Genomic DNA, 144,179 nt, shown 5'->3' on the forward strand with positions numbered 1-144,179 from the left:
CGACACAGCCTTCGGCCAATCTCTCGTTGGGGGGGTATATAAAGAGATTTGTTTCCAACACTTTGTATAAGGTGCTATTTATAATCGTGCCACGTGTTTTTGTATGTTTGAAGTGTGGCCTGTCGTTTAATTGCTGCGAAGGGAGGGAGGTGCGGGGTAGGGGAAGGGGGAGTGAGAGAGAGAGTGAGAGAGAGAGAGAGTGAGAGAGTGAGAGAGTGAGAGAGAGAGAGAGAGAGAGAGAGAGAGAGAGAGAGAGAGAGAGAGAGAGAGAGAGAGAGAGAGAGAGAGAGAGAGAGAGAGAGAGAGAGAGAGAGAGAGAGAGAGAGAGAGAGAGAGAGAGAGAAGAGAGATAGGTAGGCACCTGTCCTGGGGCAAAACTGTGCCCTGTGCAGAATATGGAAATTCATATTTGTTGTTATCCCAAATCAACTAATTCCAAATTGAACCAACACTAGCAGGAGATCTAAGAGGATTGAGTAGGTATAAACAACAATAGAGTTTGGCCTCCCCCTTGTGGCTAAATGTTTGTTTTGGTAAACCTTGGAAAGTTATTATGTCTACACACCCAACATAATTGTATGCTTGGGAATGGAATTTTAAGCAATGCATGTCTCTTCACAGAAAATCTAGAATATAACTGCCATAATTCGCTGCAGTGCAGAATTAGTCGACATTGGGTCCAAAAAGTTTGAGTGGACAATTTTAGATGACAATCCAATTACCTTGTTTTAGTGTGGAAATATGTGGGTTTCTTTTGTTTGACAGTGAATGGAAAGTCCTGTGGATATCAATATGTTCTTTAGCACCACGTCCTTGTTTAAGCACATGTACCCGACATGGTCCAGTGGATAAGAACCAAATATATCCAAGATCGTTTCACTTTATGATATAAAGGAACATTTTAAAGATTGGAGGTAGACTTGTAAGTACCCTACATTACCAAAGTATGTGGACATCTGCTTGTCGAACATTTCATTCCAAAGTCATGGGCATGCGGGGAATTGCTTCCATTCAGCCACAAGAGCATTAGTGAGGTCGGGCACTGATGTTGGGCGATTAGGCCTGGCTCGCAGTCGGCATTCCAATTCATCCCAAAGGTGTTCGTTGGGGTTGAGGTCAGGGCTCTATGCAGGCTGGTCAAGTTCATCCACACCGATCTCGCTTTGTGACGGGGGCATTGTCATGCTGAAACAGGATGGGGCCATATGATTCACATGGCCATTTCTCCCTAAATAATTGGTACAAACAGCTCAATGATGGCTTACAATGTTTGAATGGGTTTGGAAAACACAATAAAAATGTAAAAAAATGAAACATATACGTATCCTTTAAGACTTTAGTAGAAAAGTGGTGAAATTGCATATCAAATTTGTTTTTTGGTAAATGTTTCCATGGCTAGCTCCAATAGTTTACATGTGAACATTATTAATAAAAGTCAGATGGAACAGAGTAAATAGGCATTTTAATGTCATAGATTTAGCCGGTGGTAACTTGTGGAATAGGCACAGGCTGGAATGAGTTTTTAACCAATCAGCATTCAGGATTTGACCCAGCCATTGTGTAATTCTCATTATAAACTGGGTGGTTCGAGCCCTGAATGCTGATTGGCTGACAGCCGTGGTATATCAGACCATATATCACGGATATGACAAAAACATTTGTTTTACTGCTCTAATTATGTTGGTAACCAGTTTATAATAGCAATAAGGCACCTCTGGGGTATGTGGTACAGTATATGCCCAGTATACCACGGCTAAGGGCTGTATGCAGGCACTCCGTGTTGCCTCGTGCAATAAGGACAGCCCTTAGCCGTGGTGTATTGGCCATATACCACACCTCCTGGGGAAAACAGCATAAACAAATGAAAATGCAGTACTGTTTGACGTGACCGTAAGTTAGCCGTAGCTGGCTAGCTAGCAAGGGATAAGAACGTTGTCAGCCAGTATGGCAATGGAACATTTCGAACGAACGACCAGCTGGCTTGGGTAGCAACCCTAGATTTCTGTCGAGACTATATCATGTGGAAGGATGAAATAGTATGAATAAATTCATCAAAATAACATTTCATATGAAAATATGCCAATCATTGTTTGAATATGTTGGTAACCCATTCTTTAAAAGTGATAATGCCCTCGAAGCCGGTCTTTGGAGCATATATTGGCACGGTTAACAACACCCGTGCAAATATATCCTCCAAACACCTGCTTCTCGGGGATTATCACTTAAGTCAACCATAGCCTATCAGCAATTCAACGTGTACCTATGCCTACACGCATAGATTTGAATAAATGTTTGTATTTTGAACACCCTCAAACACAAAATTAGGCCTACCTAATTTCAAAATAGGCCATCATCACTGTCAATCATGAATGATAATTATCCTCGTTTTACAGGTGAAACGTCCAAGCTGCATCTGAATGCCAACCATAAATAACCGGGCACGGCTCGACAAAGGGTCTAAAGGGTGATAAGCCCTCTCAGTTCAAACCCTCCGTTTTAGTTTTACGTCCCTATATAAAAATGATTGAATAACAGGTTGGTGCCAAAAGAAATCTGTATCTCGGCTGTGTTGTGTCAGCACAATGCACAGGGTGTGCTGCGGTGTGTGTAGGGTGGCAATGGAAAGCCACTGGGCGGTTAGGTTTGACTCCTTTGGGACTCCATAAAAAGTGAATAATGTGATATGCCTCCGACTGAAATATTTGATTTTGATTTATAGGGTCAAGTATACCGTTGAATCTGCTTCACTCTTAGCTAACGTTAGTGTTATTAGCCTTAGCCTATTTAGCTAGCGCGAACCAGCTAATCTGTCACGATGGATATTTCGCAAGTTGGCTTCGCCAAAGTATCCAAACAAAGGAGAAGGAGAGCGATGAGCAGCAGCATCAAACCACCGAGGCCACCGCCAATCGAAACAGCGATGATGCTGCCGAGCTCCAGCTAGCTCCGTGTGCAGAGGCTATCCACCCTTCCACAGGCGTCTCCAGGATGATAGCCCCACAGCCGCCTCCACCTCTGACTGTTCCTGATTATCTTGGAGCAGAGGAGCCAGCCCAAGTTAGCCTAGAATCCTACCCTAGCTGCAGGTGTTTAGGTCCAAAAAAAACGTTCATTTAATAGCAACTGGTTCATAGAAAAAGAGTGGCTGGAATACTCGGTTACTGCAGATGCTGCATTTTGTTTCCTATATCGAAAGTTCTGTGTTGGGTCCAATGCTAACGCAGAAAAGGCCTTCACCCAAGCTGGGTATTGTAGCTCGAGGAATACTATTGAGTGTTGTCGTGGAATATTCCAATCAAGTGAGAGAGACTTTGTCATTTCTTCAAACAATCATCTTTATTCAATATCGATTAATTATTGCAATAATGAGGCTGGTCAACCCAACACCCTTGAGTGTTGGGCAGAGAGTCTAACCTTTACCGAAATGCAGAGTTCTTTATAAAGCTGACACTAGCAATGCTTAGTCATGGCTGTTCCAGCCCTCCCATGCAGACAAAGGGGCATCATAAGGCACTCTGGGTTCATCCGGTCATTATCTGCACGGGGTGGTTGTCTTAACCCCACCCTAGCTTAGTTTCCCAGATGCCAGGATGATTTGGAGACAATGATGGATTGTTCTTCTCCTAAGTTATCTCAAGTAAAACACATTATTGTCTATGTAATGCAGTCTGTAACTCATTTGTCAGCTCAAGCCACCTCCAGTGACCATACGCCCATATTAGCTGCATGGAACGAGAGTGGAGACCATAACAACACAGCATTAGCAGGACAGAAATGTCTTACTATTAGTTTTAATAAATCAGGTAATACGCAATAATTATCTCACAGTGAAAAAGACTGTTCTTCAGCACGTTGGATGCTGTCATGAAATGTTTAAAAGATTCAGCAACCGCAACAGCCAATTGGTGGAGGCCCTGTGTGCCCTTGACCCAGGGAGCCATGACTTTCTAAATGTGAAAAAATGTAAACCACTGCTGGAGCTAATAAAAACAGATTTGGTTGAAGCTGAGTTTAGTGTTGTTCGCCAGTTTTTGCAGACTGAAATCGCCCACTCTGGCTCCAATGAGGACAAATGGACCCCACTTGATATCCCTCAACGACTCTCTGGGCCTCTCTCCGCTATGCCGATCATGCTTACTGCATTGAAACATGGATTGACTTTTGGGTGTCCACAGCTACATGCAAAAACTCATTTTCCACTTTGACAAACGTGTTCAGTCAGCACAGAAGAAGCATGCTACTCCTGAGGAAAGCTTAACTCATTCAAATGGCATTTGAGGGGGATCTTACAAGACGATTTAGCGGAGAATGGAATTATCGATTACTCAGGACGTTCCACAGAGCATCAAGGAAGCTGCAACTCTTTTGAAAAGGTAAGACTGAAACAATATTTTATTTAACTAGGCAAGTCAGTTGAGAAAAAATGATTCTTCACAATGACAGCCTACACCGGCCAAACCCTGTGCGCCGCCCTGTGGGACTCCCAATTCCAGCCAGTTGTGATACAGCCTGGAATCAAACCAGGGTGTCTGTCGTGACACCTCAAGTGCTGATATGCAGTCCCTTAGAATGCTGTGCCACTAGCTGGTTGTTTTTTAAAATCAAAATCGCGCTTTAGTGTGTACGTACCGAGCTGTCCATGGCGCTGATAGAGGGCAGCGAGATTTCGTGCCAATGAACCTGTCACTTCTTGGTCAAAACAATTTTTCAAACCTTTATGTTTTTTATGGTATAGCATGATATAAGCACAATTCAATATAAATTACGCCCCAGGGTATAACTACGTATCGGTGTGTTTCATCATAGAAATAGATAGGATTTTAGCATGTAAATCTAGCTGGGGCAAACCCCCCAATTTTTTTTTAGATGCATATCAGCAATGCCACTACACAACACTAAACAATACATTAATTGCACTATAACGGTGACAAATGGTGCCCACAAACTGTTAGAGCCTATATGAAGCTGTCCCAACAGCATAGCTTTCTTTTCAGCACCATGGAGTGAATCCTTACCACTGCTACACCTCCACATCAGTGGAGCCTGGTCTGGCAGGGAAACAGTTCATTCAGCCTTATTTACTGCCTTTTAAAAAACATAGCTGATATGGGTGACTTGCTTAAACAAATGTGGTTTCTACTGACATTTGAGATGTACAAACTATGGCATAAGGGGACGACAAGCAGATAAGAAGCAATCCGTAATTTCCATTAAGACATTAATGAGTGAGCTAGGATGGATGTAGTCAATATAACCATTTTTCAGCACTTTTGAAATGTAAATTTTGTCATCAAACATTGTCACCAAGTCTGGTCATTCTCTGGATTTATGGGGGCCTTCAAGACAACTGTGGAAAAAAACAAGGTTGAATCATGATGTCAGTAATATTCCGTTCGGAGCTCTAGAAAGAGGCCAGAGTTCCTGACTTGGAATTCCGAGTTGGATGACCGTTTAAAATGTATTTCCCAGTCAGAGCTCGTTTTTTTCTGAGTTCCCAGTTGTCTTGAACTCACTGAAGTCTGAGATTTCCCAATTCCGAGTTTCCAGTTGTTTTGAACATATCAGAAGTCACGCTGCATTGTCAGCTTGGCCAATGTATTCAATCTTTTCTGGCCCATGGCGTGTGAATGTTTATCCTTTAAAGCTTGGAAAAGAGACCCTTAAGCCCAGACTTGGACCACACACCCACTCCACTGAATACCAGGCTAGTGATTACCTTGCAATGCTTGCAGTTAGCCACTGATTCCTTCCAAACCACTCATTGTTGAATTTGCAATTTCCAACTTGTTGTGTAATGTTAATCTTCAATGGTTGATTGAAAAAGATTTGCCAGTAGATTGTCGATGTGATTCATGACGATGACTGCTTGTTTAGCTTGCTAGCTAAGATTTTGAAAGTATGATGTTGACATGATCAGTCCAAAGCTACTGTAGATATAACGTGATTTGACATTTTATCTGTGGCAAATGACCTTGAGCCTTATTGGATGGGCAATTCTAATGTCAAATCAAATCAAATGTTATTTGTCACATGTGCCGAATACAACAGTTTTAGACCTTACCGTGAAATGCTTACTTACAAGTCCAGCCATGCAGTTCAAGAAATAGTGTTAAGAAATGATTTACTAAATAAACTAAAGTAAAAAATGTAATAAAAAGTAACATAATAAAATAACAATAATGAGGCTATATACAGTGGGTACTGGTGCTGAATCAATATGCGGGGGTTCAGGTTAGTCGAGGTAATTTGTACATGTTGGTAGGTGGTAAAGTGACTGTGCAAAGATAACAAACAGCGAGTAGCAGCAGTGTAAAAACAAAGCGGGGGGGTCAATGTAAATAGCCCGGGTGGCCATTTGATTAATAATGTAACTCTATGGCAGCACCCAAGGGGCTTTAATTTTGGTACATACAGCCCAAGAATAGCTTAAAATGTTTGAGGGGGTCTGGAGAACACAATAAAATGACCCAAGTATGGTAAGTACCCATTAAATATATGTTTGTAGAAAAGTGGTGGAAAAGTTTTAAATAAATTACAAAATGTACTGATTATTGAACATACTTCCATCCTCTTTTTAAACACTTAAAACTGTCAAATGGGTGTTCCCTAAAGTTGACTAATTACAATGATATAAAATATGATATTCATTATTATATCAATTTCAAGAAATCTTTTCCTGTACTGACTTCCCTGTACTGAAAATGGAAACATGGACATGAAGCCATTCCAGTAGAACTCTGCCTTTTTGAATGGGATGTATGGGACATGATACTAAGACTACCATGACTTATTATGCAAGCACTGTTTTGGGACATTTTAATCCACAGATATCACACAATATTCTGATATCATTAGGAGCATGCCGAAACGTGATCCTCTCAAATCGAGAGATCAAAATATCGACAAAAATCTGTGATTTGGACAGCATTTCGGGCACATTTTTGATCATATTTTCTACAACTTCTTTAAAAAAAAACATACGTGATCCATTTGATTATATTGTCCACGCGACCTTGAACATTTTAATTTTAAGTCATCATTAGGCTTAATATACCACTTACTAATGAAGTTAGTGCCGATTCAAATTACAGAACAAATTTTAGGGGCCATTTCCACCACATTTCTGCATAAAGGCATACTTGGACTTATTGTGTTCTCCACACCACCTTAAACATTATTGGGCTGTATGTACCAATTATTTATGGAGGTACAGTATGTCCATGTGAATCCCGCCCAATTAAAACCAATGTAGCTGGTTGGTGGTCATTTTAGAGTATAATAGGTTATTAAATCTGAAATGGCAGTTTACACACTTTGTGTAAAGCCTTAAAGTTCTCATCAATAATGGGTTACCTGTCTCTCTGCTGGACTGGAATGCATTCCTATAGGATTTTACCTAAAGTGACATGTACTGGACAGGTTTCCTGTCACATTTAAAATTGACACAAAACAGAATATCATATAATATATCATTGCAAACAGTAGACTTCAGGGAACACCCATAACATTTTGCACATAAACTATTGGAACTATCCATAAATACACTAACAAAAACAACAGTATGTTGGCACATGTTTTCAACACTTTTCTACATTAAAAAAGTACAGATACATTTTTATGGCATCTTTGGGCCATTTTATTGTGTTTTCCAGACCCACTTAACATTTCATTCCATCATTGGGCTGTATATGCCAACTATTTATGGAGCTGTGGCAATGTGAGTCGTGTCCGATACGGCCCCATACATCTGGTTGGCGGTTGTACAAAAGCCCTCAGTGGAGCAACATACTACTGAGATTAACTTGATCAACTAAGTTGATGTCACCTGTTGACCCTCTCTCAATGCCACAAAGCCTTCACTAATTATCAGGACTGCCCTGATAGGCTCATTCAAACTTTACATTTGAATGAGGTAGCCTAGTGGTTAGTTTGAATGAGGTAGACTAGTGGTTGGACTAGTAACCCGAAAGGTTGCAAGATCAAATCCCTGAGCTGACAAGGTAAAAATCTGTCGTTCTGAACAAGGCAGTAAACCCACTGTTCCTAGGCTGTTATTGAAAATAACAATTTGTTAAATTTGTTAAATAAAGGTTAAAAAATAATAATAATTTAAATCCTGTCAAGGCATTCCTCAGTTTCTTTCCAGTTGTGTGCGAACAAGTTAAGAGTACATTTGGGTCCCATTTCCATGTATATTTTAGTTCAGTCATAACATTAAGATGTCATTTCCTTGTTTGAGATATATTGGTTTAATTCGATTCATCCTTATCAACATTACCTTTTTATTATTATGCAACCAGTTTATGTCTCTCCTTTGCTGCAGAGCCACACACAAATCCAACTTCACCAAGTCCAACCATAAGTCCTTAATAAATATTTTAACTTTGGCACTGTCTCTGTCTGTGTGCTCTCAGAATGGAGCAGAGTACCCCTGGAGTTACTTCTCTTGGGTTTCTTAGCCAATTTGTCAGCGGCCATATTGGAAATGACCACCCAGGGGGGTAAAGGACCAAATCTGTGATTGTACTATTGCCAAAACTACTTTATTTAGAGATGCCCTGAGCTGTATGATATTTGGTGGCTCTATTACAAAGTCCAATAAATCTTCACGTAGCTGCTGGACTATGGTCAAAATGATCTATGTCCCCTATTGGGTTTTAAGAATAGTTTATGATCAGAATTATATTTTTCCCATAGGGAAGTGCGGGACTATCATGTGATCGTTCCTTAACCCATAGAAAGTCCTGGCTCCCGCCCAATTGACTACTTTCAAATGGTGGAAGCGCTCAATGGCAATGTCCATGCCAAAATAGGTTTTATCCATCTAGAGCAGGGCTCTCCTACCTTGTTCCTAGAGCGCTACCATCCTGTAGGTTTTCACTCCAACCCTAATCTAGCGTACCCGATTCTAATAATTAGCTGGTTGATAAACTGAATCAGGTTAGTTACAACTTGAGGTTGGATTGAAAACCTACAGGGGTAGAGTGCCCTGGTCGAGAGTCCTCTATCAAACTATGATTTGTTCCGTCTTCTGTGTCTTCCAAATAACTATTCTGAGTATTCTCGTAGTGTCATAATGTAGAGAAAAAGGTGGCGTGGAGAAATTTCTGCCCTGCTAGAGCTACCCCAGTCAACTGTAAGTGCTGTTATTGTGAAGTGGAAACTTCCACTTGAAGCGGTAGGCCACACAAGCTCACAGAACAGGGCCGCAGTGCTGAAGCACGTAGCGTGTAAAGATTGTTGCAACCGAGGACAGACACTCACTACCAAGTTCCAAACAGCCTCTAGAAGCAACGTCAGCACAACTGTGAGAACTGGAATGAGATGATCGATGATCAGGGGTCCACATACTTTTGGCCACATAGTGTATGACTCAATGCGAACTCAACTGAGTGAATGGTTTCTGAAATTGACACATGACAGAACTGAGTTTACCTGGGATTAGAATTACATTTACGGTCTTATTAGGCCTGCCATTGGCAGACCTAGAGGCCTTCATCCCTTGAAATTGCCAGGGCTATATCTGGTCCCAGTCCGCCCCTGGTTTCCCATCATGACAAAATGTAGGCTACATGAAATGTCATAAACATTACCAGTTTGTTTAAGCAGAAGTTAAGACAGATGCATCCCATGTATGTTCATTCCTGATGCCCACAATGTTCTCTTATCACAGCTGCTGAGTGTGAGGTTCCACCACTTCCACAATCCAGGAGGACCCACCCCCTGCTCAGGAGTGACCCAAACACCCTCTCATGGTCAGGATGTTCCAGTCCCTCACCAAACTCTTCCGAGGAGCTTCAGAAATGCAGTATGCCTGGACTACCCGGTACAGACAGAAGAGAACTAGGCACCCCTCGGAGCCTGGTTCCCCTCCAGGTTTCCTCATTCTAGGGAATTCTTCCTGGCCACTGTCCTTTGCTTAGCTTGCTCCTTTGTGTGTAGGCCAGTTGATTAAATGCCTAAACTATTTTTAACCACGAAGTGGTTTGAAAATGTGACGCTGCTTGCTCAAATCCTATTTGGGGGGGGACACTACACGCCACACAATAGGTTAACAAATGTGACATCAATTTTCTCACTGCCCGTATGGAAATAGAGGTTGGCATGGATGATGCCAAACATGGGGCGATATTCTAAAAATTCATGACACCTGCTGAACTGAAAACATTGTACAAACCAAACTGTGCGTTTTAATTATATAATTTTGAATGAAACAGTAACAATGTAGGAAAAGTAAAAAAAAAAAAGTTATATATAATAAAAAAACAGGCTCTCAGTGTCATATCATGGTTGTTAACTGCTTGGTCACACATCAGTACAAAGCAGCCGTTGTGCTTATTCATGAGTCTCCCATTACATAACTGTTACTAACTGTAAGACTGACATAATCAAGGTCAGAAAATGTGTGGAAGTGCACAATTGCAGCTTTGAACAGTTACATGTGAACGAAAGGAACAGCAAGTAAAACAGCCCTGCAAGTCATTTGATGCCGATTTGCTTACAGAGACACGGATTGCTGAGTTCACCTTGTACAAAAACACAGGTCCCATGTAATGTTATTGGTTTGTATTGCATCATAGGTGTTTGTCTGAGCAAACAGGCACAGCTGTGGCTACCAAAAAAACATTGAAACAAATATATATAAATGCTTTGTTCAATTCATAATGTAGTTAGTGCACAGAATTCTCTCATACAAAAATACCGGTCCCATGATGCCAGTTTGCATGAGGATTTGAAAAACAACAATCAGGTAACATGGGAGTGAAACACCGGTAAATGAATGAGTACCACAGTTAGGAGTTGGTTTCTAAGAGCTTACTGTATCAGACATTAAAGGTGATCTATGGTTTACAATAACATGAATGAACAGACATTGGACTGACAACACTTGGACAAGGATACATTTCCCATGTCACCCTGCGTGTGCACGAGAGTAAAGTAACTGGTGCGTTCAAGACAAGTCGGAAACTCCAACATTTTCAACTTGGAAATTCGTCGTAGAAAGAGGAGGCCCAAGTTTGCCAGTTTTCTACCTGGTGGTTAATTTCACTCACCTGATGTTCCAGGTCTGAATCAGTCCCTGATTAGAAGGACAGGATTAACACCAGAAGTGTTTTGGCCTTTGATGACCAACATTGAACAGCCCCCGAGTTTCCAACTTGTCATAAATGCACCATAAAGACATGGCCAGGAAGGTAAAGAATGAACAGTTTAAACCCTACATCACATTTGGTCCTCTACAGTGGAAATGTTAAGTGGTACTTCTGTGGTTTCCTCCATTCTTTCCTTCCATCCCTTGCTTTTTCTATCAGTCCATATCTTGATCACCCACACTCTGGCGAAGGTATTCCTCATAGAGCTTCTTCTACAGGAAGGGGGAGATACACTGTTAGTGGACAAGCACGCACACACACACACGCACGCACGTGCACGCACACACACACTACCTTCTTGGTCTTTACCACCTCCTGCACATAATCCAGCTTTTCCTGTAGCTGCCTCTTCTGTCGGCCAGAGAGAGTGGGCCGAGATCTGCAGAGAGAGAGAGAGAGAGAGAGAGAGAGATGCTTCAGGCATAATTCATTGATAACTGGTGACACTTGAAGTTGAAGAAGATCCCGCAGTTTGAGAGTGTGCTCAGCTCTTACCTGAAGGAGAAGCGGGCAAGGATGAGGAGTAGGAAGGAGAGGAAGATGAGTCCGCCACAACTGTAGAGCTGGTACTCCACAGACATAGAGTCAAGCACTCTCACTACAGGAACCTGTTGGGGACAAAGGGCAAAGAGTCAAACAAACACAAAAACTTCCCCCACTCCGTCTCACACACACGACCATGGTCAGATTAACATCCCTCCCCACACCCCTTCACTCTGTCTCTCTCTTACAAATACACTGACCAGGTAGAGAGAGAGGGCCTCGATGCCATCATGCCCCAGGTACATCTCTAGCAGCTCTCTGGAGAGGCTGCCCAGCACCAGGGCTGCCATCAGCATGAAGGGCACACTGAAGCCCAGAAGAGCCAACACACAGCCCTTACAGCGCGCCCGCCGGTTATCTACACTGGTCTGCCTGAGAGACAGAAAGAGAGAGAGAGAGAGTTGTGTTGGAAAGGAGAGAAGATCAGTGATGTGTCATCGACAATATCCTCAGTCACTGTTTTTTCAGCAAGTTGAGAATGAGTGTAGGTGTAAAACACACTAAGTACGCAGGTGTGTGTTACCTGTCGTGGCTGAGTGTATCTGCAATGGCCTTAGTGATGAGCTCACAGTCCTTCTCTAGTGAGTTGAGTGTGTTCTGGACCGTCTGGTTGATGGTCTTCTCGATGGTGCGACATGCCTCCTCAATCTGGTTCACACATCGACTGGGCTGGGGTTGGGACAAGCAGGTGGAAGTGAAGTTCAAAACATACGTACATAGTATACATACATTTGATTTGTTTAGCTAGGATAGTCCTAAGATTGCCCAGGTTGGCACATCCAGTGACTTTCAGGTGCCGTGTACAAAAAGGTGGGTGCGGTAGCTACCTTGTTGGGGTTGGGGACATAGATGGTAGGCATGTCAAAGCCACACTTGTTGAGTCCCGGCCTCTTGCACAGCTCCTGGACTATCTGCATCATCACCCTCTGAAATAGCCATTCACATGACAGGGAGATTAGTTGATGTCATAAACTAAATCAGAAATTTCAAGCAGCACCCCCCCCCCCCCTCTTATACACTACGATGTTGTTATCTATGCAGTCACTTGAATAACTCTACCTACATGTACAAATGACCTCAACTAACCGGTGCCCCAACACATTGACTCTGTACCATTACCCCCCTGTATATAATTTCGCTATTGTTATTTTACTGCTGCACTTTAACTACTTGTTACTTGTATTTCTTATTCTTATCTGTATTTTTTTTAAACTGCATTGTTGGTTAGGGGCTCGTAAGAAAGTACATGTGACTAATAACATTTGATTGCACAACTGCCAGGACCTAGGATCAGGGTAGACACTCAAGTGTTTTAGTACTATATCTCTTGACACATTGATGAAAATAATCATGGCCTCAACCTTCAAGCTGCATACTGGACCCTATTCCAACTAAACTACTGAAAGAGCTGCTTCCTGTGCTTGGCCCTCCTATGTTGAACACTATAAACGGCTCTCTGTCCACCGGATGTGTACCAAACTCACTAAAAGTGGCAGTAATAGAGCCTCTCTTGAAAAAGTCAAATGACCCAGAAAATATTTTTTTAAACTATAGGCCTATATCGAATCGAATCTCCCATTCGTCTCAAACAAAATTGAAAAAGCTGTTGCGCAGCAACTCACTGCCTTCCTGAAGACAAACAATGTATACGAAACAATTCAGTCTGGGTTTAGACCCCATCATAGCACTGAGACTGCACTTGTGAAGGTGGTAAATGGTGTCAGACCTTTAAGCCTTTACTGAAGACTCATCTCTTCAGTGGGTCATATGACTGAGTGTAGTCTGGCCCAGGAGTGTGAAGGTGAACGGAAAGGCTCTGGAGCAACGAACCGCCCTTGCTGTCTCTGCCTGGCCGATTCCCCTCTCTCCACTGGGATTCTCTGCCTCTAACCCTATTACAGGGGCTGAGTCACTGGCTTACTGGTGCTCTTCCATGCCGTCCCTAGGAGGGGTGCGTCACTTGAGTGGGTTGAGTCACTGACGTGATCTTCCTAAGCGGGTTGGCGCCCCCCCTTGGGTTGTGCTGTGGCGGAGATCTTCGTGGGCTATACCCAGCCTCGTCTCAGGATGGTAAGTTGGTGGTTGAAGATATCCCTCTAGTGGTGTGGGGGCTGTGCTTTGGCAAAGTGGGTGGGGTTATATCCTGCCTGTTTGGCCCTGTCCGGGGGTATAGTCGGACGGGACCACAGTGTCTCCTGACCCCTCCTGTATTTATGCTGCAGTAGTTTGTGTGTCGGGGGGCTAGGGTCAGTCTGTTATATCTGGAGTATTTCTCCTGTCTTATCCAGTGTCCTGTGTGAATTTAAGTATGCTCTCTCTAATTCTCTCTCGGAGGACCTGAGCCCTAGGACCATGCCTCAGGACTACCTGGCCTGATGACTCCTTGCTGTCACCAGTCCACCTGGCCGTACTGCTGCTCCAGTTTCAACTGTTCTATCTGTGGCTATGGAACCCTGACCTGCTCACCGGACGTACTACCTGTTCAACGCTCTAGAAACAGTAGGCGCGGTAGAGATACTCTGAATGATCGGCTATGAAAAGCCAACTGACATTTACTTGATTGGATTATAAAATAAAAAAACTGTCCAACTCCGTCCCAGCCAACTGTCAACCTTGTTGATATTGTGGATATGTATAAAGTGTGTGTAATGGGGAATTTCCAGGTGTAATAGACACAAAAGCAGTCATTGATAAAGTTTTTTTTTTTTTTTAAATCTCTGGTTTTGTACGAAACCTCCAGCAAGGAAGCAGAGAAAACCAGTGTGTCCTCGGAACTGGCACCTTTAAACTGGCGCCAATACTATCAGCAGATGGGTAACTGTCCATAACCTTTCACGTCTGGCCTCCAAGTCTAGTGACCAAAAAACCTTGCACGAACAGAATCATGTGCATTACAGAAAAGGAAAAGCATAATGCATTGCGTTAAGCACTTAACTGAACATGAATTGTATTAATCTTAAAATTTCCCACTAGAGTGTGTGTGTGTGTGTGTGTGTGTGTACCTGTCTGTCCGACTCTCCCCCGGCCTCGTCGGCCTTGCTGAGGTAGAAGCGCAGACGGTCACCGTGCTTCTCGTTGAGCTTCTCTACGATGTTGAGGGTGCGTTTGCACAGCGCCTGGCCCATGGGGTCAAAGAACACCAGGATGAGGTCACACAGCTCACCTGGGACGGGACAGAGACGACCCTGTTATGTTCTGTTCAATTAGCCAGATAGAGAAATGCAGAAACATGAAATACTGTAGCCATCTTTACACACAGATGGTGTGTGTGTGTGTGTGTCATGATGAAACACAGAGATGAATAAGAAAACATGCTGTAAAGTCAACAGTACCTTCACAGAATTACACACCCTACACCACACACACAGCGCCATATTGTGGTGACCTACCCAGCCACATGATGGCCTGGTCCACATCGAAGGGGTACTTCATGTCCCCGTCCACCAGGCCAGGAGAGTCCACAAACGTCACCAGGCTGAAGCGCTTTTGCCTCGAAGTGCAGATCTCAGTACCCAGGTACTCAGACACACCTACAGGCAGAGAAAGAAAGAGAAAGAAAAATTAAAAGTGATGAAAGAGTGAGTGTGTGGGAGGGGGAGAGACCTTTACTTGAATGGTATTTTCAAACATTTCACTCAGTGCTGACTAATGTTTTAGAATGGGTTGTCAGAAATACAATGGTGATGACAGCATGACTATCACATCATATACAGTTGCCAGAAAAAGTATGTGAACCCTATGGAATTACCTGGACTTATGCATAAATTTTGATCAGATCTTCTAAGTCACAACAATAGACAAAGACAGTTTGCTTAAACTAATAACACGTTTTCTGGTCTTTATTGAATACACCGTGTAAACATTCACAGTGCAGGGTGGGAAAAGTATGTGAACCTTTGGATTTAATAACTGTTTGACCCTCCTTTGGCAGCAATAACCTCAACCAAACGTTTTCTGTAATTGCGTTTCAGACCTGCACAACGGTCAGGAGGAATTCTGGACCATTCCTCTTTACAAAACTGTTTCAGTTCAGCAATATTCTTGGGATGTCTGGTGTGAACCGCTCACGCGGTCATGCCACAGCGTCTCAATCGGGTTGAGGTCAGGACTCTGATTGGGCCACTACCGCTGTTTAGCGTTTTACATATTGTAGACTTGTCAACAGAGATGATAGCATCTTCCAGAGATTTCTGTAGGTCTTTAGCTAACACTCTTGGATTCTTCTTCTTAACCTCATTGAGTATTCTGTGCTGTGCTCTTGCAGTTATCTTTGCAGGACAGCCACTCCTAGGGAGAGTAGCAACAGTGCTGAACTTTCTCCATTTATAGACAATTTGTCTTACTGTGGACTGATGAACATCAAGGCTTTTAGAGATACTTTTGTAACCCTTTCCAGCTTTATGCAAGTCAACAATTCTTAATCTTCCGTCTTCTGAGATCTCTTTTGTTCGAGGCACGGTTCACATCAGGCAATGCTGTATTCAATATAGACAAGAAAAATACAATTTGTGTGTTATTAGTTTCAGCAGACTGTTTGTCTGTTGTTGTGACTTAGATGAAGATCAAATCAAATTTTATTACCAATTAATGCAGAAATCCAGATAATTCCAAAGGGCTCACATACTTTTTCTTGCCACTGTATTACAGGGGGGGGGGGGTGTTTCCGGAGTCCTACTTTGACGCTGACGAATGAGGTTGAATCAACTCTGAAATCTCACCTTTGAGCTCGTGTAGAGGTTTGAAGTGTGGGTAAAGGTGCAGCGTGGCATTTCCCTAAAATACACCAAGAAACCAAACCAAAGTTTACATTCTGCGAGAAATACACATCCACCATACACTGTGTGAGCACTTACTCAGTGAAAAGGTAAAACCTCTCAAAGTACCTCAACGAAAGTGCATGAATTGAAGAGCAAACTGAAGTTGAGGAAATTCACTCAGAACTCTACCAGCTGTACTCACTGTGAGAGACTCTCTCTTGCGGCCACTTGTGACAAAGCTGAAGCCTTGCGTCTCAATGGCCACTCCTGTACGCTGGATGTGCTCCTCCACGTACCTGAGACAGAAAGTTTACAGCAGACATTTTAACAAGCACTCTCTCTGGTATTCACTTTACACGAGGTGTATGTCCACACACACAAACAAATGGACCACGGGACAGAATTACAATGATTTTGAAGCAAAGGGAAGCATAGGGAACAGTAGCATCAGTGTAGGGAAAAGTCCCAGTTTCTTATGGAACACTTTTCAAAGTGCATCCTTCTCTCCACTCTTCCTGTGGCAGTCAATGGTAACCTCGATCTGATTGAACATTACCAGTTGATGAAGGAGCTCTTGCCGGCAGAGTGGTTGCCCATCAACATGACCGTGATCTTTTTCCTGGGTGCCAGCAGAGTCACGCCAACGGACTGGGCCACTGCTACCAGCCCTAGAATGGAGACATGGAGGGATGTGATCAGGACACTTATCTACAATGGGCTAGCTAGCTGTGATATAAATACTAGCTTTAAAAACTTGCTCGTTGATGTGACGAGTTTCGAATAATGCCGATTGATCAACTGTTAGTTTACTAGTATTAGCCACTAAGCTATAGCCAGCCAGCTAATCTAGCTACCACTAACAACTCCTACTGGTAGTTACGTTAGAGCGGCAATCCTTAACTGAAATATTAACAGTGTCCTCCCGCGACAGTTTCAGTAAAATACAACCACTTCAAATCCATAGACTACGCTATGGATGCAAGGGTTCTGATGGGGTTTGACTGTTGAACTAAGCTCAGGCATTTATACGTTATATTCTTCATGAATCAATGGGTAGATAAATACCATTCATCTATAATCAACTAAAGGTGCCCCCCCCCCACAAAAAAAATGACCAATGGGTAAAATCATTTGTTAATTCTGTGTTTAATCATCTAAAATCAAATGTTCCAAACCTAATTTCTCGATCATAGTCCGTTCAAAAGTGTAGGGCAGCCCCCAAAGTGACTCCTCTTATCAACTGTGAACAAGAATGTCCTCTGTGTTGTCTTAGGAATTCAGTATTGTCTGTGTTGGTCTTGCCAACCCCCATTTTCATACCTCTGAGAAGCAAAGGTAACACCATATACACAAAAGTATGTGGACACCTCTTGGCAGTAGAATGACCTTACTGAAGAGCTCAGTGACTTTCAACATGGCATCCTATCCAACAAGTCAGTTAATCAAATTTCTGCCCTGCTAGAACTGCCCCGGTCAACTGTAAGTGCTGTTATTGTGAAGTGGAAACATCTAGGAGCAACAACGGCTCAGCCGCAAAGTGGTAGGTTACAGAAGCGACAGGACGGGCCGCAGAGTGCTGAAGTGCATAGCGAGTAAAAATCTTCTGTCCTCGGTTGCAACACTCACTACAGAATTCTAAACTGCCTCTGGAAGCAACTTCAGCCCAATAATTGTTAGTCGGGAGCGTCATGAAATGGGTTTCCATGGCCGAGCAGTCGTACACAAGCCTAAGATCCCCATACGCAGTGCCAAGAGTCGGCTGGAGTGGTGTAAAGCTCACAGTCATTGGAGCAGTGGAAAAGCGTTCTCTGGAGTGATGAATAACGGTTCACCATCTGGCAGTCCGACAAACAAATCTGGGTTTGGCGGATGCCAGGACAATAATACCTGCCTGAATGCATAGTACCAACTGTAAAGTTTGGTGGAGGAATGGTCTGGGGCTGATTTATGGTTCAGGCTTGGCCCCTTAGTTCCAGTGAAGGGAAATATTCATCTTGAATAGGAAGGTCAACAGCAAGCCAGGCCTAATCGCCCAACATCACTGCCCGACCTCACTAATGCTCGTGGCTGAATGGAAGCAAGCCCCTGCAACATTGTTCAATCATCTAGTGGAAAGCCTTCCCAGAAGAGTGTAGGCTGTTATAGCGGCAAAAGGTGGGGACAAACTCCATATTAATGCCCATGATTAAAATAATGCCTTGTAATTCTTGTTAATTCCTTGTAATTTAAGCTTTAGGCTGTGTATGTGAATCCATTCATTTTACAAAGTAATTAAATACACTTGTATTTAGAATTCTATTCTTCATTGCCCATTACTGTTACTCAAGTCTCCATGCATATTGCTATGTATACTATGGAGCCAGATAAAGATAATTTAATGGGATAATTGCTTAGTCTTATTACTTGTCGCACGTGAGGTATATAAACTCAGCAAAAAAAAAAAAAAAAACGTCCTCACTGTCAACTGCGTTTATTTCAAGAAAACTTAACATGTGTAAATATTTGTATGAACATAACATGATTAAACAACAGACATAAACTGAACAAGTTCCACAGACATATAACTAAACAGAAATGGAATAATGTGCCCCTGAACAAAAAGGGAGAGGGGGGGGGGCAAAATAAAAAGTAACAGTCAGTATCTGGTCTGGCCACCAGCTGCATTAAGTACTGCAGTGCGTACCTAAGTGCTTAAGTACTGCACTCCTCCTCATGGACTGCACCAGATTTGCCCATTCTTGCTGTGAGAATGTTACCCTGCAAGTTCCCGGACATTTCTGGGGGGAGTGGCCCAAGCCCTCACCCTCCGATCCAACAGGTCCCAGACCTGCTCAATGGGATTGAGATCCGGGGATCTTCGCTGGCCATGGCAGAACACTGACATTCCTGTCTTGCAGGAAATCAGCCATAGTGTTCATTCTGTGCGTGGTGACATTGTCATGCTGGAGGGTCATATCAGGATGAGCCTGCAGGAAGGGTACCACATGAGGGAGGAGGATGTCTACCCTGTAATGCTCAGCGTTGAGATTGCCTGCAATGACAACAAGCTCAGTCCGATGCTGCTGTGACACACCACCCAAGACCATGACGGACCTTCCACCTCGATCCAGCTCCAGAGTACAGGCCTCAGTGTAACGCTCATTCCTTCGACGGATCTGATCATCAAATCCGACCATCACCCCTGGTGAGACAAAACCGTGACTCGTCAGTGAAGAGCACTTTTTGCCAGTCCTGTCTTGTCCAGCGACAGCGTGTTTGTGCCCATAGGCGACGTTGTTGCCAGTGATGTCTGGTGAGGACCTGCCTTACAACAGGCCTATAAGCCCTCAGTCCAACCTCTCTCAGCCTATTGCGGACAGCACTGATGGAGGGATTGTGAGTTCCTGGTGTAACTCAAGCAGTTTTTGTTGCCATCCTGTACCTGTCCCAAAGGTGTGATGTTCAGATGTACCGATTCTGTGCAGGTGTTGTTACACGTGGTCTGCCACTGTGAGGATGACCAGCTGTCCATCCTGTCTCCCTGTAGTGCTGCCTTAGGCGTCTCACAGTACAGAGATTGCAATTTATTGCCCTGGCCACATCTGCTGTCCTCATGCCTCCTTGCAGCATGCCTAAGGCACATTCACACAGATGAGCAGGGACTCTGTGCATCTTTCTTTTGGTGTTTTTCAGTAGTCAGTAGAAAGGCCTCTTTAGTGTCCTAAGTTTTCATAACTGTGACCTTAATTGCCTACCATCTGTAAGCTGTTAGTGTCTTAACAACCGTTCCACAGGTGCATGTTCATTAATTGTTTATGGTTCATTGAACAAGCATGGGAAACAGTATTTAAACCTTTTACAATGAAGATCTGTGAAGTGATTTGTTTTTTTTACGAATTACCTTTGAAAGACAGGGTCCTGAAAAAGGGACGTTTCTTTTTTTGCTGAGTTTATAATATACTGCATATTCAAATATTACTGCCCACTACAAACGTTACTGGAGTTCTCTCTGTAGGATGGCCAGAATTAGGGTGACAAACAATGGAGGTCAGAGGGGGAAAAAAATATTATTTTATTTTGCCACTTTAAAAAACAAATTCTGGAACATTGCATCATGTCAGCTATTCTGTATTCTGTGCCAGAATTAAGGCTGACTACACTCAGTTCTGTCATCATGAGGTGCTTTGAGAGACGAGTCAAGGATCATATCACCTCAACCTTACCAGTCACCCTAGACCCACTCCAATTTGCTTACTGCCCCAATAGATCCACAGACGATGCAATCGCCATCACACTTCTCTTTTCCCACCTGGACAAGAGGAATACCTATGTAAGAATGCTGTTCATTGACAACACCATAGTACCCTCCAAGCTCATCATTAAGATTGAAGCCCTGGGTCTGAACCCCAGTTGCACAGGGGCAGCCCCAGGTGGTTAAGGTAGGAAACAACACCTCCACTTGGCTGATTCTCAACACTGGGGCCCCACCATGTTGCGTACTCAGCCCCCTCTTGTACTCCCTGTTCACCCATGACTGCGTCGCCACGCACGCCTCCAACTCAATCATCAAGTTTGCAGACAACACAACAGTAGTAGGTTTGATTACCAACAATGACGAGACGGCCTACAGGGAGGAGATGAGGGATCTGGGAGTGTTGTGCCAGGAAAATAACCACTCACTCAATGTCAACAAAACAAAGGAGATGATTGTGGACTTCAGGAAACAGCAGAGGGAGCACCCCCCTGTCCACAGACAGGACCACAGTGGAGAAGGTGGAAAGCTTTAAGTTCCTTGGCATACACATCACTGACAAACTAAAATGGTCCACTCACACAGACTGTGTGGTGAAGGCGCAACAGTGCCTCTTCAACCTCTGGAGACTGAAGAAATTTGGCTTAGCACCTAAAACGTTCACAATCTTTTACAGATGCACAATTGAGAGCATCCTGTCGGACTGTATCGTCGCCTGGTATGGCAACTGCACCGCCCGTAAAGGCAGGGCTCTCCAGAGGGTGGACGCATAACCGGGGGCAAACTACCTGCCCTCCAGGACACCTACACCACCCGATGTCACAGGAAGGCCAAAAAGATCATCAAGGACAACAACCACCTGAGCCACTGCCTGTTCAACAGGCAGTGGCTCAGGTGGTTGTTGTCCTTGATGATCTTTTTGGCCTTCCTGTGACATCGGGTGTGTATATATACACACACACATACATACACACACATATATATATATACATACATACATACATACATACATACATACATACACACACACATACATATATATATATACACACATATATATACACACACACATACACACACACACACATACATATATATATATACACACATACATACACACACACACACATACATATATACACACACACACACACATACATATATATACACATATATATATACACATACATATATATACACATATATATATACACATACATATATATACACATACATATATATACACATACATATATATACACATACATATATATACACATATATATATACACATACATATATATACACACATATATATACACATATATATACACATACATATACACATACATATACACATACATATACACATACATATACATACACATACACATATATATACATACACATATACATACACATACATACACATATATACATACGTATATATATACATATACACACACACACACACACACACATATATATATATATATACACACACACACACATACACACACACATATATATATATAAATACACACACACACACATATATATATATACACACACACACACACACACACACATATATATATAAAACACACTAATATCTTTATATTTAAGAAAAGTGCACTTGTATGACTCTCATACAGGGGACGAGTTTGCAAAATGTAGCTCTTCATTTCCCAATCCAGAACCTTCACAGTGAGGTAGCTTTGAGTTGTTCTGGAGGTCCAACTATCAGTGGAGAGAGCTAGATAGGGTGTCTGTATCAATTTATTTTCAGTTTCTCTCTGTGATGTTTCATAGAGTTTGGGAATTACTTAGCTGCTGAAATGTGTGCGGGAGGGGACATTGTAACGTGGTTCAACTTTTTTCATCAGGTGACAAAATCCCAAGTCACTAACCACCGTATAGGGCTGCAAATCTTTGGCTATGAATACTCCCACTGCTTTCGTTACTTCTTTATGTTTTTCTGAATTTGTCACAAATTGTTATTGGAAGGCACCAGCGAGACTGTTGTGTTTTCGCTAACGAGTGGACTCTCCTTGCTCCAGCTCCACCTGCAAGGGATACAGCCGGGTGAGGGCGACGTAAATGACACATCATGTTAGAAGTGTTTCCACTCGAGTAGCTGACAGTGTCAAAGCAATGCTTGCAGACTGTATTTTGTTTGTTTACGGTCTTCTTACCCTCGTCATCATATTGAAAGCTGAATCCAAAATGTTCCCACAGAGCGGATTTGAAAGACGGCAGTGCTTCTTCAAATTTGCTTCTCTTTGTTTCAAGAGCGCTCAACATTGTCATGTTGTAGCTGAGAGAATATTTGTTTTTAGTTTCCCATGTCATTGCAAATCGTCCATTGGTTGTTTAAGGGGGGGAAGGGGTTGCGCTCACTGCGGTTGCCACATTGAGACATTGCTGTGGAGTTAAGTTTTTCAGCCCTCACGAGACCCCTAACGGCCTGGTGCCCCAAGCAGTTGCCTGCTGGGCCTGTTCACAAGCTGCACGTCTGGTTCTGTGGATCTGAATGTACAGCGTGCGTGGAGTCTGCAGCACAATAAGCATGTTTTGGAAATTATAGGAAAATGACAGGCATATCGTAATTCCACGGTTCACGTGCGTATTGAACCGTAGGGGGCGTCTCAAACCATTTGACAACATACTGTACCGTTGCATCCCTTGTATGCATGGATAATAAACAGAGTAGCAGCAGAGTAAAACTTTGGGTGGGAAATAGTCCGGGTAGCCATTTGATTAGCTGTTCAGGAATCTGAGGACCCATGCCAAATCTTTTCAGTCTCTCGAGGGAAAATAGGCATTGTTGTGCCCTCTTCACAACTGTCTTGGTGTGTTTGGACCATGATAGTTTGTTGGTGATGTGGACGCCAAGGAACTTGTAGCTCAACCTGCTCCACTAAAGCCCCATCGATGAGAATGGGGGCGTGCTCGATCCTCCTTTTCCTGTAGTCCACAATCATCTCCTTTGTCTTGATCAAGTTGAAGGAGAGGTTATCCTGGCACCACACGGCCAGGTCTCTGACCTCCTCCCTATAGGCTGTCTCATCGTTGTCGGTGACCACTGTTGTGTCATCAGCAAACTTAATTATTGTGTTGGAGTCATGCTTGGCAACGCGGTCATGGGTGAACAGGGAGTACAGGAGGGGGGCCGGTATAGTACGATTCAATCTTAGTCCTGTATTGATGCTTTGCTTGTTTGATGGTTCGACGGGGGGTAAGCGTGATTTCTTACAAACTCCCGGGTTAGAGTCCCGCTCCTTGAAACAGCAGCTCTACCCTTTAGCTCAATGCGGATGTTGCCTGTAATCCATGGCTTCTTGTTGGGGTATGTACGTACGGCCACTGTGGGGACGACATCGTTGATGCACTTATTGATGAAATCAGTGAATGATGTGGTGTACTCCTCAATGCGAACTGAAGAATCCCAGAACATATTCCAGTCTGTGCTTGAAATGCAGTCTTGTAGCTCAGCATCTTCGTCATCTGACCACTTCCTTATTGAGAGAGTCACTGTTACTTCCTGTTTTTGTTTGTAAGCAGGAGGATAGAGTTATGGTCAGATTTGCCAAATGGAGGGAGAACTTTGTACGTTTCTCTGTGTGTGGAGTAAAGGTGGTCTAGAGTTTTTTTTCTCCCTCTGGTTGCACATTTAACATGCTGGTAGAAATGAGGTAAAACAGATTTAAGTTTCCCTGCATTAAAGTCCCCGGCCACTATGAGCGCACGTTTTGGTTCATGTCAATGCAGAGCACTCCACATAGTAAACCAATTTGAGAGCTGCACAGTGATGTGGTACGGAGCTCAATTTGGCCTCTGGAGACTATGCAATTACGTCACACCATCCACACCGCTTTCTTATCAAGCATAAATTGTCTCTTATCCATAGGATATAGTGTATTTGTCATTTTAGAGAACTATCACTTTAACAAAATGTGTGATGAACATAAATTAATATATTTGATGTGATTTAATTAATCCATTAAACACATATACTTTTAACATTCTGTGCCAGATAGAACTTTATGGTTGAACCCAGATTAAAAACAATATACACAATAACATATTTGGGGGCCAGGGCTAAACCAGTGTTTGGATTTGGGGAAACCCTGCCCTAAACCACCGGTTATGTTGCTTATGCCTGGAGCCAGCCCTGCTCAGAACTATGCTTTGTGAAGATGGACCCTTATAGTCCCAACGTCTGATTTGTCTTCGTAAAATGCATTTTATAACAAACATTTCAACACTATAGAGCTGACAAGGTACAAATCTGTCGTTCCGCCCCTGAGCAAGGCAGTTAGCCCACTGTTCCCCGGGCGCCGAAGACGTGGATGTCGATTAAGCCAGCCCCCGCACCTTTCTGATTCAGATGGGTTGGGTTAAATGGGTGACACGTTTCAGTTGAAGGCATTCAGTTGTACAACTATGAATCCCTCTTCCCTTTCAACGTAATGCTAGCTAGCTACTAGCTAACGCGTTAGTCAGAATCAATGAGTCATACCAAATATAGCTAGCTAAACATACAGGCTGAATGACATTCCGACAGCAAATGTCTGATGAAATAGGTTGATATCTCCATTAAATCTTCATTTGATGAGACATTAGCTAGCTAACTCACCACTGTCGGCATCGATGTACAATTGATGACAGTCTCGTAAAATGCGTTCATCGCAAGACACACTTCCAGACAACGAGTCGGCATTTGCCGCGATTCGGCTCTTGATTTTCCCAGACATTGCAAAACGTTAATCCAAACGTATCAATGAAAATAACAAATGTTGCTTTAAACTATAAAAGTATTAACTAGCTACTCATTAAATTTCAGATTGATCTAAAAATGCCCCTCTTCTTACTCATTCTAAGTTTAAATCACCCCGGTCGGTTGTAAAGGAACGTAGGAGCCACGTCGTCAACTAGAATACGCAAAGCCTTTCGGGTAGTGTAGTTCCTGGTTCTCCTTTTTCTTTGGTATCATGTCGTTTGCACATGTATCTACTGTGCAGTTGTATGTGGTCAGTCATGTTACGTTTTGTAATACAAAATCAAATAAAAAAATTGCACCACCAACTAACCCTACACACATATACCAAAGTATATTTGTTTACATAACACTTGGCTTCATCACAAACAAAATAGACTGATATTGTTTAAAATGCCTTTATTTTTGATCACGGCATTTTTAATTGAAGCAAAAGCTAAACTCAGACGTTTCGGCATCATGGCCTTAGTCAAGGAGTAACAAAGAAACATGTCTTCTTTTGAGCAAACCAGGTTCCCATCAGCCCTGATTACTGAGTGGTTACACATTAGTCATCGGTGGACACCACATAGTGTAAACAGCAATAGGTAATATACATTCTAAATAGATATATCAAAACACATATTAAGATTAGAAGGATTAGAGGTCTAAGTGGTTCTTGCCTTGAATATGGAAGGACACAAATGTATTTCTCACCATTTCTGTAGGGTCAATAATTTGCTATAACTACTTTGTGGTGTGTTTTTAGCCCTATTACCATTTTCTATGTTTTGTGGTTCATAGTTGTTGCCATCTCGTGAGCTTTGTAGTATGGCTCTTCTCACTATATATGTTTTTGTCCTTCCATATTCAATTGTTACATTTTTTTGTGTGTTGTTGCTGTTTTGCACCCCAGTATCTCTACTTGCACATCATCATCTGCACATCTATCACTCCAGTGTTAATGCTAAATTGTAATTATTTCGCCTCTATGTCCTATTTATTGCCTTACCTCCCTAACCTTACTACATTTGCACACACTGTACATAGACTTTTCTATTGTGTTATTGACTGTACGTTTGTTTATCCCATGTGTAACTCTGTTGTTGTTTTTGTCGCACTGCTTTGCTTTATCTTGGCCAGGTCACAGTTTTAAATGAGAACTTGTTCTCAACTCGCCTACCTGGTTAAACAATGGTGAAATAAAAAGGCCATAGCTACTTAGACCTTTCTACTGCTTCTAACCTCAATATGCATTTTGATAGTGTATATATATTTAGAATGTATATTACCTATTGCTTTTCACTGTTTACTATGTGGTTACTCTGTAACCACCCCTTCTAATCAGGGCTGATGGGAACATGATTTGTTCAAAAGAAGACATGCTCTCATTGTTTCGTTACTCCCTGACCAAGGCCATGATGCCAAAACATAGTGATAATGCTGCAGGGCCTTTCTCCGACCAATCCTCTTGAACGTGAGGACAGTTTCCTTGGTTACCAGTGAGCATGCCTCTCCTTGGCGACCACCTCCAAGAACTGGGAGTGGCTTGCATAGAGGGATAGGACGGAGTCAAGGTCGATCCAGTGGACTTGCCCGGCATCATCTCCCGCTTGCAATGGGAGCTCGCTCACACTGTTACCTAGGTATCCAGAGCAAAAATCTACATTTCAGAGAACTGCAATGTGTGTACAAATAAAGAGCAGAATGGGGAAAAATGTACAGGATAAGGAAACATGTTGCATGCTATCCTGCTGTGAGAATAGCCAAATCCTCATTGTTTTCATTGAATTTAGTCAACATTTTTCCTGCATAGGTAAGACTGCCTTAACTTGTTGTTGATCAGAGTCTATAATATCGTAAGTCTAATCATTGATTTACCTGTATCATCATGGAAGTTGACAGCAACCGTTTCCATCCAAGAGTTGTCATTATTTCTTGGGTCATCTACATAGCCCTTATAAACCTGAGAAGTAGATGAAGGACAGAGAGAGAGAGAAAGAAAAGAAGTGTTTTATGTCAACTACACAAACAAATACAAAATGAAAATAAATATGAGGATAAATTCTTTCTAGCCTGCTGACCTCCAGACCCGGCGAGTTGAACAGCTGAGTGATGCGCTCGTGGATCCGCTCTCTGTCCTGGGGGGAAGCTGCCAGGGAGTTCAGAGCCTCCTCAGAGAACTCACGCTGCAGGGTGAGGGACACCAGCTCCCCCGGGTCTACCATACCCTACACACTCAAACACACGTCATCGTCCATAAGAATACAGTGAGGTGTAGAGCCATGGTTGACGCCCTATGCTCCCAAGAAGGCCAAGATGATACAGATGTTCAGAGCAGGTGAGGAAGAGGAGAGAGGACTAGGTGAGCAAGAGGAGGGAGTAGCAGGTGAGAGAGGAGGAAATAGCTTTTTTTGGGGTATTATTATGAATAATCGTTTTACCTTTATTTCACTAGGCAAGTCGGTTAATAACAAATTCTTATTTACAATGACGGCCTACCAAAAGGCCTCCTGCGGGGAAGGGCTGGGATTAAAATTAAATACTACAGGACAAAACACACATCAGGACAAGAGAGACACCACAACATAAAGATAGACCTAAGACAACAACATACCATGGCTGCAAACATGACAACACAGCATGGTAGCAACACAACATGGCTGCAGCACAAAACATAGTACAAACATTATGGCACAGACAACAGCACAAAAGGCAAGAAGGTGGAGACAACAATACATCACGCGAAGCAGCCACAACTGTCAGTAAGAGTGTCCATGATTGAATCTTTGAATGAAGAGATGGAGATAAAACTGTCCAGTTTCAGTGTTTGTTGCAGCTCGTTCCAGTCGCTAGCTGCAGCGAACTGAAAAGACAAGTGACCCAGGGATGTGTGTGCTTTGGGGACCTATAACAGAATGTGACTGGCAGAACGGGTGTTGTATGTGGAGGATGAGGGTTAGACAGATGAGGGAGGAAGGAAGGAGTTTAAAGAATCCCACTGACCCCTGGGATGGCCCATTCCCCACAGTCTCTCCTCTTGATGGACACAAACTGCAAAACTGGCAGTTTGGACACTGGGTGCGACACTTGCTGTCCAGCTGAGTCTCTTTTCCACCTGTAGGGCGGTGACACATACAGTAGCGACAGGTTAAACTACGGAACCTACAGTACGCAAATCTACCCCTAACTCCATAGGCCAGGGGTATTCAACTCTTACCTTACGAGGTCCGGAGTCTTGTTTTTTTTTAGTTCTACCTGATAATTAATTACACATCCGGTGTCCCTGGTCTAAATCATTAATTGCACACACATGATTAGAGGGGAACAATTTAAAAAAATGCAGTGGCACGGGCTTCGAGGTCCAGAGTTGAGTTTGAGGGTCATAGGCACTTCTGAGAGAGATGTACAGTTGAAGTCGGAAGTTTACATACACTTAGGTTGGAGTCATTAAAACTAATTTTTCAACCACTCCACAAATGTCTTGTTAACAAACTATAGTTTTGGCAAGTCGGTTAGGACATCTTATTTGTGCATGACACAAGTAATTTTTCCAACAATTGTTTACAGACAGATTATTTAAATTACAATTCACTGTATCACAATTCAAGTGGGACAGAAGTTTACATAAACTATGTTGACTGTGCCTTTAAACAACTTCGAAAATTCCAGAAGATGATGTCATGGCTTTAGAAGCCTCTGATAGGCTAATTGACATCATTTGAGTCAATTGGAGGTGTACAGGTGGATGAATTTCAAGGCCGACCTTCAAACACAGTGCCCCTTTGCTTGACATCATGGGAAAATCAAAAAGGAATCGGCCAAGACCTCAGAAAAAAAATGTAGACCTCCACAAGTCTGGTTCATCCTTGGGAGCAATTTCCAAATGCCTGAAGGTACCACATTCATCTGTACAAACAATAGTACGCAAGTACACTGCTCAAAAAAATAAAGGGAACACTTAAACAACACAATGTAACTCCAAGTCAATCACACTTCTGTGAAATCAAACTGTCCACTTAGGAAGCAACACTGATTGACAATACATTTCACATGCTGTTGTGCAAATGGAATAGACAACAGGTGGAAATTATAGGCAATTAGCAAGACGCCCCCAATAAAGGAGTGGTTCTGCAGGTGGTGACCACAGACCACTTCTCAGTTCCTATACTTCCTGGCTGATGTTTTGGTCACTTTTGAATGCTGGCAGTGCTTTCACTCTAGTGGTAGCATGAGACGGAGTCTACAACCCACACAAGTGGCTCAGGTAGTGCAGCTCATCCAGGATGGCACATCAATGCGAGCTGTGGCAAGAAGGTTTGCTGTGTCTGTCAGCGTAGTGTCCAGAGCATGGAGGCGCTACCAGGAGACAGGCCAGCACATCAGGAGACGTGGAGGAGGCCGTTGGAGGGCATCAACCCAGCAGCAGGACCGCTACCTCCGCCTTTGTGCAAGGAGGAGCACTGCCAGAGCCCGAGCCCTGCAAAATGGCCTCCAGCAGGCCACAAATGTGCATGTGTCTGCTCAAACGGTCAGAAACAGACTCCATGAGGGTGGTATGAGGGCCCGACGTCCACAGGTGGGGGTTGTGCTTACAGCTCTGGCATTTGCCAAAGAACACCAAGATTAGCAAATTCACCACTGGCGCCCTGTGCTCTTCATAGATGAAAGCAGGTTCACACTGAGCACATGTGACAGACGTGACAGTCTGGAGACGCCGTGGAGAACATTCTGCTGCCTGCAACATCCTCCAGAATGACCGGTTTGGCGGTGGGTCAGTCATGGTGTGGGGTGGCATTTCTTTGGGGGGCCGCACAGCCCTCCATGTGCTCGCCAGAGGTAGCCTGACTGCCATTAGGTACCGAGATGAGATCCTCAGACCCCTTGTGAGACCATATGCTGGTGCGGTTGGCCCTGGGTTCCTCCTAATGCAAGACAATGCTAGACCTCATGTGGCTGGAGTGTGTCAGCAGTTCCTGCAAGAGGAAGGCATTGAAGGAAGGCTATGGACTGGCCCGCCCGTTCCCCAGACCTGAATCCAATTGAGCACATCTGGGACATCATGTCTCGCTCCATCCACCAACGCCCCGCTGCACCACAGACTGTCCAAGAGTCGGCGGATGCTTTAGTCCAGGTCTGGGAGGAGATCCCTCAGGAGACCATCTGCAACCTCATCAGGAGCATGCCCAGGCGTTGTAGGGAGGTCATACAGGCACGTGGAGGCCACACACACTACTGAGCCTCATTTTGACTTGTTTTAAGGACATTACATCAAAGTTGGATCAGCCTGTAGTGTGGTTTTCCACTTTAATTTTGAGTGTGACTCCAAATCCAGACCTCCATGGGTTGATAAATTTGATTTCCATTGATAATTTTTGTGTGATTTTGTTGTCAGCACATTCAACTATGTAAAGAAAAAAGTATTTAAGAAGAATATTTCATTCATTCAGATCTAGGATATGTTATTTTAGTGTTCCCTTTATTTTTTTGAACAGTGTATAAACACCATGGGACCATGCAGCCATCACACCGCTCAGGAAGGAGATGCGTTCTGTCTCCTAGAGATGAACGTACTTTGGTGTGAAAAGTGCAAATCAATCCCAGAACAACAGCAAAGGACCTTGTGAAGATGCTGGAGGAAACAGGTACCAAAGTATCTATATCCACAGTAAAACTAGTCCTATATCGACATAACCTGAAAGGCCGCTCAGCAAGGAAGAGGCCGCTCTGCAAGGAAGAGGCCACTGCTCCAAAACCGCCATAAAAAAGGCAGACTACATTTTGCAAAGATCGTACACTTTGGAGAAATGTCATCTGGTCTGATGAAACAAAAATAAAACTGTTTGGTCAGCAATCCAAGCGGCCCACGCTTGGATTGCGTCCTACCTGACAGGTCGCTCCTACCAGGTGGCGTGGCGAGAATCTGTCTCCTCGCCACGCGCTCTCACCACTGGTGTCCCCCAGGGCTCTGTTCTAGGCCCTCTCCTATTCTCGCTATACACCAAGTCACTTGGCTCTGTCATAACCTCACATGGTCTCTCCTATCATTGCTATGCAGACGACACACAATTAATCTTCTCCTTTCCCCCTTCTGATGACCAGGTGGCGAATCGCATCTCTGCATGTCTGGCAGACATATCAGTGTGGATGACGGATCACCACCTCAAGCTGAACCTCGGCAAGACGGAGCTGCTCTTCCTCCCGGGAAGGACTGCCCGTTCCATGATCTCGCCATCACGGTTGACAACTCCATTGTGTCCTCCTCCCAGAGCGCTAAGAACCTTGGCGTGATCCTGGACAACACCCTGTCGTTCTCAACTAACATCATGGCGGTGGCCCGTTCCTGTAGGTTCATGCTCTACAACATCCGCAGAGTACGACCCTGCCTCACACAGGAAGCGGCGCAGGTCCTAATCCAGGCACTTGTCATCTCCCGTCTGGATTACTGCAACTCGCTGTTGGCTGGGCTCCCTGCCTGTGCCATTAAACCCCTACAACTCATCCAGAACGCCGCAGCCCATCTGGTGTTCAACCTTCCCAAGTTCTCTCACGTCACCCCGCTCCTCCGCTCTCTCCACTGGCTTCCAGTTGAAGCTCGCATCCGCTACAAGACCATGGTGCTTGCCTACGGAGCTGTGAGGGGAACGGCACCGCAGTACCTCCAGGCTCTGATCAGGCCCTACACCCACTGCGTTCATCCACCTCTGGCCTGCTCGCCTCCCTACCACTGAGGAAGTACAGTTCCCGCTCAGCCCAGTCAAAACTGTTCGCTGCTCTGGCCCCCCAATGGTGGAACAAACTCCCTCACGACGCCAGGACAGCGGAGTCAATCACCACCTTCCGGAGACACCTGAAACCCCACCTCTTCAAGGAATACCTAGGATAGGATAAGTAATCCTTCTCACCCCCCTTAAATGATTTAGATGCACTATTGTAAAGTGGCTGTTCCACTGGATGTCAGAAGGTGAATTCACCAATTTGTAAGTCGCTCTGGATAAGAGAGTCTGCTAAATGACTTAAATGTAATGTAAATGATAATGACCATTGTTATGTTTGGAGGAAAAAGAGAGAGGCTTGCAAGCCGAAGAATACCATCCCAACCGTGAAGCACGTGGTGGCAGCATCATGTTGTGGGGGTGCTTTGATGCAGGAGGGACTGGTGCACTTCACAAAATAGATGACATCATGAGGGAGGAAAATTATGTGGATATATTGAAGCAACATCTCAAAACATAAGTTAGGAAGTTAAAGCTTGGTCGCAAATGGGTCTTACAAATGGACAATGACCCCAAGCATACTTCCAAAGTTGTGGCAAAATGGCTTGAGGACAACAAAGTCAAGGTATTGGAGTGGCCATCACAAAGCCCTGATGTCAATCCCATAGAAAATTTGAGGGCAGCAGTGACAAAGTGTGTGTGAGCAAGGAGGCCTACAAACCTGACTCAGTTACACCAGCTCTGTCAGGAGGAATAGGCCAAAATTCACACTACTTTGTGGAAGGCTACCCAAAACGTTTGACCCAAGTTAAACAATTTAAAGGCAATGCTACCAAATACTAATAGTGTATGTAAACTTCTGACCCACTGGGAATGTGATGACAGAAATAAAAGCTGAAATTAATTCTCTCACCTATTATTCTGACATTTCACATTCTTAAAATAAAGTGGTTATCCTAACTGACCTAAAACAGTGAATTTTTACTAGGGTTAAATGTCAGGAATTGTGAAAAACTGAGTTTAAATGTATTTGGCTAAGGTGTATGTAAACTTCCGATTTCAACTGTATATCTTTCCCTAGGGGGTAGGGGTGGCCAACATTGGGCACGGGAGTTGGTTTGACTTTAAAGAGAGTTTGTGGGAAGGTCAGGTTAAGTTATCTGAAAAGTAGATGTATAGCTTAAGAGATGATGGAATAACGTGGGAAAGTTACCTGGTAACAATGGGATCTGCTGCGTGATTGGGTCCCCACCGTCCCAGCAAACCTCTCCCAGTCAAACCAGTGCGGCCGCGAGGATTTCTATAGGAGGACAAGAGTTAGCTTACGTATGATGAATTGCTACACATTAAATTATTTAAAATTGATATGAGGTCATATACATGTAGAACTCTGTAGCAAAACACTGCTTAGTAACATGCTGCAGAATGCTAGCTTATCATTGGCTAGTCAATGCTTGAATAGGGTCACACATTTGCCATAGTTGCTTCTGACAGCTCATGTCAAGCAGGCATTATGTTGGAGATTGTAAAGATACACTCAGCAAGATGACATCAGCTTCAACAGAATTCATATCTGCTAAGAATGATTTTCTTGGAGATTTCCACAATTTGAGACAACAAATGGCATCCTTGGCATATTTGAATGCGGTTGATGTTGTCTGTAAGTAGGAAGTTGTGTATTAAGGTGTAATCTTGCTGAGGATCACCATTGTATAACTGTGTTGGATGAAGGCTCACAGTGGCATGCCTTGCTCCACTCTGTAGTCTCCCTCGTGACTCCGCCTGTCCACATTGCCATCCAGAGCATTAAACCGTGGGGAGAAAGACCTGTGAAATAATACAACATTGTAAAAATACTTAATAATCGTCAATAATGAACTAATCAGTTATAACCACATGTCAGTAAAACAGATGAGAAAATTAATTTGAAACCCTCTCTCTCTCACTCACCTGATGTCCTGATCGGCCCATACAGGCTTGATGAGCACAGATGGGGCAGTGTAGCCCACTGGTCTGTACTGGGGCCAATCAGTATTCCAGTCAACTTTGTCATCAGGCACTGGGAACCGCTGTGTCTCTGAGCCGGGGTACTTTGGGCATCTGGCCTTGTTGTGAGGGGCCGAGCAGGGCATGGTGAAGACACTGGGCGGTAGCACACACAGACTACAGGCACTGGTACTGAGGCTTTTACTAACTCTGGCAATAAACTGGTCAGGAGTGAATGAGGTGAGAGGCCTGGGGAGGGAGAGAGATTTAACATCTACAAGTAACATTTTAAGTCATCTTAGCATTCTATGACAATAGTAACATAAAACAGGGAGTAGCTACAATGCAGAGAAAAAGGCAGAAGTTGAAAAGAACAGATAACTACCTAATGATACGAATAGAATAATCATAGGTCTCCAAAATTACTCCAGTAAGATTCCATACCTGATTCCCGAGGTGCAGAGGCAAAATGGAAATCCTAAAAGGCTAAGTGCTATTCGAATCGGCCCAACCCAGTTCCGTCCCACTCGTATCATAACCAGTCAGTCAACACAGTACAGGCCTGTATACACATTGATAATGCTGCAGTAACCAGGAAATAAAGAAAGTCCGCTGCTATGCTTTTTTTTAAAGGAGCGCACTGAATCGTATAGGAATATTTCAGTGTTGTTGCGGACGGCGCAATCATAAATAATTTTGAAGCTGCCTTTGCTCATATGATTCGATGTTTAATTCAGTTTCAACACACTGTACCACAGATACACCACAGCCTTTCGTTTCCAATGTGACAAATGTGGGCAGAAAAAACGAGGGGGCGGGGGGCAGAGCCAAGCACAAGCTAGCGAGTTCCTATTGTCGCGTTCTAGCAGGCATTTGCATATTTCTGCTTAGGGAACTCCTACTCTGTGAAGTGCGCGTGTGAAGTGAAACGTTTTATCGATGAGAAAATTAGCACAATGTCTGCCAAAATCCATCTTCTCCCACTGCCGGACACTTGGCTTCCTATCATCACCATATGTGGTAGTGAGTGGATACCCGGATGCTTCACACCTAAAGGTGTGGTGAAATATCTTGCTCATTGTTCTATGTGTGACTGTACTGTCTTTAGTTTCAATCCGTGTTTCTGCTTCCGCATGTCGTCATAACGTGATCGGCCAGTCTGCACTTTGATCACAAAAATAAAACAATAAGCCAGATGTTTCACCGGATGTATGAATCTGAAGCATCCGGTTAGCATTTCCACTTGGTGGCGTAGACACGAGAGGGATCAGAGAGGAAGAGAGGCCCAACTCGGCGGAAAATCTGTCTCCCTCCAGCAGGTGGCGTTTTTCATTGTTTCTCACACCAAGCAAAGAGGTTTCGTATGGAGGTCAATGAGTGTCGAATTTGGTCCCCAAATAGTGTGTCTTATTTGCTACATGAGGTTTATCTGATCAAATAGACGTTTCGTAATGCTTAAGTTGTTACAAGTGTACTAATATAAGTAGGACATGTGACAACCCGGGAAATTTGAGGGAAAAAACCAAACACTTTTAGAGTTGTCTCAAGATGGCTATGCATATTCATGGCATGAGGCTAGTAGCATATAATCTCTCTCCATTGAATACAGGCGGTTCACGTCAACAACCCTCATCGAATATTTAAAAAAGGATTGCAATAATGAGACGTATCCACCAATCCAATGAAAGGACAGCTAGACAGCCCGCCGCCTTGTTGTTAGGGCGGAGATACATGTATCTTGTCAGTTTATCCATAATCTTCGGTGGGATACAGATTTGAGGAAAGAGAAGGAACACCAGACGGATTTGAGGGAAAAAAAGGAACACAAGACGGACGGAGGGGTTTCGATGACGTGAAAGCATAAGAATGGCGCTGTTAAGATCAGAGATTTGTCTCCTGAGTTTACACCTTCGTTCAAGGTGTACATACCTACATCTCCTGTTTTCAAACAAAGTAATATGACTTATAGTGTTTGTGACGCTCACCGTTTGGTGAGACCCGGTGGCAATGGCAAGACTGAGAATACCCTGTTTGTCTTGTAGAGCTTTGATACAGAGTTTCTTTCTGATAAGCTCAGGTAATGTTATATTTGCTATTCTGTGAGGGCCTATGTTTCGAACCCGCTTCGGGGCTTTAGGTGCTAAGGATTCGGACATGTTGCAGCAGTGTGTAGAAGGGAGATCCCACAATGTGAGAAATGTGCAGGAGGGCATAGTCAGAGGGAGTGTACAGTTGGGATAGAGAAAGCTCAGTGTGTCAACTGTGGGGGTGCCCATGCAGCTGGGAATCTGAAGTGAGAGAGAGACAGGTTGAGATTGCCAGAGTCCGATTGGGGAAGAACGTTTCCTAAGCTGAGGCAGTGAAGAGAGTAGAGGATAGCCCAAGGGTGAGTGAGTCGACTGGGAGGCCCACAGTGAGTAGGCCTGAAGAGAGAGAGAGCCAGAGAGGATGACTTATAGTAACGTTGAATTTCTTGCTTTTATAGCCATTGTGATCAACTGCACTGCACTGATGGAGCGGAAATCACAGAAGATAGATGTGTTAGTTGCAGCAGCAGAGAAATATAATGGTGTGAGAGATTTTAGTGCAGAAGATCTACAGGAGGTTTTGAGAAAAGGGGTTCCATCCTCCCAGGCCGACTGGCTGGTGTAGGATTGTTTAGGGCCAAAGTAGTGGGATGGGGTGGTGGGTTTTCGGGGAAAGCGTATAGGTGCAGGGTAAGATGGTGTGGCAATTAAGTTTTTCCCATTCCCCTTTGCCCTGTATTTATTTAGTATTTTTTGTCACAATGTGGAATGCACATTCCGAACTGAAAAAAGCAGCAATATGCCAAACAGCATCTAGTCTTTCCCAGACATTCACAAGAAGAAGAAGGCATTTCCCCTCACCACCGAATATGGTGATGAGAGGATGCCCAGTGGCCAGCAGTGGGAGAAGATGGAGTGAGAGGGATTTTGTCCGTCATTCTGCTAATTTTCTCATCAATAAAACATTTGATCTCAAAACAGTTTTTTGATCCCAATTTATCCCCTGCTTAGTCCCCTACCCTCCCTCCCGATCATGACTAGAAGGGATCCAGTCAAATGTTTTTTGTTGTTGTTGCATTTTAGCTAACCCTAACCCTTTTCCTAACCTTAACATAATTCTCCTAACCTGCTATGTTAATTCTCCTAACCTGCTGCATAAGTTCTCCTAACCTGCTACAAAATGTCAAATCTGATGTGAATTTGACAAAAGCTTCTAGCCATGACCCATCCTCCCAAGCACTTGTGACAGACATTCCTACCTAAGCAATAGGTTGCTTACAAAATTCCCTCTTGTTTTTTTCAGCACTGAGCAAATTTCTGGTCTGCTGCTGAAATTTTGTAAATTATATTACAAAATTTGAGGTAGGCTATATGATCACACCAATAGTAGATCTGTTGTTGTATTACTCATTATTTTTCATTGTATCTTTTTTTATTTAACCTTTATTTAACTAGGCAAGTCAGTTAAGAACAAATTATTATTTACAAATACGGCCTACCAAAGGGCAAAAGGCGTCCTGCGAGTACGGGGCCCTGGGATGAAAAATTAATATAATATAAATATAGGATAAAACACACATCACAAGAAGAAAGACAACACAACTCTACATAAAGAGAAACCTAAGACAACAGCACAGCATGGTAGCAACACATCGTAACAACAACATGGTAGCAACACAACATTGTAGCAGCACAAAAATGGCGCTGACAGAGATGGTCGCCTCGCTTCAGGTCCTTAGAAAACAATGCAGTTAGCCCAGAAAATCTCAAGTGTTATTTCATGCAGCCGGAAAGAACCTTTGGATATAAAAGTGATGTCAACTTACCATCATTACAACCAGGAATACGTCTTTCCCGAAGCGGATCCTTTGTTCGGACCTCCACCCTGGACATGCGATCTTATCCCAGAGGCCGACCCATAACAATGCAGTCGTCGCAGGAGAGGCAGACGGAGCGGTCGTCGCTGGAGTGGCCTACTGGTCAGACTCAGAAGGCGAGCACACCATCCACTGCTTCCGAGCATATTACTAGCCAATGTCCAATCTCTAGATAACAAGGTGGATGAAATTAGGGCAAAAGTTGCATTCCAGAGAGACATCAGAGATTGTAACATTCTCTGTTTCACGGAAACATGGCTCACTTGTTATGTTGTCAGAGTCGGTACAGCCACCCAGTTTCTTCATGCATCGTGCCGACAGAAACAAACATCTCTCTGGTAAGAAGAAGGGCAGGGGAGTATACCTTATGCTTAACGACTCATGGTATAATCACAACAACATACATGAACTCCAGTCCTTTTGATCACCTGACCTAGAATTCCTTACAGTCAAATGCCGACCGCATTATCTTCCAAGAGAATTCTCTTCAATTATAGTCACAGCCATATATATCCCCCCCCCAAGCAGATCCCTCGTCGGCTTCACTAGACTCTATGTAAACTGGAAATCATACATCCTGAGGCTGCATTTATTGTAGCTGGGGATTTTTACAAAGCTAACCTAAGAACAATAATTCCTAAATTCTATCAGCATATTGAATGCGCGACACGAGCTGTTAGTATTCTGGATCATTGCTACTCTAACTTCCGCGATGCATACAAATGTAATACTCCGGGTGTCGTGGGTGTGGAGTCAAACGCAGGAGACAGAGAGTACAATGCTGTGCTCTTTAATTGCACCAATGCACCACAGGGTGCTAACAATAATAACGGCCCCAAAACACAGGGAATGAAAAAGACTACTGAAAAATGCACGACCAGGAACTAACACGTTCATCTGCTACAGAGCCAAAGGTTACAAAGAATAATCCCGCACAACAACCAGGCGGGCCGGCTGTCTAATAAAGACAAACTAATCATCACAAACAGGTGCTACCAATAAACATACAAGGAGGGGGAGGAAAGACAATCAGTGGCAGCTAATAGGCCGGTGACGACAACCGCCGAGCGCCACACGACCGGGAAGGGAAACCACCCTCAGTCGGACTCGTGACAGTACCCCCCCCCCCCTGACGCGCGGCTCCCGTCGGGGCCTCACTGCGGTGGCGGTCAGCACTCCTCTTCTGCCGTCCACTCGCTTGTAGTAGAGATTCCTGGACGGCCCTCCAGGTCTCTTTGGAGCGCTGTACCCATTCCTCCACCGCAGGAGCCTCGGTCTGGCTCGGATGCCATAGTGCCAGGACCGGCTGGTACCCCAACACACACTGAAAAGGGGACACATTAGTAGAGGAGTGGCGTAGTGAGTTCTGGGCCATTTCAGCCCAGGGAATGTATCGTGCCCACTCCCCTGGCCGATCCTGGCAATACGACCGCAGAAACCTACCCACCTCCTGGTTCACTCTCTCCACCTGCCCATTACTCTCGGGGTGATAACCAGAGGTCAGGCTGACAGAGACCCCCAAACGCTCCATGAAAGCCCTCCATACCCGAGACGTGAATTGGGGGCCCCGATCAGAAACGATGTCCTCCGGCACCCCGTAGTGCCGAAAGACATGGGTGAATAATGCCTCCGCAGTCTGTAGGGCTGTAGGGATACCGGGCAACGGGAGGAGACGGCAGGACTTAGAGAACCGATCCACAATCACTAGAACCGTGGTGTTCCCCTGAGACGGCGGAAGATCGGTCAGGAAATCTACGGATAGATGTGACCATGGCCGCTGTGGAACGGGGAGGGGTTGTAATTTCCCTCTAGGAAGGTGCCGAGGAGCCTTACTCTGGGCACACACCGAACAGGAGGAGACATAACCCTTAACGTCCTTAGCCAAAGTAGGCCACCAATACCTCCCCTGAAGGCTCCCCACTGTCCTCGTCACCCCAGGGTGACCCGAGGAGGGTAGGACGTGAGCCCACCGAATCAGTTTGTCCCGAACACCAAGCGGCACGTACCTTCGCCCCGCCGGACACTGAGGCGGCGCAGGTTCCGCCCGTAACACCCGCTCGATGTCCGAGTCCACCTCCCATACCACTTTTGCTACCAGCTTTGAGGCGGGAAGGATGGGAGTAGGTTCGGTGGACACATCCTCCGTGTCGTAAAGGCGGGACAGTGCGTCAGCCTTTACGTTCTGGGAGCCCGGTCTATAAGATAAAGTAAACCGGAACCGGGTGAAGAATATGGCCCACCTTGCCTGACGTGGGTTAAGTCTCCTAGCTGTCCGAATATACTCCAGATTCTGGTGGTCAGTCCAGATGAGCAAGGGGTGCTTAGCCCCCTCAAGCCAGTGTCTCCACACCTTCAGAGCTCTAACCACCGCTAGCAACTCCCGGTCCCCCACATCATAGTTACGCTTCGCTGGGCTGAGCTTCCTTGAGAAGAAAGCGCAGGGGCGGAGTTTTGGTGGCGTACCCGAGCGCTGTGATAGCACGGCACCCACCCCAGCCTCGGACGCGTCCACCTCCACTATGAATGCTAGAGAGGGGTCCGGATGTGCCAACACGGGTGCATCAGTGAACAACGCCTTCAACTTGTTGAATGCTCCGTCCGCCTCTGCTGACCACTGCAACCACACCGGGCCCCCCTTCAGCAGTGAGGTAATGGGAGCCGCTATCTGGCCAAAACCCCGGATAAACCTCCGGTAGTAGTTGGCAAAACCCAAAAACCGCTGCACCTCCTTTACCGTGGTCGGAGTCTGCCAATTACGCATGGCCCTAATGCGGTCGCCCTCCATCACCACCCCCGAGGTGGAAATCGATAACCCAGAAAAGAGACGGCTCGTTTAGAGAACACGCATTTCTCAGCCTTGACATATAGGTCATGCTCCAGCAGTCTCCCAATCACCTTGCGTACCAGAGACACATGCGTGGGGTAAGTGGCCGAGTAGATCAGAATGTCATCGATATAAACAACCACTCCCTGCCCGCACAGGTCCCTGAGAATCTCGTCTACAAAGGATTGAAAAACGGCTGGAGCATTCTTTAACCCATACGGCATGACGAGGTACTCATAGTGGCCTGATGTGGTATTAAATGCGGTTTTCCACTTGTCTCCCTTCCGAATACGCACCAGACTATACGCGCTCCTGAGATCCAGTTTTGTGAAGAACTGCGCTTCGTGGAATGATTCAGCTGCCGTAGCGATGAGAGGTAGAGGGTAACTATACCCCACTGTGATGTCGTTTAGACCTCTATAATCAATACACGGACGCAATCCTCCCTCCTTTTTCCTCACAAAAAAGAAACCCGAGGAGACGGGTGAGATGGAGGGCCGAATGTACCCCTGTCCCAGCGACTCCGTGACATATGTCTCAATCGCCAACATCTCCTCCTGGGACAACGGATACACGTGACTCTTGGGAAGCGCAGCGTTTACCTGGAGATCTATCGTACAATCCCTTCCCGGTCGATAAGGTGCTAATTTAGTCGCTTTCACTTTACTGAAAGCGATTGCCAAATCGGCATACTCGGGGGGAATGCACACGGTGGAACCCTGGTCTGGACTCTCCACCGACGTGGCACCGATGGAAACTCCCAAACACCTCCCAGAACACTCCTCTGACCACCCCTGGAGAACCCCCTGTCTCCATGAAATTTTAGGATTGTGCCGGGCCAGCCAGGGAATCCCCAGCACCACTAGAAACGCAGGCGAATCAATAATAAAAAGACTGATGCGCTCCCTATGATTCCCCTACGTCACCATGTCCAGTGGGACCGTGGTCTCCCTGACCACCCCTGACCCTAATGGCCGGCTATCTAGGGAGTGCACGGGAAAGGGAGAATCTATCGGCACAAGCGGAACCCCTAACTTAAGGGCGAGTCCGCAATCCATAAAGTTCCCAGCTGAGCCTGAATCGACTAGCGCCCTATGCTGGGAAGAGGGAAAAAAGTGAAGGGAAAAAGTTAAGACAAACGTGGCCAACAAGGGGTTCTGGGTGAGTTTGATGCTGACTCACCTGGGGTGATCGAGAAGCGTTCCGCCTGCCATCTCTACTCCCAGACGGACCCCCCTAGCACCGATCAGACGTGTGTCCTCTCCGACCACAGTTGGTGCAGGGAAGGCCTCCTCATCCGGTACCCCTCGGCACAGCCCCTCCCAACTGCATCGGAATGGGAGCGGAGGGGCTGGGTGGTGGAACGCACAGGACCCTCTCTGAACGCCCGCGGGCAGCCAGCAGATTGTCCAGTCGAATAGACATGTCAATCAGCTCATCCAGTGACAGAGCGGTGTCCCGACACGCTAACTCCCTGCGGACGTCCTCTCGGAGACTACACCTGTAGTGGTCAATAAGGGCCCTGTCGTTCCACCCAGATCCTGCTGCCAAGGTCCGGAACTCCAGCGCGTAATCCTGGGCGCGCCTCCTCTCCTGCCTGAGATGAAATAGTCGTTCTCCCACCACTCGGCCGTCAGGAGGGTGATCAAACACGGCACGGAAGCGGCGGGACAACTCTGGGTAGTGCTCCCGCGCTGAGTCTGGGCCATTCCAGACTGCATTCGCCCACTCCAGAGCACGACCCGTGAGGCAGGAGATGAGGACACTCACCCTCTCCGCTCCCGAGGGAGTGGGTCTGACGGTGGCCAGGTATAGCTCCAGCTGAAGCAAAAACCCCTGGCAACCCGCCGCCGCTCCATCATAAGCACTTAGTAGCGTCAGACGGAGGGTGCTGGAGTCGGGAGATGGGGAGTCCGGAGCCGGGGGTGCCGAAGGTGGAGAGAGGAGACCACTCTTCTCCCATCGGTCCATTCTCTCCATTACTTGATCCATCGCGGATCCGATCCGATGTAGCACGGTGGTGTGGTGGAGTACCCGTTCCTCCATCGATGGGAGAGGGTTGGCTGCTGCTCCTGCTGACTCCATTCAATTTTTAGGTGCGGGATTCTGTAATACTCCGGGTGTCGTGGGTGTGGAGTCAAACGCAGGAGACAGAGAGTACAATGCTGTGCTCTTTAATTGCACCAACGCACCACAGGGTGCTAACAATAATAACGGCCCCAAAACACAAGGAATGAAAAATGACTACTGAAAAATGCACGACCAGGAACTAACACGTTCCTCTGCTACAGAGGACAATCAGTGGCAGCTAATAGGCCGGTGACGACGACCGCCGAGCGCCACCCGACCGGGAAGGGAAACCACCCTCAGTCGGACTCGTGACAACAAAGCCCTCCCCGCTCTGCCTTCGGCAAGTCTGACCATGACTCCCTTTTGTTGCTCCCAGCCTATAGACAGAAACTAAAACAGGAAACACCCGTGCTCAGGTCAATACAACGCTGGTCTGACCAATCGGATTCCACGCTTCAAGATTGCTTCGATCACGTGGACTGGGACATGTTCCGGATAGCCTCAGACAACAACAATGATGTAAACGCTGATTCGGTGAGCTAGTTTATTAGCAAGTGCATCAGAGATGTCTTACCCTCTGTGACTAGTAAAACCTTCCCTATCCAGAAACCATGGATTGATGGCAGCATTCGCGCAAAACCCGAAAGAGCGAAACACCGCTTTTAATCATGGCAAGGCGACATAGCAAGGAAACATGACCGAATACAAACAGTGCAGCTATTTCCTCCGCAAGGCAATCAAACAAGCAAAGAGTCAGTATAGAAACAAAGTAGAGTTGCAATTCAACGGCTCAAACACAAGACGTATGTGGCAGGGTCTACAGTTAATCACTGATTACAAAAGAAAACCAGCCCCGTCGCGGACATTGACTTCTTGCTCCCAGACAAATTAAACAACTTCTTTGCTTGCTTTGAGGACAATACAGTACCACTGACACGGCCCACTACCAAAGCCTGTGGGCTCTCCTTCTCCATGGCCAATTCAGTAAAACATTTAAACGTGTTAACCCTCGCAAAGCTGCCGGCCCAGATGGCATCCCTAGCCGCGTCCTCAGAGCATGCGCAGACCAGCTGGCTGGTGTGTTTACGGACATATTCAACTAATCCCTATCCCAGTCTGTTGTCCCCACATGCTTCAAGATGGCCACCATTGTGCCTGTTCCCGCGAAAGCTAAGGTAACTGAACTAAATGACTATCACCCCATTTCACTCACTTCTGTCATCATGAAGTTCTTTTAGAGACTAGTCAAGGATCATATCCCCTCCACCCTACCTGATACCCTAGACCCACTCCAATTTGCTTACCGCCCCAATAGGTCCACTGACGATGCAATCGCCATCACACTGCACACTGCCCTATCCCATCAGGACAAGTGGAATACCTATGTGAGAATGTTATTCATTGACTACAGCTCAGCATTTAACACCATAGTACCTTCCAAACTTGTCATTAAGCTCGAGACCCTGGATCTTGACCCCGCACTGTGCAACTGGGTCCTGGACTTTCTGACGGACCGCCCCCAGGTGGTGAAGGTAGGAAACAACATCTCCACCCCGCTGATCCTCAACACAGGGGCCCCAAAAGGGTGCGTTCTCAGGGGTCCTCTCCTGAACTCCCTCTTCACCCATGACTGCGTGGCCATGCATGCTTCCAACTCAATCATCAAGTTTGCAGACGACACTACAGCGGTAGGCCTGTTTACCAACAATGACGAGGCTTCAGGAAACAGCAGAGGGAGAACCCCCTCATCCACATCGAGGGAACAGTGGTGGAGAAGGTGGAAAGTTTTAAGTTCCTCTGCATACACATCACACAGACATACTGAAATGGTTCACCCACACATTAGCGCCTCTTCAACCTCAGGAGGCTGAAGAAATTTGGCTTGTCATCTAAAACACTCATAAACTTTTACAGATGCACAATCGAGAGCATCCTGTCGAACTGTATCACTGCCTGGTACAGCAATTTCACTGCCCTCAAACGCAGGGCTCTCCAGAGGTTAGTGCGGTCTGCACAACGCATCACCGGGGGCAAACTAACTGCCCTCCGGGACAACAACAGCACACAATGTAACAGGAAGTTCAAAAAGAGCATCAAGGACAACAACCACCCCAGCTGGTGCCTGTTCACCTCGCTATCATCCAGAAGGTCGAGGTCAGTACAGGTGTATCAAAGCTGGGACCGAGAGACTGAAAAACAGCTTCTATCTCAAGGCCATCAGACTGTTAAACAGCCATCACTAACATAGAGAGGGTACTGCCAACATACAGACTCAAATCTCTGGCCACTTAAATAAATGGACTTGGAGCATGGAGCATTGGTGGCAATCTGATGGCCGAATGGTAAAGAACGTCTAGCCGCTTGAGAGCACCCTTACCTGCCAATCTATAAATGATGTCTCCGTAATCTAGCATGGTAGGATGGTCATCTGAATCAGAGTTATTTTGGCAGCTGGGGTGAAAGAGGAGTGATTACGAGAGAGGAAACCGAGTCCAGATTTAACTTTAGCCTGCAGCTTGGATATATGCTGAGAGAATGACAGTGTACTGTCTAGCCATACTCCCAAGTACTTGTATGAGGTGACTACCTCAAGGTCTAAACCCTCAGAAGTAGTATTAACACCTGCGGTAAGAGGGGCATTCTTCTTACCAAATCACATGACCTTTGTTTTGGAGGTGTTCAGAACACGGTTAAGGGTATAGAAAGCTTGTTGGACACTAAGAAAGCTTTGTTGTAGAGCATTTAACAGAAAATCTGGGGAGGGTCCAGCTGAGTAAAAGACTGTATCATCTGCATATAAATGGGTGAGAGAGCTTCCTACTGCCTGAGCTATGTTGTCGATGTAAATTGAGAAGAGCTTGCGGCCTAGGATCGAGCCTTGGGGTACTCCTTTGGTGACAGGCAGTGGCTGAGACAGCAGATTTTCTGACTTTATATACTGCACTCTTTGAGAGAGGTAGTTAGCAAACCAGGCCAAAGACCCCTCAGAGACACCAATAATCCTAGCCGACCCACAAGAATGGAATGGTCTACTGTATCAAAAGCTTTGACCAAGTCTAAAAATAGCAGCACAAAATTCCTTAGAATCAAGGGCAATGGTGACATCATTGAGGACCTTTAAGGTTGCAGTGACACATCCATAACCTGAGCGGAAACCAGATTGCATAGCCGAGATAATACTATAGACATCAAGAAAGCCAGTCAGTTGATTATTGACAAGTTTTTCCAACACTTTTGATAAACAGGGCAAAATAGAAATAGGCCTATAACAGTTAGGATCAGCTTGATCTCCCCCAAATAAAGGACGAACTGTCGCTGCCTTCCAAGCAATGGGAACCTCCCAAGAAAAGAGAGACAGGTTAAAAAGGTTTGAGATAGGCTTGGCGATGATAGGGGCAGCAACCTTAAAGAAGAAAGGGTCTCAACTATCTGACCCAGATGTTTTTTTTTCAAGTTTAAAGAGTTCCTTTAAGCACCTTGGACTCAGTGACTGCCTGCGGGGAGAAACTTTGTAGCGGGGCAGGGGAATAAGAGGGAGGAGCATGGGGATAGTCACATTAGAAGGGGTGGGAGATTAGGACATGTTGGATGGGCAAGGAGGCATGGCTGAGTCAAATAGGAATCGTGATTTAATGAAGTGGTGATTAAATAGTTCAGCCATGTGTTTCTTGTCAGTAACAACCACATCCTCAACATTAAGGGACATGGGCAGCTGTTAGGAGGGTTTATTCTACAGGTCTTTAGCCATTTTCCGGAACTTCTTGGGGTTAGACCCACAAAGAGAGAACTGCTCCTTAAAGTTACTAACTTTGGCCTTCCAGATAGCCTGAGTGCACTTATTTCTCATTTGCCTGAACGATAGCCAGTTTAGGTCACCTAGTAGGACAAATTCTGACTTAGTGTAAGGGGCCAGGGGAGAGCTTAGGCCAGGTAGGATACAAGCCGGTGCTGATGGAGGACAATAGCACCCAGCAACAGTCAGCAAAGAGCTATTTGAAATTTTAATGCTTAAAACCAGGAAATGAAATGGTTTGGGGACAGACTTGGTGGAGACAACCAAGCACTGAAAGTGATCCTTGGTAAAGATTGACACTCCACCACCTTTGGAAGATCTGTCTTGCCGAAAAAGGTGAAGCACAGCTGAGTGAGCATACATTTAAATAATTTGCTTTTTATTTTATTGGGCTGATGATGATGCCTGCATCTTATGTTCAGTCTCAGCGGAGGGAGAGAGAGCAGCAGACTGTGGGTCCGCCTCTCAACATCCCTCTGCTCTCACTACCAAAAAGGGACACCATCTTCCAGATGGCAAAACTCGAGTTGCACCCCATTATTTCTGTCTCACGTTGTTACTCCTATGAACAGAGAAAGTGAAATATTCCTCGATATTAAAAAAGGATCCAAGCCGCTCATAATAACAACAACAACGCACGCCTATAGATACACTTCCCTACTAATGTATTACTTCTGCAGGACTTGTTATAGCGCTCAGTGAAAATGGGAAGAACTCGCATTATATGGCTGATACATGTGTTGAATACAAAGTGATGCGTAAACATGAACTCACATGAACTCAAACATGAACTCACTCATAAAACCAGCATCTATTCGCTGTATTCGTTGACAGCCTCTCCCTAATCATGGTTTTGAACGTTTTAAAATGTCAATTATATATATATATCAATTTTTCTGTAGCTTTCTTTTATGCCTGCTTCATCACTTGCAAAACACGGTCATCTGAGCCCGCTGATTAGCCCGAGGACCCACCGTGCGCTTAATTTGCTTTCTGGGCCCGCCGGGAATGCAGAGTTTGTACCTCAGTCTAGACTCTAGACATATGAAATGGTTTCAAAATGCTAATAGTTGGCATAGCCGGCGCGCAGGGCAGCTGAATCGGGTGCATCTACCACCAACAACCCAAGACAACAACAACAGAAGGAACACAAGGCTTTTTTCCCCTCCTTAATATCGAAATGGTCTCATCGCTGCAACTCCCCGACGAGCTGAGGAGAGGTGAAGGTGGAGTCATTATAGTTAATTTTTTTACAGAAATGTTTGGCGATCGACTAGGAATGCCTTGGAGATTGACCAGTCGGTCACCGGTTAAGGACCACTGCTCTAGACAGTTGAGTGAAATTAAATCTCTTGCTTCTCTCGGTGGGCTAATATTTCTGCGTGGCAGTCCCGTGCGAGCTGCGCCGCATTCTCTGAACAACTGCGTGCACGGGCACGCAGCAGTTTTGATTTAGAGGGAACGTCGGTTGGTTATCCTATTTAGGTATGGGCGACACGATCAACCGCCCAGGGCAGCATCTTGCTGGGGGCGGCGGCACAAAAAAAGCATTTTATTTAACTAGGAAAGTCAGTTAAGAACAAATTCTTATTTACAATGACAGCCAAGGAACAGTTGGTTAACTGCCTTGTTCAGGGGCAGAATGACAGAGTTTTACCTTGACAGCTCAGGAATTTGATCTAGCAACCTTTTGGTTACTGGCCCAATGCTCTAACCACTAGGCTACATGCTGCCCCAAAATGGTGGTTTGTGAGCTAGGCAAGCTACTGCCTGGGAAGGTCTCCCACTCAGGTACGAGATGGGGAGAGGGGTGGGGGTTGGTTGATCTCAGGTCTCCCCACTGGAAGCCCGAGGTAGGGGGAGCGCAGGAATCTATCAAATAGCGCACCTCTAACTTTCTACAGTACTAAGGCAATTGGTAAAAATCAATCACACTACGAAATGCTACCAAATAAACCACAATTCATTCAGAATACTGTGAATATATAGTTTCACAGACATATTGTTGCATTTCTGTTCTGGTTTGTGCAAGATCGTTAAGAATAATATAAAACCAGTCTGCACTGGTAAGAAGAAGAGGAGAAACACGCAAAAGATAAAAGATATGCAGCTATGTCATCTCTTTATGAGTATAATATTATGCATGTAATGAAATAGGCTATTATAACACTTATGTCTGTTAGCCTATGTTGCTTGCTATGCTATTACACATAGGGCGGCAATATAGTTTTCTGTCCAACTAGTTTACATAACATTGGAGATAATTACACACAGTTGCATCATGATAATGTGTGTAGCCTGCAGCAAAAACAATTACAACCTAACTAGCACAATATTGATTTGGTTAACTTTCATTGAGGTGACATCATAAAGGTTTTCGGTGATTGTATTGACTAGGTCCTGAGCTCATTAAGAGGAATTTCCAATGCTGTAGGCTAACTTAAAATACGTCTACATTATGCTGATATTTTGTATCTTTTGTGATATATTGAGTCTTTTGGGGTGTCTTATGTCTAGAATTAGCCAAGGAGGTTAAATGGTTCATTTGGTTCCTATTCTGTAAGTTTGATAAATTGTGCATAATGACATGTATATTTAATTGTGCAACAAATGTATTTAGGTAGTCAGACTCATATACTGTATTTCAATGGAAATTCAGGGGCACTTCTGAAATATTTTGGAGCACCCTCTGGCACTGGCCAGGATGAGGAGCCATTACCTCCTGAGCCACACAGGCCTCTTCAGAAATGATCTCAGAGCCTCAGGATGAGGAGCCATCCACTTCCTCAGTCACACAGGTGTCTTCACAAATGTTGCCTGAGCATGAGGATGAAGACCCATTTGCTTCCACTTCTCCCCAGCAGGATTCTTCAGGTGTGTTTGGGTACACGCACATGTGTTTGTGTGCATCCCTGCATAGCATAAACAAAATAAACAATTTCAACAATATATAATGTACTTTTTACTCCAGACATTTAACCTGACACCCAAAAGTACTCCTTACATTTTGAATGCTTAGCAGGACAAGAAAATGGTCCAATTCACGCTCTTATCAAGACAACACATGTTCATCCCTTCTGCCTCTGATCTGACGGACTCACTAAACACAAATGCATCTGTTGTGTTGGAGTGTGCCCATGGCTATGCATACATTTTAAAAACAAGAAAAAGGTGCCATCTGCTTTGCTTAAAAGAAGGAATTAAAAATGATTAATACTTCTACTTTTGATACTTAAGTATATTTTAGAAATCACATTTAATTTTGATGCTTAAGTATATTTAGAACTGTATACTTTTAGACAAGTAGTATTTTATTGGGCGATTTTTACTTTTACACATTTCTATTAAGGTATCTATACTTTTCTTCAAGTATGACAATTGGGTACTTTTTCCACCACTGCTGGGTTGAACCAGGTTCTGTAGTGACATCTCTAGCACTGAAATGTAGTGCCTTAGACTGCTGTGCCACACTAGATGAATGCAATAATTGGAAGTCGCTCTGGATAAGTTTGTCTGCCAAATTACTCAAATGTAAATGTAAATTGTGTGGTAAAAAAAAATTAAATATGTCCTGGATGTGGGGAAAATAAAGTTTGTTATCACAATCAACATCACATTGGATCACTTTTATTTGGGTTCAGCTTACATTTTTCTATTCAGCCTGCCATCCAGATGGTGGCAGTATCGCGTCACAGTTGGGATGTCAAACGCTGCTGAAAGTCCAAAGCAAAGAAGACTACGAAGAAGAACTTAGAAACGAATCCATTTACACACTCTGGAGGGGGGCCCTGAACGACTCGTCTTCATCCGTCAACGAAACGAACCAAGGAAATATTTTTTAACCTTTCTATCAACCTGAAGTCAATTTTTGAGTTGCGCTCGGCCCCCTCCCAAATATTGACTGAAAATAGTAGATTTATAGATTGAATCATGGCGGATTCGAGCAACAGTGCTGCGGCGGCTGGAGCCACAGGCTCGAATACTGGTGCCGCCGGGGCTGTTGCGCCCGAGGGAGCGACTGGAGCTGCGGGGATAAAGCCCGTTTTGGAGGTGGTAAAGGGGCAGAACTTTGACGTTGGCCCCCGCTATGTCAATCTCTCGTACATCGGGGAAGGGGCCTATGGAATGGTTTGGTAAGAGAAAATACACGATGTTCGCCGTAAAAACGTTGACTTCAGTATTAAAAAAACAAGCCAACTAAGCTTCGTCTGAAGGCGTTGGCGAGCTCACTGCCTCCTCATATCGCCTATTAATTGACATAATAACAACCATCTGGCTGTAAACTCACAATTCTGCGCATACCCTTGTGTATTCAATTGCACTTAACGTTACCACTGGTAGTGATAAACTATTTCTACGTAGTTAACTGGCTAGTTAGCAACAGATTGCCAGCGTTTGGCTCACTTAGCTAGCCAACTACATTAGTTAGGTTAGTAGGGAATTCGCTACTGGCTAGCTACGCATTGTGGTTTTAGTATGTCCTGATGCCCACCTAGTGTATCCCAGTAATGTTCACAATAGCATAAAATGAAAAATCTAGTTTATACGTCATTTTGTAGCAAACAACGCTAGCTATCTAGCTAGTTTGCAAACTAACTAGCTATATTATAACCGCAGCTCAGGCTAACTTGCTAGCTAACAGCGTTATCTTACAATTAGCCACCTAACTAGCTAAGTCGCTAATAGGCGTGGTTATTATGAGGCTGCCAAATTCTTTTTCAATACAGGAAGTGGGAGGAAGTGATTGCGCAGGTCTTTGTAATCTTGATACAGTATAAACAGTTCACCGTTCACACCGCGTGAGTCGTTTTTTGATGGGCCAACTGTTACTAGCTAGTTAGTTACCGGTAGCTAACTAAATAGTTCGTTGGTTAGTTAATCACTGACGATACCACTTGTTTTCTTGTAGAAAATGTCTCGCGAGGTTTTCTGGGCAATGTTGCACCGTGCACAAGGTCTGCGTGAGAATTGTTTACGCAAGATCAAATATTGCGTTTAGCTCGATTGCAGATGTTTTCATTGATCCTTTTATGGTAAAGGAAACCACACTTCACAGCTCCAGCTATATGCAGTATCAACAGTTTATCTACTACCTACCAGAGGTAGATAAACTGATACTGCATGTCATGTCAGCGAAGCAAGTTTTGCCTTGGGTGTCATGGCAAGCACTTCTTGCCTTATCCAAGTTATCTAAACAATGGCAATGTAAAGTGTTACACCATTATTTCATACTTGACCTTTGTGACCAAATGTGCAACTACCTAGGGCACACCATAGCATACACACCACACTCTGAATGTAATCAAAATGGTCTATAGACGGAATATTTATTTTAACTTGTACATTTCCTTGACAGTTATATTTGCTAAGTTTTTAAATATAGCCAAACTTCAATAATTCAATATGAGCCCCTCTTCTGCAATTGTTCCTCTTAGTTAGTTGTCTCATTGTGCTCATGCTCAGGTGTCACTATTATCAAGAACTGCCATGCAATGTGCTGGGCTTATTGTGCTGGTTGTAACTGGAGCCCTCTCTTGCCCATCACCCCCCCCCCCCCAATCCTATCTCTCCTCCACCCCACCCAGCTCGGCCCATGACGGCATGACTGATTCTCGCGTGGCCATTAAGAAGATCAGTCCGTTTGAGCACCAGACGTACTGTCAGCGCACCCTGAGGGAGATCAAGATCCTGCTGCGGTTCCGCCATGAGAACATCATCGGCATCAACGACATCCTGAGGGCCCGCCGCATCGAGTGCATGAGGGACGTGTATTCTTTCACCCAGAAAGGGAAGGGAAAGGGGGGATACCTAGTCAGTTGTACATCTGAATGCATTCAACTGAAATGTGTCTTCTGCATTTAACCCAACCCATCTGAATCAGAGACCGAGGCAAATGGTGAAACTGGCTGGCTCACCGTGCGTGATCTCTGCGCATTATTAGTGGTGTGGTCGGCTAAATAAATACAACAGAATAGACCTAATTAAAATAATAGTGATCTAGGAACCGAAATATGCTGGGTAGAGCATGCCCAGATCTCAACAGTACCCTGATCGAAATTGGATTGGGAGAGAAGGCCAACGCTCATATATTTTTGATTTTTTTTTTTTTACATCCTTTCCACTCACTGCAAAATTATGCAAGCATGGCTCCACTCAGCTCATGCTCTGGTGTGGTATTAAAAATATATTCTGCTTGTTTCCAGTCATGTAAAATGACTTGCATGAAATGGGTTTATCAAAGGCTATTTTTTTCTCAGACCCACAAATACCATGATAGATTTATGCAATGCATTTATTATAAAGTGGGTATTTTCACCCCTGCCCTTGTCCTGCGGTGGTCTGTGAACCCACAACCTTCTGGTCAGCAGCCCTGCGCCCTATCAAAATTGCTATGTTTCTATGTAATGCTTACAAAACAAAACTCTTTCCAAAACTGCATATCTAAGGCTCTGGTCTGTCTTAGGAGTGAGGGTAAGCGTTATACATGTCCTCTGCTATCCACTTTGTTTAATTATTTTGTGTATAGGGGAGGGCCACTTTTTGTAAGTGTTCAGGGAGGTTCGGGTGCAAATATATTTTACTGAAGGGAGGACCATCCATTTTAATTTCAGAGGTCTGATTTTCTCCAAGTATCCCTCATTTATAAATAATGAACAGTCCCTAAATGTTTTGCATGAGTGCAGTATTTCCTTGTTCCTAAGTTGATGAAAACAAAGGTTGATACAATGTTATAATTCCATGCTTTGGAAAATAAACAAATTCATTGGACCTGCGCCGAAGTAAATGTTAGCAATACCGGGGTGGGATACGCGATATTACAATGGGTGTGTGAAGGCCTTTATGCTTTCTAAAACTAAAAAGAAATTCACACTTAATACATTGAATTAGTTACGGTCATGTTCAAATGGATATGTGGTTGTTGGCCTGTAATGCCCGTAACTGTCATATGCCTCCTCGTCCTTTTTTGTCCCTTTGAATGGCACCCCCTGCTGGTTCCCAGCTGTATAGTGCTGAACCTTATGGAGACAGGCCTTTACCAGCTTAGATCTAACAGAATTACATGGGTTAGGATTATGATTTGGTCCCTCTGTTTGTTAGGCTCCTTAGCCTCTTGTTTTCCAGCTACATAGTGCAGGACCTGATGGAGACAGACTTGTACAAGCTCCTGAAGACCCAGATGTTGAGCAACGACCATACCTGCTACTTCCTGTACCAGATCCTGAGAGGCCTGAAGTACATCCACTCTGCCAATGTGCTGCATCGTGACCTCAAGCCCTCTAACCTGCTCATCAACACCACCTGTGACCTCAAGGTAATAAAAACCAGAATACTACTACTAACGCTATATCTATAATACTGCTAACCCCAACACAATAACTCCAGTACTACTTACTCCAACTGTGACCTCAAGGCACAGTCAGCTACCCCTTATCCATCAATCTAAGATCAGGTTCAATATTTATAAAGGGTTTCAGAGTACAAGTGCTGTTCTATGGTCAGTTTTGCCTTGTCAATTAATGGACAGGAGGCACCTGATCCTAGATCAGCACTTTTTCTCTGAGACACTTATGAATACGCCCATGGTTACACTAGCTATCACCCAATCATAATCATTAGGGAGTGGGGAAATCTAACCGTGGACCAATGGGTAGGGTCCATTGTGTGAAGATAATGATCTACTCAATAACCAGAAGAGGGCTTAGTGGGGATTTGCTGGCGTGAACAGGCCCGTATTTATTCAGCTGATTCTATTGCAGAATGTTTCTTAAGTGGAAGCATTTTGTATGTTTCTGCATGCTTCTCTGTGTTTTAACGACCCTCCTCTTGTCAGATCTGTGACTTTGGGCTGGCACGGATAGCTGACCCAGAGCATGACCACACAGGCTTCCTGACAGAGTACGTGGCTACGCGCTGGTACAGGGCCCCTGAGATCATGCTCAACTCCAAGGTGGGTGTGGACTGTGCATTGATTCCATGTCTGTGGACCATGTTTTCTCTGTCAGGCCTACTCCTAGTTCTTTGATAGTACAAACACATGAATTCACTTTCACACTATCTGTGTGTGTGTTGTTCAGGGCTACTCCAAGTCCATTGATATCTGGTCAGTGGGCTGCATCCTGGCTGAGATGCTGTCCAACAGGCCCATCTTCCCTGGGAAGCATTACCTGGACCAGCTCAACCACATACTGGGTGAGAGAGACATGTTGTAACCCAAATGGCAGCCTAATCCCTAGCTAGTGCACTTCTTTTGACCAGAGCCTTATGGGCCCTAGTCAAAAGTAGTGCACTATAACGCGAGTAGGGTGTGACCCTTGCTCAAACGTTTTGCATGAGTTGCTGTATGCTCTTTTCCGAAATACATTTTGGAAATATCCTTGACTTTGGCTTCTGTCTGTGAGAAGGGTGGACTTACCTGAACTGGCTATATACACTGAACAAAAATAAAAACTCCACATGCAACAATTTCAAAGATTCTGAGTTAACTTTCATATATTGAAATCAGTCATTTGAAATACATTCATTAGGCCCTAATCTATGGATTTCACATGACTGGGAATACAGATATGCATCTGATACCTTACAAAAAAGTTAGGGGCATGGATCAGAAAACCAGTCCGTATCTGGTGTGATCACTGTTTGACTCATGCAGTGTGACATCTCCTTTGCATAAAGTTGATGAGGCTGTTGATTGTGGCCTGTGGAATGTTGTCCCACTGCTCTTCAATGGCTGTGCGAAGTTGCTGGATATTGGCAGGAACTGGAACATGCTGTGAGTATCCCTAACATGCTCAGTGGGTGACATGTCTGGTGAGTGTGCAGGCCATGGAAGAGCTGGGATATTTTCAGCTTGTGTTCGTTGTGTGTAGCTTATGCCTGCCCATAACAACCCCACCGCCACCATGGAGCACTCTGTTGACATCCGCAAACCGCTGGCCCACACGACGCCATAGACTCTGTCTGCCGTCAGCCCGGTACAGTTGAAACCGGGATTCATCAGTGAAGCGCACACTTCTCCAGCGTGCCAGTGGCCATCAAAAGTGAGTATTTGCCCACTGAACTCGGTTACGATGCTGAATTGCAGTCAGGTCAAGACGCTAGTGAAGACGCTTGATGACCTTCCCTGAGAAGGTTTCTGACAGTTTGTGCAGAAATTCTTTGGTTGTGCAAACCCATAGTTTCATCGGGTGGTTGGTTTCAGACAATCTTGCAGGTGAGGAAGTCGAATTTGAATATCCTGGGCTGGCATGGTTCTACATGGTCTGCGGTTGTGAGGCAGGTTGTCAAATTCTCTAAAACGACACGGTAGAGAAATGAACATTAAATTCTCCAGCAACAGCTCTGGTGGACATTCCTGCAGTCAGTATGCCAATTGCACGTTCCCTCAACATGAGACATCTGTGGCGTTGTGTGACCAAACGTCACATTTTTAGTTTCCATTTTCAAAGCATTTCAACTGTTTGCTACATTGTGTCCTACTGAACAGGACCCAGGTGTAAAGTGTGTGATTGGTTGTGCAGGCATCCTTGGCTCTCCCACTCCGGATGACCTGAACTGCATCATCAACATGAAGGCCAGGAACTACCTGCAGTCTCTGCCTGAGAAACCCAAGATCCCTTGGAACAAGCTGTTCCCCAAGGCGGACAGCAAGGGTAGAACACACACGCATTATTTCATTACATTATAGTAATTTATCTTACCCGGAGTGACTTAGTGCATTCATCTTAGGGTCACTAGGTAAGACTGTCATAGTAAGTAAAACTGTTCCTCAATAATGTAACAATCAGCAAAGTCAGTGCAATGTTTCGTGCAAGAAAGGCAAGTAAAACAGCATTGTTAAAGAAAAATCACATGCATGTACACACACATTCACATGTTAACACACACAAATTGCAGACATTCAGATTTCAAATACATTTGCAAGCATTACCATTTATACACACCCTCACACTTTCCCTTTTCCCAGCTTCACTAGCGGTCCCTGTTCTCCAACTCGGGTGTGAGCTTTGGTTCACCAAGTAGACTTCAACCTAGTTAAAATGGTCACATTAGGTGTCTCCTTCCCTTTCATGTGGGATTGTGGTATTTATGGTTATTCCAGTGAGTTTGGAAAGAACTATCCGTTTGAAGGTCATGAACAGTAAAAATCATGCTTTTCATGAGTTGCTTTGTGTATCACAAAATTAGCTTGAGATTATTTTACTGCGACACTGCTCACTGCATCCAAGTTGATTGACGTAAGTGTTTCAAAGAGCTGTCAGTCGAGGTGAATTCATGAATGTAAGCTCCCCACTCACTCAGCCTGTCTTTTCAAACTTCCTGGTAGTTAGCCATGAGAGGGGGAAGTTTAATTTTTCTCATGTTGAGTATTTCTATCCAAAACAAATAGTGTTATTTTAGTAACTCAAAAGGCTTTTACATGGGAATCAGAATGACTGTTCGAGACATTTTAACAACACCCCGTCTCTCCTTCCAGCTCTGGACCTGCTGGGCCGCATGTTGACCTTTAACCCTATCAAGCGCATCACGGTAGAGGAGGCCCTGGCTCATCCCTATCTGGAGCAGTACTACGACCCCACTGACGAGGTATGACTGCAGCAGCCCGCCCTCATATACTCACGTGCCCTGTCCAGAAACCATCTTAAGTCCCTTTTCACATGAAATTCTTTACCCTGGTTCAGTTTCCTGAAGCATTTGAGAATACAACAAAATATGTTTTTTGCTTTCACAACACCTAAAAAATAGACCACATTTTACATGACTGGGCACAGTGCGCAGTTTGACTAGGCTACTGATAGGCGTGTGACCGTTCACAAAACCCACACTAGCACGGTACTTATCATATCCCATTCTGGGCGAATGTGATGGACTGTCACTGCTAGGGAGCTCTCTAGCCCTGGCAGTCTGTCCATGTAGTATGTAGGAAGTGCAACACAAGTTGCATTGGATAATTAATTGACAACTTCGACTTCAGCTTGCTTATATAGAGTGGGTATTACTTGTTTGCTGAAATGGGTGCGAGGGGGTGAAGATCATAATGTGGTGCAAACATGTTCAAAAGTGCTGAAAACACCCTGTTCTTCTCAACCACTGAGAATGGACTCATATCCGTGGCTGTGAACATACCTGTCGCTCTTGTCATGTCAGAATCAGCTGTGAAGGGCTGTTTGAATGCAGAGGGGAGACCAAGGTGTTTATTTAATTAATTTTCTTATTTTTTCGTTTCTGTCTTGCTCCAGTGGTAGGAATACTGGGGCGATATCGGCCTGTCAAAATCAAATCCAATTTTACTGGTGTCATACACATTTAGCAGATGTTATTGCAGGTGTAGTGAAATGCTTGTGTTTCTAGCTCCAACAGTGCAGTAATTTTTAACAGTTCACAACGATACACACGTCTAAAAGTAAAATTATGGAATTTAGAAATATTAAGACGATGAATGTCGGAGTCCAGAGTGTATATGTATTGACGTTATGGGCAGTGTGGGTAGAATATTTAGTATATTTGTAGAATACATAGGATAAACGTGTGTGTTTGTGTGTGTGTTTTACAGCAATAATTAAGTAGGATGGCATTACCTAGAATATAGTATATACATATGAAATGAGTAAAACAGTATCCAAACATTATTAAAGTGACCAGTGATTCCATGTCTGTACAAGGGGCAGCAGCCTCCAAGGTGCAGGGTTGAGTAACCGTGGTAGCCGGCTAGTTACAGTGGCTTAGTACCAGGCGTGGATCCAGTCCGACAGGATGCTCTCAATGCTGCACCTGTAAAAGTTTTGTTAAGGTCTTAGGGGCCAAGCCAAATTTCTTCAGCCTCCTGATGTTGAAGAGGCGCTATTGCGCCTTCTTCACCACACTGTTTGAGGTGTTGGCAGCTGCATAGGCTATTGTATTTGAGCAGTGGCAACATACTCAGTCCATTGCCGTTATAATCTACTGGGAAGCCAACATTTTCCCCAACTGGAGATTTTAAACGATGGAGAATCCTCCTGGTTTATCGACTCCACCACTCGCCATTGTACAAAATTCGGTCCCAGCTGCGCATCACAAAAAAGACAGTTTTGAAATGCACCAGTTGAGATTTTATTTTTGATTACAATGTTCACATAGGATCTAGTTGTTTCAACGGAATAGCTTGAAATGTTTTTTTTTTTCAGCTCAGATTTACTTGAGGCATACAACGTAACGTAGGCATAGCCTATAGGCCTAGTGTTTGTATTTTCTTTAATTTATTTATTCGTGTTCACAGTGCTGACCGAACCGAGGTCCCTGTACTGAACGGTACGAATATGTGTACCGTTACACCGGTAGCTACTGATATTCCCTAGGGTTGTTAGTTTCACACAGAAGAAGAAGACTCATCAGTTGTCACACATTTAGATTTTCAGAAGGTAGAAAGTAATATGAGCAACAAACAAATGTGAATCGCCAAGTCTTAACGTTTGAAAAGATTTTCAGACCGCTGCATGCTGCATTTTTGGATCCGTTTGGGGTCCGTGGACCGATGCAGTTGTATCTTAAACATTTGAATCGGGGACTGATGCGTATCAGTGACTCGTTGCATCCCTACGGATCAGGGTGCCAAATGCTCCAGGATCATATGTGAAAGCGCCCTAAGGTGTTAGGAGTTGTTGTATACTGTTATTACACTTAACAAAATATACTGAACAAAAAATATAAATACAACATGCAACAATTTCAATGACTTCAAGGAGTTAGAGTTCGTATAAGGAAATCAGCCAAATGATTAATGTATTATGCCCTAATCTATGAATTTCACATGACTGGGCAGGACATTGGCTGGGACTGGTTCCCCAGTGGGCAGGCCTATCAATTATTCCCCTCCCCCCCCAATAGTGCGTTATTACAGACAGAAATACTCCTCAGTTTCATCAGCTGTCCGGGTGGCTGCTCTGACAATCCTGCAGGTGACGAAGCCGGATGTAGAGGCCCTGGGCTGGTGTGGTCTGCAGTTGAGGCTGGACGTACTGCCAAATTCTCTAAAACGACAGAGGTGTCTTATGGTAGAGAAATGAACATTAAATTCTCTGTCAACAGCTCTGGCGGACATTCCTGCAGTCAGCATGCCAATTGCATGCTCCCTCAACTTGAGACCTCTGTGGCATTGTGTGACACAACTGCATATTTTAGTGGCCTTTTATTGTCCCCAGCACAAGGTGCACCTGTGCAATGATCATGCTTTCTGATATGCCACACCGGGTGGATGGATTATTTTGGCAAACGAGAAATGTTAACTAAAGGGAATGCAAACAAATTTGTGAACAAAATATTAAAGAAATACGTTTTTTGTACGTATGGAACATTTCTGTGATCTTTTATTTCAGCTCATGAAACATGGGACCTACACTTTACATGTTTTGTTCAGTGTATGAACGCAACATGCAACAATTTCAAAGATGTTACTGAGTTACAGTTCATTTAAGGAAAGTAGTCGATTGAAATAAGCTAATTAGGCCCTAATCTATGGATTTCACATGACTGGGAATACAGATATGCATCTGACACACTAAAGATAAAGAAAAGTAGGGGCATGGATCAGAAAACCAGTCAGTACCTGGTGTGCTCACTGTTTGCCTCATGCAGTGCGACATCTTCTTTGCATAAAGTTGGTGAGGCTGTTGATTGTGGCCTGTGGAATATTGTCCCACTGCTCTTCAATGGCTGTGCGAAGTTGCTGGACTTTGGCAGGACCTGGAAGACGCTGTGAGCATCCCAAACATGCTCAATGGGTGACATGTCTGGTGAGTGTGCAGGCTGTGGAAGAACTAGAACATTTTCGGCTTCCGGGAATTGTGTACCGATATTTGCAACTTGGGGCTGTGCATTATCATGCTGAAACATGAGGTAATGGCGGCGGACGAATGGCACGACAATGGGCCTCCAGGATCTTGACACAGTATCTCTTTGCATTCAAATTGCCATTGATAAAATGCATTTGTGTTCGTAGCTTTTGCTTGCCCATACCAAAACCCCACTGCCATCATGGGGCTCTCAGTTCACAACGTTAAAATCAGCAAACCGCTTGCCCATACAACACCATACTGTCTGCCATCAGCCCGGTACAGTTGAAACCAGAATTCATCAGTGAAGAGCACACTTCTCCACTGTGCCAGGGGTCATCGAAGGTGAGCAGTTGCCCACTGAACTCTGTTACTATGCCGAACTGCAGTCAGGTCAAGACACGGTTGAGGACAATGAGCACACAGAGGAGATTCCTTGAGAGTGTTTCTGACAATTTGTGCAGAAATTCTTCCCTTGTGCAAACCCACAGTTTCATCAGCTGCCCGGTTGGCTGGTTTCGGATGATTCCGCTGTTGAAGAAACCGGCTGGGGTGGTACTGGGCTGGCATGGTTACACATGGTCTGCAGTTGAGGACGGTTGGACATTCTGCCAAATTCTCTAAAATGACAGAGGTGGCTTGTGGTAGAGAAATTAACATTAAATTCTCTGGCAACAGCTCTGATGGACATTCCTGCAGTCAGCACGCCAATTGCAACCTCCCTCAACTTGAAACATCTGTGGCATTGTGTTGTGACAACAGCACATTTATAGTGGCCTTTTATTGTCCCCATCACAAGGTGCTCCTGTGTAATGATCATGTTGTGTAATCAGCTTCTTAATATGCCACACCTGTCAGGTTTTTCTCGGCAAAGGAGAAATGCTCAATAATAGGGATGTCAACATTTGAAAGAAATAAGCTTTTTGTGAGTATGAAAGCTCTTTAATTTCAGGTCATGAAACACGGGACCAACATTGCATGTTGTTTTTTTATATTTTTGTTCAGTGTAGTATTTTCTTTGTGTGTGTGTAGCCTGTAGCAGAGGAGCCATTCACCTTCACCATGGAGCTGGATGACCTGCCTAAGGAGAAGCTGAAGGAGCTCATCTTTGAGGAGACGTTCCGCTTCCAGGCCACCTACCAGGGCTCCTGAGACATAGAGGTACACGCATACATACTCACATCACTCCATAACGATTACTAGAGCTTTGAAAAAGATAGTTGGGCATTCTGCAACGCTTTTAGATGTGATTTTTGTCTTGTCATTTTCATCTCCTGTTCATATCTGTTTCAGCTTTGAAGACGAGTGACAAAGCCACACGGAGACTCCAAATGACAAGATACAAAAAAAAAACATATATACAGCATACAAAAAAAGGACCAGAAACATGTACATTTTAAAGTTTTTTTTAAATTTCTTTCGCAGGGAAGCTGTTTTGTTTGGTGGGGGGGACTGTTGTCTACTTAAAGGAAAGATTCACCCATTCTGAATGTTATTGTTTTTGTGCATCTCAGCAATGTTCTATTGATTCCTGTTTTTTTTTTCATGTGTATCTAAGCTATTGCCATTCAAACAGGCAGAAATTTGGATGGTGTGTGGTAGCATTGCGATGAAGTCCCTCTCACTACACTGGAAGTTAATAGGAATTTGACATTTTGATCGCAAAAACGTCTTATCATACATGTCATATTTCTCTCGAATGAGCCATTGATCATATTTTTTGCGATATTCCTACCTTGAGAAATGTGTAATTAAACAGAGTCCACCACATTTCTCCTATTTGTCTGCCTCTTTAGTCCATGGTGCATTTCATGGTGCTATTGCTTATGTCATACTAGGTTAAACATGGTGAGAGTGCAATTTTACAACTAACTATTTCACATGCTGATATTGACTCTGGCATTATTGTGCAGCTAGCTTGCCAGCCGGTCCATAGAGAGAACATTGCATTGTGGGTTTTGCTGTCGATTTGAGCTGCAACAGATTTCCCACAAGATTTTCACATGTTGCTACCAACCTTATTATAACAACAAAATGCAAAATGTGTTCACAAAAAAATATTGTTCTCACATTTAGTGTTATTTAACACTGTAAATTGTAGGAATTAATGGTTTTGGGTGGATATTTCCTTTAAGTATTTCTGCGCTCATTTTAACCACCAAGGAGACTCTTCCCTCTTTCTCTTTTACTGCTTTCTGCGCCGAGTGTGTACTTTTTAAAAAGCAAGAACTTAATCTGACCAACTCAATTGACCACTCTCGTCCCTGTGAGCCCTTTCTCTTTTTTCCCTCTCAGTAAATCGGTGTTCTTTCTCACTAGTCACAGTATTGTGTTACTGTATTAACCTACACCTTAACTGTCTGTCTTGCTCCATGGAATTATTGTTTGAGAAAAAAAGAGAGAAAGAAAAGAGACAGGTGCAAGTTAGATGTGTACATATAAATGGTTTTGTTTGAGTGGTCTCGTGGAGGTTTGGTTTGTCTGCCGTTATTTGAATGTTTTATGAACAGTCAGGAGTCGTATTTGTATGTTTTGAAGTTTATATTTGAGAGAATTGTTTTGTTTTTTGGAACATTGATTTCTAGACATTCTTTACTTGATAAACAAACATTCTATGTTTTAACGGCATGTTGGTGGTTTTATATTTTTTTTCTTCTTTTGTTTAGAAATATGTATGTTGTTAATCTAAATGAACACGAATTCATTCTTGAAGTGTACCAAAGTGGCAAAGGTAGAGTGGGATGGAGGCATGGAGAGATGAGGAATGGCTTGAATCATATTTGTACTGTAACCCACAGCTGGTTTATCTCCACCCTCACTTATTCAAAGTGGAATGTCAAGAGTTTTCAGATAGAAATACATGGCCTCGAACAGGCATGATTACCCCACATCTTAGAAATTCTGACGTGATTCCCTATTCTCTGTGCTAGTCTCTGACTCAATAACACTGATCAGCGACATGCCACAGACCCTAACCTCCCATTTAAGGCCCGGGTCAAGGGAAAACGGCAATCTTTTTTTGAAGAGGGGTGCCTATAGTATGTTTCTCTTCTCCCAAATCAAATCTGCCACCATATTAGAAAATTCAAATTTCTCCTGTCTGCCAATTTGCCATTCCCCTCTCTCTCCTCCCTTCATGTGTCTGGTATTGTTTCAGGGAGGACAGTGATTTGTAAATACTCTATTTAGTTGTGGAGGGTGGCAGGCAGAATCAGCAGATATACGACTGATATTTACTTTATGCTTGTTAAACTGATAATGGTTGCCACGGTTACGGTGTCTAGGTATTTAGTGGCTGATTTTTGCTCTTTGTTTCCTTCTAATGTGCCGTGTTTCATGGTGGGCTTCGCTCAGAGCTTAACGCATTGCTGTCACATTTTCCACTCACATCTAACAGTGGACCACTTCATTTTACCGTAGCACATCCTTAGCCCCTCAGAAGCTATAAGCCTCTCTTGGTAGAAGTGGCCCTACTTAAAGATCTGGGATCGGTTTAGCCTCTCCTAATCCTTATGTTTGGCCATTAGAGGAGGCGGAGAGTAAGTATGAGTCCAGGGCTGTGTTCAGGAAGTTTTTACGTCCTGGAACGTTCAATTGAACTGACACAATGCTGTTGGGGAACGCTATCAGCATGGCTACTGCCCTTTAAAAATGCTGTCAGTTATGAGCAAACGTGCCTGTCTGTTCAAGAATATTTTTGGGAAACGTGTCAGTCGGTACAAACCGTTGCGCAACGTAGCAAATGTTAAAGCGAACTGAACGCATCTCTGATCGATCAGTGGATATGGGCAGTATCATCCATTCCACACACCCCAATTACCAGCCATGCTTTACTCAAAGGGCTTTCTCCCTCAGGTCCCACCCACCACCCTTTTATCTCGCTTCTGATTGGCTGAGACCTACCAAACCACATCCCAGGTTGTCTGCCATTTGCTTACTAATTTCTTTTACTCTTATTTCCTGCTGTAAATGTTTTTTGTTTCCTCCTCCTCCCCCCTCCCTCAATGATTACTGTTCCATTCCCAATCATGGCTAGAAATGAAAGCAGATCTGATTTTAAAGTGGAGGAGCATTGCTTGAGTGACATCTGTCGTTATGTTGGGGGAAGAGGGGTTACTTGAGTCAATCTTGTTTCTCAATCAGCGCACCTGCACTTTGCCACGCAAACCAATCTTTTCCCCCTTGTTTTTTACATTATTTTTTTCAGCTGTTTTAGTCTTAAGTCAAGACATCAGCCTACTCTTGCGCTTACTTCAATTTGTTCTCTTTCCTCCCTCTTTAATCTGCTTGCTTTTCTGGGCAGATTTTTCATGGAAGCTCACTGGAGCCCGTCACACTTTTTGAGTGTGTGCGTGTCAAGTGTCTTAACACACATTTGCAGTGGACCACCCTGGTCCGCGCTGTTTCATTGTGTGTGTGTGTCTGTATAGTCTGTGGTTGACAGCAGACACTACTCCAATCGGCAGTATGTATGTGTTCCTCTGCGTCTGTGTGTTTTATCTTTTTGAAACACAGTCCAGAGGCTTTCCCGTTATTTCTATCTGCATGTTTGGATACTTGTTTGTCTGTGGTTCTCTGACCAAAAGCTGCTTTACTATCCCCCACACACACACACACACACACACACACACACCAGCGACAGACCCAACTGACCGCCAGTCTCAACGAAGAACAATGCGAATGAACCAACGGGACCATGTTTTGCAATACTCAATCACTCACTTTTTCACAGACACACACACATCCTTGCACACAAAACACACCACATATGCACACAATACATTAAGAAAAAAATGTCAGGCCAGTTTCTAAATAATGTCCTTTTTTAAATGGCTGTTCTTATTATTGCTATCGTTGTTAGTGGTGGTCTTTTTTTCACATAAGGGAGTTGTATCTTTTTTTGTTGTTGGTATAAATGTTTTTATTTCTCTTTTGTTTCTCTTATGGGTGTGCTATAACTGGCAGTGTTTTCACTCTTTATGGAACCTATTTTTCCCCATTATTCTTTTGAATGAAGATGATATGCCATATGAGTAGGTTGTCAGAGAGATGAGCTATTGAGGGTTATCGTCTATGTATATTCTATGGGTATTATGAATTAAACAATTAACAAAGAAACAAAATTATATACATATAATAAATAAATAAAATTCCTGATACTGGTAAACTGTATTTGTTGATTTACTTGATGTCTTGTGGTCTGTCCTTCTTCGTGGTACTGAATGGCAGTGTGGACAGCGTTGTAGAAACATCTTAGGATGATAGTGAATTTTCCGGTAATATTAGCTGTTTAATGTGTCACAATAATGTGTCCAGTTCTGTTCCAAGCCAAGTTGTCTGTCCTGTTGGACAACAATTCCTACTCGTTTTCCTCCTTGGCATGGGTTCAATGTTCTCCCACAGGGCTCAGCCTCTTTACTTCAAGGGTTTGGGAATAGGTAAAGCAAGGCTAGACTTGGGTTTAATAGATAATGCAGGATTGAGTGACCGACCTGCATTTTGATATACTGGTTGGTTGCAAAGGGCACCAGACTGACTTACATCTTTTTTTTTATAGCACCTGCTTCAACTGGACCTTGGATTGTGTGTGTGGCCATGTCAGTTGAGGAAGGAATTCTATACTGGGGAGTGAAAAGATTATTTCTCTGGCATACAGGCTATGCTGTTGCTTCTCTCTGATTTATCTAGTTCAGTCACTTGTTTGCTACCTTTCAGCATTTTCTATTGATGTAAACAACGCTGTGGTATACAGTATTCTGCTGAAGTTGCATGCCTGCTTGTGAAAGTGCATTTACATAGCTTTTGACACCTATTCTTTGTTAAGTATACCGTCTGTGTGTGTGCGCCTGTGTCTGATAATGAGTTTACATACACATCCTTTGTTAAATAAAAGGTGCCTGACGGCATCGAAACCTGCCATGTAGCAACGCTTGCTCTCACACCCTTTACCAGCCTATACTGTTAGCTCTCTCATATCTGTTGCTTGAGGTAGCACCCATTTCTGTTATCATTGCATTTATGGGTGGGAATATGAATGTATGTTATTTGAGGTTTGCTTTTAGTGCATTTTATAGCCCCACATCATGCAGGATAGTTCCATCATTTACATGATCACACACATGGTGAAAGAGGGAGTTTGTGTAACAAAAGGCAGTAAAGCCTGAGCGAAGAACAATATAGGCCACAGGGAAAGCGAGAGAGAGAGGTGAGAGGCCAGCTCCTACTGACACTAGTATTTCATTAACTGATTTTACAGTTTTGTGTGGGTCCCATTACACGGTGAGAGGGAGAAGGGGCGAGCGGTAAAAGAGGGAGAGTGCGAAGGAGGTTAGGTTGACTACAAACAGAACCCATGGAGGGAAGGAGAGTAGCGTCAGGTGAGGTTATGAGTAATAGTTTTTCTAGGCATTCGAGTGAATCTAATGGGAGTGGGACCTTGTGAGACTTCCTTCAACTGCCTCCGTTGGCTGTACCAGTTTTTCAAGTCCTGTTTTTTCCATGTCGCAACATTCTGTTCTAGGCTGACAGGTGACCAATGGACTGACAGAGAGAGAAACCGAATGATCAGAATAAGAGGCACAGTCAAAGTGGAGGACAGAAAGAGCGAAGAGATTTGTGTGAAAGAGACAGTCGAGTGAAGTTTAGAATATGAGCAGGTCATTTGAGTGTCTTTGGATGCACTCGAAGAGGTTTTGGAGTGGTTCCTTCATCGGTTGTTAGTTACCAGTGCTATGTGGCAGCTCGGTGGGGGATAGCTGAAAACTATTCAAAGTATTTTATTACAACTTGCAAAACAAGGACTCAACTCTGGCAGGTTTTTCCCATCAGCACTCCTGACACTTGTAGGTGTCCTATTAATTTGTTAGAGTATCTAGGAGGATCCAAGGACCTCTGCCTTTTGATACTGTGCCTAATTGCCTTCGGACACTATTGAGGACTGTTTTTGGAGGAGAATTGATTATGGCCAGTTCCCTGTACTTTATCCTTCCGGCCCTAGGGGGCTACACCCTGACGTCGCTCTACCTGTTGAAGAACCCTCAGATCCTCCACAAGAAGAAACGGGCTGCCTTCCACTGCACCCACATCTCACACAGAGGAGGTAAGGAACAGTGGAAGGATGTAGTAGTCACCTTCTTCACCTTTCCTCTGTAACCATTGATGTGAATGGGCTGGACTAGTGGAAGTTGAATGTTTGGAGCATGTGGTGTAGCTGCAAGCAGGAGGGCTGAGTGACTTTATTGATATGACCCAGTCACACTGTATCTTGATAAATAAGTTTTTCTGATTTGAGCTATCCACATTTCAAGTCCGTGGGGATCATGGAAAAGCAGGCTTATAGAGCGAGAGTCTTGGAGCTGGATAGGACACTGATATTCTCTGCTTTTCTTCTGATCTGTGTTGTCAGGAAGTGGCGAGAGAATAGAGAGCACCATGGAGGCCTTCACACAGTAAGTGACCAACCCTAACCAAACCTGACTTCAGATCAGTTACAGTGCTTATCATTCACCCCCATTTGATTTCTTCACATTGATTGTTTTACAAAGTGGTGTTAAAATGGATTTAATGTTGTTTTTCAACGATATACACAAAATACATTTATTTGTATTTTTATTAAACGAGTCAATGCATGTTAAACACCTGTAACAGCAATTACAGATGTGATTCTTTTGGGGTAAGTCTCTTAAGAGCTCTGCACACCTGGATTGTGAAATATTTGCCCATTATTCTCTTAAAAAATACTTCAAGCTCTGTCAATTTGGTTGTTGATCATTGCTAGACAGACAGCCATTTTCATGTCTCGCCATAGAATTTCAAGCAGATTTAAGTCAAAACCGTAAGTAGACCACTCAGGAACATTCACTCATTGGAAGCTGCTGAGGGGAGGATGGCTCATAATAATGGCTGGAATGGAGTGGTATCAACCACATGGAAACCACGTCTTTAAAGTGTTTGATACCATTCCGTTCGACATTATTATGAGCCGCCCCCCTCCCTCGGCAGCCTACACTGCGATTCACTATCTTCTAGGTTATTGTCCGGCTGAAAGGTGAATTTGTGTTTGGTGAAAAGCAGACTGAACCAGGTTTCCATTCAGTCAGTACTCTCGGTACAACACAACTGTATGTGAGTCATACTCACGACTTCGATTGAAGAACTAAAATCACGCCTGACAAGGCCTCTCTGAAACCCTTCAATTCTTCCGCTCTTCACATCGATGTCAGCAGGAATGATTCATGCCAAAAACAAACATCTTTGGTACATGAGGCTGACTTTTTGCCAACTAAACTGTCACTTTGTGGTATCGGGTGCTCATCCGTTGTGTGCAAACCAGTTAGTTATTCTATGGATTGCTTTGCCTGGCTGTAGCAATGAACAAGATGGCTAACACGACCAACACGAAGGCTAACTAACTTGGGTCGGAACCATGCCCAAATTAATACAAATAAATTCACGTTTGTTGTCTTCTATGTCTCAGCTCTGTACATTCTCTGGCTGCCATCGCTCAAATCAGTTTGTGTGTGGGCCTAGGGGACGGTTTCACTAACTGTGTCTTGCCCCAGGGGAGCTGGCACTGTTGTGCTAGTCCAAGCCGCGGGTTCTCTTGACAATCGTGTAGCGTTCTTGAGGGGCCTTGGTGTTTCCGATAGTGACTTCCTCTCGCGGTTGCCTGTACCTCGGCTGAGTCTGAGTTGCGGGACGCGGAGATGGTCTTTGGTTGTGTTGGAATTGCGTCAATTCGAATCTGGTATCAGGATAAATATGACAATGAGTCACCGATTGTATTGTATGTATTTTTTTATTAGCTAAGCAATAAGTGGTAAATGCAATTTTCGTATATACGGGCTCTCTGTCCCACCTCGCATGGCAAAAACAGAGAACTGACAAGATGTATGTAAACAGTATTCTTTATACTGTGATAGACAGTTCCAACCCGTCTGTTGGCCTATCACAGAGACTGGGCGTGGTTTAAACTTGCTCAGCCTATTACAGGCGCTCAGGTGGGTCCCCGCCTCTTGGCGCTTCTGTTGATAGTAACTGTCGCTGCGAAGAACATCCATGCGCTCATACCGTTATCTCGCACCTGGCTCCTGTTATCTAACAAAAGACCGCTTGTTCTCGCAACATCCCTCTCTGAATGTGCCCCCCTCCCAACTCATTGAACAGTTCCTGTCTTCATGCTTCTCTGTATTTTTCCATCATGAGAAAGTCCCATGGCCTTGAAACTGTTAACAATGTTTCAAGTCAGCTATGTTGCATAACACATACATACATCCACACAAGCCAACAGCAGATAATATTCAATCATATATATGGTAATGGGCTATAGTGCATAACACAGAAACCTCATAGTTGGAGCAAATATCTTGTCTGCCTGGGTGTGGTGTATGTGGTAGCTGCCTGCACCCAACCCGGCTCCTATGAGCTCTTGTCGCCGGTTACTGGAGGCTACTCAAAGAGAGGGCGGCCAGGTTCGGTGGGTACCCCCCCGCCGCCTGTGTCTGCCTTGGTCAAACACTGCTTGCCTCTCTTCACAGAATCTTTTTTGATGAAGGGTCTGCTCCCACCCTGGTGATCCGGTCCTAAGTAGACTTTCGAGACCGGGCTAGCTAAACATGCGCTGCATAGCGTGCTAGCCACATTGGCTAACTCGCCTCCACGAGCTAGATATTAATAGTTATTCCTGACGTCCCATGGTGGAGTTGCTTGGGTTGTTCTCTTGTTTGGTATATGTAGAGTTAAGTCACTTGGCTATTCTAAACGGACCATGCTGCAGTCAAAGGCTAGCTAGCTTAGACTAAAAAGCTTCTTGCCTTATGTCAGCTAGGATGCATAACTTCTGGCGTGTGAAATGTAGTAGATTTCCCCAAGCACCTCCGGTGAGGAAACAGCCCCTGAGCACTTGGCTCAGGTAACACCCAGAACGATGGTCCTTGGCACAGGTGTGAGCGACCAGTGCGCCCCTCCACAAAAACATTACTTTAACAACAGTGCCTCAACGTTTGGTTACAGTCCAGATGAGGTACTACCTCAGCCCTTGCAGGAGCCCACTTCGCCCTTTAAGTGGTTGTTGGTAGCAGAGTCAGGGGAATTAGCAGGGTTGGACACAACCATGCTATTATCCCACACAAAGTCTCGTGGGCTGTCAAAAGTGGTGGAAGTGGAAAAATAGATGGCATTCAGATTGTATTTCACGGGAGGCTCGCTGTCTGCACCGACCAATGGCGTGCATACGTAGTGTCACCCTGGATCATGACAATAGGGATGTCGGGGTACAAGCTACAATTTGTTGTGGCTTCCCCACACTTCTGCAGCATCTTCACTTCGACTGTTCCCGAGTCCCCAGCGCCGGTTTTGAGCGAGGAAATATCCTCCTGTCTCCAGATGCAGGTCATCTGAGTGGTTCCTATCTTGAAGATATAGTATTACCTTGTTCCGAAAAGGGACGGGACTGTACATCCCATTCGAGACCTACGTGCCCTCAGCAAGCACCTCAGTCTATACAGTATATTCTGAATGTTCACGAGCCACCGGCTATTACAGCAGATTGGCTGGTATTACACACATTCATACTACTGTCCCATATTCAGTCTCTAGGATTCATAAGAAACCAAAAAAGAGCCACCTGACTCCATCTCAGCGCATTCCGTTTCTGGGTCACGAGCTAGACTCACTTGCGGATCACACTTTTATATCCCCATTGTGGGTGTCTGGGTTCCAGCTCTGCTTAGCCAAATTTTGGCTTCTGTAATGGAAGTCGTTCCCCTTCGGCTACTGTTGATGCGGCCCTTCCAGTGCTAAGTGCTAGCCACTCACCTTGATGCATCTCACAGCCTAAGCTGTTGCTTCGGGTGTCCCTGTTAGGCCAATGGGTTCAGGCCTGGTGGTGGGACCCTCTGCTATTGTCAGGGGGCTCCCATAGGCTGAGTTGTATCCCGAAAGGTGTTCAAGACAGACGCATCCCCCGAAGGCAACTCTATTCGAAGGGTATGGACAGTGGTGCAGAGTGCACATATTTCCCCACTATCCTCATTTTGGGTGCAGATCTTTTATTCAGGTGGGACCCTATTTCTCAGCAGTGGAGGCTACACATCTGGGTAGTCTCCTAGATAAGGGCAAATGTTTGGCAGGGCTGACGTAGATCTTTATGCATCTCAAGAAAATGTGCATTGTTGACTGTTTTTATCAAGAAGGGACCCGAGCTCTCCATTGGAAACAGACACACTGGCGCACCAGTGGCCTTGGACCCTCCTTTACACATTTCCCCCAGTGGAGCTGATTCAGCCCACATTGGCGATTTTGCGCCTGGGGGGGCTTGTCGTTGATTCTTGTGGCTCCCCGTTGACCCAAGCAACCTTGGTTTGTGGAGATTAATCGCCTGTTGGGTGTGGTCCTGTGGCAACTCCCGCTGCGCAGGGAAGTGATTTAAAGAACGTTTAGGATATTTGTGCTGCGGTGAGTTGGGCATCACCACACACTTTTATGAAGTTTTATCTCTTGGATGTCACTGCTCCCAGTTTTGCCCACAGCGTGCTTACAGCTCGGAGAGTAGAGGGTCATTAGGCAGCACGCAGTGTGTGCAATACCCAGATCACTCGGTGGTCTGCCATGGGACATTTCATTTGGTATCCATTGGGCCTGGCTTGGGTTTGGATTCTAGTTCCCCATACTTGTGTAGTACGGAGAGTACTGACTGAAAGGGAACTTAACGTTATAACTAATATCTACTGCCCTCTGAAGGAGGGAAGCGATATACAACACCTGTTTGGCCCTGTGCTGCTGGTTCTGGAGTCAGTGAAGAGCAAAACTGAATTGAAACCAACAATGTGAAAAAATGTCCATTAGAATTTGTTTGTACTTTTAGATTATTGAAAGGGGCAAGTAAAACGCAAACGTCTTTCAACTCCAAGGTTGCGTGCTCAAATCTCATTACGGACAACTTGATCATTTTAGCTAATTAGCAACTTTGTAACTACTTCATTTTTGTGTCAGCTACTTTGCAACAACTTAGCATGTTAGCTAACCCTTCCCATAACCTTAACCCTTTTAGCTAGCTCTTCTCCTAACCATAATCCTTTAATTTAACTCATAACCTTAATCTTAACCCCTAGGTAAAGTTCGCATTAGCCACCAAGCTAATGCTAGCCACAACAAATTGAAATTCAAAACATATCATACGTTTACAGGAAAATTTGTAATATATTATACCAATTGCAATTCTTAACATATTGTACGCGTTGCAATTTGTAACCTATAACAATTGTAATTCATAACATATCATACGAAATGGATGATGGACAACCACAAATGAATACATACCATATGAAATGTAATGTGTCATACGTACAGAATAATATGAAATGCTCTGAGACCAGGGTGCAAATACACAATTTGAAGCAACCACATGTTTAGCCATGGAGCGCAATATGATTGGCCATTGAAGGACCAAGCCTCGACACACAAACAACTTGTATATTCATCAAAACCCAGCCCTTTCGTGCCAACGGCAGCAACTGCACCGATAATTATGGTTGTGAAAATATCAAAAATATTTCTGACACAGCCCCGAACCTACAGCGCTACGGCCAACGCTTAGATGGACCATTGCGTTAGATTTGTTAAAATAGAGCCCCGTGTATCAATACACCCAGTCACTACAAAGATCCAGTTGCCAGAGAGGAAGGAAACCGCTCAGGGATTTCACCATGAGTGACTTTAAAATAGTTACAGAGTTTAATGGCTGTAATAGGAGAAAACTGAGGATGGATCAACAACATTGTAGTTACTCCACAATACTAACCTAATTGACAGAGTGAAAAGAAGGAAGCCTTTACATAATAAAAAAATATTCCAAAACATGCATCCTGTTTTGCAACAAGGCAATAAAGTAATTCTGCAAAAAATGTGGCAAAGCTATTCACTTTTTGTCCTGAATACTAACTGTTATGTTTGTGGCAAATCCAATACAACACATTGAGAACCACTCTCCATATTTTCAAGCATAGCGGTGGCTGCATTATGTCATGGGTATGCTTGTAATCGTTAAGGACAGGGGAGATTTTCAGGGTAAAAAATATACAGAACGGAACTAAGCAAAGGCAAAACCTGTTTCAGTTTACTTTCCACCAGACACTGGGAGATAATTCACCTTTCAGCAGGACAATAACCTAAAACATAATGCCAAATCTACACTGGAGTTGCTTACCAAGAGACAGTGAATGTTCCTGAGTGGCTGAGTTACAGTTTTGGCTTAACTCTTAATCTAAAGCAAATTTGACTGTTTGAAGAATTTTGAAAAGAATAATGGGCAAATGTTGCACAATCCAGGTGTGGAAAGCTCTTAGAGACTTACCCAGAAAGACTCACAGCTGTAATCGATGCCAAAGGTTCTTCTACAGTGTATTATACAACAGGTGGGTCTAATATATAGTCATGGCTGAACGACGACACCGATAATATAGAGATGACTGGGTTTTCCGTGGATCGGCAGGACAGAACTTTGAGAGGTGTGTCTATTTGTCAATAATAGCTGGTGCGCAATGTCTAATAGTGAAGACGTCTCAAGGTATTGCTTGCCTGAGGTAAAGTACCTCATGATAAGTCGTAGACCACACTTTCTACAAAGAGTTTGCATCTCTATTATTTGTAGCTGTCTATTTACCAACACAAACTTATGCTGGCACTAAGACCGCTCTCAATGAGCTGTATAAGGCCATAAGCAAACAAGAAAATGCTCATCTATAAACTGCGCTAATTTCTACCATCATGTCACATGTGCAACCAGAGGGAAAAGAAATCTAGAGCACCTTTACTCCACACACAGAGATGCATACAAAGCTCTCCCTCACCCTCCATTTGGCAAATCTGACCATAATGCTATCCTTCTGATTCCTGCTTACAAGCAAAAACTAAAGCAGGAAGTACCATTGACTCACTTAATACGGAAGTGGTCAGATGACACGGATGATACGCCACAGGACTGTTTTGTTAGCACAGACTGGAATATGATCTGGGATTCATCCAATGGCATTAAGGAGCATACCACCTCAGTCACCGGCTTCATCAATAAGTGCATCTACGACATCGTCCCCCACAGTGATCGTTCGTACATATCCCCACCAGAAGCCATGTATTACAGGCAACATCCGCACTGAGCTAAAGGCTAGAGCTTCCGCTTTCAAGGAGCAGAACACTAATCTGGACTCTTATAAGAAATCCCACTATGCACTCAGACGAACCATCAAATAGCCAAAGCATCAATACAGGACTAAGATTGAGTCCTACTACACCGGCTCTGAAGCTCCTCGGATTTGGCAGGGCTTAAAAACTAGTACAGACTACAAATGTAAACCCAGCCGCTAGCTGCTCATTGACGCGAGCCTACCAGACAAGCTAAATGCCTTTTATGCTCGCTTCGAGGCAAGCAACCCCGGAGCATGCATGAGAGCACTAGCTGTTCCGGACGACTATGTGATCACGCTCTCCGTAGTCGATGTGAGCAAGACCTTTTAAACAGGTCAACATTCACAAAGCTGCAGGGCCTGACGGATTACCTGGACTAAGAGCATGCCTGGAACAACTGGAAAGTGTCTTCACTGACATTTTCAACCTCTCCCTGATCGAGTCTGTAATACCTACATGTTTCAAGCAGACCACCATAGTCCCTGTGCCCAAGAAAGCGAAGGTAACCTGCCTAAAATACTACTGCCCCTTAGCACTCACGTTGATGGCCATTAAGTGCTTTAAAAGGCTGATCATGGCTCACAACACCATCATCCCGGAAAACTTAGACCCACTTCAATTCGCATACCACCCCCAACAGATCCACTGATGACGCAATCTCAATCGCACTCCACACTGCTCTTTACCACCTGGACAAAAGGAACACCTATGTGAGAATGCTGTTCATCGACTACAGCTCAGCGTTCAACACCATAGTGCCCACAAAGCTGGGACTAAACACCTGCCTCTGCAACTGGATCCTGGACTAAGGGTAAGCAACAACACATCTGTCATGATGAGTCCCCTCCTGTACTCCATGTTCACCCACGACTGTGTGGCCAAGCACAACTCCAACACCACTGTTAAGTTGCTGACGACACAACAGTGGTAGGCCAGATCACCAACAACGATGAGACAGCCTATAGGGAGGAGGTCAGATACCTGGCAGTGTGGAGCCAGGACAACAACCTCTCCCTCAATGTGTGCTGATCGTGGACTACAGGGAAAGGAGGGCCAAACAGGCCCCCATTAACATCAACGGGCTGTAGTGGAGCGGGTCGAGACTTTAAAGTTCCTTGGTGTCCACATCACCAACACACTATCATCGTCCAAACACACCAAGACAATCGTGAAAAGGGCACGACAACACCTTTTCCCCCTCAGGAGACTGAAAAGATTTGGCATGGGTTACCAGATTCTCAAAAAGTTCTACAGCTGCACCACAGAGAGCATCTTGACCGGTTGCATCACTGCCTGGTATGGCAACTGCTTGGCATCCGGCCGTAAGGCGCTACAGAGGGTAGTGCGTATGGCCCAGTACATCCCTGGGGCCAAGCTTCCTGCCATCCAGGACCTATTTACTAGGTGGTGTCAGAGGAAGGCCCAAAACATTGTCAAAGACTCCAGTCACCCAACTTTTGTTTCTACACTGATGCTACTCGCTGTTTTATTATCTATGCATAGTCACTTTACCCCTACCTACAGTGGGGCAAAAAAGTATTTAGTCAGCCACCAATTGTGCAAGTTCTCCCACTTAAAAAGATGAGAGGCTTGTAATTTTCATCATAGGTAGGCCCACAAAAATCCCAGAACCACATGGGGGACCTAGTGAATGACCTGCAGAGAGCTGGGACCAAAGTAACAAAGCCTACCATCAGTAACATCCTACGCCGCCAGGGACTCAAATCCTGCAGTGCCAGACGTGTCCCCCTGCTTAAGCCAGTACATTTCCAGGCCCGTCTGAAATTTGCTAGAGAGCATTTGGATGATGCAGAAGAAGATTGGGAGAATGTCATATGGTCAGATGAAACCAAAATATAACTTTTTTGGTAAAAACTCAAGTCGTCATGTTTGGAGGACAAAGAATGCTGAGTTAAATCCAAAGATCACCATACCTACTGTGAAGCATGGGGGTGGAAATATCATGCTTTGGGGCTGTTTTTCTGCAAAGGGACCAGGACGACTGATCAGTGTAAAGGAAAGAATGAATGGGGCCATGTATCGTGAGATTTTGAGTGAACACCACCTATCAGCAAGGGCATTGAAGAGGAAACGTGGCTGGGTCTTTCAGCATGACAATGATCCCAAACACACCGCCCGGGCAACGAAGGAGTGGCTTCGTAAGAAGCATTTCAAGGTCCTGGAGTGGCCTAGCCAGTCTCCAGATCTCAACCCCAGAGAAAATCTTTGGAGGGAGTTGAAAGTCCGTGTTGCCCAGCAACAGCCCCAAAAAATCACTGCTCTAGAGGAGATCTGCATGGTGGAATGGGCAAAAACCAGCAACAGTGTGTAAAAACCTTGTGAAGACTTACATAAAACGTTTGAACTCTGTCATTGCCAACAAAGGGTATATAACAAAGTATTGAGATAAACTTTTGTTATTGAAAAAAACTTATTTTCCACCATAATTTGCAAATAAATTCATTAAAAATCCTACAATGTGATTTTCTGGATTTTTTTTCCCTCATTTTGTCTGTCATAGTTGAAGTGTACCTATGATGAAAATTACAGGCCTCTCTCATCTTTTTAATTGAGAGAACTTGCACAATTGGTGGCTGACTAAATGCTTTTTTGCCCCACTGTACATGTACAAATTACCTTGACTAACCTGTACCCCCATGCATTGACTCGGTACCAGTACACCCCCTACATATAGCCTCATTATTGTTATTTATTGTGTTTTTAATTTTTTACTTTAGCTTATTTAGTCTATTTTCTTAACTCTATTTCTTGAACTGCATTGTTGGTGAAGGGCTTTGTAAGTAAGCATTTCACGGCAAGGTCTACACATGTTGTATTTGGCGCATGTGACAAATAACATTTGATTTGATTTGAATCCTGAATGCTGATTGGTTAAAACCTCATTCAATCCAGTGTCTATTCCATATGTTACCACCAGTTAAATCTATGATGTTAAAATGCCTATTTACTCTGTTCCATCTGGCTGCGCAATCCACTGTCTCAACTGGGCCATGCAATTTATAAACTTGATCTCTACTATAAAAAGCATCTAGACATTATCTCACGTTTTTTTTTTGATTAACATTTTGTTTTCAACAAATACAAATAAATGACACTAGAAAGCAACTTAAACAAATGCAAATTAAGCTAATTTGCTATTATTCTGGCTGCACTGTTTGAGATGACTGTAAATTAGCCGTAGTAGGCTAGCTAGAATGCAAGGGATAAGAATGTTGCCAGCCACTATGGTAATGGAACATTTAGAACGAACGACTAGAACAATTTGGAACAAATAGACTGAACAACTGGGTTGAGTCTCTGGCAACCAAACCGATAGCAACCCTAGATTTGTGTCGGGACTATATCTTGTGGACGGATCAAATAGTATGAATAAATTAATCAAAATAATTTTTGTAATGAAAATATGTCAATCATTATTTGAATATGTTGGTAACCCGTTGTATAAAAGGGATAATGCCCTCGAAGCCAGTGTTTGGAGGATACATTGGCACAGTTTGCCGGTCCTCGACAAACACCCATGCCAATATACCCTCCAAACACCGGCATTATCATCTAATTGACTTCGGGGTGTGAATACAGTACTTATGTAAATGTTTTGGCGGTGTTTCAAATCGGTGAGCAGCTGCTCGTGTGGACATTGTCACAAAGCCACACCCGTCCCACTCATGTTAGAAGTTCAGAACTAAAAAGTGTAGGCTGTATAGAAATAATGAAACTCATATTGAAAATCATTAAACAAAATATTTCAACCTAATCGATATGTAGATTGTATCACACATTCTAGTATTGGAACTGTACTAATGTGCCAGTGTCCACAATATAATGATGCCGGGAGCCAGCTCTAACGCAGTTCCACCTAAGACACCATCAAATCAACAGCTATGCGGGTGTCAGCATTTAATCCCCCCCTCCCCACCTTCAGTGCAGTGGAGCAGGGTACAGGAATGCTGGAACTGGATTGTCACCTGACCCGGGATGGTCATGTGGTCGTGTCACATGATGAAAACCTCCTGAGGCAGACCGGCCATGATGTCACCATCTCCTCCCTAAACCTAGAGGTCAGAGGTCAAATGTATATTAAAACCATATAAATACAATGTTAAACTCCCCTTGATTGTTGCTTGAACGCTCTTTGTGTTACCTTAGCTACTCTGACCTGAATGTGTATATACTATAATATGTGTACATGTAGGCCCCCCTTTTTAATCTGTTCCATACAACTTAAGTGTTTATGAGCTTTTATAAGCGGTTCCATACAACTTAAGTCAGTAATGAGACAGTTCATTTATTTTGTATTATACAATACTAATTGTGTTTTCTTTTCAGGAGTTACCCCTGCAAAAGGACAGACTGGAGGTCACGTTTTATGCAGGTATCCAGGTATCCACTGTAACACATACACACGCGCACTACATGGCCTTCTCTGACAGAAGTGGGTCGATGGCATAGACAAAAGCTCCTTGTGAGGTTTCGCACCAATGTGTGCGTATATGTGTCCATGTGTGTGTGTGAATTATGATGACACTCACTACCTCACCCTTCTCCCTCCCATCCTCTCCCTTTCTTCCTTCCGTTCCCACACCAGGCCACTACAGCACTGGTACAGACAGGAAGTTCACCCTGTTGGAGGAAGTGTTCAGGAAGTTTCCTAAGATGCCAGTCAACATCGAGATCAAAGAGGACAACAGCTTGCTGATGGAGAAAGTACAGGACTAAGCTGAATTTAATCAAATCCAACTTTTTAAATCAAATTTCAACTTTACACTTTACATTGTTTTAAAGTGACCCCGCTTTATTTACAGAATATACTTTATGAATATGTCTGCGAGCAACAATGAACGGGTTCACAGGATGACAGAAAGGAGACAAAATAGTTGGATAACAAAGCAAGCACTGTATCATGTAGGAACTATATTTATGTGCAAGCTCCTGAGTGGTGCAACGGACTAAGGCACTGCATCTCAGTACAAGAGGTGTCACTGCAGTCCCTGGTTCGAATCCAGGCACAATTGGCCCAGCTTCCGGGTTTGGCCGGGGTAGGCCGTCATTGTAAATAAGAATTTTGTTCTTAACTGACTTGCCTAGTTAAATAAAGGCTCAAAGTAAAATGTGCAATCAGTGAAAGCATTACCATGGTTCGTAAGAATAATATTTTTAAAGTATTTTTATCATTAGCATATATGCTAACATGCATTTATAGGTACAGTGCAGCCATATTTGAATACAACAACTAAAACCATTAAAGACAGATGTAATGAGTCTAAGTACAAAATCTGGACTGAATCTGACTTAAGGTTCATTCTTTTAACGCTTATTTTACCAGGTAAGTTGACTGAGAACATTCTCATCAACAACCTGGGGAATAGTTACAGGGGCGAGGAGATGAATTAGCCAATTGTGAGCTGGACATGATTAGGTGGCAAGATTTTGAATTTAGCCAGGACACTGGGGTTAACACCCCTAAGTGCCATGGATCTTTTGTGACCACCGAGTCAGGACACCCGTTTAACGTCCCATCCGAAAGACAGCACCCTACACGGGAATGTCCCCAATCACTGCCCTTGATCAGAGGAAAGGGTGCCTCCTACTGGCCCTTCAACACCACTTCCAGCAGCATCTGGTCTCCCATCCAGGGACAAACCAGGAACAAGCATCAGAATAGTTCTCTGTTATACGAATAGCAAGCCAGCAGGGGGATGCAGGGTGGGATGCTACTGGTTTTCATGAGGAGAAGATGATTGCAGATGATTTTGAGCATAAGTGTTACATGTGCAAAGAATGAGTTGTTAATAGTTACCTTGTTTTTTGAGTAATCAATGCCAATTTCATTGTGGTTCATCTTAGAGACGTCCATGATAGCAGTTTCAAGTTGATAGGCCATTGTGAAGTGGGTTTACAAAGGATTTAAATGGACACGTAAAATCTGATTTTTGATTGGTCATTAACCAATCCTCGAGCTCGGCGTTATTTGGACTTGTTGTTCATGACAATGCATTTTTCGAAGGTTTTCCAAAATTCCCAAGATGGATGAACAAAAATATCCTGACAGGCCTTGTGGGTCCTTGTGGCAAATTTGTTCAGCATGAGGAAAGACACTTAGGTCAAACAGGGCAGTGGATATGAGGGTTTAAGAGGGTTTAAGTGAGACCGTTTATAACAGTGCCACCTATAGGCCAATCAGTTTCCGTGTGCCAAATTAGAAGAAAAGTTACCAATCTATGCTTGAGTTATTTGACCATGTCAGGGAAACAATTTTGTACGAATAACAATAGGTTTCACAGATTAGCTGAATGGCTAAGTCGCAGGCAAAGAAAAACTCGAATAACTCTCCTCACCGGTCTCCAAACATCTCTCTCTCTCTCTCTCTCTCTCTCCATACCTTCTTCTGTCTCTCTCTCCATACCTTCTTCTGTCTCTCTCAGGTGTCCAACATAGTGAAACAGTATGATAGAGAGAACCTCACAGTGTGGGCGACTGTAGACTCTACCATTATGAAAAAGTGCCGCAGAACTGTAAGTGTCATCTAGGGGGAGATGCAAAACACTGAAACAGCGGTCTCTAACTCCTGTCCTAGGGAGAGAGATTTTTTCTTGCACTCTCTCAACCCACCCTCTCTCTCTTCCCTGTCCATCCTGCTCTCTTCTAAGCCCATTCCTCCATCTCTCACTCACCTCTCTCCTCCCTCTCGCTCTGCTCTCCCTCTCTCCTTGTAGAACTCCACCATGCCCTATAGTTTCAGCATGAGAAGAGGGCTACAGCTGCTCCTCCTTTACTACAGCGGCCTGCTGCCCTTTGTACCTCTGGGAGAGAGCTTCTTGCAGTTCTACCTCCCCCGCATTATCAACAGGTTTGTGTGTGTGTGTGTGCGGGCACGGGCCGTGTGTGTTTTTTTGCTTATTGGTTCCAAAGTTCATGTGCTGATACAGTACCTATCTGCCTTCACCATCATCTGACTTCAGCATCATCTGTTATGTCTGTGCATGGATGTGTGTTTTCATGTGTTTATCTTTGAGTATAGGTGCACACGGATGTGTGGTGACAGAGAGCTTTCTACTGTTCTTTCTGTCTGGCAGCCCTGTGTGTGTGCGCCCGTGTCGTAAATTGTAACTGTATCTAATCTCATTCTGTTTGGTGCAGGACATATATTCCTGAGGAGCGTCTTCTGAAGAACAGAATGGTCATCTATCTGATAGAGAAGTGGGTACATTTACTACAGTAACAAAGCAGTTCCGTTTCCCTACTAAAAGCAACAGACCATATACAAGCTTTGATAAAAGATTAAACCACCTGAAAATGTTTCATGTTGTTCCAGATTAACGATGAAGAAGAGTCTATTCAAACATCTGGCCAACAGAGGAATTCAGGTAGAGAGCAACCGTCATAATCATCATTACTGTTAGCATCTTTATCATCATATTTGTTACTTCCATCACTTCCGAGCCCCTTCTGCTAACTTCTACCACTTCAGTATGTCATGGCCTTCAGTAGGCTCAGCAGAGCTCCTGTTACAGCCCACTTTCCCTTATCCAGCCCTTTAAGAACTGTAGACACTGTGAGTGTGTAACGCAAGGGGCAAACCTAGAAGGGGGTTCAATCCAGCCCGATTTTAGTGGAATTTCCCTGTTATACTGATCTATGATGGGCTTTTGGATGATCAGTGGGCAATGGCCGCCCCCCCCCCCCCCCCCTACCAAGATGGGCCGGCCCAGTTTTCTGATAGACTGAGGCAAACTCACATTCAAAGTCAAACGCGACATCAGCAAAGAGACCTGCTCCGACTCTGTTATCAGTTAGACAGCCAAGATCATGGGATGTAAAAAATGGAAATTTGTTACCTCACTCAACACTTCATATTTTTTGGGTGGCTGACACGGAACCGAAATCGGCGCTATCGTGCATAAATGTATTTTTTCCCCCTACACCAGAAGCAATCAAGACACGCAGGTTAAGATATAAAAACAATCTCTGAACCAATGACATTAATTTGGGGAAAGGTCGAAAAGAATTAAACATGTATGGCATTTTTTAGCTAGTTAGCTTGCACTTGCTAGCTAATTTGTCCTATTTAGATAGCTTGCTCATTTGTCCTGGGATATAAACATTGAGTTGTTATGTTACCTGAAATGCTCAAGGTCCTCTACTTCGACAATTAATCCACACATAAAACGGCCAACCGAATCGTTTCTAGTCATCTCTCCTCCTTCCAGGCCTTTTCATCTTTGAAATTATATGGTGATTGGCATCTAAACTTTCATAGTATTACCACGACGACCGGCAAAACAGTTCGTCTTTCAATCACCCACGTGGGTATAACAAATGAGGAGATGGCACGTAGGTACCTGCTTCTATAAACTAATGAGGAGATGGCAGAGGCAGGATTCTCAGTGCAATCTGCATCAGAAATAGAAAGGAGTTCTATTTTAGCCCTTGGCATCACAGACGTTCGTTGGCGCGCGCGAGCAGTGTGGGTGCAATAGTTGAATAGCATGGATTTCTAAATTTTCGAATAAATGTATTTATTTAGCTCGCGCACGCGACGTGTCCAGTCTGGTCAGCATGTGAAACCAGGATTTGGTCAAACAGTAAAGTGCATTATCCTCATAATTCCTGTAATGAAAGTGTCTGTCCTCCCAATGTGCCTGTTACCTCCCTGGGGCCTGCTGCTGCAATAAGCGAGCCACTCACCTCACTCCCCATGCGCTCGAGAGAAATTATTTCTAAACGTACAACTAGCTTCATCCCCTTTGTCCCTGTCGAAGAGAGGAGGGTCTCAGCTTTCTGTAGGTATAATTATTTATTTCTCAACTCTCAATATTCAGCTCAAACGCAACTATTTTACATCCAAGGTATTTGATATGGCTTTGAGATATGGAGACATACATTTTTTAGCACATAACATTTAATGTTGGATGAATACTTAGCTACTAGCATTACGTAATATATTTAGAGTTAGAAATGTAGTTAATGTGCTTTTTCATTTGTTTCCACTTCTACAAGTGTTGTACCCCACATTAATTAGCATGGGATATTAGTTACTGCACATAAATATGTATGTAACTCCTCTCTATTGAACAAAAATAAATCCGTAAATTCTGGAGTCTCAAAACTATAGCAACTATAGTGTCATTTTTAACCCAAAATTCATGATATTCACTGGATTAGCACATAAAAATATATTGAAACATGCATTAAATTAAATGTATTTTTATTAAATGTATTTTTATTTCACCTTTATTTAACCAGGTAGGCAAGTTGAGAACAAGTTCTCATTTACAACTGCGACCTGGCCAAGATAAAGCAAAGCAGTTCGACACATATAACAACACAGAGTTACACATGGAGTAAAACAAACATACAGCCAATAATACAGTAGAAAAATAAGTCTATATACAATGTGAGCAAATGAGGTGAGATGGGAGGTAAAGGCAATAAATAGGCCATGGTGGCAAAGTAAATACCATATAGCAATTAAAACACTGGAATGGTAGATTTGACAGTAGATGAGTGTGCAAAGTAGAAATACTGGGGTGCAAAGGAGCAAAATGAATAAATAAATACAGTAGGGGGAAGAGGTAGTTGTTTGGGCTATTTATAGAAGGGCTATGTACAGGTGCAGTGATCTGTGAGCTGCTCTGACAGCTGGTGCTTAAAGCTAGTGAGGGAGATAAGTGTTCCCAGTTTCAGGCAGCGATTGGTTGAAGAGCATGCATTTAGTTTTATTTGTATTTAGGAGCAGTTGGAGGCCACGGAAGGAGAGTTGTATGGCAATGAAGCTCGTCTGGAGGGTTGTTAACACAGTGTCCAAAGAAGGACCAGAAGTATACAGAATGGTGTCGTCTGCGTAGAGTTGGATCAGAGACTAACCAGCAGCAAGAGCGACATCATTGATATATAACAGAGAAGAGAGTCGGCCCAAGAATTTAACCTTGTGGCACCCCCATAGAGACTGCCAGAGGCCCGGACAACAGGCCCTCAGATTTGACACACTGAACTCTGTCGGAGAAGTAGTTGGTGAACCAGGCGAGGCAATCATTTGCGAAACCAAGGCTGTTGAGTCTGCCGATGAGGATGTGGTGATTGGCAGAGTCGAAAGCCTTGGCCAGGTCAATGAATACGGTTGCACAGTATTGTTTCTTATTGATGATGGTTAAGATCTCGTTTAGAACCTTGAGGGTGGCTGAGGTGCATCCATGACCAGCTCTGAAACCAGATTGCATAGCGGAGAAGGCACGTGGGATTCGAAATGGTCAGTGATCTGTTTGTTAACTTGGCTTTCGAAGACCTTAGAAAGGCAGGGTAGGATAGATATAGGTCTGTAGCAGTTTGGGTCAAGAGTGTCCCCCCCTTTGAAGAGGGGGATGACCGCAGCTGCTTTCCAATCTTTGGGAATCTCAGATGACACGAAAGAGAGTTTGAACAGGCTAGTAATAGGGGTTGCAACAATTTCGGCAGATCATTTTAGAAAGGAAGGGTCCAGATTGTCTAGCCCGGCTGATTTGTGGGGTTCCAGATTTTGCTTTGATGTGAATACATCAGTAGTCTCTTTATTCTTCTTCTTAAGAAAGCACTACGAATGACTTATAAGATGAATACTCGGGATTTGAGTCCGACCAAATCATGGGCTGGTGCCACCAACTGTAAAAGTAAGTGGCACCAGTGAAAAATGATAGTCTGGAGGCCTGTAATAGAAATTAATAGGGTTGGTGTCGATTCAGGGGAACATGTATGATAGGTACTCATTTGAAATATAGCTTAAGGCCTAGATTCAATCAGATCAAGCGTTAACTGGCGATAGCTGCATTGCTGATGTTTTGGTGGTGTCAGAGGTGTATCTATGTTGGAGCTGTCAAATAGGTGAGCAGCTGCTCTTGATTATTGTCACAAAGCCACACCCCTCCCACTCGCTTTAGAAGTTCAGAACAAGGAAGTGTAGGCTATATAGATATAATGACGCTCATAGGTCCACTTTAGGTATAATGCCAGGAGCTGCTTGTGGATTTGACAGTTCTAACACAGTTCCGACACCGCCAAAACAACTGCTAGGCGGGTGTTGGCTAAAGCAGAAGAAGCACAGTGACAGCAGAGAATATGATGAGACAGATCGACAGAAGGGGCCTGAATACTTTCTAAATGCACTGTATGGGTGGCACAAAATGGGATATGGGTGAGGGGAATGGGGGCGGGTATATGCAAATTTCAATACTGTAGTTCCTCATCACCTCTTTGAAGTCACGTAAATCACATCATTACGCTCTTTTTGTTTACAAAGCCCTGCTCCAGAAACTTCCGACTTACCTAACATCACTGTTAAGATTTAAAATGATAAGTTATCAAACCCGTTCGTTCACAGGGTTGGTTAACTCAGGAGACTCCTTTGGTATCCAGAGAGTTAGGTAAATCAGCCTTTAATTACCTTGCACCTTACTTGTGGAATGATCTACAATACATTTAAAATTTTGAGGAATTGGTGCCGCTATGGCATTTCAAGCGGTTGTTTGTTAGGGAACATTTTTACTGAAGACTGCGTCTGTTTTTTTTGTTTAGCTTTTTGTGTATTGTTGTGTATAATAACCTGTATATGAACGTGTAGTTTAATGTGTTTGGTTGTGTATTGTGGTGCTTATACAGGGCTCATCTGGAAAAGGGACTTTGGTCTCAGCATTGACTCCTTTTCAAAATAAAGCTTAAATACAAAAATGGTATTTACTATAGTTTTAAAAAAGTGTTGTGTTTTTGCGGACATTACTGTAGTATTTACTACAGTGCTTATTTTTACGGATAATACTGTAGTATTTGCTATAGTATTCTATACTATACTACAACATTATAAAGTAAAGGTACTACACATGATCGAGGGATACTACAGTGCGTAGTACAGTATTCTACAGTAAACAAAAGTTTACGATACAATTCTATAGTAAGTACTGTAGTATTTTATAGTAATCTGTAGTATGTGGGATAACTGACGTCTGGCCCTCTCTGTCCTCAGGTGCACCTGTTCGTCTGCAATGAGGATCCGGACATTGAGGCGGCGTTCGAAGCAGGAGCCACAGGCGTCATGACAGACTACCCCACCCTCCTGACTGACTACCTACACAGACACAGGAGTCAAGACTGACAGCCCAAACCTCCAATCACACTACTGATTCACAAACAGGGTTCTTAACTGATAGCTCGAGCTACCTATCAAGAGACCACCACTCGTGCGTTGTTTATCACTGAAAAAATCACACTTAAATCGCAATTTTCCTTCACAACTCCGGTCTCCACCAATGAGCAAAAGGACAGCTCTGTAAGGAAGTTGCCTGAAAAGCACAGATCCAAGACCAGCGTACCTTTCCCAAATCCCAACCTTAACCAATAGAGGGAAAACACTAAACCAATCTCTGATCAATGTCTTTAGGCAACTTCATTCCATCTACTCAAAAAGATGTCACTTACACTTACTGCCTTTTGGTTAATGGATTGTGATCATATATTGACACTGTTCACCTCTCTCTGCAACCTCTCTGCAACCTTCCCAAACCCTAATGGATCTATCAGTGGCCGTCTGGATGTTGTTGGGGGAAAGGGGATTTCTTTAATTCTATATCCTTGACGATTTCCCATGGTATTATGACGTTTACATAATGGAACGGACTTTTGGGGTCTTTATGACAGGCTATACAAATTATATGTTTATCATTGCAAAGATGATTTAAATAAATACTTGTATAGTTTTAAGTTCTCAAGACCAGACTCCATTTGTTTATACCACTGGAAAATAACAGCTTCCAAAACACATACACACACAGTATTTATGTATTTACTTGTTTCACTTCCTCATTCTCTCGGCCCAGGAAATGATCAAAGTCCACTCACATTTCTTAACAATTACCAGCCAGTCAGGTCTCAGTGGGAAACAAAGGCTGCACTTTCCTGACCTGGTTCTCTGTGTGTTGCATGCAGTATAACAAATAGGTTAATGGAATAAGTGGATTAATGGAATAAGTGGATACATTCAAACACAGACATGGTAAAAGATTATAAAGACCTTGTCCTTTAGACTTCGGAGAAATAGAGCTTATGTGACACACACAGCAGCCACAATGAATAAGAGCTGGAAACACAGGGCACTGGACTGGTTAATCTAAATCTAGATAAGAATATCAGACTTGAGCGTTAAGTTCAAGTCAGACCTTTAGCTAATGTAATTTTCTACTGCAACATAAATACTGGAGGCTGAGACAGGAGGGGTCAGGAGACATTGTCATGCTGCGTCATGCGGTTGCTAAACTAATCGTCACGCTATCCCTCATAAAAAAAAGGGTATGACGCCACGTTCATGTGTTAGTTGGACCTAAGAAACTCGGTCAACTACAAATGCTTGTTGTAATTATACTCGTGCCACATTCAACGAATCAGCAAATGGAACATTTCAGAGTTTCCTAGTTCCAAATAGTTTATGAACGCAGCATATACAGTACCACCATATGAGGTATAATACCCATAAAACCTTGCAGTGAAACAAGGGAATGGTTCCAATCGTTTTCCACCATACATTTTTTCCATAGGGAATTTAAAAAATACTCAAATAAGGGCTGTATCGTGTAGGCTTACCCTGCCGTGACATTTTGATAACCGTGTCAATCTCTCTAGGACAAGATTATTTTTTATCAATATATTGCACATAGCCTGTCTTCTCTTGAGAGTCAGGTCTGCCTTCGACGGCCTTTCTCAATAGCAAGGCTATGCTCTCTGAGTCTGTACATAGTTCAAGATTTTCTTATTCTGGGTTTGCAGGAGGCGTTTCTGGGTTTGCAGGAGGCGTTTAATATGTTTACTGTAAACCCGCCATGTCAGGCTCAGCTAGCAACATGGATGGAAATACAAGCGCAATAGAAAATAGCTCACTCACCTAACGTAGTTATCGGATGTTCAATGGAAGACCTAATTTTGGGTCAGTCACAGTGGTCAGTTATTCTGCCACTGTATTCACTCTCATTCGGGCCAAATAGCATTCTCGTTTGCTCCGTTTTTTTTGTAAATTCTTTCCCATGTGTCTAGAAATTAACTTTTTATGTTCTCATGATTTGGTTGGGTCTAATTATGTTGCTGTCCTGAGGCTCTGTGGGGTCTGTTTGTGTTTGTAAACAGAGCCCCAGGACCAGCTTGTTAGGGGGCATCTTTCTAGAGCCCCGACTTTCCGACATTCAGATCACTGACGTCATGATTTGAACAGTTATGTTTTTCGTGTTCCCAGTTGTCTTGAAAGAACCATAACTGTGGCAGAGTTCTAATAAACTGGCCCAGGTTTAACCGGTCCACTGTGGCTCGTCACGTGACTGGGTGAAGTCGGTGAGTGGGGAGCGCCTTGTTCAAATCAAACAAATCTGTGCCGCTTGGTTATTTTGTCAACAAGGCAACATTATCCAGGCTTCAGAAACATGCCCGGGATCGAATGCAATAAACGTTCAACCAGTGCAGAACACGCCACATTGGCGCCCGGGCGATATTAGTCGAATCTCCTCGTAGATACGAGTCTATTTGGACTCCCGAGTGGCTCTGCGTCTCAGTGCTCGAGGCGTCACTACAGACCCTGGTTCAATACCGGGCTGTATCACAACCGGCCATGATCGGGAGTCCAGTACAATTGACCCCGCGTTAGATGGAGGGTTTGGCCGGTATAGGCCGTCATTGTAAATAAGAATTTGTTCATAACTGACTTGCTTAGTTAAATAAAGGTTAAAATAATTTACAATTCAACCTAATTGGCTGACCTACATTCCCCCAGTCAATCTGACGATTCTCATTGGTCGTCGGGGATTTGTTTTGTAGCTGGTGACGTGTTGGTACCGCCTCCTTAACCAGCGTTGTAAACAAACCCTGCATAATATTGGAAGTTTAACCTCGCACCACGAAATTATCCTGTCCTTAAAAAAAATACTCGGAATAGCTACAATGCTTTTACATTTTTAACTACAAAATACACGAAACGGTTTCATCTCAGAGAAAAACTTGTTCCTGTTGTCAAGTGTGAGAGACCGAGAGAGAACAGCTGCAAGACGATTTTTGTTTGTTTGGTTTGGATCCGTCCGATGGTTTCTTGCTGAAGAAGTGACAAAACAAGCTATCCCTTAGACGATTGAGCAATTTACCGATGCATCTCAGTTGACCTATCCAATGGTAGTTGTCTGGTCACATATTCGTTAAAATTAGGTATTCCATTGAACATCCGATAACTACGTTTGGTGAGTGAGCTATTTTCTATTGCGCTTGTATTTCCTTCCATGTTGCTAGCTGAGCCTGACATGGCGGGTTTACAGTAAACATATTAAACGCCTCCTGTAAACCCAGAATATGGTTCAGGTGATAGCTACTAAACTAATGTCAGCTAATCTCTCACGATAGCTGGCTAAAATTGATGGCTTGGTAGAGAGGAAGACTGTCGGTGAATAATTCACTGTATGAATCGTTTTGGGGAATTCTTGGCTAGCTGGTTGCTTTGTGGAGCGAGTCAGCTAGGTTAACGTTAGCAGGCCAGCAAGGATCATAGTGATATTTTTTTATAACCGTTTTAAATGACCCAAGACTTTTGAGTTTTAAAAAAAGTTAAAATTTCCCCATCCATCTATAGAGCGCTACTGACTCTGACCATACATATTCGGTTTTAGCTGGTACAGTAAAGTAGGTCAATGCATGTTGTGTTCTGTCTGGTGCAATGGTCAGCGTTATCCTTGCGACGTCCTTACACAAAACTTAACCCCTAACCCTTACTTAAAACATTTTTAAAAATATGAACTTCAATGTGTAGGGACGTTCCAAGGATCGTGAATAGCACGGAGGATCGCTTGATAGAACTGACCCTGCTGTAATTGTACCAAGAAGTGAGCTGCGAATTAGACAACGGAGGTAAAGTTGGTTTTAAATTCACACATTCGGACATTCACCTAAAGCCATTTAAAACTGCATTAATCAATAACTAATTCACCGTTTGTCACAAAAACATCAAACTAGGCATGACTTATTCTATAAATGTCTAGCATACTTTTACAACCTTTGTTTTGAGGAAAAATTCCAGATTTGATAGAGGGCATGTGTTCAAAGTTCTAAAGAGTCTGTTATACCCTATTAGAAGGGGCTTGGCAGAAAATTCTGCATCTTCAGTCATATTAAATTAGATTACAGGAAATAACTACTGGATGAAGGGGTCAGGCCTGACTAACAAAGATGGACCGGTGGATGGCTCAAGAGGACCAAGACAACCAAGAGGATCAACATGGACATTCCACAGTGGAGAGTGAACCATAACATACGCTCCCGTTCAAAAGTTTGGGGTCGCTTAGAAATGTCCTTGCACATTTTCTGTCCTATAACGTAACATCACATTTATCAGAAATACAGTGTAGACATTATTAATGTTATAAATGACTATTGTAGCTGGAAATGGCTGATTTTAATGGAATATCTATATAGGCCCATTATCAGCAACCATCACTCCTGTGTTCCAATGGCACGTTGTGTTAGCTAATCCAGGTTTATCATTTGAAAAGACTAATTGATCATTAGAAAACCATTTTGCAATTATGTTTGCACAGCTGACACCTGTTATTCTGATTAAAGAAGCAATTAAACTGGCCTTTTGACTAGTTGGTGCATCAGCATTTGTGGGTTCGATTACAGGCTCAAAATGGCCAGAAATAGACCTTTCTTCTGAAACTCGTCAGTCTATTCTTTTTCTGAGAAATGAAGGCTATTCCATGTGAGAAATTGCCAAGAAACTGAAGATCTCGTACAGCGCTGTGTACTACTCCCTTCACAAAACAGTGTAAACTGGTCTAACCAGAATAGAAAGAGGAGTGGGAGGCCCTGGTGCACAACTGAGCAAGAGGACAAGCACATTAGTGTCTAGTTTGAGAAACAAATGCCTCACAAGTCCTCAACTGGCAGCTTCATTAAATAGTACCCACAAAACACCAGTCTCAATGACAACAGTGAAAAGGTGACCCCGGGATGCTGGCCTTCAAGGCAGAGTTGTAAAGAAAAAGCCATATCTCAGACTGGCCAATAAAAATAAAATATTAAGATGGGCAAAAGAACACAGACACTGGACAGAGGAAGATTGGGGGGAAAGGTATTATTGACAGACAAATTGAAGTTTGGGGTGTTCTGATCACAAAGAAGAACTTTTGTGAGACACAGAAAAAATGAATGGAGGAGTGCTTGATGCTATCTGTCAAGCATGGTGGAGGCAATGTGATGGTCTGGGGGTGCTTTGGTGGTAGTAAAGTTGGAGATTTGTACAGGGTAAATGGGATCTTCAAGAAGGAACGCTATCACTCCAATTTGCAACGCCATGCCATACCCTGTGGACGGCACTTAAATGGAGCCAATTTCCTCCTACAACAGGACAACGACCCAAAGCACAGTTCCAAACTATGTAAGAACTATTTAGGGAAGAAGCAGTCAGCTGGTATTCTGTCTAAAATTGAGTGGCCAGCACAGTCACCGGATCTCAACCCTATTGAGCTGTTGTTGGAGCAGCTTGACCGTAAGGTACGTAAGAAGTGCCCATCAAGCCAATCCAACTTGTGGGAGGTGCTTCAGGAAGCTTGGGGTGAAATCTCTTCAGATTACCTCAACATATTGGCAACTAGAATGCCAAAGGTCTGCCAGGTTGCAAATGGAGGTTTGAAGGACACAATAATTATTTAAATTAAAAATAATTATTTATAACCGTTTCAACATCTTGACTATATTTCCTATTCATTTTGCAACTCATTTCATGTACGTTTTCATGGAAAACAAGGACATTTCTAAGTGACTCCAAACTTTTGAACTGTAGTGTACATATATATACTTGCCTGGTTAAATAAAGGTAAAATATAAAAAATAGGTATGTGTTTGGGTAAAATTAACATTTGTTTTATTCTATAAAATACTGACAACGTTTCTCCCATATTCCAAATATAAATATTGTAATTTAGAGTGTTTATTTGCAGAAAATGGTCAAAATAACAAAAAACATGCAGTGTTGTCAGACCTCAAATAATACTAAGAAAATAACTTAATATACATTTTTGAACAAAACAATACACTTTAAAAAAACTTTTTAACAGAAATCAATCACAGCTTTCATGCGTCTTGGCATGCTCTCCACCGGTCTTTCACAATGATTTTGGGTGACTTTGTGCCACTCCCCAGATTTTCACTGATTCTCCACCAAATTTCACAGTGTGTGCGAGACACTGTGGCTTGTAGGCCTCTCCAGGTCTCACACCCACTGTGAAATTTGGTACATGTTTGGTTTTTGGGCTACATGTATACATTATGATTTGCCTCTGAACTGTAAATCTTTTTTTCCAGTCTTCAATGCGAAGCAAGACTGTTCAATGTGTGCTTTGCAGCATCCAGAGAAAAATGATGATCTGACCAACTGGATTTGTCTTGGTGTAATACAACAGTAGGCTATGAAAACTCATGTAGTTTCATCTTTCAAGACATTTAGAAGTATGAAACTTTGTCTTGAAACTTTTTTATCGGGGTTATCCTTGTATTTTTGCTCTGTTCTATTATCATGACTCTTATGTTATTATTCTACGATGAGAGATACTAGATACATACTATGATAGCAATTCACTGTAATAGGTACACACGTTGTATCTGGCACAAGTGATGATTAAACTGATATCAAATATTGCATTTATTGTAATGTTTGATATTATAACATTGATGTGTGATACTTTTTTTATCAACACATACTTTTTTTCAAATATATGCCTTTATTACTATATGATTTACAGTTGAAGTCGGAAGTTTACAAACACTTAGGTTTGATTCATTAAAACGTGTTCTTAACCACTCCACAAATTTCTTGTCAACAAACTATAGTTTTGGAAAGTTTGCACAAAGTTTTCTACTTTGTGCATGACAGTAATTTTTCCAGCAATTGTTTACAGACAGATTATTTCACTTGTAAATCAATGTATCACAATTCCAGTGGTCAGAACTTTACATACACTAAGTTGACTGTGCCTTTTAAACAGCTTGGAAAATTCCTGAAAATTATGCCATGGTTTAGAAGCTTCTGATAGGCTAATTGACATCATTTGAGTCGATTGGAGGTCTACCTGTGGATGTATTTCAAGGCCTACCTTCAAACTCAGTGCCTCTTTGCTTGACATTATGTGAAAATCAAAAGAAATCAGCCAAGACATCAGAAAAAAAAATGTAAGTCTGGTTCTTCATTGGGAGCAATTTCCAAACACCTGAAGGTACCACATTCATCTGTACAAACAATAGTGCGCAAGTATGAACACCATGGGACCACGCAGCCGTCATACCGCTCAGGAAGAAGATGCTTTCTGTCTCCTAGAGATGAACGTACTTTGGAGCCGAAAAGTGCAAATCAATCCCAGAACAGCAAAGGATCTCGTGAAGATGCTGGAAGAAACGGGTACAAAAGAACCTATATCCACAGTAAAAACAAGTCCTATATCGACATAACCTGAAAGGCTGCTCAGAAAGGAAGAAGCCACTGCTCCAAAACAACCATACAAATGCCAGACTACAGTTTGCAACTGCACATGGGGACAGAGATTGTACTTTTTGGAGAAATGTCCTCTGGCCTGATGAAACCAAAATAGAACTGTTTGGCCATAATGACCATTGTTATGTTTGGAGGAAAAGGGGAGAGGCTTGCAAGCCGGAGAACACCATCTCAACCGTGAAGCACGGGGATGGCTGCATCATGTTGTGGGGATGCTTTGCTGCAGGAGGGACTGGTGCATTTCACAAAATAGATGGCATCATGAGGTAGAAAATGATGTGGCTATATTGAAGCAACATCTCCAGACATCAGTCAGGAAGTTAAGGCTTGGTCGCAAATGGGTCTTCCAAATGGGCAATGACCCCAAGCATACTTCCGAAGTTGTGGCAAAATGGCTTAAGGACAACAAAGTCAAGGTATTGGAGTGGCCATCACAAAGCCCTGAGCTCAATCCCATAGGAAATTAGTGGGCAGAAGTGAAAAAGCGTGTGCGAGCAAGGAAACCTACAAACCTGACTCAGTTACACCAGCTCTGCCTAAATTCACCCAATGTATTGTGGGAAGCTTGTGGAAGCCTACCCAAAACATTTGACGGCAATGCTACCAAATACCAATTGAGTGTATGTAAACTTCTCACCCACTGGGAATGTGATGAAAGAAATAAAAGCTGAAATAAATCATTCTCTCTACTATTATTCTGACATTTCACATTCTTAAAATAAAGTGGTGATCCAAACTGACCTAAGACAGGGAATTATTACTATGATTAAATGTCAGGAATTGTGAAAAACTGAGTTTAAATGTATTTGTCTAAGGTGTATGTAAACTTCCGACTTCAATTGTATATTGCCTGAATACTCAACAATGATTAACACCTCAGTTATGTGTGCTTCTGTCAGTTTGTGGTCAAATGCATGTCATTTTAGCAATTGAACAAAAATCCAATAAAATTTTAAAATGTTCCTATTTGCAAAAGCATGTAGCAGAATTTGGGTATTTACATGTAAATAAACATAACCCTGTTTTATGTTTTGAATACTGCAGCTTTGTGTGCCAGAGATGGTACCATTCAGCTTGTCTGGGGATGACAAAGAAGGACTTCAACAAAGCCAAAATAGAAAATGATTGGAAAAGGGGCCTCTTTGCTGTTAAATTAGAGAAGTATAAAAAAAGGAATGTTGTGCCTTGTAACTACTTTAACATGTGGATCTGTTGCACTAAAATGAAAACATTGATTTGGCATACAATTTAAGATTGTACAACTTTATGGTGACATTGTCTAATTTCACAGAGAACAAATTGTGCTTGACATTAACATTTCTTTGAAGTTATTGCAAATAAATGCACATTTTCACTTTTTTCTGCAACAATCACTGAATTAGTTATAGATTTCTTCATCTTTAAATGCAATATTTGAGATTTTATGTATTTCTATCAAATAAAAACTGCAATTTCTACTCAAAGCAAAGTTTGTAAAAGTATACTAGAAATTTATAGAATAAATCATACCTAGTTTGATGATTCTGTCATAATTCGTGAAAACGCTATTGATTTTTACCATTTTAAATTGCTTTTGGATAATGTCTGATGAATGTCTGTTGAATGTCCAAATGTGTGAATATAAAACGAACTTTACATTGGTAATTAGACATGCATATGGCTAATATGTGCCCAGCCCTGTTTCCCACTCCTAATAAGACAGTTAGTTCATTATTGTGTGATTTCATATTCCTTTTGACATTTTTTGTGACACTCTTGTACCATCACAAGGTGTGACCTGTCGTGTGTAAATGGAGAGGAAATTAAGATTCGAGTGCATACGTTTCTGCAATGCTGGCATTACTTTTTTTGCAATGTTGGACAGGACAGACAGCCAAAAGTTATTGAACTTGTTTCTTACACTTTCTTTTTCCAGTTTTCATTTGAAAGCCATGGGAATCATATGTTACTCTTTGTTTGTGTTGTTTACCCAACTTTTCCTAACCCTATTTGGCAAATACGCTTACAGAAAATTAATTTCCTCATGGTTACTGCATGACACAAATAGTGAAGTTTAGAGTTTACTACAATTACATTTAGGAATAGACTAGCATTATGAGCCCTTGTAATGCCCAATATCCTCTCTGTCTCCTCTCCTGTTTTCCTGTTAAGCGCTAAGTCACTCTGTTTCCCTCTCTATCTCCTCAGACATGGTGAAGCTGACAAAGGCTAAGACGTTCCAAGCGTACCTAGACTCGTGCCACCGCAGGTACAGCTGTGTTCACTGCCGAGCACACCTGGCCAACCATGATGACCTCATCTCCAAGGTGAGAGTACAGGGACCATTTATGGCTAGTGGGTTAAATTCCATATAGTTGAATATAGTTGGTTGCAGGGGTTGGAACCGGTTCAGGGAACAGAACCCAAAAAACGGAAAATAATGGTATTTTTCAAGTAACAGAAACTGAACCGGGAGCGAAAGGGATCCATACAGTTCCAGAACAGAACCGTTATTTTAAAAGCATGGAAACCGGTTAACATTATTTTACTTTTTTTTTTTTCTAGTCCCACAAAAAAACGCAACAAAGCAAGAGAGGGTCACTCAAACTTATTCCAGCATCTGGCTGCAAGCTGAGAATCTTTGCCCCTCCCCCAGGAAAGGATGGATTTACTTTTTCAATGTCCGTTAAGGATACTATATGCCTAGTTATCACATTTCACGTTGGATTTAATTTTATTCTGGTGCCGCCCTGCACACACAAGCGTTAACTTGCTAGCTCAAGCGTGTTAGCTTGCTAGCTCAATCGGCATTCAATGTTCCTTCATATAAACTGCTCCTCCTAGGTATAATTAATTATGTGGACCTAATTCAGATAATGCAGGTCATAACAAGATGCCTAGCGCTTCAAGTCTGCTCCTCAAACCTCTCTTTTCTTAAAACCACAGATTTTTATTTTTTATATTTGATTTTGCATTGTCTCTCTCGCTTTCTCTCCCTGTCTTTTTGGCACATTTGAGTGAGTTCATTTTCTTTTTTTCTGTCATCCAGTCTTTTCAGGGTAGCCAGGGTCGTGCCTACCTCTTCAACTCTGTGTGAGTATCTTTACTTGTCATCCAGTGTATGACCATATAGCCTACACAGTGTACCCATAATTGATGTACAAAATAGTATCCCTTTTAGGTCCCGAAAACACAGTCCTAACTTAGTTACCGCTCAAGCCTCAGTACACTCATTATCATGCATCTGCCAGGTTCTCCTTATGCCACTTCAGTGTGTTTACGCTAGTCCTGTAAGCCATACAATGCACCCTGAAGCCAGGTCACTATCCTAGCAGTGGAGGTCACGTTCTGTTTTTGCTGTAGTTTGCATTTAGTAGTTTGGATGTCGTTTCTCAACTGGTGCATAGTAAACTCCCCCTGATGTGGGGCTAAATATTTGGCTCTGGATAGAATTATCACTTTTCTTGTTAAAAAAATATAAATATAAAAGCTTACCTGGTGGGTCACCAGAAAATCTGATAAGCTTAGGTCAGGTCACAAAGCGGACATTTGTGGCGGGGAACCATGGCGGTAATTGACCTGCGGTTCTTGTTCCTGGTGTTTTTCAGGGTGAATGTGGGCTGTGGTCCTGCCGAGGAGAGGCTGCTACTCACCGGGCTCCACGCTGTGGCAGACATCTACTGTGAGAACTGCCACACCACACTGGGCTGGAAATACGTAAGGACCAGCACACACACATACTATGCTACTTCTGCTCTATGTCTACACACTGTAAAGAATGAAGAACTCAAATAATATCCACAATCCCCATCCTCAGAAAATGTGGATGTCTTTTAAGCTTGTCTTCCATGCACTCCCGCCTCTTATTCCCCCCCACCCTCTATCCCTCTTCCTACAGGAGCAGGCCTTTGAGTTGAGTCAGAAGTACAAGGAGGGGAAGTTCATTATTGAGCTGTCCCACATGATAAAGGACAACGGCTGGGACTGAGAGGTGAAGGGCGACGTTTTCATTGATGTTTTGTTCCTCGTCTGTTTTTCTTCCTGGCCTAAATGTGTGTCCCCTCACCCTTCGTACGGGCCATCGGCTCTGTCACTCCGTCACTTCATACAGCTTTGCCAAGAATAGCATGTGATGTTTGTTTTTATATATATATATATCTATATACACACGGAGTATTCTAAACATTAGGAACACCTTCTTAATATTGAGTTGCACCCCTCCTTTTTGCCCTCAGAACAGCTTCAATTCATTGGGGCATGGACTCTACAAGGTGTTGAAAGCATTTCACAGTGATGCTGGCCCATGTTGACTCCAATGCTTCCCACAGTTGTCAAGTTGGCTAGATGTCCTTTGGGTGGTCGACCATTCTCGATACACACAGGAAACTGTTGGGCGTGAAAAATCCAGCAGCTTTGCAGTTCGTGCGCCTGGCATCTAATACCATACCCCATTCAAAGGCACTTAAATATTTTTTTCTTGCCCATTTACCCTCTGAATGGCACGCATACACAATCCATGGCTCAATTATCTCAAATCCTTCTTCAACCTGTCTCCTCGCCTTCATCTAGACGGATTGAAGTGGATTGAACAAGTGACATCAATAAGGGATCATAAATTCACCTGGTCAGTCTATGTCATGGAAAGAGCAGGTGTTCTTAATGTTTTTGTATACTCTGTCTGTGTGTGATACATGTATATATAACTATACACACACACTCTAAGGTTTTACGAGTTTTATATCAAATCTACCCCGCTATTACGGGAGCACCTTTGTCAATATCGCTATATCCCAATGTTTATTTCTATCGTGGTAGAGAATGAGTGAGTACAGGCTGTGTGAGTGTGTGAGTGTGAGCAAGAGTTTGTATACACTCGGGCATGTGTGAGTTGTGTGTTTACGAGTGTGTGTGTGTTGCAGAGCGACCACCTCCTTAGCAACCTCAATAAATCCTTCTCATGTAATCCGTGCATCTGTGTGGGATCGTAGTCAACAAAAAACTAAATTCTCTCTCAAAGTGCAATTCACAGGGTTGAGACAATTAGACCATTGTGCAAAAACCTAGCGCCCTCAAGGCTGTTCCCTTTTTTTTTTTTTTTAGGTGAATGTGTGCAAAAGCAAGTTACCTTGCTTTGTGTGTGTTTTAAGACTTCATACTTAAAGTTTGATGGTACAAGCAGAGTTGGAAAAAGTTATTACGTTTGGTGCCGTTGTCATGTTACTGTTTTATCTCAAATGGAGTATCAAGTGCAATACAGTAGGGTGTGAGTGCGCGTGGTTAAAGTGTCAGCAATATAACATTGGTCATGTTTTTTTTATCCTTTTAAAATGACAATCGATGTGTATTCAGTTGTTAATGATGTTAAAGGCTGCAGCATTACACTGTTTGTAAGTGTTTCTGTGCGATTGGCCCGTGTGAGTTTGAATACTGTGTGTGTAAATGTTTGGCGTATGGGTATTTTCTCTGTATTCTGCCTGTGGGTATGCATTTTATGGTTTGTGTGTGAGTGTGTATGCAGTGGGAGTGTACAGTGTAAGATTGTATGATCTGATACAGTACTTGCTAGACAGTTAGCAAATGCTTTAGTTTGGGGGTAAAATCTATTGTTTCTGATGTGTAATTGGATATCCATTTTTACATTATTTCCTTTTGAGATCAATCTTGTAAATACAGCTTAACATTGAGCAGCATGTACATAAGCATTTATTTGATAATATAAGAGAGCAATGTGTAATGTCAAAAAGGATGAATATATCTATAATTATGTAGCAGATTGTGACTATGTAAGCTTTTCCATTAAAGTATTTTATTTTAACCTGAACTCTCACATTAAAGTATGTGGTAAATATTTCTGCCTGTTGTTTCTGTTACAGTAGCTAGGTTTCCATCCAATTAGCCACCGATTTTCATGCAAATATTCCAAAATCATAAACAAAATATGCGCATTTTTCCACAAGTGGTGTTTCCACCAAATGGACCGGTTGCGGTGAAAAGCAGTGCGTGATGACGTAGTGCACATACAAATGTACTTTTTCGCGTAAATTGTCATTAACCGAATAAAATCGAAAGTTCAATGTGTTTTCAACTCGCACTTTCAACTCTACTAATAATTTTGTCACAACTGTTTAATTAAATAGCAAATGTGCCCACTCCGGCCTTGGCACGTACGCTCTAGACAACAGCTTGCAGATATAGAGATATTTTATTGTTTATTTCACTTTATATATTCACTTAATATATTATCTACCTCACTTGCTTTGGCAATGTTAACACATGTTTCCCATGCCAATAAAGCCATTGAATTGATAGCGGTCTGAAACCACGTAGTGCGTCTTTTCGGATTTTTGAGGCTAGTTAGGCAGGCTCCGCCAGTCTTTCAGTATGGTGCGGGTGAAGCACGCCTCTGTTTCAAACAGCGCGTCTGAGCAGTTCTTCAACTGTCGGAGAAATGGCAACTTCCTGGTCCTGGAGTAGCTAAAACTGTGCATGTCTCAATGAGATGCCATCTTCATCTTAACCGACTTCATTTGGCTTCAAGAGCTATTGAGTCTTCAAATAGGAATGAATGGTGTCAAGTGATCCCTTGCTTTGTCCTTTCATATGCAGTACCAGTCAAAGGTTTGGACACACCTACTCATTCCAGGGTGTTTCTTTATTTTACTATTTTCTACATTGTAGAATAATAGTGAAGACATAAACTATGAAATAACACATATGGAATCATGTAACCACAAAAGTGTTAAACAAATCAAAATATATTTTATTTTTGAGATTCTTCAAAGTAGTCACCGTTTGCCTTGATGACAGCTTTGCACACTTGGTATTCTCTCAACCAGCTTCATGAGGTAGTCACCTGGAATGCATTTCAATTAACAGGTGTGCCTTCTTAAAAGTTAATTTGTGGAATTTCTTTCCTTAATACATTTGAGCCAATCCGTTGTGTTATGACAAGGTCGGGGTGGTATACAGAAGATAGCCCTATTTGGTAAAAGACCAAGCCCATATTATGTTCAGAACAGCTCACATAAGCAAAGAGAAATGATAGTCCATCATTAATTTAAGACATGAAGGTTAGTCAATTCAGAAAATTTCAAGAACTTTGAAAGTTTCTAAAAGTGCAGTTGCAAAAACCATCAAGCACTATGGTGAGGAAACTGTCTCTCATGCTCTGCTGCAGAGGATAAGTTAATTGGAGTTACCAGCTTCAGAAATTGCAGCCCAAATAAATGCTTCACAGAGTTCAAGTAACAGACATATCAATGTCAACTATTCAGAGGAGACTGCGTGAATCAGGCCTTCATGGTCTAATTGCTGCAAAGAAACTACTACTAAAGGACTCCAATAAGAAGAAGACGTTCTTGGGCCAAGAAACACAAGCAATGGACATTAGACTGGTGGAAATCTGTCCTTTGGTCTGATGAGCAGTTGGAATGCAGAATATGTGAACGGAGGATCTCAGCATGTGTTGTTCCTACCGTGAAGCATGGAGGAGGAGGTGTGATGGTGTGGGGATGCTTTGCAGGTGACACTGTCAGTGATTTATTTAGAATTCAAAGCACACTCAACCAGCATGGCTATCACAGCATTCTGCAGGTATACGCCATCCCATCTGGTTTGCAGTTAGTGGGACTATAATTTGTTTTTCAACAGGCTGATGACCCAACGCACCTCCAGGCTGTGTAAGGGATATTTGACCAATAAGGAGAGTGATGGAGTGCTGCTGACCTGGTCAGATGACCTGGCCTCCCCAATCACCCAACCTCAACCCTATTGAAATGGTTTGGGATGAGTTGGATGGCAGGGTGAAGGAAAAGCAGTGTTCAGTATATGTGGGAACTCCTTCAAGACTGTTGGAAAAGCATTCCAGGTGAAGCTGGTTGAGAGAATGCCGAGAGTGTGCAAAGCTGTCATCAAGGCAAAGGGTGGCTCCTTTGAAGATTCTAAAGTAATAAATATATTTGATTTGTTTAACACTTTTGGTTACTACATGATTACATATGTGTTATTTCATAGTTTTGTTTTCGCTTTGTCATTAATGATGAGATTCTTTTTTTAAATTAATTTTAGAATAAGTCTGTAACGTAACAAAATGTGAAAAAGTGAAGGGGTCTGAATACTTTTCGAATGCACTGTATGCATTCGAAAACTGGAACACTTCAATCCAGAGCATCCCAAACCTGCTCAATGGGTGACATGTCTGGTGAGTATGCAGGCCATGGAAGAACTGGGATATTTTCAACTTCCAGGAATTGTGTACAGATTCTTGTGACATGGGGCAGTGGGAACTCATCACAGTATCTCTGTGCATTCAAATTGCCATCGATAAAATGCGATTCTATTTGTTCGTAGCTAATGCCTGCTCATACCATAACCCCACCGCCACCACGTGGCACTCTGTTCACAATGTTGACATCAGCAAACCGCTCGCCCATACAACACCATACACATGTGGTTGTGAAGTCAGTTGGACATACTGTCAAATTCTCTAAAACGACTTATGATCGAGGCTTATGCTAAATAAATTAATATTAAATCCTCTGGCAGCAGTTCTGGTAGACATTCCTGCAGTCAGCATGCCAATTGCACACTCCCTCAAAAATTCAGTCATCTGTGGCATTGTGTTGTGTGACAAAACTGCACATGTTAGTGGCCTTTAATTTTCCCAAGCACAATCTGCACCTGTGTAATGTTCATGCTATGCCATTATATTGTCTGTGATAGCATAGACAGGTTGGACGCGTGTACAACCATGGAGCAAAACAGATGAGGTTGGCGTAGATTGTTGACAACACGTAAGCTATATTTCGTCTCCAATGTTTCTTGAAAACATAAATACATTTGCACAATGACCACTTGTTGTCTCTCAAATACATTGGTTACAGTTGCTGGTTAGCTAGGTAGCGAATCTTAGCCATATTAGCATTGACATGAAATCAGTCAAAACACTTCAAAACAAGACATGGTATCAATAACAAGATGAAACCAGCTGAAATTAGCCACTTACGATTCCCCACATAGCAATTTGTTGGCATTCTTGCTAACAATTTGGCCATCCAGAATCACAATACATTCATGTTTCTTATAAAAAGAAGAATAATGGTGTCCCACGAACTGAAAATATGGTTTTGGCTCAGTGTACATAAATGAGTGTCATTCCTCCTGTGAATATTATATCAACATTTGACCTTTGTCATTAGGAAAAATATTGTGGATTTCATAAATGTATCATATGTTGGGCTAATATAGATAGATGTTGTGAGAGAAAAAATACAAGACTATGTTTAATACTGTTTATTAATGGAATAGATATGATGAGTATTCTCTCATCTGTGTCTGTGGCACTGAGTTGGGCCTCTGGAGCTTGAGCTGACAATTGTCAATGACTTGTTGATAAAAACCTAAAGCCGGCATTATATAGACAAGATGTGGTTTGTGTTACCCGAGATAGAGACAGCCTGAAAAAGTTAGATCAATCCCTCATTGTCTTATCTTCATCCTGGCACCTGGGAAACTAAGCCAGGTTGGAGTTAAAACCACATCCTGTGCAGATAATCAGGAGATAAACCCAAGGTGGCTTATGATGCCCCCCGATCAGCATGGCAGGGGTGAAACCAGCCCTAACTAAGCATTTTTAGGTCTCCTATATATCTTTTTTCATTATTAGTTAAGCTCTCGGCAACACACTCAAGAGTGTGGGGTCGACAGTTTCATTGTTGCAATAATTAATCAATATTAAATAAAGATGATTGTTTGAAGAAATTACAAAGTCATATTTCATGACAATGTTGAAAGAGGTTACAGAAGACAGAAATGCTAAGTGTCCCACTTTTTCTGAATTCACCCTATGTAGCCTACACAACATATCAAACAAACAAGACACAGACAGGCAGTCAATAGTGATTTAATGTTATTTTTCCATAGGCATTGCAACATTGGCTAAACAGGAGCCAGGCTGCTGGCTATATGGCAGCCTAACTATAAAGATGACATCAATGCAATGTGTAGACTGCGTCTTGCTTGTGCTATGGCAATATCCATTACAACAGACAGAGAAGGTTGTAGCCTTCATATATATTTTTGGAACGTTCGTTCAAATTGCAGCTGTTCAGAAATATGAGGCAGAGAGATAGGCTACATCATCATATTGATCAAATTGGTTTAGGGTTCAGAAGAGAGAGAAATGTGAAACCCATGAAAAATAGCCGCTGCTTTGGCAAAAGCTCATGGGGTGAAAACTTTGTATTCATAGCCTCAGTCATTTTTTATACAGTATGACTTGACTAATAAAAGCTGTGGATGGAATTTTGGTGAACTAAATTTTAGACACCGTTCTGGACTGGTAAAAGCCTTAGTCTCGCAGATCCAAGGCCAGTCATGGTTGACATAGGACAGGTCATTCCAGCTCTCCAGGGGGACTAAAGGATTGACCAAGATCTCCACAGTGACCTCCGCTACCTCTTCGCAGTGGTGGAAAAAGTACCTAATTGTTATACTTGAGTATCTGTAAAGATACCTAATAGAAAATGACTCCAAAAAAATTCCCAGTAAAGTATTACTTCAGTAAAAGTCTAAAGGTATTTGGTTTTAAATGTACTTAAGTATCAACAGTTCAAGTAATTGCTCAAATATACTTGTGTCAAAAGTTAAAGCATAAATAATTTCTAATTTATTTTATTAAGCAAACCAGACAGCACCATTTATTTTTTTTGTTTACAGATAGCAAGGGGCACACTCCAACACAGAGACATAATTTACAAATGAAGCATTTGTGCTTAGTGAGTCCGCCAGATCAGAGGCTGACCAGGGATGTTCTCTTATTACTTTAAGTGCATGAATTGGACCATTTTCCTGTACTGCTAAACATTCAAAATATAATGAACAGTTTTGGATGTCAGGGAAAATGTATGAAGTAAACAGTACATTGTTTTCTATAGGAATGAGTAACAGTAAAAATTGTAAAAAATATAAATAGTAAAGTAAACTGCAGATACCCCCCAAAAATATGTAATTAGTACTTTAAAGTATTTTTACGTAAGTACTTCACACCAGCGCCTCTCTACAATTATCAGGAGCCCTCTCCCTCCAGTGGCTACAAACACAACAATGTCTGATTGGCCAATATAGGCCAATCCCAAATTGATCCCTAGATCCTAAAGGATTGGATAGGCAATATGGTAGTAGCTCCTCCTTGTCCTTTGATAGACTAGGTGGACAGAAACAAATATCTTACTCTGTGGTCAGTGGGGTTCCATCCACCTCGGTCCATTTGGTCCTCAGCAGCCAAACCAATCTATGCCTTCTTATTGAAAGCCCTGAGAAAGAACTAATGCAGCACAACACACATATAATGAAACAATGGTAAGCATGTATGACTACACATACATAACTAGGTCTTACATTTAAAAAAAATAAGTCTTGGTCAATATTTATTAAAGATTTCAGAGTAGAAGTGCTGATCTAGGACGAGGTCCACCCTGACTATAATAATCAGATTCAATATGATCTAAAAGCCCAAACTGATCCTAGATCAGCACTCCTTTTCTAAAGAGATTGAAACGGTGCAATGTGTCTACACACTTTCACGACTTCACGACTTCTGAAATCAACACCTTTTACAGGTTTCCAGGTCAGATCAAACCTTGTTGGGTAGGAACAAGTACACACGTACAGTGCATTCAGAAAGTATTCAGACTCCTTTACTTTTTCCACATTTTGTTATGTTACAGCATTATTCTGAAAAGTATAAAATTGTTTTCCCCCCTTCATCAATCTACACACAATACCCTATAATGACAAGGCAAAAACTGTTTTATACATTTTTGCAGATGTATTAGAAATAAAAAACAGAAATATCACATTAGGTATTCAGACCCTTTATTCAGTACTTTGTTTAAGCACTTTTGGCAGCGATTACAGCCTCAAGTCTCTTTGGATATGACGCTACAAGCTTGGCACACCTGTATTTGGGGTGTTTCTCCCATTCTTATCTGCAGATCCTCTCAAGCTCTGTCAGGTTGGATGGGGAGCGTCGGGTTCAAATCCAGGCTGACGCTGGGCCACTCAGGGACATTCAGAGACTTGTCCCGAAGCCACCCCTGCGTTGTCTTGGCTGTTTGCTTAGGGTTGTTGTCCTGTTGGAAGGTGAACCTTCGCCCCAGTTTGAGGTCCTCAGTGCTCTGGAGCAGGTTTCCATCAAGGATCTCTGCACTTTGCTCTATTCATCTTTCCTTTAATCCTGACTATTCTCCCAGTCCCTGCCACTGAAAAACATCCCTACAGCATGATACTGCCACCACCATGCTTCACCATAGGGATGGTGCCAGGTTTCCTCCAGACGTGACACTTGGCATTCAAGCCAAAGAGTTCAATCTTGGTTTCATCAGACCAGCGAATCTTGTTTCTCATGGTCTGAGAATGGGTTCCGTCTGGCCACTCTACCATAAGGCCTGATAGGTGGAGTGCTGCAGAGATTGTTGTCCTTCTGAAAGATTCCACAGATGAACTCTGGAGCTCTCTCAGAGTGACCATCGGGTCCTTGGTCACCTCCCTGACCAAGTACCTTCTCCCCCGATTGCTCAGTTTGGCCGGGCGGCCAGCTCTAGGAAGAGTCTTGGTGGTTCGAAACTTCTTCCATTTAAGAATGATGGAGGCCACTGGGTTTTTGTGGACCTTCAATGCTGCAGAATTTCTTTAACACCTTTTCCCCCTCAGGAGACTGAAAATATTTGTCATGATTCCCCAAAAAGTTATACAGCTGCACCATCGAGAGCATCCTGATCGGTTCCATCACCGCCTGGTATGGCAACTGCTCGGCATCTGACCGTAAGGCGCTAGAGTGTAGTGCGTACAGCCCAGTACATCACTGTGGCCAAGCTTCCTGCCATCCAGGACCAATATACACTAGGCGGTGTCAGAGGAAAGACCCCAAAAATTGTCAGACTCCAGTCACCCAAGTCATAGACTGTTCTCTCTGCTACCGCTTGTCGTGCGGTAGCAGAGTGCCAAGTCTATGACCAAAAGACTCCTTAACAGCTTCTACCCCCAAGCCATAAGACTGCTGAACAATTAATCAAATGGCCACCCAGACTGTTTACATTGACCCCCACCCCACTCCATCTGTTATTATACTGCTGCTATTTATTATCTATGCATAGTCACTTAACCCTTACCGACATGTACAAATGACCTTGACTAAGTACTGATACCCCCTGTACATAGCCTTGTTATTGTGTTACTTTTTAGATTTTTTTTTACTTTAGTTTATTTGTTAAATATTTTATGAATTCTTTCTTGAACTGCATTGTTGGTTAAGGTCTTGTAAGTAAGCATTTCACGGTAAGGTTTATACCCATTTTATTCGGAGCATGTGACAAAAAGTTTGATTTGATTAGTATGCCGTCAGTATGAAAACAGCAACACACATGCACACACACACATACACACACACACACCAAACAAATACATAAAAATGGCTGTGAGATCCATGTGTTAAGTGCTATGTACATATTGTACTTAATGGTAAATACAGAAACAATATGTAAGAAACTACAATTGCGCCAACATAATATCAAGCTGTCACATTTGTATTTATTTTATTTAGCCAGATTGTCCCATTGAAGTCAGAATACATATTTTTCAAAACAGACCACAAGAATTTAGGGACTGCATAAGAGTGAGACTGATGTTTGAATGCCATCTTTGGCAGAAAATTGTTAAATTATCATGGGTATATTACAGTTTTTAAATCAGTGGAAGAAATCCATTTAATTCAGTACAGAGAACATCAAATCCATCACAGTATTGGTACTGCATAACAAATCAAAGTACACATGTGTATATTAACATGGGCAAACTCATTGTATTATTATTTATTTACAATTTCTAGTGTAATCCCATGATGTGTAATCCTGATAACAGCATTTCTTCATTGATAGGAGAATGCTTGGTTTAGTTTTCTAAAATAGAAATCTCCACGACACCAGGCTGGTCTGCAGGCTTGCCAAAGAGGGGTGAACCTGTGCTAGATGCAGGCTTGCCAAAGAGGGGTGAACCTGTGCTAGATTCAGGCTCGCCAAAGAGGGGTGAACCTGTGCTAGATGCAGGCTTGCCAAAGAGGGGTGAACCTGTGCTAGATGCAGGCTTGCCAAAGAGGGGTGAACCTGTGTTAGATGCAGGCTTGCCAAAGAGGGGTGAACCTGTGTTAGATGCAGGCTTGCCAAATGAGAATCCTGTGTTAGCTTCAGGCTTGCCAAAGAGGGATAAACCTGTGTTAGCTTCAGGCTTGCCAAAGAGGGGTGAACCTGTGTTAAATGCAGGCTTGCCAAAGAGGGGTGAACCTGTGTTAGATGCAGGCTTGCCAAAGAGGGGTGAACCTGTGTTAAATGCAGGCTTGCCAAAGAGGGGTGAACTTGTGTTAGATGCAGGCTTGCCAAAGAGGGGTGAACCTGTGTTAAATTCAGGCTTGCCAAAGAGGGGTGAACCTGTGTTAGATGCAGGCTTGCCAAAGAGGAGTGAACCTGTGTTAGATGCAGGCTTGCCAAAGAGGGGTGAACCTGTGTTAGATGCAGGCTTGCCAAAGAGGAGTGAACCTGTGTTAGATGTAGGCTTGCCAAAGAGGGGTGAACCTGTGTTAGATTCAGGCTTGCCAAATGAGAATCCTGTGTTAGCTTCAGGCTTGCCAAAGAGGGATAAACCTGTGTTAGCTTCAGGCTTGCCAAAGAGGGGTGAACCTGTGTTAGCTTCAGGCTTGCCAAAGAGGGATAAACCTGTGTTAGCTTCAGGCTTGCCAAAGAGGGGTGAACCTGTGTTAGATGCAGGCTTGCCAAAGAGGGTCGATCCTGTGTTAGAGTCAGGCTTGCCAAAGAGGGACGAACCTGTGTTAGATGCAGGCTTGCCAAAGAGGGGTGATCCTGCGTTACATTTAGGCTCGCCAAAGGAGAAACCTGTGCTAGGCTTTTCCCTACTATTGTTGTCAGATACAAGTTTGGTGAAAGGACCGCTGTCAGTGTTTAATGCTGCCTTACAAAAATCATCCACGTCAACTGCAGGCTTACCACAAACACCGACAGGACAATTGAAAATGCTGCTACTTGTTGTGGTAGCAGGTGTGCTGTTAAGGACTGCTATACCAGCTCCAGATGCAGGTTTGGTGAACCCTTCAGTGTTAGATGAGGATTTAGTAAGCAGGGGATTGATGTTCATATTAGATGCCGATTTGGTCAAGAGAAGGTTGTCAGTGGTGGACAAGGGTTTGATGAGGATGGTCTCTACTCTAGCAGCAGGCTTAGTGTCATTTGATGGCTCTTTTTCGGTGAATAGGATCGCTGAGCCAGTTGGAGATTTGCTCATAGAAGAGCACTTCAAGATAGAGGACTTTGTACAGAGGGGAAGGGGAGTGTCGCAGGTTACTGCAGGTTCCCCCATTACCAGGGCGGGCTTGAAGGCTGGGGGGCTCCCATTGGTTTGACCAATTGTCTTTGGAGCTGAAACTGAAATAATTGCACAAACATTTTAGCTCACATAGGCTACAGTATTTTGTGTTTTTTGTGGGGGGGTTTCTGGAAAAATTCTGCATGCTGAGATGATAAACACACTTACATTGGCTGGGCTTTGGTGACTGAAGCATATGGATGGCTTTTACTGTGGAAATGGACACAGATACACACATTATTATTATTTCTTACAAGCTTTTAAAACCCAGACTCCAAAATTCAAGGGTTTTCAAAAGATATACAGTACCTCATTCACATCTCACATGCCGTCTTAACCCACTGGGAACACACTGGTTGAATCAATGTTGTTTCCACATCATTTTAATGAAATTGCATTGAACCAATGTGGAATAGACACTGAATTGACGCCTGTGCCCAGTGGGGAACCACTGAAATTCTACCTGTGTTCAATATCCTCTTCATTCCTCCATCACAGAAGCATTCCAACTGCTCCTTGAAATGAGTATAAGCTCTCTTTACTGTCCCAAAATCACACAGCGGGTCAATGTTGATGCTCGGCAGGTCTTCAGATACATGAGAGCTCCTGGGGTCTTGGTAATGCTGGAAAGATTGAAGAAAGAAAATGGCTTCACATATAGCTGAACTCCAGGGCAGCAAATTATGTCTGTTCATTTAAAGATATTATTCTGCAAAACCGATTATCCTCAAGATAATCCAGTTTCTACTTCTACTACTCTGTGTAAGGAGTATTAAACAAAGTAGTGCTTATACCTGAAGGAAGTATGCGTCATCTTGGGTCAGGGTGAGTTTCTTCAGCTCCGAGTCTCTCTTCTTCAGTGCAATAATCTCCTGCTCCAGACGCTGCAGTTGGGCCTCCGCCCAGTTCACCTCCACCTTTTCCTGAGCCCTGATCAGCTCCTTCACTTGGTTGCCCCTCCGCTCCAGATATACTTTCAGCTCTGAGAGCGTCCTGGTGCTATCCAGAACAGCTTCCCTTGCAGAGCGCTGATCGAAAGGAATATAGTGATTTAGACCCTGCCTCAATGTTCTGGTACTTAATTACCCCCGACAAAGATCAACAGGAGTCAGTCGATATGAGTGACCACATAAATACCAATATAAACAAACAGCAATTCAATGTCTGTGCCCTTGCAAAGAAAGTCACTAGAACAGATAGTAAAAAAATAAATTTAAAAAAAGCAAAACCATTTTCATGTTAATCATCATATCCCACATATGTTTTACAAATATGTCCTGCAGAATGTGTTGTCCTTTGGTCTGACATGCATTTGGCAACATGCGAGCGCAAGGCCAAGCTTCAGTGCCTGATCAAGACGGTGGGGAAGGATCATTTTTAGTATGGACCAAGAATCAGCTGCTTCCAGTCTGTACACAAACCTCATCCTCCAAAAACGTAACATTTTACAGGACAGTACACATCCCCTTCACCCGAAATTCAGTCATAGCCTGGCTAGGGGAAGACGACTTCTTTAAAAAAGAAGCTCAGGAAAAACAGATATAAGGACTCTTTAATTCCAACAGCCATTAGGCTGTACAATGGATAGTCTAATTGGACTGTTGACTAGTTGATAGGTGTGTACAGTAAATATGTATTGCACTTGCACTGTAAATCTGCAACCTATTGTACTTTCATATAAAATGTATTGTGTATTATTTTGTGTTACATATTTTGTATTTTTAAGCAAATTACCAAATTTAATATATCCTTGGTGGGATAATAAAGGTCATCTAATCAAATCAATCTAATCTAATCAAAAGATGCACTAGTACTTTAGAACGCTAATAAGATGGAGATAACAGATTCAATGCAGTACAACATGTGTACAGATTAAGTTCACGTCAAACACCACCACCACTCCCTCGCTCTTACCTTGATCATATACAGTAGCCCATCTCTTGCAAAACATCCTAGCTCACCTTAAACGACATCAAAGCTCCCCTCAGGTGCTCCACCTCCTCTTCCTTTTCCTTGACTTTCTGTCTACATGATCCTCCTGTGGCCTCTGTCTCTTTCTGTGAGCAGAGAGAAGCCCCAGACAACTCAACATGAGCTTCCCACTTTCTTAACAAACAAATGCACTAATAGCACCAAAGGAGACATGATAAGTAGAGCTGAACAGATAGTGACACAGGTGAGACTATAGGTAATAACCAGCATAGATCAGGATGTGATTTACAAGATTAGGTTTATTGGCCGAACTAAATCACCGTGGCAGAGCGCTTCAGATTACCTTTCACATAAAGTTAAATTATGTTCCCCCAATGAGTTTTAGCCAGGCCTGCGTAGCAACCTAGTGGTGTCCAACGCCCTGGTCTGCTCTATAAAACCTATGTAAATTACAATCGCCAGTACGGCCAAACAAAACATTTTACGGCCGTTTGGGCCTCTAACATTAGATCAAGTTCGATCTCCACGATTCATTCTTTTAAAGTTCGCTAGAAATTCAGATATTTTATTAAGTAGTGATCCATTCAGACTACTACATTTGTCATCACACAGGACCACGCAGCGTTAGGTTGACTCTCTCAGGCAGGATGAAAACGACTACATCGACCTTGGTCCTTTACTAGTTACGGCCACTTTCACCGTAAACCATGTTAATGTGCCATTCAGACCCATTCAGCAATATAGCGCACTTCAAATTCTAATACTCCTGGCTTCATCCGCCATTGGGAGTTTTCCATAGGAAAATCGTGGATGATGTCAGCGCTACCACGATCTACTGGCCTTAATGTATATGGTTTTAGCACCTACCTGCTTCTCCATTCTTTCAGCTGATGCAGCGAAGGTGACATGGCCTTTGTGATCGTACAGTGCACAACTCACACACACACACAGTTTGTCGGTTCTGCAGTAAACCTCCAGGAGTTTGTGATGAGTTGAGCAAACCCGTTCCTGTAATTGTCGGGTGGCATCCAGCAGCTTGTGCCTTCCAAATGAAGGGTTTTCATAGTGGGGCTTTAGGTGAGTCTCACAGTAAGAAGCCAGGCACACCAGGCAGGACTTGACAGCTTGGTTCGCTCCTCTAGTGCAGAAGTCACATGCAACCACATCTTCCGTAAGAGGAGCAGCTTGGAGTTCTGTCTTCTTCAGTTTCGCCACCATTTCAGCCAGAATAGTATTTTGGTTCAGAGTGGGCCAAGGTTGTGTAAGACCTTCTTTGCACTGGGGGCAGATCTGACCTCCTATCTGGTCCTCCTGCTCCCATAAGCCCTGGATACAGCCCATACAGTGACTGTGTCCACAAGGCATAGTCACTGGATCTTTCAGCAGGTCTAGACAGATGGGACATTTGAAGAGGTCCTGTTCCAATGAGACAGAGGCTGTCATTTTACTTGCCATTGTGTCTGATCTACAGCTAACCAAGTTGTGTGCGGTAACTAGTCCAGAGCGTAAAATAGAGAACTGAGGTGGGTACTTCACTGACTGAAGAGAACGGGAACATATAGTGTCAGAAGAAGAAAATTCATTTCTCTTGAAATCCTGACTCACTGTGGGTGTGGTCACATTGTTCATTAGTTTTGTCGCTAAGACGCTCGAGGTTGCCAGGCTGCTCACCATAACGCGCACCTGCCACCAACGTTGCGCGCGCCAGTGCTTCATCGGACTCACCTGGACTCCACACGTCATTGATTGCCTGTGTTGATAAAGAGATATGATGAAGGGCGAGCCGGTCAAGGATCGATGCAGACAAGGTGGTAGATTGTATGACAAGCGACAGTTTATTCAGAGTAAAGATATCTGGTACAGCGTATATACGGGCCCTTCTATTAGCTCATGAGGAACCAACAAAAAAAGCCCCGCTAATCGTTTGCACAAGCAATTAATACAGAACAGAAAGTAGGTTGATTCTAGAAGTTCGGTTCTTCGGATTGGTTCAGGCTCAGGCTGGGGTGTAGTCTTCCGTCATTGGCTCAGTTGTCTGTCCGTCATCGTAGAATCCCTCCATGCCTGTTCTCAGTCACACAATGTTCAGCTAGAAAACGGAGGTTATGTGTGTGCGCTGGTTTGTCTCCAAATCAAGGTTGTCTCTCCCTATTCTGTTTCTCCCTGCCAATGTGTGTAGGAGTCTTATCTGTATGTCCTCGGTAGTTAGTGTGTAATGTGTGTGCGTTCGTGTCCTCACTGGATGTTGTGGCCGAACTGAAGGCTAGCACCTGTGGCTAGGATGTATCCTATTTTGACAGTGTTGTGGATGATTTAAGTGAGTCTGTGAAAATACGTTGCTATGTGTTGTCTAAGTTACAGCAAGGCAATAGCAGTAAGTTGGTCACCTGCATAAGATGGTCACCTGCATAAGAATTAACATTTCTTTACACCTGCCATATATCTGTCTCTTCCTCAGTTTCATTAACCATGTCTGCATCGATGTTGTTTTGTTTCTCTTGTCCAGACGCTTCTCTGACTTTTGTTTCTATTTATTATAAAATCCTCACCCTGTACTTGCTTCCGGTCTCCCAGCGTCTGTCGTTTACGGAACCGTTTCAAGTTTATGTAAAATCCTCTGTCTTCTGTAGGGTTATCAAGTTTCCACACATCTACTGATATGTGGCTATTATTCTCTTTCTATCGTATATTGTTACTCAACATACCGAATATGGTAATGGTCATTTTCTTTGTTTAGTTTGAGGCTTTTTTAATGATCATATATATATATATATATATGCAGCTTCTTCTTACTGTCACAACATTTTCAGAGATGTGATGAGATTATTTTAGGGAATACATAGATACATAGTTAAGTTTGTATTTACTCTGAAAATGAATTACATATACACAGTGTACAAAACATTAGGAACACCTTCCTAATATTGAGTTGCACTCCCTTTTGCCCTCAGAACATCCCCAATTCGCCGGGGCATGAACTCTACAAGGTGTCAAGTGTTCTTTATACACATGGGAAACTGTTGACCGTGAAAAACCCAGCAGGGTTGCAGTTCTTGACACTCAAACCGATGCGCCTGGCACCTACTACCATACCCCGTTCAAAGCCACTTAAATATTTTGTCTTGCCCATTCACCCTCTGAATGGCACACATACACAATCAATGTCTCAAAGCCTAAAAATGCTTATTCAACCTGTCTCCTCCCCTTCATCTACACTGATTGAAGTGGATTTAACGAGTGACATCAATAAGGGATAATAGCTTTCACCTGGTCAGTCTGTCATGAAAAGAGCAGGTATTCCTAATGTTTTGTACACTCAGTGTAAGTGCAATGCGATATCTATTTTCATTTTCAGTTCCGCTCATACATGTATTCTTATTTTAATGTACACGATGAGGTCACAGATTTAGGATAAAGACCAAATTGGCAGCAGAGAATGTCATTAACCGTATCAGTCCCGAGACCCCAGCAAAATTCGGATTTTCATTTATCTGACTTTCATTTATCTGCATGTCCAGCTCTTATATATACATTTTTAAGACAACCAGGGCTACAAGTAGAACACAAAACAATTTTGCATCAACATTTGCATTCATGAGTTTTATTGACAATTTGTCAATAAAAAAATAAAGTCTGCCAAAGAAAAATATAAAAATTACTTTATATGAATGCTGTAATTACAGAAATGGCTTGCTCAATGTGAAATTAATATCCAACTAGTCAGTGACAACTGTGTAGTTTGTAGATTGTGACAGCAGCTATGTGAGCTTATTACAGTATTATAGATACTATGTCCTAGGATTCTTTATGATCTTCTAACGACTCTTGAATAGCGTTTGAGCGTCATAGAGCAAAACATGTGCATGTTTGTGGGAGCTCAGCTTTTCATAGATTGTTTATCGTTTGTAACTCAAACAATTTGAATCAACTTTTGTTTTTAAAGTGAAATTTCAACAACAGGATTATGTCATCATGTTAGCCAAATTTTTACATAGACAAACCTTGTATAAAATATGTTGAATTTGTACCTTTAAAACAACGTCAGATCTTCAACATTATATCCACTATCAGAAAAACAAAACAATAGGGAGCACTGTGATCTATCTAAAGATACACTTTGGTCTCCCATCCAGGATTTTAACCAAACCCAGCCCTGCTTAGTTATGGTATTTGCCAGTAACTATTTTCAATGTGCTATCGTGAATGATTGTTGAGAGTTCTCTACTTAAAAACTAAATAGATTTACTGTTTCTATCTGTCACGTTCTGACCATCGTTCATGTGTGTTTTCCTTGTTTTAGTGTTGGTCAGGACGTGAGCTGGGTGGGCATTCTATGTTGTGTGTCTGGTTTGTCCATTTCTATGTTAGGCCTGATATGGTTCTCAATCAGAGGCAGGTGTTAGTCATTGTCTCTGATTGGGAACCATATTTAGGTAGCCTGGGTTTCACTGTGTGTTTGTGGGTGATTGTTCCTGTCTCTGTGTTTTGCACCAGATGGGGCTGTTTTTGGTTTTCCACGTTTGTTGTTTTGTAGTGTTCATGTTTATCTGTTTTAATTAAACATGAATCAATATAACTACGCCGTGCTTTGGTCCTCCTCTACTTCACCACAGGAAAACCCTTACAGAATCACCCACCAACCAAGGACCAAGCGACGTGGTAAACGGAGGCAGCAGGAGGAGCAACAGCAGCAGGAGAAGCAGGAGAAGCAGCAGCAGCAGGAGCAACAGCAGCAGCAGTGGGAGAAGCTGCACTATTTGGAGGAATGGACTTGGGAGGAGATCCTTGACGGGAAAGGACCCTGGGCAGAGCCAGGGGAATATTGCTGCCCCAAAGCCGAGCTGGAGGCAGCGACAGCAGAGAGGTGGCATTATGAGGAGCTAGCACGGCAGAGCGGCTGGAAGCCCGAGAGGTACCCCCCAAAAAATTTTGGGGGGGTGCACAGGGAGAGTGTGGCAGAGGCAGGAGCCAGACCTGAGCCAACTCCCCCTGTTAACCGTAAGGAGCCATGGATGTATTCGGAGCTATCGGCGAAGCTGAGGGCTGAGTCTGAGAGGGTCGAGGAGTTATTGGACAGAATGGAGGAGAGTGAACGGATGGGAGATGAGGTGTTAATAGAATTGGGGGAGTGTGAAGAGAGAGAGAGGAGTTGCTTTGGCGTAGTATGCAAGGCATTCGCCCTCAGGTGTGTGTCCCCAGCCCGGTACCACCAGTGCTGGCACCCCGCACCAGGCTGTCTCTCTGTTCCATCAACACAGGTGCTCCCGCCTGTCCGGCGCTACCAGAGTTTCCGCTCCTCAGTCCAGAGGCGCCAGAGCTTCTCTGTTCAGCACTGCCTGAGCTACCCGTCTGCCCAGCGCCGCCAGTCTGCCCAGCGCCGCCAGTCTGCCCAGCGCCGCCAGTGCCGCCAGTATGCCCAGCGCTGCTAGTCTGCATGGAGCAGCCAGAGCCGCCAGTCAGCATGAAGCAGCCAGAGCGGCCAGTCAGAGTGGAGCTGCCAGGATCTGCCTGTCAGCCAGACTCTTCCAGATCTGCCTGTCAGCCAGACTCTTCCAGATCTGCCAGTCAACCAGACTCTTCCAGATCTGCCAGTCAACCAGACTCTTCCAGATCTGCCAGTCAACCAGACTCTTCCAGATCTGCCATTCAGCCAGGATCTGCCAGGATCCGCCAGTCAGCCAGGATCCGCCAGTCAGCCAGGATCCGCCAGTCAGCCAGATCCGCCATTCTGCCAGGATTTTCCAGATCCGCCAGTCAGCCAGGATCCGCCAGTCAACCAGGATCCGCCATCTGCCAGGATCTGCCGGATCCGCCAGTCAGCCAGGATCCGCCAGTCAGCCAGGATCTGCCAGGATCCGCCAGTCTGCCAGGATCTGCCAGGATCCGCCAGTCTGCCAGGATCTTCCAGATCCGCCAGTCAGCCAGGATCCGCCAGTCAATCAGGATCCGCCATCCGCCAGGATCTGCCGGATCCGCCAGTCAGCCAGGATCTGCCAGGATCCGCCAGGATCCGCCATTCCGCCAGGATCTGCCGGAACCGCCAGTCAGCCAGGATCTGCCAGAACCACCAGCCAGCCAGAATCTGCTCGCTTCATCGACCTGCCCCGAGCTGCCCCTCTGTCCCGAGCTGCCCCTCTGTCCCGAGCTGCCCCTCTGTCCCGAGCTGCCCCTCTGTCCCGAGCTGCCCCTCTGTCCCGAGTTATTTAGTGGGGTTGCCGTGGCTAGGAGGTCAAAGAAGCGGACAAGGTGGGTGAGGACTACGGTGAAGTGGGGGCCACATCCAGCACCAGAGCCGCCACCGCGGACAGATGCCCACCCAGACCCTCCCCTATAGGTTTAGGTTGTGCGTTCGGAGTCCGCACCTTGAGGGGGGGGGGGTACTGTCACGTTCTGACCATCGTTCGTGTGTGTTTTCCTTGTTTTAGTGTTGGTCAGGACGTGAGCTGGATGGGCATTCTATGTTGTGTGTCTGGTTTGTTCATTTCTATGTTAGGCCTGATATGGTTCTCAATCAGAGGCAGGTGTTAGTCATTGTCTCTGATTGGGAACCATATTTAGGTAGCCTGGGTTTCACTGTTTGTGGGTGATTGTTCCTGTCTCTGTGTTTTGCACCAGATAGGGCTGTTTTTGGTTTTCCACGTTTGTTGTTTTGTAGTGTTCATGTTTATCTGTTTTAATTAAACATGAATCAATATAACCACGCCGTGTTTTGGTCCTCTACTTCACCACAGGAAAACCCTTACACTGTCGAAGCCATGCCACTCTCCTCAAACAATAGCATGGTATTCTTTCACTGTAAGAGCTACAGTAAATTGGACAGTGCAGTTAAATTAACAATAATTTAAGCTTTCTGCCAATATCAGATATGTCTATGTCCTGGGAAATGTTCTTGTTACTTACAACCTCATGCTAATCACATTAGCCTACTATTGCTCAACTGTCCTGTGGAAGGGACACCGATCCTGAATAAGTTTAACAAGGAAAATGAAATGTAACCATATTTTATAACTAAAATAATCAATGATGACATTTAGGTCTACAGTATAAAGCATTTGCAAAGTCATCAGCCATGATTTAAATTCAACCTAGATTTTAAAATTGACAATACAACAGTCCTATATTTAGTAGGTGTGTAATGCACGGCTCATTATGTATTGCAGTTTTGGGGTCACAGTTCAAGTACAGAGGGGAAATGAATGCCAACAGTTACTTTTATTTTTTTGTTTATTTGGCAAAGCTAAAAAGCACCATATTTGTGGCCCAAGTCCAGGTACTGTGGCAGCATTCACAAGGTTTCTGGCATTATATGTTGTAACAGGGATTGTTATGTTAATTAAGACCTTGAGAGGCTCAAGAAAAAATACTTGAAAGTAGTACTTAAGTAGTTTTTTGGGGTATCTGTACTTTACTCTACTATTTCTATTTTGGACAACTTTTACTTCAGTACATTCCATAATGTACTTTTTACTCCATACATTTTCCCTGACACCCAAAAGTACTAGATACATTTTGAATGTTTAGCAGAACAGGAAAATTGTCTAATTCACACACTTATCAAAACATCCCTGGTCATCCCTACTGCCTCTGATCTGGCAGACTCACTAAACACATGCTTTGTTTGTAAATCATTATTGTGTTGGAGTGTGACCCTAGCTATCCATAATTTTTTTAAATTCATTTGCTGTCTGGTTAGCTTAATATAAGGAATTTGAAACAATGTAAACTTTTACTTTTGATACATTTTAGCAATTGCATGTACTTTTGATTCTTGAGTATATTTCAAACCAAATACTTTTGGACTTTTAGACTCAAGTAGTATTTTACTGGGTGACTTTCACTTTTACTTGAGTAATATTATTTTATATTTAATCCCAAAAGATCTCTGGTCAACAACTATGCCATGTTATTTGATTGTAGGTGACAGCTTTGAGCTGCCAACTTGCTGACAGATATTCCATCTGTACTAGCTAGTTAACGTGAGCTAACTATTTGGCAACAATGCTATAGACCTCTATATGAGTGACTGTGTCCAACACACCTGATATGTTGAGCACCTACTGAACAAAAAGGATGTTATTATGAAATACATTTTTTTTTCTCCCCTTGACTTTTTCCACATTTTGTTATGTTACAGCCATATTCTAAAATGTATTAAATAATAAAAAATGCTCATCAATCTACACACAATACCCCATAATGGCAAAGCAAAAACTGTTTTTTGGTCAGGGAGGTGACCAAGAACCCGATGGTCACTCTGAAAGAACTCCAGAGTTCTTGTGTGGAGATGGGAGAACCTTCCAGAAGAACAACCATCTGTGCAGCACTCCACCAATCAGGCCTTTATTGTAGAGTGGCCAAACGGGAGCCACTCTTCATTAAAATGCACATGACAGCCAGCTTGGACTTTGCCAAAAGGCACCTAAAGACTCTCAGACCAGGAGAGACAAATTCTCTGGTCTGATGAAACCAAGATTGAACTCTTTGGCCTCAATGCCAAGCACCACATCTGGAGTAAACCTTGCAAAATCCCTGTGGTGAAGCATGGTGGTGGAAGCATCATGCTGTGGGGACGTTTTTCAGCGTCAGGGACTGGGAAACCATTCAGGATCCAGGCAAAGATGAAAGGAGCAAAGTACAGAGAGATCCTTGATGAAAATCTGCTCCAGAGCGCTCAGGACCTCAGACTGGGGTGAAGGTTCAACTTCCAACGTGGACACTGACCGTGAGCACACAGCCAAGACAACGCAGGAGTGGCTTCAGGACAAGTCTCTGAATGTCCTTGAGTGGCCCAGCCAGAGCCTGGACTTGAACCAAATCTAACATCTCTGGAGAGACTTGAAAATAGCTGTGCAGCAACATTCCCCATCCAACCTAACAGTGCTTGAGAAGATTTGCAGAGAAGAATGGGATAAACTCCCCAAATATAGGTGTGCCAAGCTTGTAGCGTCATATCCAAGATACAATGCTGTAATCGCTGCCAACGGTGCTTCAATAAAGTACTGAGTAAAGGGTCTGAATACTTATGTAAATACTTCCCAAAGGCACTGAATATGGACATTTAGACATGACAATGATGAATACATACACTACCATTCAAAAGTTTGGGGTCACTTACTGTACAAGTGTCCTTGTTTTTGAAAGAAAATCTTATTTTTTTGTCCATTAAAATAACATCAAATTGATCAGAAATACAGTGAAGACATTGTTAATGTTGTAAATTACTGTCGTAGCTGGAAACGACTGATTTTTAATGGAATATCTACGTAGGCGTATAGAGGCCCATTATCAGCAACCATCACTCCTGCGTTCCAATGGCACGTTGTGTTAGCTAATCCAAGTTTATAATTTTAACAGGCTAATTTTGCAATTATGTTAGCACAGCTGAAAACTGTTGTGCTTATTAAAGAAGCAATAAAACTGGCCTTCTTTAGACTGGTTGTGTATCTGGAGCATCAGCATTTGTGGGTTCGATTACAGGCTCAAAATAGCCAGAAACAAAGAACTTTCTTCTGAAACTTGTCAGTCTATTCTTGTTCTGAGAAATGAAGGCTACTCCATGCGAGAAATTGCCAAGAAACCAAAGATCTCGTACAACGCTGTGACTACTCCCTTCACAGAACAACGCAAACTGGCTCTAACCAGAATAGAAAGATGAGTGGGAGGCCCTGGTGCACAACTGAGCAAGAGGACAAGTACATTAGAGTGTCTAGTTTGAGAAACAGATGCCTCACAAGTCCTCAACTAGCAGCTTCATTAAATAGTACCTGCAAAACACCAGTCTCAACATCAACAGTGAAGAGGTGACTCTGGCGATGCTGGCCTTCTAGGCAGAGATCCTCTGTCCAGTGTCTGTGTTCTTTCGCCCATCTTAATCTTTTCTTTTTATTGGCCAGTCTGAGATATGTATTTTTCTTTGCAACTCTGCCTAGAAGGCATAAAAAATTTAATTCATGTGAAATGTTACATACACTGTAAAATACCTTAGGCACAATTTCTGTAATTTCCTTTTCAACTAAAATAGCAAATTTTATGACATGATGGTAATGATATTTCCCCTCGGGTATTTGGGGAAACCGATAAAAATCTTTATTTTCTTAAATAGTATGGTTTCAACCACTATTAGATTTTGTTTCCAGACAGAGTAAAGAAAATATTCAGATAGATAAAAAACAGTTTCAAGAGGTTTCCTTTTCCAGAACATTTCACATCCTGCCTTATTTGCAAAATCAACCATATATGTATTTTTTTAACTGACAAATAAAATCAGTCAATCAATCCAAACTGTCCATCGTCCAATTGATGAATGGAAGGAGACATCCGTTGCAAAACACCAAAAAGTTTATTGACATTCAGAGATTGTGAAGGAAAGCCTTCGATAGTGGGTAAGCCACAAGGTAGGGAGGGATGTATTTTCTGTTTGTCGAGATTGAAATAATCTATTTACTGTTGTGTTGAAAACACAAACCATGATATTGAAGTGCCTGAAGTCTGCATGCTTTGCTTGTTGGTTGTGTGATGATGCATTGGCACAGAAACCTGTTGGTGTAAAATTTGGCATCAAAATGTTGAAAATCTCCCTAGCTGATCATTGTCTGCAGCTGGCTCTGACCCTAGTGTAATGAAACAGTCAGGGAGAGTGAGCTCGTCTGTGGTGGCCAGTGAACTCTCAAACTTCTGGCCTCTAGCCCTGTGTGGCCTGCACTCTACTACAAAAACATGCTGAAGTGGCAAAGACGATATCCATATTTACAGCATAAACACAGGGTCGCTACAGTTATTACTATTTGTGGTCGTAAACACATTATTTTGTGTTAATTCTATGAGGGGGAGGGTGTTAAATGTATTTTACAGTACAAGGGGAGGGTCATATGAAAATACTTGTAACTTTGGGAGGGGGCGATTTTTTTTATGACACCTTGAGTTGGACCATATTATATATATTTTTGTATATACATATATATGACAGTACTTTTTACTATTAACTATTAACTATTTACTATTAACAATTTTGGTTTGTCTTGTAACCTGTATTTGTATGCGGACGATACTGTTGTGTATTCCATTTCCCCTTCTGTTGTTCTGGCTCTGAATTACAGTCTGCTTTCACTGTTCTGTAAAAAAAAACATTTATTGACCTTAAATGTATGTTTTTGTGTTTGCTTGTGTGTGAGTGAGCAAGTCTGTGTGTGTGTGTGTGTGTGTGTGTGTGTCAATGCTGGTTTATGAGTGTGTTGGTAATAGGAGCAAAGGAGGAATTTGGTTCCTAAACGACCAAATTAAAACCTCCAATAAACAGCCTGTTGTAATGAAGATCAAATGTGGTTGTGTGAGAGCTGGTGAGAGATTCACTCCCATATGCTTCCTCTAGAGTTTTCACTGGAACAGAGAGAGAGAGAGAACCCCTCCCCCCCCCCCCCTAATCTAGTCTCTCCCCGCAGATCTCAACAGCTCATCATCCTGCTGGCTCTGGACTAATGGCTTTGGTTGGCAGATCTGCAGGGAGGGAATAGATTAGGAAATATTCTCTCTACAGATAGGGAGGTACATTTTTCCAGTGCCTAAATTTACACCCCCTTGAACTTTTTTTCACAGTTAATTGTAATTATTTGTCATTGATCTACTCCATAATGTTAAAGTGGAAAAAAAATCTACAAATGTTTTAAAAAATGTAACAACTAAAATATAGCCATTGCATAAGTATTCAACCCCTTTGTTTAGGCAACCCGAAATTAGTTCAGAAGTAAAATGTGGCTTAACAAATCACATAAGTTACATTATATTTCTGTGTGAAATAATAGGGATTGACAATAGTTGTATGGTACCTAAGTCAAGTATTGAAATTCAAGCACAGATTCAACTAGAAAGACCAGAGAGCTTTTCAAAATCCTCATAAAGAAGGGCAGTGATTTGGTAGATGGGTAACAATAATAAATCAGACATTAAATATATCTTTAAGCATGGCCAAGTTAATAATTATGCTGTGGATGATGTATTAAACCACCCAGACACATCAAAGATGCAATCTTCCTTCTGAACTGAGCTGCAGGAAAGGAAGGAAACATTTGTGATTTTAAAACAACAGAGCTCAATGGCTGTGATGGGAGAAAACTGAGGATGGATCAACAACATTGTAGTGACTACATCATAGTATGGGTATGCTTGACATGGGCAAACACTGGGGAGTGTTTCAGGATGAAAAGAAACAGGATGGAGCTAAGCACAGGCAACATCCTAGAGGAAAACCTGCTTTACACCAGACATTGGGAGATGAATTCACATTTGAGCAGGACAATAACCTACGACACAAAGCCAAATCTGCACTGAAGTTGCTTACCAAGAAAACAGTGAAGGTACAGTTTTGACATAAATCCTTGGCAAGACATGAACATTACTATCTAGCCATGATCTCCAATAACTTCACAGAGCTTCTCACCTACATTGCTTGCTGATTGGGGTTTTAGGCTGGGTTTCTGTAAAGCACTTTGAGATATCAGCTGATGTAAGAAGGGCTTTATAAATAAATTTGATTTTAGCTGGAATCAATTTCTAAAGAATAATGAGCAAATACTGTACAATACAGTTGTGCAAAGAGGACTCACCACTGTAATTGCTGTCAAAGGTGTTTCTAACATGTATTGGGGATGAATACTTATCAAATAAAGATATATTAGTGTTTTACTTTGCATTAATCTTTAGAGTATTTTGTGTAGATTGTTGATAACCAATGACAATTAAATCCATTTTAAACCCACTTTGTAACACAATAAAATGTGAAGAAATCCAAGGGGGGATGTAGACTTTCTTTGGGCCTTCAGAGAGTATTCACACCCCTTTTCCAAATGTTGATGTGTTACATCCTGAATTGAAAATGGATACCATTTCAATGTTTTGTTACTGGCCTACCAACAATACTTCATAATGTCAAAGTGGAATTATGTTTTTCGACATTTTTACAAATTTATTAAAAATGAAAATATTAAATATCTTAAGTCATTAAGTATTTGTTATGGCAAGCCTTAAATAAAATCAGGAGTAACAATGTGCTTAACAAGTCACATAATAAGTTTCATGGACTCACTCTGTGTGCAATAATAGTGTTTAACATGATTTTTGAATGACTACCTCATCTCTCTACCCCACACATCCAATTATCTGTAAAGTCCCTCATTTGAGCAGTAAATTTCAAACACAGATTCAACCACAAAGACCATAGAGGTTTTCACATGCCTCGTAAAAGGCACATTTTGGTCAATTAAAAAAATTAAGCCATTGAATATCCGAGTTTTAATGACTCCAACCTAAGTGTATGTAAACTTCCAACTTCAACTGTATTTCACCTCTTGGTGATGTCATTCGGAAACATAATGTTAACTTTCACTGCTATGAGGATGATACACAGCTTACATTTCAATGAAACGTGGTGATGCCCCAAAATTGCCCTCCCAGGAAGCCAGTGTTTCAGACATAAGGAAGTGGATGGTGGCAAATGTTTTACTTTTAAACTCGGACAAAACAGAGATGCTTATTCTAGGTCCCAAGAAACAAAGAGATATTCTGTTGGATCTGAAAATGAATCTTGATGGTTGTAAAGTCGTCTCAAATAAAACTGTGAAGGACCTCGGCGTTACTCTGGACCCTGATCTCTCTTTTGACAAACATATCAAGACTATTTCAAGGACACCTATTTTCCATCTTCGTAACAATGCAAAAATCCGAAACTGTCTGTCCCAAAATGATGCAGAAAAGTTAGTCCATGCTTTTGTCACTTTTAGATTAGACTACAGAAATGCTCTACCTTCCGGCTACCTGGACAAAGCACAAAATAAACTTCAGTTAGTGCTAAACATGGCTGCTAGAATCTTGACTAGAACCAAAAAATGTATCATATTACCTCTTTACACTGGCTTCCTTTTAAGGCTATGGCTGATTTCAAGGTTTTACTGCTAACCTACAAAGCATTACATGGGCTTGCTCCTACCTATCTCTCCCATTTGGTCCTGCTGTACATACCTAGACGTACGCTATGGTCACAAGACGCAGGCCTCCTTATTGTCCCTAGAATTTCTAAGCAAACACCTGGAGGCAGGGCTTTCTCCTATATAGCTCCATTTTTATGGAATGGTCTGCCTATCCATGTGAGAGACGCAGACTCGGTCTCAACCTTAAAGTCTTTATTGAAGACTCATCTCTTCAGCAGGTCCTACAATTCAGTGTATTATGGCCCAGGGGTGAGAAGGTGATGAACAACCCTTGCAAATCTCTGCCAGGGCGGTTCCCCTCTCTCCACTGGGATTCTCTGCCTCTAACTCTATTACAGGGGCTGAGTCACTGGCTTACTGGTGCTCTTCCATGCCGCCCCTAGGAAGGGTGCGTCACTTGAGTCACTGACGTGATCTTCCTGTCCAGGTTTGGCACCTCCCTCGGGTTCGTGCTGTGGGGGAGATCTTCATGGGCAACACTCAACCTTGTCTCAGGGTAGTAAGTTGGTGGTTGAAGATATCCCTCTAGTGGTGTGGGGGCTGTGCTTTGGCGGTTGGGTTTATATCCTGCCTGGTTGGCCCTGTCCGGGGGTATCGTCGGACGGGGCCACAGTGTCTCCCGACCCCTCCTGTCTCAGCCTCCAGTATTTATGCTGCAATAGTTTGTTTCGGGGGGCAAGGGTCCGTCTGTTATATCTGGAGTATTTCTCCTGTCTTATCCGGTGGCCTGTGTGAATTTAAGTATGCTCCCTCTAATTCTCTCTCTTTCTCTCTGAGAACCTGAGCCCTAGGACCAAGCCTCCAGACTACCTGGCCTGATGACTCCTTGCTGTCCCCAGTCCAGCCTGGTCTTGTTCTTGCTCCAGTTTCAACTGTTCTGCCTGCGGCTACCTGTTCACCAGACCTGCTACCTGTCCTGGACCTGCTGTTTTCGACTTTCTCTCTCTACCGCACCTGCTGTCTCTACCTCTGAATGATTGACTATATAAAGCCAACTGACATTTACTCCTGAGTTGCAGACCTGTTGCACCCTCTGCAACCACTGTGATTACTATTATTTGACCGTGTTGGTTATCTATGAACATTTGAACATCTTGGCCATGTGCTGTTATAATCTGTTACAGCAAGAAGAGGACTGGCCACCCCTCAGAGCTTGGTTCCTATCTTGGTTTCTTCTTATGTTCCTGCCTTTCTTGCTAGTTTTTTCTAGCCACCGTGCTTCTACGTCTGCATTGCTTGCTGTTTGAGGTTTTAGGCTGGGTTTCTGTATAGCACTTTGTGACATCGTCTGATGTAAAAAGATCTTTATTAATACATTTGATTGATTGATTGATTGATAATATTCCAAAACATGCATCCTGTTTGCAACAAGACACTAAAGTAATAACAGTGGCAAAAATGTGGCAAAACAATTACCCTTTTGTTTTGTCTTGGGCAAATCCAAAACAACACATTACTAAGTACTACTCCATATTTCAAGCATTGTGGTGGCTGCATCTTGTTAGGAGTATGTTTAAAATCATTGAGCTGGATGGTTTTCAGGATAAAAAATAAATGGAATGGAGCTAAGCACAAGAACATTCCTAGAAGAAAACCTGGTTCAGTCTGCTTTCCACCAGACACTGACAGATTAATTCACCCTTGAGCAGGACAATAACCTAAAACACTGGAGTTGCTTACCAAGAAGACAGACAAAGTTCCTGAGTGGCCGAGACAGGTGTCTGTCACCTTGACATGCGGTACTTTGGGGTGAACACCCACCTGTCTCGATCAATGAGAGAAGACTTGAAATAGACAAGATGGCAGCGTACACTTTGTTGGATTACTTCATGGAGCAAAACAAATATTTATTTTAATAACAGAGCATTTTCTAAATTCAAACAGAACCCCTGCAACTGGACGTTATCATTTTATGGGACTCCTGTTTCCACAAATTGAGGATGAAGACAGTATTGCCAGAGTTGGTTGAAAATTATTTGCGCTACACCAGAGTACCTATGCTGTAACTCCCAGTAATGGATACCAACATTCTTTGGTTAAATCACATTATCTGGTGTAACAATAAGCCGCTACAGTTCTCTCCACTTTACTATACCTGAGACCTATTACCGCCACACCAGCGGTCACGAGTCATGAAGGCGGTCAAATTTCACATGGCAATCAGAGTCATGAAGGCAGTCTAATTCCACATGACCATTTAGTCACGATATTTAGGCTTCTCCAAGTTCTGATGCTGCTGTAGCCGTAGTAGCCTACCGAACTTGCTAACTGCCTGCTACTCAGCACTCTATTGTTCCTCTAATCACGCTGACATCAATGTAAATGTATTCGAAAATCTATTCAAAGCCTTCAAAAGAGCCTTTGAGCTAATGTTGCGTGACATTTGTATAGGCGAGGCCTACTATATTTATTTATCAACTTTCCTAATATTAAGCGCATTGCTTATAATTACAACAGGAGTATAGCCTACCTGGCTGGCATGAACATAAACCACGATGAAAAGCGTCTTCCATTCACTATTTTAAGTGCATAGATGACATGTCTTTTTTTCCTCCTGCCCCTGTTTCGATACAAGTGCATGATAATGGTGCGTTCTAAATCAAAACAAATGTCATGTCTATATATATATATATATATATATATATATATATATATATATATATATATATTATTTCGTGTTATGTAAAGACAAGATTAAATCAAGAATAGTCTGATGGGTGACAGTATTAGCCTATCACTTGTGAATGATATATTAATACTTGTGAATGATGCCCAGCGTTAAGAAACGATGCCTTTTTTTGCGACTTGTTCGAATCATAGACCTCATGTAGCCTTGCCCATGAAAATCGCTTGTAGATACAGCAGCCAATTGAACTACACGAGTTCAAAGGTGATGGACCTTCATTAGCCGAAGAGCCTATTGACATTACATAATCAACGTTCACATCACTGAAACTACATTTCACTGGAGAACTACACTTCCCACACATCTGTTTGACGTTTTAATAAGGCTTGTGTCAAAACTAAAGTGGCCAAATAACTTCTTAATATTAAGCACATTAATCTGCTTTACAATGAGCGAGAGCCTAACTGGCATATATAAAGCAGAAGCTGCACTTGACTTTCAACTTAGGGGAAGATAATTTTTACCATAGAAATGCACCTTTATAATAAAAGCATTACATGCATAATTGCATTTGCGGTCACTTTTGATAATGGTGTTTTCTGGTAATGGAACATTTGCACTTATAGCTTATTACCATGTGTGCATTGCTGCGCTTATAATGTGAAGAAATAACCTAATAGTTTATCAACACTTTAAGCGAAACATTCTGATCTGTTGTATCAGCCACATTGCATAAAAAAAGTTTTTTTGGTGCTAGTGGTTGTATTAATTTGGGATCTAGCGCATCCCACAACTGTCCCAGACTATGTCTGGAATATTTAGTTCTCGCACAGTACAGAATACGGTTGGCTTTTGTACTCTGGTGGTTTGCAGATGGCGCTCTTTTGCTGTTCGTTAGGCCTACTCATCTTGTTGGCTGACGAAAAGTAAATGTGGACAGTTCTTCCAATATCTTCAATATGCACCTCAGAATTGGATGTGACCTACTCAAGTAATGGAGAGGCGTGTGAGTGATAAACGGTTCGGATTGCGCAGCACACTCAGTGAGAAGGACACAACGCAGCACCCTGGGCCGCAAATGGCATATATTGTTTGCCCAACGTTTGAAGAACAACTCAAATTACATTAATAACTCTAAATTAAGCATATAGGAGGACCTATTTCTTAGTTAACCGCTCAACACAGAATAGACGCATGTGCGCACTCCCTCAAATCGGTTGGAAAAATATTTATATTTTATTCATCTTGATTCAGTTGTATTCTTCATACTATACAATAATGTCATGGAATTCTAAGCAAATCTTGCCAGCTAATTTTTTGTAATACCTTTATTTAACTAGGCAAGTCCGTTAAGAACAAATTCTTATTTTCAATGACGGCCTAGGAACAGTGGGTTAACTGCCTGTTCAGGGGAAGAACGACAGATTTGTCCCTTGTCAGCTCGGCGATTTGAACCTTTCGGTTACAAGTCCAACGATCTAACCACTAGGCTACCCTAAATGAGCTACTGTAGCCCACAGCCATTTGGCATAGCCAGATCAGGACCTAACATAAGGACAACTCAGAGAATGCTATTATTTTCTTCATTTCATGTTTCTTTTGACCTGTCTAAAATAAATAATACATTTATTGTGAAGGTGTAGGCTATATTACATGGATTTATTCGACTTTTTTAAATGGCTTTTTTAAAATGGCTTGTGCTAAATGTGTTAATGTTAACAAATGTGAATTACCGTGAGGCCGATAGTTATTTCCTTGCAATCACTAGCTGACGAAATTTTGTGACCGCCACAGCCCTACCTGAGACACACTCGGACACACTGAACTGCACTACACTGTTCATACTGTATTTGTTTTGTGTTACATTTACTATATAACATTCTTGTCGAATAACCAGTTATCATTTTTAGTTAGCATTAAATATTGTACACCCCTGTATTTTTGATTTTGACAAAAACATTCTTTGGATATATCTGAATGTCTAACATCTGTTTGATTCTACAGAGTGCTGTACAGCTTATATACATATTTTCTATGAATCTATAAAGGAAGACAAATTTCAAAGATTGATAGAAAATATCAATATTTATTTTATGGTGGTTCTACATCAGGCTGTCAAACTCATTCCATGGAGTGCTTAGTGTCTGCTGGTTTTAGTTTTTTTTCCTTTCAAGTTAAGACCTAGACAACCAGGTGAGCGGAGGTCCTTGCTAATTTATTCATCAATCAGGTACAAGGGGGAAGCGAAAACCCACAGAGACTCGGCCTTCCTTGGAATGAGTTTCACACGTGTTCTACATGGTCTTATGCTGAGCCACACTGGCTGCGTTTGCACAGGCAAACAATTCTGATATTTCTTCTGCCAGAAGTGGTACAGGGCTCGTAGACCTTAACCACCAACTGTTTGGAACTTTTGTAGAAGATTTTCTGCTATTGCACATCTCCTGGAAAGACATGGTTGTGGTGTTACCATTTGACACTTTTTCTGGAAGGGACGTATTGACACCTATTTGGCAAAGGTGTCAACTGATTGGGACCTAAGTGTTTAGAGACAGACTATTGTATTTGGAGCTGCTTTTGAGAGAAGAGCAGTCAACAAAGTGAATGGGCTGGGGGGCTGCAGAGGGTTTGAAACGTCTTAGAAGTGCAGTTCTTACACAGCATGTATTTCTGTGTGTTGGAGATTGAGGAGAAATGGCACCTTCAATCGTTCTCATACACAGCAATACATGTATTGTCTCTAAACACAATCCTGCACAATCAAAAAGGGTGCCAGGGTGTGGAGACTTCCTCATCTCAAAGACCTATCTGTAAACCTCTCCCAGCCCATTGACTATGACAAATCATTCTTGTCAATATTAGCCCTTTGCAGGGGATTTTTGCAGACATGTCTTTCTATTGTGTTTTGAGAATCTGCAGAGAAAAGAATGAGGTGATTGTGGCTTATTTTTTTAAGAATAATGTACAAATATTGTACAGTCCATGTGTGCAAAGCTTGCCCAGACTTGCCACGAAAGACTCAGAGCTGTAATTGCTGCCAAATACATTTTCAAACATTTCTAAAAACACGTTTCCACTTTGTCATTTTGCTCTATTGTGTGTAGATGGAAAATGAATCAATTTATCTTTATCTGAGGCAGCGCTGGAGTGTTTCCAGGAAAAGCACCACGACCTCGTCATCATCGACCACAGACATTCCAGATACTTCGACGCTGAATCACTATGCCGGTACGTTACCTTGTTATATCAGTAGGTTAGGTATATGCCGGTATGTTATATCAGTAGGTTAGGTATATGCTGGTACGTTACCTTGTTATATCAGTAGGTTATATCAGTAGGTTAGTATAACTTTTCATTACATTTCATTATAGTACAACGGTTTGATTTGTCTAATCTTAGCAATTTCTTCTTAGCTAGCTACATAGCCGTCTTTGTATCAAAGATAATTGCGTAATTATCGTATTTCGTCGTCCTAACGTAGTCTACACTGCTTTCTGCCCAGCAGCTAGCTAACGTCCACTAGCACAGCAGCTAGCTAACGTCCACTAGCACTGTAGAAACTATTACACTCAACGACTCGATTAGTGTAGTGTTAGCTAGCTACATAGTTGTCTTTGCTGATCGTATTTTGTCGTCCTAACGTAGTCTACACTGCTTTCTGCCCAGCAGCTAGCTAACGTCCACTAGCACAGCAGCTAGCTAACGTCCACTAGCACTGTAGAAACTATTACACTCAATGACTCGATTAGTGTAGTGTTAGCTAGCTACATAGTTGTCTTTGCTGTCTTCGTATCCAAGGTAATTGTGTAGCTTAGAGTGTGTAGACTTAGAGTGATTATCTTAATTTACCGAGGTTAGCTAGCCAGCTATTTGTCGTCCTTAACGTAGGAGTCACTGCTAGCTAGCTAGCCAACAGCTAGCCAACGTCTTCCGAATTGAACTTCAACAACCCGGTCAACATTCCGCCTCGCTCCACAGGTAGTATCACATTTTCATTTCACTTCATTACAGTACAACGGTTTGATTTGTTTGATCGTAGCTAGCTAGCTACTTAGCCGTCTTTGTATCTAAGACAATTGTGTAGTCTGGAGCGATTTTCTAGGTTAGCTAGCCAGCTATTGTCGTTCTTTTAACGTAACGTTACGTAATCAACACTGCTAGCTAGCCAGCTAGCCCCGAATAGCAGCACTGTAGAAACTATTACACTCGACGGAACGACTTGATTAGTGTAGTGCCAACAACGTAGCCACTGCCAGCTAGCCTACTCCAGCAGTACTGTATCATTTCAATCATTTTAGTCAATAAGATTCTTGCTACGTAAGCTTAACGTTCTGAACATTCGATAAGTGTAGTCCACTTGTCATTCCAATCTCCTTTGCATTAGCGTAGCCTCTTCTGTAGCCTGTCAACTATGTGTCTATCTATCCCTGTTCTCTCCTCTCTGCACAGACCATACAAACGCTCCACACCGCGTGGCCGCGGCCACCTAATCTGGTGGTCCCAGCGCGCACGACCCACGTGGAGTTCCAGGTCTCCGGTAGCCTCTGGAACTGCCGATCTGCGGCCAACAAGGCAGAGTTCATCTCAGCCTATGGCTCCCTCCAGTCCCTCGACTTCTTGGCACTGACGGAAACATGGATCACCACAGACAACACTGCTACTCCTACTGCTCTCTCTTCGTCCGCCCACGTGTTCTCGCACACCCGAGAGCTTCTGGTCAGCGGGGTGGTGGCACCGGGATCCTCATCTCTCCCAAGTGGTCATTCTCTCTTTCTCCCCTTACCCATCTGTCTATCGCCTCCTTTGAATTCCATGCTGTCACAGTTACCAGCCCTTTCAAGCTTAACATCCTTATCATTTATCGCCCTCCAGGTTCCTCGGAGAGTTCATCAATGAGCTTGATGCCTTGATAAGCTCCTTTCCTGAGGACGGCTCACCTCTCACAGTCCTGGGCGACTTTAACCTCCCCACGTCTACCTTTGACTCATTCCTCTCTGCCTCCTTCTTTCCACTCCTCTCCTCTTTTGACCTCACCCTCTCACCCTCCCCCTACTCACAAGGCAGGCAATACGCTCGACCTCATCTTTACTAGATGCTGTTCTTCCACTAACCTCATTGCAACTCCCCTCCAAGTCTCCGACCACTACCTTGTATCCTTTTCCCTCTCGCTTTCATCCAACACTTCCCACACTGCCCCTACTCGGATGGTATCGCGCCGTCCCAACCTTCGCTCTCTCTCCCCGCTACTCTCTCCTCTTCCATCCTATCATCTCTTCCCTCTGCTCATACCTTCTCCAACCTATCTCCTGATTCTGCCTCCTCAACCCTCCTCTCTTCCCTTTCTGCATCCTTTGACTCTCTATGTCCCCTATCCTCCAGGCCGGCTCGGTCCTCCCCTCCCGCTCCGTGGCTCGACGACTCACTGCGAGCTCACAGAACAGTGCTCCGGGCAGCCGAGCGGAAATGGAGGAAAACTCGCCTCCCTGCGGACCTGGCATCCTTTCACTCCCTCCTCTCTACATTTTCCTCCTCTGTCTCTGCTGCTAAAGCCACTTTCTTCCACTCTAAATTCCAAGCATCTGCCTCTAACCCTAGGAAGCTCTTTGCCACCTTCTCCTCCCTCCTGAATCCTCCTCCCCCCCCCCCCCTCCCTCTCTGCAGATGACTTCGTCAACCATTTTGAAAAGAAGGTCGACGACATCCGATCCTCGTTTGCTAAGTCAAACGACACCGCTGGTTCTGCTCACACTGCCCTACCCTGTGCTCTGACCTCTTTCTCCCCTCTCTCTCCAGATGAAATCTCGCTTCTTGTGACGGCCGGCCGCCCAACAACCTGCCCGCTTGACCCTATCCCCTCCTCTCTTCTCCAGACCATTTCCGGAGACCTTCTCCCTTACCTCACCTCGCTCATCAACTCATCCCTGACCGCTGGCTACGTCCCTTCCGTCTTCAAGAGAGCGAGAGTTGCACCCCTTCTGAAAAAACCTACACTCGATCCCTCCGATGTCAACAACTACAGACCAGTATCCCTTCTTTCTTTTCTCTCCAAAACTCTTGAACGTGCCGTCCTTGGCCAGCTCTCCCGCTATCTCTCTCAGAATGACCTTCTTGATCCAAATCAGTCAGGTTTCAAGACTAGTCATTCAACTGAGACTGCTCTTCTCTGTATCACGGAGGTGCTCCGCACTGCTAAAGCTAACTCTCTCTCCTCTGCTCTCATCCTTCTAGACCTATCGGCTGCCTTCGACACTGTGAACCATCAGATCCTCCTCTCCACCCTCTCCGAGTTGGGCATCTCCGGCGCGGCCCACGCTTGGATTGCGTCCTACCTGACAGGTCGCTCCTACCAGGTGGCGTGGCGAGAATCTGTCTCCTCGCCACGCGCTCTCACCACTGGTGTCCCCCAGGGCTCTGTTCTAGACCCTCTCCTATTCTCGCTATACACCAAGTCACTTGGCTCTGTCATAACCTCACATGGTCTCTCCTATCATTGCTATGCAGACGACACACAATTAATCTTCTCCTTTCCCCCTTCTGATGACCAGGTGGCGAATCGCATCTCTGCATGTCTGGCAGACATATCAGTGTGGATGACGGATCACCACCTCAAGCAGAACCTCGGCAAGACGGAGCTGCTCTTCCTCCCGGGGAAGGACTGCCCGTTCCATGATCTCGCCATCACGGTTGACAACTCCATTGTTTCCTCCTCCCAGAGCGCTAAGAACCTTGGCGTGATCCTGGACAACACCCTGTCGTTCTCAACTAACATCAAGGCGGTGGCCCGTTCCTGTAGGTTCATGCTCTACAATATCCGCAGAGTACGCCCCTGCCTCACACAGGAAGCGGCGCAGGTCCTAATCCAGGCACTTGTCATCTCCCGTCTGGATTACTGCAACTCGCTGTTGGCTGGGCTCCCTGCCTGTGCCATCAAACCCCTACAACTCATCCAGAACGCCGCAGCCCGTCTGGTGTTCAACCTTCCCAAGTTCTCTCACGTCACCCCGCTCCTCCGCTCTCTCCACTGGCTTCCAGTTGAAGCTCGCATCCGCTACAAGACCATGGTGCTTGCCTACGGAGCTGTGAGGGGAACGGCACCGCAGTACCTCCAGGCTCTGATCAGGCCCTACACCCAAACAAGGGCACTGCGTTCATCCACCTCTGGCCTGCTCGCCTCCCTACCACTGAGGAAGTACAGTTCCCGCTCAGCCCAGTCAAAACTGTTCGCTGCTCTGGCCCCCCAATGGTGGAACAAACTCCCTCACGACGCCAGGACAGCGGAGTCAATCACCACCTTCCGGAGACACCTGAAACCCCACCTCTTCAAGGAGTACCTAGGATAGGATAAATAATCCTTCTCACCCCCCCCCCCTCCCCCTTAATGATTTAGATGCACTATTGTAAAGTGGCTGTTCTACTGGATGTCAGAAGGTGAATTCACCGATTTGTAAGTCGCTCTGGATAAGAGCGTCTGCTAAATGACTTAAATGTAAATGTAAATCTAAGTTGAATTCAGGCTGTAAAAACAAAATGTGGAATAAGTCAAGGGCTTTGAATACTTTCTGAAGGCACTGTACCAAGAGTATTCTTCCAAATACATTTCATAGGTGTCAATTTACCACCACAAACTGATGCTGGCACTAAGACAGCACTCAATGAGCTGTATAGGGTCATAAGCAAACAAGAAAATATACATCTAAAGGCGGCGCTCCTAGTTGCCGGTGGTTTTAATGCAGGGAAACTGAAACAAGTTCTACCTCATTTTTACCAGCATGTCACCTGTGCAACTACAGGCGACAAAACTCTAGATCACCTTTACTCCACACACAGAAACCCATGCAAATCTGGCAAATCTGACCCTAACTATATCATGCTGTCAAGCAGAAACTCAAACAGGAAGTACCAGTGACGCGCTGACGTTTTTTTTCAAATGCTAACATGCATTGGTCAAAACTGAAGTCACATTGTCAAAACTCTTCACACAGTCAGCAAAACAGAAGTGTATATGGACCAAACTTTGAATTATTTTTCATGGCATTCACACAAAATGCATTCAATGACCACATTCTCCGAAATCTATGAACACTTTCCACATTCATACTCCACCACCTGCAAAACTATATATTTGCAGCACATGTTTTCAAATGCTAAAACACTGTTTCCAAAACTGTTAAAAACACATTCAAAACAGAATGATTGCAAATATCATGCATTTCTGCAGTAACCAGATTGAAACATAGAAAATCTCAGCAGAATATTTAATCATTCCAATTGTAATTTCAGCTGAAAGCCGACCCAAGTGTCCTGTTTTTAGTCTCGTTACCAAACAGACAAAAGAGGACGGCTTCGGAATGGTTTAGTTTGGAAACATGGATCAAGGAAGACAGGTTGGTGGGGAAAGAAGAGTGGCAGGGAGAGGGAGAACGCGTGGAGGACAAAGGAGAGGAAGACCAAGAGCAGTGGTCTCTGATGAGATAAGGGCCACAATTATTGACCATGTTGTAAACCATGGTCTCTCTTTGAGAGAGGCCGGTTTAAGGGCACAACCAAATCTGCGGCGTTCAACAGTTGCATCAATAGTACACATTTGCTGGCCAAACAACAGCTGTGATGTGCATCCTTCAATGATAATTGAACTACATATTACAGTACAATACATTATGTTCACATTTTTACATGTACTGACATTTTGAAATATATTGATTGTTTTGTGTTTTTCAGTAGGATCCAAAGTTTGCCTCCCACAGGAGGGAGAGGCAGAATATTATCAGATGCGCAGGAAATTGCCATTGTTGACATGGTAATTGGCATCAATGCAATAAAACTGTGGGAAATTCAGGACAGAGTGCTGGCAGACAATATCACTTTTGGGAATGTGAGTCCGAGAGAAACATAAAATAAGGATGAAGCAGTGGTACGCTGTACCCTTTGAGAGGAACGTGTGAATGAACTCCGGTATCAATATGTCCAGGTAAGATGTCTGTTCAATAACCAAACAGGGTACATACACAGCTATGCATAATGTAAAGTACTGTAAAACTGTGGATTTACTGTATTTTAGAGTAATGGAGATGGAAGCCAGGCAAACTGCACATACATTCCTCTTTGTGGATGAAGCTGGATTCAACCTGGTAAAAACATGCTGCGGGGGGGGGGGGGAAATGTGATTGGACAAAGAGCAACGGTGGAGGTCACAGGCCAGAGGAGCTAACATCACCATGTGTGCAGCACTGTCCAATGATGGTTTGCTGTTAGAGAAACCACTCATTGGCCCCGACAATACAGAGAGGCTCATTTATTTGCTGGATGACCTGCATAATCAACTTGTGCCAGCAGCGGAGAGAGGGGCAAGAAACTCCCCTACCTTTGTTGTTGTGTGGGATAATGTGGCATTCCTCCACTCTGCTGCAGTCACAGACTGGTTTTGCTGCAGTCACAGACTGGTTTCCCACACATCCCAGGATGTCAGTACTATTCCTGCATCCATACTCCCCCCTTTCTAAACCCCATAGAGGAGGTTCTTTCTCTCCATGGAGGTGGAAGGTTTATGACCACCATCCACATGACCAGATGTCCTTACTGGATGCCATGAATGTGGGGTGTGGAGACACTTCTGAAGACTGCCAGGGTATAGAGACACTTCTGAAGACTGCCAGGGTGTGGAGACACTTCTCCTGAAGACTGCCAGGGTGTGGAGACACTTCTGAAGACTGCCAGGGTGTGGAGACACTTCTCCTGAAAACTGCCAGGGTGTGGAGACACTTCTCCTGAAGACTGCCAGGGTGTGGAGACACTTCTGAAGACTTCCAGGGTGTGGAGACACTTCTCCTGAAGACTGCCAGGGTGTGGAGACACTTCTCCTGAAGACTGCCAGGGTTGGATTAGACATTCCAGAAGAAACGTTCCAAGATGCATCACCAGAGAAGACACAAGATGTGATGTTGATGAGAACTTGTGGCCAGATGCAGGAGAGTGGGAGAACTAGAACCATCATGGTACTATACAGTATGAGTGATTATACTATACGTGTAATTATTATTGCAGCCCTGGAATTTCTGGATTATAAAAAAAATTCAACTTTTTATTTTTCACAAGTAAATGAGTTTCCCCAATTGTTTACACACTAAAATTGGAAGTTGAAATGCAATCACTGAAACCTGAAACTCATGTACCAAATCCCGAAACCACGTCTGCAAAATTGCAGGCACAATTCCCGCTTTACACTCAGTTTTCAATTTTATATCACACTTTTTGCAAAACACTACATACAGTTCTCTACATTAGGCACAACATTCAAAATTAAAATCTCTTTAGTCCCTTTGGAAAGCATCGCCAAACACAATGTCAAGCTCTACACCAATTGGCAACACCCACTCCTCACAGGTGTAAACACTAGTTGCTGAATTGTTCACTTAGAAATCAGAGCTTTAGCACTATAAAAGGCCACAGATGCGCTCTCCTGTTTTGGAGGAAAATGGAAGTCAATGGTGAAGCAAGAGTTAGAGGTGAGGGAGTGAGAGGAAGAGGAGGACGAGGAAGGACAGTTGTCTCCGATGCGATCAGGGAGTATGAGTTGAGGGAATATCACCATGTGCACAGCCGTTAGCCAGCAAGGCATCCGCCATCACCATGCCAACCTTGGTCCCTACAACACCACCCTTCTCATCACTTTGCCACGCCCTGACCTCAGAGATCCTTTTTATGTCTCTATTTTGGTTTGGTCAGGGCGTGAGTTGGGGTGGGCATTCTATGTTTTGGGGTAGGCATTCTATTTCTAAACGCATTGTATCCACATTTGTAGTTTTATTGTGTTATTAAATATTCAAATAAAATCAATCAATCAAGGAATACTAGGGTGGAGTATTGTATTCTACATTATACTACAACATTTTATAGTAAGCACTACACGATCGAGGGAGAACCTCGGCATGAGCTCCCCATGGACAGCACGTTCGAATCAAAACAGCATTGACAAAGCTAGCAACTAGTGTGAAACGGATGTGAAACGGCTAGCTTAGTTAGCGGTGTGCGCTAAGTAGCGTTTCAATCAGTGACGTCACTTGCTCTGAGACCTTGAAGTAGTAGTTCCACCTTGCTCTGCAAGGGCCACTGGGTTTTGTGGAGCGATGGGTAACGATGCTTTGTGGGTGACTGTTGTTGATGTGTGCAGAGGGTCCCTGGTTCGCACCCGGGTATGGGCGAGGGGACGGTCTAAAGTTATACTGTTACACTAGCAGTAAAGCTAGCTAGAAGTTCAATTGATTTAAAAAAATCGCAAGTTATCAAGATTTGATCAAGGCATACTACAGTGTCTAGTATAGAATTCTCCAGTGTACCACAACATTCTATAGTAAGCACTACATAATCGAGGGATACTGCAGTGCGTAGTATAGTATTATACACAATTCTAGTTCAAGTGCAAATTCGATTTTCACATCTGCAATTCACATGTGAGGTAAAAACATGTTATTCACATGTGTTAAAGGTGGTGTTTAACTTGAACGCTATATTAAATACATGTGAACAACTGTCTCTTTTTGTTTTCACATGTGAAAACGGTTATTTGTATTTTGTAAGGGAAGTAATTACATGTTATGGGGGTAGCAGGAAAAGCGGAATGCCGTGAACCAAGAGGTTGTGAGTTCAAATCCCAGGTAAGGATATGTTGAATAATGATTACTGTATAAATGAACATACACAATGTAATCGTGTGTGTCAAATATGTAAGTGGAGAACCTCGGGGGTGTCCTCGGATGGGGCCACAGTGTCTCCTGACCCCTCCTGTCTCAGCCTCCAGTATTTATGCTGCAGTAGTTTATGTGTCGGAGGGCTGGGTCAGTTTGTTATATCTGGAGTACTTCTCCTGTCCAATTCGGTGTCCTGTGTGAATCTAAGTGTACGTTCTCTAATTCTCTCCTTCTCTTTCTCTTTCTCTCTCTCGGAGGACCTGAGCCCTAGGACCATGCCCCAGGACTACCTGACATGATGACTCCTTGCTGTCCCCAGTCCACCTGGCCGTGTTGCTGCTCCAGTTTCAACTGTTCTGCCTTATTATTATTCGACCATGCTGGTCATTTATGAACATTTGAACATCTTGGCCATGTTCTGTTATAATCTCCACCCGGCACAGCCAGAAGAGGACTGGCCACCTCACATATGCTCTCTCTAATTCTCTTTTTTTCTCTCTCTCGGAGGACCTGAGCCCTAGGACCATGCCCCAGGATTACCTGACATGATGACTCCTTGCTGTCCCCAGTCCACCTGGCCGTGCTGCTGCTCCAGTTTCTACTGTTCTGCCTTATTATTATTCGACCATGCTGGTCATTTATGAACATTTGAAAATCTTGGCCATGTTCTGTTATAATCTCCACCCGGCACAGCCAGAAGAGGACTGGCCACCCCACATAGCCTGGTTCCTCTCTAGGTTTCTTCCTAGGTTTTGGCCTTTCTAGGGAGTTTTTCCTAACCACCATGCTTCTACACCTGCATTGCTTGCTGTTTGGGGTTTTAGGCTGGGTTTCTGTTCAGCACTTTGAGATATCAGCTGATGTACGAAGGGCTATATAAATAAATTTGATTTGATTTGAGAACACTTCTGCTATTTCGTGATGTTCCGGGGACATCCTAACATCTTTTGTTTGCAGGGCATCATGTAAAAATGTTCATCCACATGTGAAAGGTTATGTGATCACGTGACAATCTATGTGTGAAACTTCATGTGAAATATCATCACATGTGAATTGTTCCAAAACCACATGGTTTCACACGATTTCACATGTGCATAACATGGAAATTCACGTGAAATCATGTTTTTCCCCGTAAGGGATAGTCATAGTCCCAAATGGCAACTTATTCCCTATATTATATATACAGTGTGTGTATATTTAATGTATACCATTTATCAGACACTTTTATCCAAAGTGACTTACATTAAAGCATGCATAAACTTTTGCATAGATGGTCCCAGTGGAAAACAAACCCACAGTCCTGGCATTTCAACCACCATGCTCTACCAACTGCACCACCCTATTCTACAGTATATAGTGCACTACGTTTGACCAGGGCCCAAAGTGTCAAAGTATTTTACTATATAGGGCATAGGGTGCCATTTGGGCTCCCGAGTGGCACAGCGGTCTAAGGCACTGCAACTCAGTGCAAGAGCTATCACTGCAGTCCCTGGTTTGAATCCAGGCTGCATCTCATCCAGCTGTGATTGGGAGTCACATATGGTGGTGCACAGTTGTCCAGGTTAGGCCATCATTGTAATTAAGAATTTGTTTTTAACTGACTTCCTTATTTAAAGGTTAAATTACATTTCAGAGAGGAACAGGCGAAGCCACACGTTTTTAAAACCAGAGTTCCAAGCGGACCAATCAGACCAGTGACAAATTCTTCTTTAGATGTTAATTTTCTCAATCTAAATGCAAAACCTAGATTCGAGCCAATTTCTTAAAGTAACTGTCCAGTGAACATCTCACTTTTAAAGGTTCATATTCTATTAACTCATACCCAAATAATGTTGTTGATTCGCCCTATAGCCTACTCGGATATGTGGCCAAAGCATAAATTGGAGAAAATAATCATTAAAAAACCCACCTCAAACTTGTATCTTAAACAGATCTGACCAATCAGCAGTCTACTCGCATTAATATTTTTAATGATGGTATATGCCCTCACCATTCTGTTGTTGGGGTACATTTTAGTTCATATTTCATAGAAATCCTGAAACATTGGACAGTTACTTTAAGTAATAATAATTCATTTCTATAGCGCTCTGTGCTTAGGCTGCTACTAGAGCACCATGGCAACTAGAACTAGCATCTGAGCATGTCCTAACTCCAGCCTCGTGAAGTTCCAAATATGGTCAAAATCGACTTTCTATCAAAAGAGTGCTTTCAATTTGACTGCCTGCACATGCACAGTTCAGCTTGAAACGACCTGATGACGTGTTTCTGCGCATAACGTTGGCATGAAATTGCCTACAAGAGTGATCGGGTGATCTATATTGGAGAAGCAGTTCCTGGAACTCTTCATGTCCTCTATACTCTCTTTGGAAAAAGCCGTATACCACCAGCTTTGTATCACACATTCCAATCTATCCTGTTTGCGGGGCTAACCAAGTCAAAAGTCCCTTTTCCACTGTTGCATTGCTGGAATCTACAGGTAACTGGCAAACTAAAGGAAACACTAACATATAGGGCCCTATTTTATCAAACCTAACGCAATGGTAAATCTAAGCGCTGGTGGTGGCGCTATAGACACGCTCAGGTGTGGCAGAGATATTTTAGCTATTTTCACTGCTGGAATTATGGTCTTAGTAGCTGGTTGCGGCACGAAAGGGCTCGGGTTTGATGAATAAATACATTAGAGGCCTGTTGATGCTTGACCCATCACTGGACAATCAGAACATGCTCCATGGCGAAATATGTGGTTGTTTGTCACGGATCCTCCCCGGTGCTGCTGCTCATTCCTTTCACCAGCTCCGTGAAAGGTCTATGTCACAGGCCTTCTATTCGTCACAGGCCTTCTACGCACACCTGGTTCTCATTCCCCCTGATTAGTGTGTGTATATATGTGCCCTCTGTTTCCAATTGTCATTGTCGATTATTGTCCCCATGTTCTTTGGTCTTGTGAGTACCTGTGCTCTGTTGTATCGGTTTTCGTGTTATTGTGCACTTGTTATTACCGGTCTCGTCCCATGTATTATTTAGAGGTTTTACACCTCACTCTTTTGTTTGGATTACATCCCTGTGTTATATATTTACGTGTCTGTTTTGGGCTTCGTCCCTGTCGTTTTCATGACATACTTTATTTTGGGGAGAAATAAAAGCTCCTATTACGTATTCCTGTGCCTGTCTCTTATCGTAATACAGTGTGACATTGCTTCAAGTTGTGTATTTTATGTATTGCGTTGTCATCAACTCCAAATCGAATGAACAAAGTGAAAACCGTTTTTTTTTGTTGAAATCTTTGCAGATTTCTTAAACAGAAATACCTTATTTAAATAAGTATTCAGACACTTAGCTGTGAGACACGAAATTGAGCTCAGGTGCATCCTGTTTCCATTGGTTATCCTTGATGTTTCTACAACTTGATGGGAGTCAAAATTCTATTGGCTGGACATGATTTGGAAAGGCACACACATGTCCATATAAGGTCCCACAGTTGATAGTGCATGTCAGAGCAAAAACCAAGACATGACGTCAAGGCAATTGTCCATAGAGCTCCGAGACAGGATTGTGTCAAAGGCACAGATCTGGGGAAAGGTACCAAAAAATGTCTGCAGCATTGGAGGGTCCCCAAGAACACAGTGGCCTCCATAATTCTTAAATGGAAGAAGTTTGGAACCACCAATACTCTTCCTAGAGCTGGTTGCCCGGCCAAACTGAGCAATCAGGGGAGAAGGGCCTTGGTCAGGGAGGTGTGAGTTCGTCTGTGTAGATGGGAGAACCTTCCAGAAGGATAACAATCTCTGCAGCACTCCAATCTGGCCTTTATGGTAGAGTGGCCAGACAGAAGCCACTCCTCAGTAAAATGCATATGACAGCCTGATTGGAGTTTGCCAAAAAGCCCCTAAAGGACTGTGACCATGAGAAGCAAGATAATCTTGTCTGATGAAACCAAGATTTAACTCTTTGGCCTTAATGCCAAGTGTTACATCTGGAGGAAACCTGGCAACATCCCTACAGTGAAGCATGGTAGTGGCAGCATCATGCTGTGGCGATGTTTTTCAGTGGGAGGGATTGGGAGACTAGTCAGGATCGAGGGAAAGATGAACGGTGCAAAGTACAGAGAGATCCTTGATGAAAACCTGCTCCAGAGCGCTCAGGACTTCAGAGTGGGGCGAAGGTTCATCTTCCAACAGGACAACGACCGTAAGCACACAGCCAAGACAGCACAGGAGTGAAGAAACCTGAAAATAGCTGAGCAGTGACACTCCCCTTCCAACCTGACAGAGCTTGAGAG

General features: G+C 43.3%; 6 protein-coding genes and 1 long non-coding RNA gene across 14 annotated transcripts; 3 read left to right on the plus strand and 4 right to left on the minus strand.

The window, feature by feature from the left end:
• Positions 1-10,184: 10,184 nt before the first annotated feature.
• LOC135555978 (uncharacterized) lies at positions 10,185-25,608 on the minus strand. Its single transcript, XM_064988819.1, has 12 exons — positions 25,324-25,608; positions 17,010-17,121; positions 16,656-16,749; positions 16,415-16,469; positions 15,086-15,226; positions 14,699-14,859; positions 12,524-12,622; positions 12,220-12,365; positions 11,897-12,068; positions 11,649-11,761; positions 11,448-11,532; positions 10,185-11,365 (listed from the first exon to the last, which is right to left on the minus strand). Exons 1-12 carry the CDS (start codon positions 25,439-25,441, stop codon positions 11,309-11,311), a joined length of 1,353 nt encoding a protein of 450 aa, XP_064844891.1. The 5' UTR covers positions 25,442-25,608; the 3' UTR covers positions 10,185-11,308.
• A 240-nt stretch (positions 25,609-25,848) lies between these two features.
• On the minus strand, positions 25,849-34,953 carry LOC135555985 (ADP-ribose pyrophosphatase, mitochondrial-like). Its single transcript, XM_064988828.1, has 8 exons — positions 34,590-34,953; positions 34,110-34,394; positions 33,897-33,986; positions 33,373-33,459; positions 28,450-28,561; positions 27,528-27,674; positions 27,325-27,409; positions 25,849-27,085 (listed from the first exon to the last, which is right to left on the minus strand). Exons 1-8 carry the CDS (start codon positions 34,679-34,681, stop codon positions 26,940-26,942), a joined length of 1,044 nt encoding a protein of 347 aa, XP_064844900.1. The 5' UTR covers positions 34,682-34,953; the 3' UTR covers positions 25,849-26,939.
• A 2,746-nt stretch (positions 34,954-37,699) lies between these two features.
• LOC135556015 (uncharacterized) lies at positions 37,700-57,947 on the minus strand. Its single transcript, XR_010457934.1, has 4 exons — positions 57,861-57,947; positions 49,456-49,648; positions 38,313-38,384; positions 37,700-38,217 (listed from the first exon to the last, which is right to left on the minus strand). It is a non-coding gene; the product is annotated as an uncharacterized LOC135556015 (long non-coding RNA).
• On the plus strand, positions 50,473-65,708 carry LOC135555983 (mitogen-activated protein kinase 1-like). Its single transcript, XM_064988826.1, has 9 exons — positions 50,473-50,869; positions 52,322-52,504; positions 53,859-54,048; positions 54,568-54,684; positions 54,812-54,926; positions 56,255-56,386; positions 57,211-57,320; positions 61,574-61,702; positions 61,835-65,708. Exons 1-8 carry the CDS (start codon positions 50,667-50,669, stop codon positions 61,691-61,693), a joined length of 1,170 nt encoding a protein of 389 aa, XP_064844898.1. The 5' UTR covers positions 50,473-50,666; the 3' UTR covers positions 61,694-61,702; positions 61,835-65,708.
• Positions 65,709-66,708: 1,000 nt separating this feature from the next.
• Positions 66,709-87,474, plus strand: LOC135555991 (lysophospholipase D GDPD3-like). 3 transcript variants are annotated; one of them, XM_064988838.1, is made up of 11 exons: positions 66,709-67,640; positions 67,947-67,989; positions 78,666-78,801; positions 79,070-79,115; positions 79,329-79,447; positions 81,166-81,255; positions 81,457-81,590; positions 81,881-81,940; positions 82,056-82,107; positions 86,094-86,136; positions 86,733-86,854. In XM_064988838.1, the coding sequence occupies exons 1-11, from the start codon at positions 67,502-67,504 to the stop codon at positions 86,753-86,755; spliced, it is 885 nt and encodes a 294-aa protein (XP_064844910.1). In that variant the 5' UTR covers positions 66,709-67,501; the 3' UTR covers positions 86,756-86,854. The 3 variants fall into 3 exon arrangements, with proteins under 3 accessions (XP_064844910.1, XP_064844911.1, XP_064844909.1); XM_064988837.1 differs by lacking the exon at positions 86,094-86,136 and having other exon boundaries at positions 66,717-67,640; positions 86,733-87,474; XM_064988839.1 differs by lacking the exons at positions 81,166-81,255; positions 86,094-86,136 and having other exon boundaries at positions 66,712-67,640; positions 86,733-87,474.
• A 2,105-nt stretch (positions 87,475-89,579) lies between these two features.
• On the plus strand, positions 89,580-100,098 carry LOC135556005 (protein yippee-like 3). Of its 4 annotated transcripts, XM_064988860.1 has the most exons (7): positions 89,580-89,973; positions 93,089-93,185; positions 95,316-95,432; positions 96,459-96,577; positions 97,300-97,343; positions 97,859-97,967; positions 98,149-100,098. In XM_064988860.1, exons 4-7 carry the CDS (start codon positions 96,461-96,463, stop codon positions 98,236-98,238), a joined length of 360 nt encoding a protein of 119 aa, XP_064844932.1. In that variant the 5' UTR covers positions 89,580-89,973; positions 93,089-93,185; positions 95,316-95,432; positions 96,459-96,460; the 3' UTR covers positions 98,239-100,098. The 4 variants fall into 4 exon arrangements, with proteins under 4 accessions (XP_064844932.1, XP_064844933.1, XP_064844934.1 ...); XM_064988861.1 differs by lacking the exon at positions 93,089-93,185; XM_064988862.1 differs by lacking the exons at positions 93,089-93,185; positions 95,316-95,432 and having other exon boundaries at positions 98,149-98,241; positions 98,486-100,098.
• A 7,688-nt stretch (positions 100,099-107,786) lies between these two features.
• On the minus strand, positions 107,787-114,061 carry LOC135555962 (nuclear pore complex protein Nup214-like). 3 transcript variants are annotated; one of them, XM_064988787.1, is made up of 7 exons: positions 112,479-114,061; positions 111,641-111,736; positions 110,474-110,707; positions 110,143-110,302; positions 109,848-109,889; positions 108,515-109,738; positions 107,787-108,445 (listed from the first exon to the last, which is right to left on the minus strand). In XM_064988787.1, the coding sequence occupies exons 1-7, from the start codon at positions 113,352-113,354 to the stop codon at positions 108,198-108,200; spliced, it is 2,880 nt and encodes a 959-aa protein (XP_064844859.1). In that variant the 5' UTR covers positions 113,355-114,061; the 3' UTR covers positions 107,787-108,197. The 3 variants fall into 3 exon arrangements, with proteins under 3 accessions (XP_064844859.1, XP_064844858.1, XP_064844857.1); XM_064988786.1 differs by having other exon boundaries at positions 107,787-108,265; positions 108,302-109,738; XM_064988785.1 differs by having other exon boundaries at positions 107,787-109,738.
• Between the last annotated feature and the right edge of the window lie 30,118 nt (positions 114,062-144,179).

Source organism: Oncorhynchus masou, chromosome 15 (genome assembly GCF_036934945.1).
Source record: "Oncorhynchus masou masou isolate Uvic2021 chromosome 15, UVic_Omas_1.1, whole genome shotgun sequence".
Lineage (NCBI taxonomy): Eukaryota > Metazoa > Chordata > Actinopteri > Salmoniformes > Salmonidae > Oncorhynchus > Oncorhynchus masou.

Coding starts and splice junctions, on each gene's coding strand:
- LOC135556005 (XM_064988860.1), top strand. CDS start 96,461: ATGGTGAAGCTGACAAAGGCTAAGACGTTCCAAGCGTACCTAGACTCG. Junction 97,344..97,858: donor GCCTACCTCTTCAACTCTGT/GTGAGTATCTTT, acceptor GGTGTTTTTCAG/GGTGAATGTGGGCTGTGGTC. Junction 97,968..98,148: donor CCACACTGGGCTGGAAATAC/GTAAGGACCAGC, acceptor CTCTTCCTACAG/GAGCAGGCCTTTGAGTTGAG.
- LOC135555978 (XM_064988819.1), bottom strand. CDS start 25,441: ATGTCTGGGAAAATCAAGAGCCGAATCGCGGCAAATGCCGACTCGTTG. Junction 12,069..12,219: donor GATACACTCAGCCACGACAG/GTAACACACACC, acceptor TCTGTCTCTCAG/GCAGACCAGTGTAGATAACC. Junction 11,762..11,896: donor AGGCCCTCTCTCTCTACCTG/GTCAGTGTATTT, acceptor TGTCCCCAACAG/GTTCCTGTAGTGAGAGTGCT.
- LOC135555983 (XM_064988826.1), top strand. CDS start 50,667: ATGGCGGATTCGAGCAACAGTGCTGCGGCGGCTGGAGCCACAGGCTCG. Junction 50,870..52,321: donor GGGGCCTATGGAATGGTTTG/GTAAGAGAAAAT, acceptor CACCCCACCCAG/CTCGGCCCATGACGGCATGA. Junction 57,321..61,573: donor ACTACGACCCCACTGACGAG/GTATGACTGCAG, acceptor GTGTGTGTGTAG/CCTGTAGCAGAGGAGCCATT.
- LOC135555962 (XM_064988785.1), bottom strand. CDS start 113,354: ATGACGTGTGGAGTCCAGGTGAGTCCGATGAAGCACTGGCGCGCGCAA. Junction 110,708..111,640: donor GAGCTTTGATGTCGTTTAAG/GTGAGCTAGGAT, acceptor CCTTTCGATCAG/CGCTCTGCAAGGGAAGCTGT. Junction 109,890..110,142: donor GAAGAGGATATTGAACACAG/GTAGAATTTCAG, acceptor CCATTTCCACAG/TAAAAGCCATCCATATGCTT.
- LOC135555985 (XM_064988828.1), bottom strand. CDS start 34,681: ATGATACGAGTGGGACGGAACTGGGTTGGGCCGATTCGAATAGCACTT. Junction 33,460..33,896: donor GTGGAGCAAGGCATGCCACT/GTGAGCCTTCAT, acceptor GTCCTCCTATAG/AAATCCTCGCGGCCGCACTG. Junction 27,675..28,449: donor GGGAATGGGCCATCCCAGGG/GTCAGTGGGATT, acceptor TTGAGTGTGTAG/GGTATGGTAGACCCGGGGGA.
- LOC135555991 (XM_064988837.1), top strand. CDS start 67,502: ATGGCCAGTTCCCTGTACTTTATCCTTCCGGCCCTAGGGGGCTACACC. Junction 79,116..79,328: donor GGAGGTCACGTTTTATGCAG/GTATCCAGGTAT, acceptor TTCCCACACCAG/GCCACTACAGCACTGGTACA. Junction 82,108..86,732: donor TGGCCAACAGAGGAATTCAG/GTAGAGAGCAAC, acceptor CTCTGTCCTCAG/GTGCACCTGTTCGTCTGCAA.